This window comes from Macaca nemestrina, chromosome 12 (assembly GCF_043159975.1).
Source record: "Macaca nemestrina isolate mMacNem1 chromosome 12, mMacNem.hap1, whole genome shotgun sequence".
Taxonomy (NCBI): domain Eukaryota; kingdom Metazoa; phylum Chordata; class Mammalia; order Primates; family Cercopithecidae; genus Macaca; species Macaca nemestrina.
The window spans coordinates 32,958,411-33,102,589 of record NC_092136.1 but is presented as its reverse complement, the minus strand read 5'-3'; the positions used below and the strand labels follow the sequence as shown (position 1 = coordinate 33,102,589).

General features: G+C 45.3%; 1 protein-coding gene and 2 long non-coding RNA genes across 19 annotated transcripts; 1 reads left to right on the top strand and 2 right to left on the bottom strand.

The window, feature by feature from the left end:
• Nucleotides 1-24,939: 24,939 nt before the first annotated feature.
• Nucleotides 24,940-76,683, bottom strand: LOC105471510 (WT1 transcription factor). 10 transcript variants are annotated; one of them, XM_011723996.3, is made up of 10 exons: nt 75,847-76,683; nt 69,656-69,778; nt 69,117-69,219; nt 58,683-58,760; nt 57,599-57,649; nt 40,643-40,739; nt 37,291-37,441; nt 33,711-33,800; nt 33,020-33,112; nt 24,942-30,226 (listed from the first exon to the last, which is right to left on the bottom strand). In XM_011723996.3, exons 1-10 carry the CDS (start codon nt 76,286-76,288, stop codon nt 30,105-30,107), a joined length of 1,350 nt encoding a protein of 449 aa, XP_011722298.1. In that variant the 5' UTR covers nt 76,289-76,683; the 3' UTR covers nt 24,942-30,104. The 10 variants fall into 10 exon arrangements, with proteins under 10 accessions (XP_070931006.1, XP_070931007.1, XP_024645375.1 ...); XM_011723997.3 differs by having other exon boundaries at nt 33,029-33,112; XM_011723998.2 differs by lacking the exon at nt 75,847-76,683 and adding an exon at nt 71,711-71,996 and having other exon boundaries at nt 24,943-30,226; nt 33,029-33,112.
• A 143-nt stretch (nt 76,684-76,826) lies between these two features.
• LOC105471508 (uncharacterized) lies at nt 76,827-100,060 on the top strand. Of its 8 annotated transcripts, none has more exons than XR_011610706.1 (6): nt 76,827-76,989; nt 93,491-93,567; nt 94,620-94,926; nt 96,492-96,644; nt 98,144-98,192; nt 98,857-100,060. It is a non-coding gene; the product is annotated as an uncharacterized lncRNA (long non-coding RNA). The 8 variants fall into 8 exon arrangements; XR_011610705.1 differs by having other exon boundaries at nt 98,854-100,060; XR_011610704.1 differs by lacking the exon at nt 98,857-100,060 and having other exon boundaries at nt 98,144-98,847.
• Nucleotides 100,061-128,622: 28,562 nt separating this feature from the next.
• On the bottom strand, nt 128,623-135,998 carry LOC139357324 (uncharacterized). The gene is made up of 3 exons (XR_011610296.1): nt 135,964-135,998; nt 135,442-135,648; nt 128,623-128,714 (listed from the first exon to the last, which is right to left on the bottom strand). It is a non-coding gene; the product is annotated as an uncharacterized lncRNA (long non-coding RNA).
• Nucleotides 135,999-144,179: the final 8,181 nt, after the last annotated feature.

Genomic DNA, 144,179 nt, shown 5'->3' with positions numbered 1-144,179 from the left:
AGTAGCTGGGATTACAGACATGCACCACCATGCCTGGCTAGTTTTTGTATTTTTAGTAGAGACAGGGTTTCACCATACTGACCACGCTGGTCTCAAACTCCTGACCTCAAGTGATCTGTCTACCTCGGCCTCCCAAAGTGCTGAGATTACAGGCATGAACCACCCTGGCTGGCCAAAATAAATTTTCCTAACTTCCACAGCTAAGAAAGAGTTTTCAGTTGCAGCAGGACAGTGGCCATAGTTGTAACAGAGTTGACTCTTGCAGGAAAGTGAAAGTAACAAGTACAGAGGGCAAGCCATGGGATCCCTGATTCATTCAAGTGATACATGCGGTGGGTCTGAATTTCAAGAGCACAAGAAATACCACTTTATTTTCCTAAAATGAAACTGAATTTCTGTGTTAAACTCCCATGTCACTGAGATCTTGTCTCAGTCGAGGTTAAAGGTTCTAGTGTAAGTTTCAGAAGACTCATGTACTGCCAAGCCCTGGAAGGTGGTCTTCCTAAAGTTCCAGTGATCTGTGCACACAGGTATTCCTGAGATGTCTGACTGGCCCCTTCAGGCCTGGAGGGCACCTGACACTCAGCTGGGCTGTCTGTGGTGCTCTATGACGCTGTCCACCTAAAACATATCACTCAGCCACCCCCAACCCCTCCCTGGGGGTGTTGCCATCTTCCTTCTCAAGCCGTATTTTCTTTTCCCACCTCCTCCTGCTTAAAGGAATCTTTTCCTCATCTTCAAGAGAAATTCCTGCTTCTTTTAAATCTTGGGGATTTCTTCTCAGGGCCATTTCCTCTCTATTACCTTCCATCAGCCAGTGGCAAATACAACCATAAATATACATAATAACTCAAAGAGAGGGCCGGGCGCGGTGGCTCACGCCTGTAATCCCAGCACTTTGAGAGGCCGAGGCGGGTGGATCACGAAATCAAGAGATCAATACCATCCTGGCCAACATGGTTAAACCTCGTCTCTACTAAAAATACAAAAATTAGCCAGGTGTGGTGGCATGCACCTGTTATCCCAGCTACTCGGGAGGCTGCAGGAGAATCCCTTGAACCTGGGAGGTGGAGGTTGTAGTGAGCCAAGATTGCGCCACTGCACTCCAGCCTGGCGACAGAGTGAGACTCCATCAAAACAACAACAACAGCAACAAAACTTCAAAGAGAGACCAACTGGCGATTTCTTGTAATCACATCACTCCCCTGAGGAAGAGAACCCCAGGACTCACTGCTAGAGTAGGGAGGTGGGGAGCAAAATGCTAGGAGAAAAAGAGAGGCTAATATTTCAAAGATGGTACCCTACCACATATTGTTGAGTGTATGCTATGGAGCAGTCACGGTTCTGGGTGCTAAGGATATAGAGATGGATGCAATCTACAAAGGGGATGAATTTGTTTCCCACTGTTGCTATAAAAAAAATTACCTTGTGGCTTAAAACAACAAAAATTTCTTATATTTTTGGAGATCAGCAATCCAAAATGGTTCTCACTGGGCTAAAATCAAGGTATCAACAGGGCACACTTCTTCTGGAAGCTCTAGGGGATGATGCATTTTCATGCCTTCTCCAGCTGCCCACATTTCTTGGTTCATGGCTTGTATCACTCCGAGCTTTGCTTCCTTCATCACATCTCCTTCTCTGATCCTCATGCTCCTGCTCCCTACTCTCTGCTTTATAAGGATCCTTACTACGTTTAGAGTCTACCTCTAGAATCCAGGAAAATCTCCCAGTCTTAAAATCCTTAGCTTAATCACATCAACAAAGCCCCCTTTGCCTTGTATCCTGGGTTCTAGGGATTAGGACATAGGCATCTGCGGGAGGCCATTAATCTGCCAACTACAGGAGATTAGTCCAGAGGTGCTATGGTAAGTGCTACCACAGGAGAAATGTGGGGTGTATGAGAATTTGTAGGAATGCCAGATTTGGGAATCAGGAAAAGTTCCTCTGTATAGCCTGAGACCTGGAGGATGAATAAGAAGGATTTGGGAGGCTGGGCGTGGCGGCTCATGTCTGTAATCCCAGCTACTTAGGAGGCTGAGGCAGGAGAATCACTTGAACCCAAGAGGTGAGGTTGCAGTGAGCTGAGATCGCACCACTGCAATCCAGCCTGGGTGACAGTGCCAAACTCTGCCTCAAAAGAAAAAGAAGGATTTGAGAGACCTGAGGAAGAGGAAGCTATACTTAAAGAATTCATAGTTTAGAACAAAGGCTTAAAAGTCACAGAGAATGAAGTAGATCTTTGGAGCTGGAAGTCTTTGAGCAAGTTGTTGCAAGGCTGCAAGGTAAGGACCAGGCGTGAAAGGCCTGGGAAGCCCAGGGAAGTTTAGGTTTTCTCCTAAGGGCAAAGGGCGGCAAGATGAGATGGAAAAGTCACTTGGCTCCTGTGCCAGTCCAGATTGAAGGGCTGGTGATGGAGAGAATAGCCAGGAGGTATGACAGTAATCCAGAGACAGATGCTGGGACAAGGAGGGCTGGGGACAGGTGGAGGCATGAGGAGAGATTGAGATTTATTTATTTATTTATTTATTTTATTATTATTTTTTGAGACACAGTCACCCTCTGTCACCCAGGCTAGAGTGCAGTGGCACTATTTCAGCTCACTCCAACCTTCGCCTCCCTGGTTGGAGCAATTCTTGTGCCTCAGCCTCCTGAGTAGCTGGGACTACAGGCATGCGTCACCATGCCTGGCTAATTTTTTTTGTATTTTTAATAGAGATGGGATTTCACCATGTTGCCCAGGCTGGTCTTGAACTCCTGGGCTCAAGTGATCCACCCACCTTGGCCTCCCAAAGTGCTGGGATTACAGGTATGAACCACCAGGCCCAGCTGAGATCAAGATTTAGATTTAGGACTGTCAGGGGTCAGCAGTTGGCTGGATGTTGGGTGAGGATTACCGAAGAAGGAGGAGTCCAATGACTCCCAGGTTTCTGGCTTGACCTGCAGAGGAAGAGGAAGCTTGGGGAAGAAGGCCAAGGTTCCTGTTTTGAACATGTTGACTTGGTGCCTAGGAGAGATCCGAGTGGACTGCCTGGGAAACAGCTGGCTGCAGCTCAGTCTTGGGGTCTGGTGAGGATTGAACAAATGAAGCATGGAAAGCACTTAGCCCAGTGGCTGTCACATAGTCAGTACTTAATAAAAATGAGATATTATTATTATGTATTAGTTTTATATTCAGGTCTGTGCTGTGCCTTATCAAATTATGCCCTGAGAGCCATTTAGAGCAAAATAAAAAAAAGGCAAGTAAATGACGGGAGAGCAAGGAAAAGGGTGGTTCTGTAGCTGCACACGTATTTGTGTTCTCACGCAAGTCCCGCAGGCTAACAGGGAAAGGATGGGGCAGAGCCTGCCTGCTAAAGTGGCAGCATCAGTTAGCATGAACCAAATACAGATGGGGAAAATAACTACCCTGAGTCCACTCACTCCTGCAATTCTAGGATCAACCATCTCAGATGAGGAGTCCCCATGAAGCACCATCGTTTGTCCGGGGTAATACCCGAGGCTCATTGCCTCATGCCAAGGAAATCAAGGACACGGACACACGTGGAGTGAAGATCAACAGTGGAGGGTTAATAGGCAAAATTAAGAGAAAAGAGAAATAGCTCTCCTTCCTGCAGAGAGAGAGGAGATCCCAAGGGGATCTTGTGGTTTCGTGGTGAAATGTACAGGGTCTTATGGTCTGGCTTGCGGAGGCAGTGTCTGACTTACATAGGGCCCAAAGATTGGTTGGAGCAGGCATGACATTTATATAGCCGGTGAAGAAGTTGGCCACCCTACCCTAATCTTTTGTTATGCAAATGGGTTTTTTTACCTGGCCAGTACCACATGGTAGGCTCCTTACTGTACATATGGTTGATAAAGGAACGGGAAGATGGAGCCTCCATGTTAGACATGTCTAGACCCCAGGTAGCCTTTTCCTATCGTCACAGCTGCAGGCATTCACCCCTGCAAGCTTCCGACTGCTTATCTATGTTTGCAGCTCAATTTTACAGTATGCTTTTTGTCAGAAAAGAAATGATTTGGCCGGGCACAGTGGCTCACGCCTGTAATCCCAGCACTTTGGGAGGCCAAGGCAGGCAGATGACCTGAGGTCGGGAGTTCAAGACCAGCCTGGCCAAGATGGTGAAACCCCGTCTCCACTAAAAATACAAAAATTAACCGGGCGTGGGGGACGGCACCTGTAATCCCAGCTACTCGGGAGGCTAAGGCAGGAGAATTGCTTGGACCAGGGAGGCGGAGGTTGCAGTGAGCCAAGATGGCACCACTGCACTCCAGTCTGGGCAACAAGAGTGAAACTTGGTCTCAAAAAAAATGATTTGGGGACTGCTCTTTATTAAAAGGGAAACCTTACCAAGGACTTCCTTATCCTCACTATCTGTCTAAATAATTTCTTCTTAACTCCTGTATCACCCAGATATCCCGGTGAGGAGTCAGGAGGGAAATCTGGGCTGATTGCTGGGATGAACTCCAGGCTGGTTTGTTTTTAATGAGAGGCTGAGTGGGTGTTAGGGAGGGGGACGTCCTTTCTCAACAATATCAACAATATCAGCAACATCAGCAATGAATTGACTTTTCTCTTCACTCTGATTTCAACCCTAGTATTGCCATCAAAGAGAATCCTCTGTCTGCACAACTGCAAATATGGGCCTTAGAAGAAGACTGGAGCAATTTCTCCAAGTGGTTTCATGTTAGTACTTGCCCCTCAGAGAGAAGAATTGATATTCCTGGGCAAAAGTAACATTTTGTAGAAGTAAAAGTTTTATGATTTATGATGCACCAGAGACCATATATTTCCCTTAAATATTATCATTACGGTCACAGCACCTTCAAAAGAGAAAAATGGAATTCAAGGAACATTAACCTTTAAATATTTACAGCATTTCAAATCCCTGTCCAGTCTTCATTGTCATTAGGATAACTTTGGGAAGTTGTGAGCACATAGACAATGCAATGAGAAATAGCCAGAATCCAGCTGAGTGTTGTGTTCATATCCTTTTGTGGTTGTCGTGGGGCTCCAAGACTGGAAAAATATGAAAAGAATGCAGGATTCCAGCAAGTACAGAAGTCTTTAGAACTAGTCCAGAAACATGTAAATATCTTGAGTCAAAGAAATACACAATCAGTCAAGTGAAGTCACAGATTGGGAAGTGTTCAGGCTTCTCTGAGTAGAGAGAAGGGTGGGGACTTGGCTATAAGACCACCCCCATTTGGAAACCATAAGACATAGAACCATAAATAAAGCTCAGTGGGTCTTTCAGTCTTGTGGACAGCATTGCAGTCAGCACTCAGATTCAACTGTGACAAAAGTAGCCCCAAAAGTGTTCAGGATAAGGAAATTTTTTCTTCAGAAAGTAAAAATTTCCTTAATTCTGAAACCTGGGGTATTTTTTATACATAAGAATAAAATGGCAAGAGAATAAAACAAAAATATTAGCATTTTTATGTTAAGACATCTGTGCATATTTGATATTTTGAGTGTAAGGTTTAAGAAAGTTGGGTTGGCTGGACGTGGTGGCTCATGCCTATAATCCCAGCACTTTGGGAGGCCGAGGTGGGCAGATCACGAGGTCAAGAAACCAAGACCATCCTGACCAACATGATGAAACCCCATCTCTACTAAAAAGCACAAAAATTAGCTGGGCTTTGTGGTGCATGCCTGTAGTCCCAGCTGCTCAGGAGGCTGAGGCAGGAGAATTGCTTGAACCCAGGAGGCGGAGGTTACAGTGAGCCAAGATCACGCTGTTACACTCCAGCCTGGGCAACAGGGTGAGACTTCATCTCAAAAAAATTAAAAGAAAGGAAAGAAAGTTGGGTCTATTAGAGTTGATAAGTCAGTCTTGAAATTCTATTTTAAAATGTAATGAGTAATTAATGTGTATGTGTAATATTTAAAGTAAATTCTGATTAAATTTACACACCAGGTTGAAGAGGGCTTGAGAATCACTATATTAGTCTGTTTTCACACTGCTGATAAAGACATGTGTAATTTAAAAAGGAAAAGAGGAAATATATTAATATTCATACATGTTGCACCTATCCTTCTATTATCCTTAAACCCTAAAATTACGAGACTGTGTAATTTAAAAAGAAAAAGAGGTTTAATGGACTCATGGTTCCATGTGGCTGGGGAGGCCTCACAATCATGGTGGAAGTTGAAAGGCACACGGTGGCAGACAAAAGAGAATACTAGAACTTGTGCAGGGAAATTCTCTTTTATAAAACTATCAGATCTTGTGAGACGTATTCACTATCATGAGTACAGTACAGGAAAGACCTGCCCTCATGATTCAACTATCTCCCACTTAGTCCCTCCCATGACACATGGGAATTGTGGGAGCTATGATTCAAGATGGGATTTGGGTGGGGACACAGCCAAACCATATCATTCTGCCCAAGGCCCCTCCCAAATCTCACGTCCTCACATTTCAAAACCAATCTTGCCTTCCCAATGGTACCCTAAAGTCTTAACTCATTTCAGCATTAACTCAAAAGTCTACAATCCAAAGTCTCAACTGAGACAAGGCAAATCCCTTCTGCCTATGAGCCTGAAAAATCAAAAGTAAGTTAGTTACTTCCTAGATACAATGGGAGTACAGGCATTGGATAAATATATGCATTCCAAATGGAAAAAATTGACCAAACTGAAGGGGCTAAAGGCCCCAGGCAAGTCTGAAATCCAGTGGGGAGGTCAAATCTTAAAGCTCAAAAAAAAAAAAAAATGATCTCCTTTGACTCCATGTCTCATATCCAGGTCACGTTGATGCAAGAGGTGAGTTCCCATGGTCTTGGGCAGCTCTGCCCCTGTGGCTTTGCAAGGTACAGCCTCCCTCCTGGCTGTTTTCACAGGCTGGCATTGAGTATCTATGACTTTTCTAGGTGCATGATGCAAGCTCTTGGTGAATCTACCATTCTCGGGCCTGGAGAACAGTGAACCTCCTCTCACAGCTCCACTAGGCAGCACCCCAGTGGGGACTCTGTGTGAGGTTGCCCACCCCACATTTCCCTTCTACACTGCACTAGCAGAGGTTCTCCATGAAAGCCCCACCCCTGCAGCAAACTTGTGCCTGGATATCCGGGCCTTTCCCTACATCCTCTGAAATCTAGGCAGACGTTCCCAAACCTCACCTCTTGGCTTCTGTGCACCTTCAGGCTCAACACCACATGGAAGCTGCCAAGGCTTGGGGCTTGCACCCTCTGAAGCCACAGTCTGAGCTGTACCTTGACCCCTTTCAGTAATGGCTGGAGCAGCTGGGACACAGGGCACCAAGTCCCTAGACTGCACACAGCAGAGGGATCCTGGGCCCAGCCCACAGAACCATTATTCCCTCCTAGGCCTCCAGGCCTGTGATAAGAGGGGCTGCCACAAAGTTGTCTGACATGCCCTGGAGATATTTTCCCCATTGTCTTGGTGATTAACATTCAGCTCCTCCTTACTTATGCAGATTTCTGCAGCCAGCTTAAATTTCTCCTCAGAAAATAGGATTTTCTTTTCTGTCTTTTCTATCGGGCTGCAAATTTTCTAAACTTTTATGGTGTTTCCTTTTTAAAACTGAATGTTTTTAACACCTCTTGAATGCTTTGCTGCTTAGAAATTTCTTCTGCCAGATACCCTAAATCATCTCTCTCAAGTTCAAAGTTCCACAAATTGCTAGGGCAGGGGCAAAATGCCACCAGTCTCTTTGCTAAAACATAACAAGAATCACCTTTTCTCCAGTTCCCAACAAGTTCCTCATTTCCATCTGAGACTACTTCAGCCTGGATTACACTGTCCATAGCATTATCAGCATTTTGGTCAAAGCCATTCAGCCAGTCTCCAGGGAGTTCCAGACTTTTCCACATTTTCCTATCTTTTTCTGAGCCCTCCAAACTGTTCCAACCTCTGCCTGTTACTCAATTCCAAAGTCGCTTCCACATTTTCAGGTATCTTTTCGGCAGTGCCCCATTCTACTCGTACCAATTTACCATATTAGTCAGTTTTCATGCTGCTGATAAGGACATACCCAAGACTGTGTAATTTAAAAAGAAAAAGAGGTTTAATGGACTCACAGTTCCGTGTGGCTGGGGAGGCCTCACAATCATGGTAGAAGGCAAAAGGCACATCCTACACAGCAGCAGACAAGAGAGAATAATAGAACTTGTGCAGGGAAACTCCCCTTTATAAAACTATAAGATCTCATGAGACTTTTTCACTATCATGAGAACGGCATAGGAAAGACCTATCTCCATGATTCAATTACCTCCCACTGGGTCCCTCCCATGACACATGGGAATTGTGGGAGCTACAATTCAAGATGAGATTTGGATGGGGACACAGCCAAACTCATATCAACCACCATATTTATGAGTTTAATTTATTAGAATTTAAAGTGTTATTTAGGTTCCCAGGAAAGTTTTGTTTGTTGACTCAGACTGGTATAGTATTAAAAGAAAAATCAAATATGTTAAATGTATAAATGCACTTTAAAATGTTAAAAAGAGTTAAATTAAGTTTTTAAATGGGATCAAACATTAATCAAGGAGTTATACATCATGCCAGGGTTTTTTAATTTTATTTTTTACTTTTCTGAGACAAAGTGTTTCTCTGTCACCCAGGCTGGAGTGCAGCGGCACAATCACAGCTCACTACAGCCTCAACATCCTGGGCTCGAGCAATCCTCCCGCCTCAGCCTCCTGAGTAACTGGGACTACAGGTGCATGCCACCATGCCCGGCTAATTTTTTTAATTTTCTGTAGAGACAGGGTCTCACTATGTTCCCAGGCTGGACTCAAATTCCTGGGCTCAAGTAATCCACCTGCCTTGGCCTCCCAAAGTACTGGGATTACAAGTGTGAGCCACTGCACCTGGCCCATGCTAGTTTTGAAAATAAAATAGTAAGAGTTGTAAAAAGAACTTAGAAGTTCATGGAAGAACTAAGGCACTGATTTTGTTACTTTATTAAGTTGAATATTAATTTTTTTTTTTGAGATAGAGTCTCACTCTGTTACTCAGGCTGGAGGGCAGTTGTGCAATCTCTGCTCACTGCAAGCTCTGCCTCCTGGGTTCATTCTCCTGCCTCAGCCTCCCATGTAGCTGGGACTACAGGCACCTGCCACCATGCCCGGCTAATTTTTGTATTTTTAGTAGAGATGGGGTTTCACTGTGTTAGCCAGGATGGTCTTGATCTCCTGACCTCGTGATCTGCCTACCTCAGCTCCCAAAGTGCTGGGATTACAGGCGTGAGCCACCATGCCCAGCCCTGAATATTAATTTTTAAAAACCAAAGTAAGGCCAGTTGTGGTGGCTTACACCTGTAATCCCAGCACTTTGGGAGGCCAAGGCAGGTGGATCACTTGAGGTCAGGAGTTCAAGACCAGGCTGACCAACATGGTAAAACCCCATGTCTACTAAAAGCTACTTGCGATGCTGAAGCAGGAGAACCACTGCAGTGAGCTGAGATTGTGCCACTGCACTCCAGCCTAGGTGACAGAGTGAGATCCTGTCTAAAAATGTAAATAAATAAAAATCAAAACCAAAGTAAACCTTGAGAAAATATTTTTTGTACCAAAGTATGCCTTAGAGGATATAAAAGAAATAATAACCAATTCACACTTACGAATGTGAATGAACATATTTCTCCATTGCTATAAGCAGTGTTAGCTTTTTTCCGCATTTAATATTATTTTATATATTTGTATGTATGTGCATCGTGCATGTATGTATATGCATGTTTGTTAAAATAGAAATTATAAAGTTCAGGCCGGGCACGGTGGCTCACACCTGTAATCCCAGCACTTTGGGAGGCCGAGGTGGGCAGATCACGAGGTCAGGAGGTCAAGACCATCCCGGTTAACACAGTGAAACCCTGTCTCTACTAAAAATACAAAAACATTAGTCGGGCATGGTGGCGGGCACCTGTGGTCCCAGCTACACAGGAGGCTGAGGCAGGAGAATGGCGTGAACCCAGGAGGTGGAGCTTGCAGTGAGCCGAGATTGCGCCACTGCACTCCAGAATGGGCGACAGAGTGAGACTATCTCAAAAAAAAAAAAAAAAAAAAAGAAATTATGTTCATCAGCACATGAAATACGTGTGTGTGTGTGTGGTATTTCAGATACAATGCACAAACAAAATAGGCTCTAATAAATTTTCTTATATTTTGTGCTGCCAGACCCATTTTCTCTCCTGGTCATTCTTGAGCATTTTCATTAGGTCACCTAGATATACGATGATGTAATTAGGTACAATTATGTAATAATTGTATATAAATGATATTTTCAATATATTTTCCCATATGCCTTCTTTGATGAAATGTCTGTTCAAAACTTTTGCAATTTTCTACTTTGCATTATGGATTTTGTATTATGCAAACTTTTGCAATTTTGTATTATGCCATTATTTCGTTTGTGTATCTCCTAGAGTAGTTATTGCCAGCATTTCTAATCTCTGTAAAATAGCAGTGGTAAGCAGTGGTGGCTCACACCTGTAATCCCCGCACTTTGGGAGGCTGAGGTGGACGGATCACGAGGTCGGGAGATCAAGACCATCCTGGCTAACATAATGAAACCCCATCTGTACTAAAAACACAAAACATTAGCCAGGCACGGTGGCTGGCGCCTGTAGTCCCAGCTACTCTGGAGGCTGAGTCCGGAGAATCGCTTGAACCTGGGAGGCAGAGGTTGCAGTGAGCTGAAACCACGCTACTGCACTCCAGCCTGGGTGACAGAACGAGACTCCATCTAGAAAGAAAGAGAGAAAGAGAGAAAGAGAGAAAGAGAAAGAGAGAGAGAAAGAGAGAGAGAGAGAAAGGAAGGAAGGAAGGAAGGAAAAGTGAGGACAAGAGACATCCTTGTCTGCTTCTGTTTTGAAGGAGAATTTCTTTGGTTCTTCTAATATTGCCTTTTGCATTTAAGTTTTTAAATCTTTTTTTTTTTTTTTTTGAGACAGGATCGGATTTCACTCTGCCGCCCAGGCTGGAGTGCAGTGGTGCAATCATAGCTCACTGCAGGCTCAAACTCCTGGGCTCAAGGGATCCTCCCACCTCAGCCTCCCAGCAGCAGGGACTACAGGTATGTACCACCATGGCCAACTAACTCTTAAATTTTTGTAGAGACAGGGTCTCACTATGTTTCCTAGGTTGATCTCCAACTTCTGGCCTCAAGCCATCCTCCTGCCTTGGCCTCCCAAAGTGCTGGAATTACAAGCATGAGCCACCTTGCTTGGCCTAATTTATAAAACTGTTTATTATGGAAATTTTTAACATGTGCAAAGATAGAGAGAAAAGTACACTATTAAACCCTCATGTAGCCACCACCCAGCCTTCACAAATTTTTTTTTTAACATTTCTCCATTCTTGTTTCCTCCATTCTTGTTTTATTCAATCTTGTTTTATAACCCCACTCCAAACATTCTTTTCTCCTCCTCCTTCTCCTTTTTTTGCTTTGAGGTGGTGGTCATGAGGCAGACTGGAAGGTTGTTTTTTTTCTTTCTTTTTTTGTAACTGAGGTAAAAATCAATGATTGTATAGATTTTAAGTGTACAATTTGATGACTTTCATTAAATGTATACGTCCAAGTACTCAACAATCCAATCGAGATAAAGAACATTTCATCACCCTAGAAAATTTCCCTGTGCCCTCTTCCAGGCAAACATCACCCTCCACAGACAACCACTCTTCTGATTTATATCATCATAGAAACGGTGTCTTTTCTTGAGCTTCATATATTAGGAATCATGCAGTATCTTCCCCTTGGTCTGACTTCTTTCATTCAAGCTTTTTTGGGATTCATCCATGTTGTTGCATATATCAGTTGTTCATTTTTCAAATTGCTGGATAGTATTGCATTATATGAATGTGCCACACTTTATTCACTTATACCTTCTCCTGTTGATAGACATTTGGGTTGTTTCCAATTTTTAGCTATTCTGAATACAAGTAATACAAACATTCTTGTACAGTTCTTTTTACTCGTTCTTGTACAATTCTTATTGTAGATATTTGTCTTCATTTTTGGAGGAGTAGATAACAAAGAGTATAGAATTGGGAGTCATGGGGTAGATGTATACTTAGCTTTATACGGAACTGACAAACAGTTTTTCCAAAATGGCTTTGCTATTTCACACTCTCCTCAGCAGTGTATGAGAAGTTTCGTTGTTGCACATCCTTGGCGGTATTTGGTGTTGTCAGTCTTTTCCGTTGTAGCAGTTTCAGCAAATATGAAATGGCATCTCATTGTTGTTTCAATGTGTACGTTGCTATGGTCTGAATGTGTCCCCTCAAATTTCATATATCGAAATCCTGACCCCCAAGGTGATGGTACTAGGAGGGTGGGGCCATTGGGAGGTGATTAGGCCATGAGGACAGAGCCCTTGTGAATGGGATTAGTGCCCTTAGAGAAGAAGTCCCAACGAGTGAATTCTCTCCCTTCACCGTGTAAGGACGCAGCAAGGGGCCATCTATGAGCCAGAGAGCAACCCTCACCAGACACCAGGCCTGCCTGCACCTTGATGTTGGACTTTCCAGCCTCGTGAACTGTGACGAATAAATTTCTGATGTTTATAAACCATCTAGTTATGTTATCTTGCTATAGCAAGTGTAAATGTGTGTGTGTACAGAAATTCTTCCTAGGCCGTGCGCAGTGGCTCACGCCTGTAATCCCAGCACTTTGGGAGGCCAAGGCGGGTGGATCACGAGGTCAGGAGATCAAGACCATCCTGGCTAACACAGTGAAACCCCGTCTCTACTAAAAAATAGAAAAAATTAGCCGGGCATGGTGGTGGGTGCCTGTAGTCCCAGCTACTCAGGAGGCTGAGGCAGGAGAATGGCGTGAACCCGGGAGGCAGAGCTTGCAGTGAGCAGAGATCGTGCCACTGCACTCCAGCCTGGGCGACAGAGTGAGACTCCGTCTCAAAAAAACAAACAAAAAAAAAAAAAAAAAAAGAAAGAAAAAGAAAGAAAAGTGATAAGGTTTCTGTTGAAGATGTGGTGTTCTATATTTATTAAGATAATCATTTTTCTTTCTAAGTAGTAAACCATTAATAATTTATATGAATGATACCTTCCATTCCCAAAGTAAACCTTTTTTGAAAGGAATGAAGTGGTGCTGTGTGCGGCACCACAGATGAAATGTGAAACATGCTAAGTGGAAGTAACAATGACTCTCTGCTTGGCCAAACTTTAATCAGTGTCCTCTAAGCCCTTTTCTCAACTAAGCTCAGGTTTGCGGAGCCAAGATTTAGCAAAAATCCTACTAAGTCCAGTGTGTGTGTGAGTGTGTGTGTGTGTGTGTGAATTTTTTGAGATGGAGTCTCGCTATGTTGCCTAGGCTGGTCTTGAACTCCTGGGCTCAAGCAATCCTCCCCCCTTGGCCTCCTGAGTAGCTGGGATTACAGGTGCACACCCAAAATAAACCTTATGTACTCATAGTGGACACTTTTTTTTTTGAGACAGGGTCTCACTCTGTTGCCCAGGCTGCAGTGCAGAGTGAGATTGTGCCCAGGCACAATCTCAGCTCACTGCAACATCCACCTCCCAGGTTCAAGCTATTCTCCCACCTCAACCTCCCCAGTAGCTGGGACTGCAGGTGCATGCCACCACACCCAGCTAATTTTTGTATTTTTTTGGTAGAGCCAGGGGTTTCATCACATTGGCCAGGGTGGTCTCGAACTCCTGACCTCAGATGATCCGCCTGCCTCAGCCTCCCAAAGTGCTGGGATTACAGGTATAAGCCACTATGCCCAGCCAATTCTTTTTAATATGTGTTGTCTATGTTATTCTAAGTCATACAATTTGATATACCATTTTTTAATCTTTTCCCATGTATGCTTAGTTTAAATTATTTGGTGGTGGGGAGGGCAGGGTAGAGGTAGTACTGTATCCTTATCAGATTTAAGGATCAAAAACAAATTCAATTTATACAATCATCTCAGTTAACAGGTCATTCCTTTCCCCAATATTTTGAGATAATTCATGTAATAAAGGGATTATTTATAGTGCCATGGAAAGAGCATTGACTTGGGAGGAAAACAGAACTGCTCTTGATGTGAGTTGGCTACTCACCAGCCTTATGACCTAGCAAATTATTTCATCTCTCTTTCAGTATCTTCCACAGCACTGAGCAAGTGGATGGAGAGAGGAAAGACACCTGGTGAATCCCGATGATAAGACTGATGATTGGAAATAAAATTGAAATGGGACAAGCATACTTCAGTATGACTGCATCACAATTAATTGCATCTGCAACGACTTTATTCCCAAATAAAGTCACATTCGGGGGTTCCGTGAAGGACATGATTTTTGGAATGACACCATCCAAACCACACACCTATACTCGTTCATATTTGGAAACTCCATTTCAGGTTATGAAACACATGCCTTACTTGTTCCTTGCCCTTTGCAGACAGGGTGATGCAAAGTGTCACACATTGTGACCTGGGTCCCAGTCATTGTCCTGCCTTGTGCTGGATGACCCTGGCCAATCTAATTCATCTTTCTAGGCCTTATCCAAATAATGAAGTTGGGAGAGGTGGTCTCTAAGAACCCTTGGAATTTAACTATTCACAACCTTTCGGGACCCAATTAAACTTTTTTTTTTTTTTTTTTTTTTTTTTTGCAGGGGAAATGTAGAAATGAGCCATCATGAAACGATGCTAGAGGCTGGAGAGCCTGGATACATTGACATAATTGGGGGATGAGTAATTTATTACAATTGGATTCCAGGACAGCCCAGGCTACAGCTCCCCAGGCAGTATCTCTAAAGTTTCTACTTGCTAATCATCACCATATGAAGGGCAGGGAGATTGCTTTCATCTGTGACTTTTATGGGACCATCCAGCTATTCTTCAGAGTCAGTTTCTCATCAAAAATGGGGTTTATTACCAAAAAAGTTAAAGACCTTAGTACACATTTTGGTAAACATAGATTGATACCCCCTAGCAGGAATCAAGAGAACAGATTTCATTTACTGAAAGGTTACCAGGCATTGTGCTAAGAGCTCTGCATGGCTTCTTCCATTTAATCCCCAAAACAACTCTATGAAGTCATGTGCCAGGTAATCAATGTATCCTTCTCAGGTCCAAATTCACCCTTCAGTACCTGCTCTGCCATACTGACATGTAAAGCATTTCTCCTTTACCTTGAGCGCCATGATAAGCTTTGTCAGTAGAGGGCGCTGGCGAGACATCACGGGAGGATGCGGTTTCTCCTCCTGGTTCTGGCCTGCTGTTTTGCTTGGTTTGCTCCATCTGCTTTGTAAAGCCTCCTCCTGTGCATATGTGAGGACATCCAGTGGCATTCTGCTCCACCCAGGCTCCCAGAGTGCCCAGTCCCTCAGCCACTTTGCAGCCCTGCCGGGGGCCCAGTGACCACCTTGCTGTGTGGCCTTCCTGATGCAAACGCCAGTGCGCTCCAGGGCTCCCCAGCACGCTCCCTGGCCTACCCTCCAGCCTCGGTTTGCCTGCCCCCCGGGGAGGGCTGTTTTCCACTGCCCTACTAGCATCAACACCACGAATCCTAGGTCAAGTGTCGCCCTGCCAGGAAGCAGATTCTCAGCATCCTGACTCCATCTGCCCATTCACCTTCGCTCACCTGGACCTGGGAGGGCTGTTTCCTGCTACCAGGAAGCCCACAGACTTCACCATCTAGTGGGCGGCACCATGCCTTCTCCAACCTAGTCCAAACCCCAGCCTCGGGGAAGGCCTCCCCGTTCCAAGTTTGTCCTTTCTTGGGCACTTTCCCTCCGCCCTGGAGGACCCTTAGAGTTCCCTTCGCATCTTCATGGATACTCACCTATCATCGTGTAATACTTCTTCAGATTAAAACAACCCCTGTTCAAATTGCTGTGTGGTTTCTGTCTCCTGACTGGATGCAGACAGATACAAGTAGGTACTATTGTTACCATTTTAAAGATGAGGGAATGAGATTTAAAGAGGCCAAATGGCTTAGTGAGAATCAGATGCGAAGTGTGGCAGAGCTGGACAGAAACCCCAGGATGGTCTGGCTCTAAATTCTTTGATTTGCACCTCTCTGTACATAAACCAGGAGTTAGTGGAAAGATAGGAAAGATACCACTTAAGAAAGAGGGGTGACTCAGCCTTCTCCCTCCCCTCTTTTCCTATGCCTATGTGTCCTGGGTGTTTCAGATGAAAATAAGGGCAAAAAATGCAAAAATGGGCCAGCGCAGAGGCTCATGCCTGTAATCCCAACACTTTGGGAGGCCGAGGTAGGTGGATCACTTGAGGTCAGGAGTTCAAGACCAGCCTGGCCAACATGGCAAAACCCCATCTCTACTAAAAAATACAAAAATTAGCTGGGTGTGGTAGCGGGGTGCTAGTAATCCCAGCTACTCGGGAGGCTGAGGCAGGAGAATCACTTGAACCCGGGAGGCAGAGGTTTCAGTGAGCTGAGATCACACCACTGCACTCCAGTCTGGGCGACAGAGTGAGACTTCATCTAAAAAAAAAAAAAAAAGAAAAAAGAAAACAGAAAAAAATGCAAAAAGTAGGCCAGCTCCTAGAGGAAGATTTTCAGCGATCAAGAATGTCAATACTCATCTCAAGATAATTGCCAAAATAAACACAGAAAAGAAGGGGAGAAAAAAAATGCCCCATATATTTAAAAAACCACTTTTATACACTTTACATATGGTCAATACTCTGCTCCAAATACATTTGTTTTGAGGCTATTCAATTTTTGCCAATTTCCCCAGCTTTGTCTTATCTGCTAAAATGCCTCATCTTGCTATGGAGAGAGGTGAAATCCCAGCTTTGGGTCTTGCCTGTATTTGCATCCGGCTCAAAGCAGCCAGATTTCTGGATGATGTATGTCCCAGCTCTAAGGAGCTCTGGTCCTCACTGGGGGTGTGCTCAGAGGCAGCATGTCACAGCTTCCATATTCCTGGAAATGAAGCCCCAACTTGCTTGTAGTTTATCCTTTAGGGAAATCAGCAATGTGAATCCTAATTAGCCTCAAAATAACAAACCCCAGTAATTAATGATCTTCCTTAGGGGTTGCTCTGGTCCTTCAGCTTCGGTCGGAAGGGGAAAAAAAAGAGTCCAATAGGAGGATTCACTATTTCCTGCTGATTAGAGCTGGTGAGCTCTGGACTAAGAGTTAGGATACCTGGATTTGAGTCCTGGCTTTGCCACTAATTACACGGTCCTGTGTCTCTCTGTAAACAAAAAAGATTGGCATCTAAGCTCCTTTCTAGTTCTGTGGTCCTTCGGCCTCAGAATCCTTTCAACTCTATTTAGCCATGCCAAGTTAAATAACAGCACCTTCACTGAGTGCTCACAATGTGCCAGGCAAATTGCTAAACACCTCAAATGCATTATCTCATTTAAGTCTCACTGCAAACCTATGAAGCAAGCACTATTATTATTATTTTATTTTATTTTATTTTTTGAGACGGAGTCGCGCTCTGTCACCAAGCTGGAATGCAGTGGCGCCATCTCAGCTCACTGCAACCTCTGCCTCCCAGGTTCAAGTGATTCTTCTGCCTCAGCCTCCCAAGTAGCTGGGACCACAGGCGTACTCCACCATATCCAGCTAATTTTTGTATTTTTAGTAGAGATAGGGTTTGACCATGTTGGCCAGGGTGGTCTCGATCTCTTGACCCCATGATCCGCCCACCTTGGCCTCCCAAGTACTGGGATTACAGGCGTGAGCCACAACGCCCAGCCTATTATTAGCCCCAATTTACAGGTTCAGAGAGATTAGAGCATGATGATAAGAAAGCCACACCATGTGTCCTCTCCCCAGATGGGTTACTGACCTCAGAAATATGCTCCAAATGGGATCCAGTAGGAGAAATGCAGGTAGATCCCTGATTGACATTGTTCAAGTCAGCATCACCCTCATTAGCGGTAAATGAGGAAAAGCAGTAATGAGTAGTCAGGCGGGTGCTTGGAGCGGAAGGCAGGAGGGAAAAGAACATTAATCAGCAAAGCCAGGCACTTTATGCAGGTGGTCTCATTTAATCCTTAGAGCAATGCTATGCATTGGGATTATTCCCATTTTACATATATAAAGAAAATGAGGTTCAGAGAGGATAAGTGACTTGTCCACTTACACTTCCCACCACCAGTCAGCAGCCAACCTGAGATTTCAGTGTATTTTGTTTGACCTCTTCCATCACACTGCATTGGGAGAATCCATTGTTTGCGGCCAGGGATTTCAGGGCCTGGGCAACCATATATACATTTACTGAGGCCAAGACCGTGTCAACTGGCAGTGAAATAACTGTTCAATTCAGACAAAGGGAAGGGGAGGGAAAGGTCTTTAAAAAGTTAGTCCTTTTCTTTGATATTGGCTGAGCTGAGATTTCCTGGGTCTAGGCCCAGCCTCTGCCCCAGAGGAGCCCCTCCAGGACAAGTGCTGTCCCACCTCTGAGAGAAGAAACCAAGTACCTGCTAATGATCTTCATGGGAATTGACTCAGGTGTTGGACCCCAAAGAGGCTTCAGAATAGGCCCATTGGAGGAAGCACAGGAACAGGCTATGAGGCAGGAACAAGACATAAACCTAGCCATCCTCAAAGACCAAAAAAAGTTACTTTTTTTTCTATTTCTCTTTTGACCCTATCTTTGAAGACTACATGCGTAAGAAGAACCACTCCGCTGGACCTTCCAGACACAAGGAATAATTGAGTACAAAGACACGTTGCTCAGATGCTCTTGGGATATAACTTCTCAGCCACCACGCAGAGTAGCCTACCATGGTATACAGGTAAACTGGTTCTCTGGAAAACAAAGCAACAAAGGCAGTCCTGCTTTGTAGCACTTGCCAGTTCCCATGGTGTAAACGCTTCCAGTTCAAGCTACTAACACTTTAACATTTGGCTTGCAAAATACCTAAATATTTAACAGCTGCCTTCAGCTAAACAAGAAGTGACATCTTGGTTAGAAAACATGTCTTACGCCGGGTGCGGTGGCTCACGCCTGTAATCCCAGCACTTTGGGAGGCCAAGGTGGGCGGATCACGAGGTCAGGAGATTGAGACCATCCTGGCTAACACGGTGAAACCCCGTCTCTACTAAAAATGCAAAAAATTAGCCAGGCATGGCTGCGGGCGCCTGTAGTCCCAGCTACTTGGGAGGCTGAGGCAGAATGGCATGAACCCGGGAGGTGGAGCTTGCAGTGAGCTGAGATTGCGCCACTGCACTCCAGCCTGGGCGACTGAGCGAGACTCTGTCTCAAGAAAATGAAAAAGAAAAAGAAAAAAAAAAAAAAAGGAAACATGTCTTACAGGCCAGGCACGGTGGCTCATGCCTGTAATCCCAGCACTTTGGGAGGCCGAGGTGGATGGGAGCAAGTTGCTAAAGAGTGAGCAGCTTGGCTACTATTAGCAAATCAGTGGAAGCCAGTTCCATGTACCCTGGGTAGCCAGCTCTGAGGGTACACCACTCGGAGCAAGCAAGAGTCTTTTGTGGACAATGGCCCAGTGTTCTGCTTCCCCACTGTGACTCCAGGTATGCCAAGATATCCCCTGTCCTTTTAATTCCTGCATTTCCTTTTACTTGGAAGCTTCTTCCCTTTCTCTTCCTTCTGAAAAACTCCTATACATCCTTCAAGAACCAGGCTGAAAATAACTCTGTTAAATCTTCCCTCTGTTAAAAGCTCATCCTTGATCCTTTGCACATGCCTGTATTACCTGTTTAAGTGTCTGATTCTTCTACTAGACTGTGAGACCCTTGGTCATATGGTTTGGATCTGTGTCCCTACCCAAATCTCATGTTGAAATGTAACCCCCAATACTGGAGGTGGTCTGGTGGGAGGTGACTGGATCATAGAGGCAGATTCTCATGGATTAACACCATCCCCTCTTGGTTCTCTTGTCCCAATAGTGAGTTCTTGTGAGATCTGGATGTTTAAAAGTGTATATGACATTGCCCCACCACTTCTGCTGCTCCCCACATGTGAGACACACTTGCTCCTGCTTTCCCTTCAGCCATGAGTAAAACCTCCCTGAGGCCTTCCCGGAAGCAGAAGCCACTGTGCTTCCTGTGCAGCCTGTGGAACCATGAACCAATTAAACCTCTTTCTTTCAAATTACCCAGTCTCAGGTATTTCTTTATAGGAGTGCAAGAAGGGACTAATACACTTCGGGAGAAGGCGGTGCCTGATTTATCTCTGAATGAGGGACCAGACACACAGGAGGCTCACAATCAATGTCTGCTAAATGAATGAAGTTATAAACTTATCTATGATTTTAAGAAATGAATGACATCATTCCTTCACCTAGTTTAAATGTCCATGTCTCCAGAAAGTCTACAGAAGCAATTCCAATGGTGGTAGTTGGGCAACAGCAGCTAATAGGATACCTCTCTTCTCCAACTATGGGCAAGAACTGACTGCAGCAGTGGACAGGGCTCCTCCTGGCCTATCTCAGCTCTGAAGGGATGTCCTAGGAAGACTCAGACCACTACAGCTGGCGTTAACCTTTTTGGCAATCAAAATAAGGAATGGGAGAGTTTAAGGCCAGAACTTGGTTGTTCTCCTAAGTCCCCCCAAACCTATAAGCCCTCCAAAGGGATGCACTGCAGCCAGGAGGGCACACCCTAGATGTCCCCTCGGGACCTGCCATGAGAATCCAAGCAAAAGGGCCAGACCAACTGCCTCACACTGAGAATTTCCAACCTGTGAGAGAGAAGTGGAGGGAAGGGATGAAAAGTGAGAGAAAGGATGGAGAACAAGAATGACTAGAGACAGTAGTAATGTTCTTTATGTAAACAGGTGATAATAGCAATGACAAAATTAAGAAAATAAAAACACTGCCATGAAGATTTATAGACTAGCTAATACAGAGCTAAATCGTCAATAACTTGGACTGATAAAAGGCAACGGGGCATCAGCCATGTAAACAGCTCGTCACTTCAATGCTTCCGTGTATATTATGATGACACTGGTTTGTTGATACCACACCACCCCCATGACCCCAGGCACCAGGAGTGGGGCCTGACTCACTGTGGGGAGGTTGTGCAGGGTTGACACTGACGAGTAGCTTTTTCGGAAAGACGAGTTATCCTTGACTGGATGCAGATGGCCCGGTGAAAAATGAAATCTGCCAGCAGACACTGCCTTTATCAGCTGTAGAAGTTCAGCAGGGACGAGACTTCCCCATCCCTGGCCCGCCTGGACGAGCCTCTGGTTTCAGCACCATATCACAGGCTGTCCTAATGAATTCTTCCGCGAGGTTGGAGCCTTCACATATCTGCTTCTAGGAGTGCATCCTGGCGTCTGGAGCATGGTACGGAACTCGCCTGGTGTTTGCATTCCACCTCATGGAGTCGTCAAGGAATGCTTGCAGCAGAAAGGGAGCGCCAGCCTTACCAGGGCTAAATGCCCTGCCTCAACGGGGCCATCTTGCCAGTATCCTGGGCCACCCTCATTGACTTCCAGGTGAGGGGTGCCCAGGAAAAACCAAGAGGCTCCCCAGGACATGTCAAGCCAGACAACCATTGGTGTCTACAGTGTGGAAGACAGTAACAACAAGCACCACTGTTAATTAGCTTTCTCTTATGTGCTGACCCCCATGCCAGGCACTGTGCCTCATGTAACACACATGTCTGTCCCATGAGGTTACTGCTATAGCCTCGCCTCATAGATGGGCAAACTGAGGGCTACATGGACCTGTCCAGAGTCAGGAGGCTGGGAAGTGGCAGATCCAGGGAATAAAACAGAGCTTCACATATCCACAGAGGCTGTAACCTTCAAAGGACAAATAAGAACGAAAATGGGCAAAATAAGACTATCTGGAGATTTGGCACCATACAGTCAGATAAACGAGCAGATGCTTCGGTTTCACTCACGATGCAGTTGCATCGTTGAGAAGGCCACAGTCTGACAGATCAATCTACCATGTGGATGTTTTTTAAACACTATAAATTCATTTTGGAACACAGCACCCGAAGGGTTGAATTAGCGCTGCTTGCAGTTATTTGCGTCACTGTTCTGCTCCTTTGAAACCGGAACTTAGGAGGCAAGGTGCCTCCAAGGCCCCAGATCGCCTCGTGAACTGAGCCCGATTCTTGATACTGTCCCTCCTGCCAACTCAGGTGAGAAAGGTGTGATTGTGCCAAGTGCTTTCCATGCTTTCTTCTTCTCCTCTTACCTGGGAAGTTGAAACTGGCTGGAGGCATTCTGATGGGTTCAGAGAAGACCTTTATACAAACGATGCACAGGACAATTGAGGCACGGGCCTGGCCTCCGATGAAGGTGTGTCCCAGCCAGTCCCCTAACAGCACCTTCCTCTCTGGGGTGAGACAGATGGGCATGTGTCCCTTCCACTTCCTGACTTGAGCAGGTCAAAGGAGGAGAACAGAGACAACTGTGTGACAGGGGAGTTTGGCAGTGACTGACCCCAGCTCCTGCCTGCTCCACCCAGCAGTGCCCAGCTCTCCTCTCTGCAGTGAGGCAGGGCCAAGGCTCCCTGGCAGGAGTGGCGCAGGGCCAGTGCAGGCCAGGGCCCCGCATCAAGCTCTGCCTCAGTCCTTTCTGAATGGCTGAACCTGTTCCACGCACAGCCAGAGGCCTGGCTGCCCTGAGCAGTGCCTGCCAGCAAGACGGAGGGTAGGCAGGCTAAGCACCTGTGGCCTCTCCTTTCATCTTCAGGACAACCTGGGAGATGAAGAGTGGTGCTGTCTGAGTTGAATCTCCAAGGCGCAGAAGGCGTTGCCAGGCTCACGGGGCTGAGTGGCAGAGGGTGTGCTAGTAGCCGCTGCACCTCAGCGCTGGGATATTCCTGTCTCTTTGGGGGTGGGGGCCATGCCACCCCACTGCCTCTTCCCAAGATCCTCACCCTTTGCTCTGGTCTCTTTCTAGGCTGTCCTTCGTGAGCAGAGGTGAGCAGAGAGATTGGCCAGGGGCTGGATCGATAGGCAGAACTGTTGTGGCATCTTGCCACTAGCCACTAGCAGTTGAATGCTACTAACACTGGAGGGGTGTCCTTCAAGGTTCTCCTCAGTGGCGTTCCCTGGGGCCTGGGAACCCCTGCCTAGAAACGGTGGTGGTTTGTCTCCAGGAGGCAGCATCGGGAACATCTCTCTCATCAGGCAGCATCGGGAACATTCACTGGGTGGGCACTTTTGTTGCCCACCCAGTGAATTCAAAGTCAGCTCTCTCAGGAGGGAGAGGTAAACGCCGTCTCCCCCAGCCTGGTTATGCGGAGAAGGCAGAAGCTGTCCCACCCAGCTCCTCTCACTGTCTTCCCCCTACAACAAGCTCTCCATGAGCCGGAGCAGGGAGCACTCCTTCCCAGGATGCTGCTAGGGGAGAGGTTTGCTGGGGCAGGGCTGGAAGGCGGGCAAAGATAGAGGCCACCGACCGGGATCGTTACACTTTTAGAAGTCAGAAAAATTGGGACAGGCAGTGTCTCTAGGACAGGCTCCCTGGCTTTTGTCATCTGGATGGTAAGGACTCATCTTTTAAAAGTGGAGGCTGCCTGCTGAGAAGTGAGACAATCCCATCCATGGGGTCACATCCACAAAAGCCCCCACACCCCTCCATCCCTGGAAACCAACGGCTTCCTCCTCAGCCCGCTCCCTCTGACGTAGAACCCCTTGGGAAAGCAGGATACTGCTTTTAAAGAGTAATCGTTGACCTTGAACTCTTAAGATGTGTTTCTCAATTTTCCCCTTTTATCACTATCCGGCTAACATTATGCCATGTCATTTCTTGAGTTCCGGTATTTAATACAAAATGTTGAATGAAAACATATTTTGTAAACAGGCTCTACAACTGGGTATGGGGGAAGGGAACGCTGTGTCAATCCTGCCCGTCCTTTCTCTGGGCACTTGACAAACATCCCTGGTATCCTGGCAAGTGGGCAAGACATCGCTCTTGCATTCTCTCAACATTCCTGCTCCTCTGGTGCATGAGGCCAACGTGCCCTGGGACGGGGGACAAATGTGGTACAGTGTAGGAGTGAAGAATATGGGCTCTGACTCAGCCAGATTAAAATCTCAACTCTGCCCTATGCACGAACTGCATGATCCTGTGGGAGGTACTTCTGGAGTCTCGGTTTCTTCATCTGTAAAATGGGAACCACTGTCAAAAGGAGGCAAGTGGAGAGAGTGCATGTAAATGGAGAATGCATGTAAGATGGCACTGAGCTGCACACAAAGGATCAATACATGGTGTGCATTGATCCGATTCGCCGTTCATCACTTGAGCATCTCCTAATTGTGAAAGTCCTGGAGTGTGCATTCACAGGCCAGTGCAGGTTCATGCTGGGGGCAGGCCCTGTGAGACAGAAGCCCCCTCTTCCTGCAGACCTCCCTGACATCCGCACTCCATTCCTCATCTGTCTCATCTTTCTTCCCAGACTGGTCTTCCTCACTCCACCCCTCCTCCTTCTTTCTCCTGGAGCCCAACTGCCTCCTCCATGGCCCTCCGAATCCCCACTGCATCAGGCAATCCTTCATGGCCAAGTGTCAGCATCACCAATGCTCCTGGGATGACAGGAGCGGGGAAAGCCACTGGTCTCAACCAACCTCTCCCCTCTGCATTTATCTCAGCCCATCCCCCGGACCATCCTTCAATTCTCCCCTGCTCCATAAAAATATCGCACCAACTCCGCAGTTCACATTTGCTCATTTGGTCTGCTTGACTTGCTTACCATTGCGGTCTCCCTGTCTGAGGCCTCTACTCGAATTGGGATAATTTTGTCTGTACTTAAAGGCACTGACCTTCCAGATCCCTGGACTTCAGGAATTTGTCCTCATCCTCTCACCAGTCTCTGAAGCACCACCTTATTCAGGGGTCTGGTCTTGATCGTCCTAACTGTGCAGGGCTGGCCGGTGGGTTTCCAGATCTCTGAGATACTACCCTTCCTATGCTGTCTGGCTCTCTCTTTCCTTCTCAAGGCCAGCCTGAGAGCTAACAGAATCAGCATTTTGCTTGAAAAACGGAGGAAAGCCCAGAGCCCTCCATGGAATCAGCTACTTTCTCAGCATAACATCAACTGACAATAGAAATCAGACCAGGTGTGATCATCATCATGAATATTTGTATTTATTTATCAGCTTTGCAAGATCCTATCAAATAAATAATTATACATATTTCAATCACTTGATAATTAAAATAGTCACTAGAAGCAAAGACCTGAATGAAGAGCCCAGACCTTTATATTTTCATAGAGATTTGTCTTCCTTTTTGTGGTTCTCATGCATTTACCTATGAGAAATTCCTACAAGCCACTCTGCCTGATTCAAGACTTTGAAGAAAAATGCCTCCTGCGAGTCAGTTAATTCAGAATGGTGGATTAAAGACAGCCCAGACAGCAATTCTTAGCATCACCCCTCTCATCTGGTAACAGTCCATCTACAGCAAGTCACTTCCCTCTTCTATGCCAGGGTCTCTCAACCAGGAGACTATTGACATTTTGGGCCAGATCATTCTTTGGGAAGGGGGAGGAAAGGGCTGTCCTGTGCACTGTAGGTTGTTTAGCAGCATCTCTGGCCTGTATCCTCCAGATACCAGGAGCACCCCACCCCTGCCCTGGTCATGATGATCCAAAATGTCTCCGGAATTGCCAAATATCCCCTGGGCGAGCAAAATCAACCCCCCACCCCGCCACCCCCCCGCCACACACACAAACTTCTTCCTGGCACATCCATTAGTCCAAGATTAGTGTTGCAAACACCCTTCAGGGAGGACAGGGCTCCAAGGACCATCACCTTTGCTCTTTGTTACCCAAGAGAGCCAAGAAAGTAGTTCCTAGTAGCAGCAAGACATGGGAAAACCCTGCCTGCCAGTGAGGCTTGGGGCTCACAGGGAATACATGCTCACCAAGGCCATAAGACTTCAATTTGTGGATGCTAGAAAACAGGGCATCAGGGAGGCAGGGGTCCACTGCTGAGATGTGTGACTGAGTGAGGTGCAAGGACTGGAGAGGCAGGTGTGCCCCTCACCACACTTGATCTTACCTGTGGAAGTCTCCCCAACTTGTGGAAGTCACCAACACAGGATCCGCCAACTGTGTTTGAAAACAACCCCCTCATGGATGGATTTCCCTGGGCTGGTGCACAGTTCCTCTGACTGCATTCAGCATGCGTGTCTTGACCCACAGTGGACCTTCACAGTAGGGCCCTGTGCCGTCTTCACTGACTCCTCTCAAGGACTAGAAGGGCCCAGCACCATCCCAGGACAGTCAAGTGCTAATCTCATCAGTCACCCTTCAAGTACTTAACAAGCCCACCCTGTAGATCCTTGCTACACACAGTGTCATCCACAGGCTGGTACAGTGGGAATCCCCTGGGAACTCGTTAGAAAAGAAGACTCTCAAGGCCCCGCCCCAGAACTTCTGAATCTGAGTCTGAGCTTTAGCAAATTTCCCAGCTGCTGTCCATGGATGTGAACGCTGAGAATTCCTAATGGAAGTAATGCAGGAAAGGGAGAAGATCTCCTTCCCTCTAGAAGCTCACATTCTGGCAGAGAAAAAAGGATACATAAAAATGAAGGTCAGCGCGGTGGCTCACTCCCGTAATCCCAGCACTTTGGGAGGCCAAGGCGGGCGGATCACGAGGTCAGGAGTTCGAGACCAGCCTGGCCAACATGATGAAACCCCCATCTCTACTAAAAATACAAAAATTAGCCGGGCGTGGTGGTGCATGCCGGTAATCTCAGCTACTCAGGAGACTGATGCAGGAAAACTGCTTGAACCCAGGAGTTGGAGGTTGCAGTGATCCAAGATTGCAGCACTGCACTCCAACCTGGGCAACAGAGCAAGACTCCATCTCAAAAAAAAAAAAAAAGTATATACACACACACACACATACACACACACACACACACACAACATTAGCTGGGCATGATGCCATGAGCCTGTAATCCCAGCTACTCAGGAGGCTGAGGCAGGAGAATCGCTTGAACCCAGCAGGCAGAGGTTGCAGTAAGCCAAGGTTGCACCACTGCACTCCAGCCAAAAAAAAAAAAGGATATATAAAAAATGAGGCAAGGGAGCAGAGTGCAAGTCTACACCACCAAGCACGTTTTGGGAGGACACCTGGATGCTGAAGACCAAGACTAAGTGCTGCCTTAGCCACTTACTTCTACTGAGCCTCAATGTCCTCATCTGTAAAGTGGGGATAACACTTGCCCTGTCTACCTTACAGGAGTGTCCTAAAGATCAAAAAGGAGGGGAAAGCACTATTCTGACCTAAAGTACTATTTAATGTTAAATGTACTCTAAATGTTACAGAGGTTCAGAGAGGAGACGGCTCCGGGTGACTGGAAGAGTCTGGGAAGATCCAGCAGAGGGAGTTGGGGAACTGGGAGTACTGAGTCATATGCTAAACGAGGTGCTGCAGTAAATAAAGCAAGATGGAAAAGTGCACATGCTGACGACTGCACCCAACACCGCCTCAAGCCTGGGCCACAGGGAGCTCCCACTGATTCCTCACAGTCTATGGAAGAGCAACACCGTGGGTCTCAGAAACACGTACAGTGTTCACGAGTGCTTTACAGAAGACACAGCAAGCACAGATGGTCTCTGTGGCAAGGCTGGCAAGAAGCTCAATTGCTGCAAAAGTTATTAACTCTGGGTTGGGGCAGAGGGCAATGGACTTGTTTCCATTTTTCAGAGCTGACCTGTGGGGATGGTTAGACACTGCAAGAGGATGCCTGGAGGAGGGGGAGGTAAAAAACAATGAGCCAGTGAGTTCTTGGGTAATAGTTTTCCTAGATAACGTTTATGAGCCTTTGCTATGTACTTGATGTTTTCATACTTACAAAAAAATTCCTCCTCACTATGATCCTATCAGGCAGAGACTTTTGTCCCCACTTCACAGATAAGGAAACTGGAGATTTAGAATTTGAAGCCAGGTTGGTCTGCTTTCCAAAGCCCATGAGCTTAACTGCAAGCTAAACTTGCAGGGTCATCTGAGAATCTCTGTTCTTCCCTGTGCAGTTGAAACAATCAATGTGGCTGTACTTTTGTTGTAAGACCTGGCTTTTCCCGACTCGCTGACGTTTGCCATGCTTGTCCTGAGCTTCTCCAGAGAAACGCTGTCTTCTGGCAGGAAAAGATAAAAACGGCTGATATAAATGAGTCACCACACTCGCTATAATTAACAGTGATGCAAGAGCCAGATGCAAAATAAGAGAGGCCTCCGGACCTGACTTTTAGGCTGCCCAAACTTTGAGCTGCACTTCAACGCACAACAGTCTCCATGGCTGGGCTTCCATCTGTTTGAGACGTATTTTAAATGAAGAAATAAAACCCGGAATGCATGCAAGCCCCAAGACAAGGGAGCTGAGAGGAGCGGCACCAAATTAATCTCCTTATTTACAATTCAAAAACCACACACCAGAACACAGAGTTTATAGTTTATAGATAATATAGATCTTTGCTTTCACACTCAGTTGCCCTGGAAAGGCTGAGCAGTTTTCAATCTGCTGAGCTGATTTATAGCAAGTACAGTTGTAAATTCAATTGTACTAGGTGTTCAGCCTATGCCCTCCCAGTGATGTATCTGTGAACTTTCAAAAGGACAAGTTATCATGAACATCTCTCTATTTTCTTTTGCTGATCTGGAGTAAGAAGTGATACAATGATAATCTGCCTAAAATAAACCTTAAAACATAATCCCCACATCATCCACAGACCCCATTCAACCACAGCACGAGCACGATCACTCTGTAATGCAAGGTGAAGGCATTCTCTGCTGCTTCTAGGACATGTAAGTCCCTCCTGAAGTTTGACAGAGATAAATAAATTGTGGTCACGACCTGGATAGGCTCACTAGTAGCATTCGACATCGGTGGCGTCTTCTCTTACCTGTTTAAAAGAGGCTCAGTGGCCTTGAGATTTGAACACAATACAGCTGATGGAATCTTGCCACTTTCCTTTTGAATAGACTTTAATTGAGAGCGAAGTGAAAAATGCAGGTTACAATTTTAAGTGTTATCATCAATATCTTGTAAGATCAACACCCAGTGATGCATCTAGTACTTATACAGTCCTAATTTTAGTTGTCAAAGAGCAAATCATTATCAGACATATATTTACACAGTAATTTCAAGCAACAGTAAATAAATTCCCTCCCTTAAAAAACAAAACACAACACAACACACACACGCACGCACACGCACACACAAGCACTTTTAAACAATGCATTTCCTCACCCAGGAAGTCTCATTTTTTTCACATATACTTGTAGACCCAAAGTTACTTAAGTTACTTAAAAACAGTCTGATCAGTGGAGATTCTGGACCAGCCCCTATTTTCTTTTAAAGTCACTTTCATTTTTACAACTTGAAGCCACATAACCAGCATGGTTTGTTTACACCAAGGACACCCCCAATGATGAAAATGAATTCCAAATGAATTCCCCTTCATTTGTGCGAGGAGATATGTACATCTATGAAGACACATATGATTACTACTCAAAAGAGTCAAAAACATACACAAAAAATCTCAGATCTTCATAGTTTCTTAAGAGCAGTGTGCCAATGTTCACATTGAAATAACTGAATGGTAAAATTCTTTTAGATTTCTATACAGAGGCACTGGTTAGTTCTGATTCTTCCTTCAGCTGCTTGAAATGCATGAGCTTTACAAGTTGCCTGGCAGAACTACATCCTGCTTTCCAGGTTAGCGGTCTGGCTGACCTCGGGAATGTTAGACAAGACTCACCCCCGATGCCTTGCTCTCTGATTTATTTCTTGCTGATGCTGTTAGTAAATGGAAACCATGACAAAGTTTACATTAGCAGACACATACACATGCCCTGGCCTATAAATATTCCACGATGGAAAATGGCACAATAATTCCATCCCCAGCGAAAACGAGCATAAAAAAAGAAGGGAAGGGTCAGGGGGACACGATCAGCCATGACTCTTCTTACAGTAGAAAATCCAGACCAAATGGCAATGGGCTTTTAACTAACCGGACACTGTTAGCCGCTTCTCCAGGGCCTGTGAGTCAACTAAAAGTAGGCAGAGCAGAGACCAACTCTTCCAGGCACACCTGGTGGTTTCCAGAGGCACCGATATCTTGTCTTGGAAGTTGGATGAAGAAGATCAACTGAAGTTTCCTTCTTAGGGAAGTGAGTGAGGAGGAGTGGAGAGTCAGACTTGAAAGCAGTTCACACACCATGCTGCCTGGGACACTGAAGGGTCCCCGAGGGAGACCCCCTCAAAGTGCCAGCTGGAGTTTGGTCATGTTTCTCTGATGCATGTTGTGATGGCGGACTAATTCATCTGACCGGGCAAACTTTTTCTGACAACTTGGCCACCGACAGCTGAAGGGCTTTTCACCTGTTGACACAATTGCCAGTCAGAGACACTTGCAATGAAGAGACGGGCGCAAGTTCAACTATCAAGGCCTGAGTCAAGTCATTACAAGGCACCCACTCTGAATTCCCCATCGTTCCATCCCTGAGCTAACCAACTGAGCTCATTTCCCAGGCAGCCTTGAAACAGCAGCACCTCTGGGGGCTTTAAGGATCGAAATATTGTAAAGTTATATTCTTAGGCCAGAAAACTTGGAAAGTGGGAGATAAAGAATGAGTCAAGTTGGGGGAAATGTCTGAGCAATTCATAATTAAGGGGAAGAACGTTTGTTTCAGTCTCTGCTGACAGAATGTTTTGCGGACTGTGTAAATTTCTCCCCCTTGCTGAGTAAGTTGGGAACTGAGCAGAACTGGGCTGCAGAAGCCTCCAGGTCATCACCCTGGGTATTACTGAGTGATCACTGTCCAGGGATCTGAGCTGTGACTGAAGCTTTTAACACTTCTATCTGTGTAGATACCCTGGATGGGCTGGATACTTTAAAAATAAATCACTGATACCAGTTTGCATGTTATGTGTTGTTTTTGTTTTTCTCTTAAAGTGTTACTGAGAGCATAATCTTGTTATATGGAAGATTCTAGTTGGGGCGTGGTTCTTAGATTTTTAATAAGCTTGCCAAAAGATTGAGGCTTCTCCACCCAAAGAGCCCTCAGACATTCTTTCCAAGCCTCATTCTCATTAGGGAGAATAACTATCATTTATTTGATGCTTAACATATGCCAAGCCTTGTGCTGGGCTGCACACACACGCGCGCGCACACACACACACACACACACCCTCATGTATTCCTTACAACAGCCCGTAGGGGAAGCGTTATTATCCCCACTCTACAGATGAGGTAGGACATCTACTGAAGGCAGATGCAGGCAGAACTCAAATCTCCAGGTCTGTTGAATTCCAGAGCCCACGCTCTTTCCTGTATCACACCTCCCAGGCCTAGCCATGATGGAAAAGCAGCTGCGGCTCCATCCTAAGGAAGAATGTGCAGAAGCCAAACCCTGTACCACTTGACAGATCTTCTCAGATACTGCTGGTCCCACTTGGCCTTCTCTGAGTACTGATTTGGACAAGCACTGAGAAATGTCCCAGGAGGGCTGGTGTCCCAGGGTCAGACCGGAGGCCAATCAAATGCGGTATTAAACAGTCTGCTGGTGAAACAGGTCATGTCACACTTACTTGGGGAGTGTGACAGCAGTGTACAAGGGACTATAACACTTTGCCACCAAATTATGAGCTCAGGACTAAGTCAAAGAAGCATCGAAGGCACCTGAGGAAGGGAAGCAAGATCCCATCCCACCAACCATGGACCACAGGTACCTTGGCTCTGTTTTTAAATGCAGCCAGTTTGGGCAGAGAATCTGGGGCTGCCCAGGGGTTTGTGATGTCATGTTTTCCTTCACACGCTGTTCCTCTGCTCTTCCTGGCCTGGCTCCCACTCTCTAACCCCACCTCCAGCAGTGCCGTCAAGGGCTGGCTCCTAATGGACAAATCCCAACCCTCTCTCTCATCATCTTCATTCCTCTCGGTCTCTCAGTGGTGTTCAGCTTTGCTGACTTCGACTCTCTGCTTGACTCCCCATGCTCCCTGGACTGCAGCGTAAATGCCTGTTCCTTCTCCAATAAAGAAGCAAGTGGGACAAGGTGGGCTGGAAGCAGACAGAACTGGATTTGCTACTTAGTAACTTTGTGACTTTAGATAAGCCATTGAATTACTATTGCCTCAGTCCCCTCATCTGTAAGATGGGAATAAAACATGCCGACCTTACTTTTTTTGTTTCGTTTTGAGACAGGGTCTTATTCTGTCGCTTGGGATGAAGTACAGTGGTGGGATCACCGCTCACTGCAGCCTCAGCCTCCCAAGCAAGCTCTAGTGATCCTCCTACCTCAGCCTCCCCCAAATAGCTGGGACTACAGGTGCACACCACCATGCCCAGCTAGTTTTTGTATTTTTTGTAGAGACAGGGTTTTGCCATGTTGCCCAGGCTGGTCCTGAACTCCTGGGCTCAAGTGATCCACCCACCTCAACCTCCCAAAAAGCTGGGATTACAGGCATGAGCCACCACACCCGGTCCTATCTTACTCTACTTACAAGCATGTTGTGAAGATAGACTTAGACAAGCTAAGCATTAACCCTCTTTCCAAAGGTAGAAAATATGCAACAAAGGTGGTGCTATTTTTATTATGAATCACACCAGCCTTGCAGAAAGCAAAAACCTTCAGCAGCCAGTAAATAAATGCCCTATTCTCCTCTCTGTACTAGTACAAAAGAAATAATATCCACACACTGATACTGGTCCCACAGAAACCAAGACCGCTCCGGGGGCATTAACTTTCAGCAAAGCAAGGACTCAGTTCTCTGAAAACAGTGCCATGAAACATGTGCTCTCAGAAGAATAAATGTTTGGCTTGCTAGAATTTCTGCTGCTTTTCTGTAAAGTTGATTATCATATCAAACAGAGTGACAAAATGTGTGACATGACAAACTGGAAACAGTAGGGACCTGGCTTATCTCTTCATTTTCATTCTGCACACTCCAGCCATTTTTTTCCCATCTTTCTCCTTCTCTGTATTTCCACCCTCCCCTTCTTTAAAAAATGTTATTATTTATTATTTAAAGATAGCCATGCACTATTCCTTCTCTCAGCTGAGGCTAAACCTTAGAACTTTTACACTAGTCTTTTCCAATCCCTCTCATCACAATTTCATTCCACAATAGTTTAAAAAAATAATGAAAAATAAATGTGAAGAAAAGTTTACGCACTTGTTTTACCTGTATGAGTCCTGGTGTGGGTCTTCAGGTGGTCGGACCGGGAGAACTTTCGCTGACAAGTTTTACACTGGAATGGTTTCACACCTAAATGGACAGAGAAGGTCTAGCCTCGGCCCTAACAATGTGGGGCACAGTGAGCCCCACAAGGCTGACTTCTGACAGCTGGAGGAGCCCAGCATTTCCAGCCACGCCTGCAATGTCTGCATCTGCCTCACCCTCAGATTTCTCCAGTCCCTCAGGCCCAACAAGAATCCCTGATTCTGCACAGGAATCTTCAAGGACCTGCTTCTAGCTTGGGAACAATCATTCCTTAACCACAAAGGTCCAGTTTCTCACCAGCTGGAAGATCTCAGCTGTGTCAGAGACAGGAAAAGTGAATCACACGCTACAAATTGGATTCCACTCTCCGTCACCCTCATTCTTTGCCGATGCTCAGTGTATCATCAGCCCAATGCTAGTGGGATCTCGCAGTTCTGTGGTTTGCAGGGGAAATGTGGGGTGTTTCCTTTTCTTTCTTTTTCTTTAAGAGGAGGAACATCTCCAGAGATTATGGGGGAAAAATACTGGAAAAACTAAACACATGGCTGACTCTCTCATTCATATTCAACAACAAAGAGAATCATGAAATCAATCCTAGCCCAAGGGAACATGGCTGGCAACAATGAGAAGTGAACCTACAAACCTGTATGTCTCCTTTGGTGTCTTTTGAGCTGGTCTGAACGAGAAAACCTTCGCTCACAGTCCTTGAAGTCACACTGGTATGGTTTCTCACCTTGGGGAAGACACATATTCTATTTGAAAATGACACTGGAAAAGGGGATCTCATTCAAGGCAACCTCTCCTACTAGGACTGAACAGATCCCAAAATGCCTAAAGCACTTTGTTGGAGCTTTTTAGGGTAGGATGATCCCCAACCTGCAAGTTAGAAATGAATGGGAGCTCAGGGGCCAGAGGATTCTACCCCGAAGCTCACATCTAGCTCTGCCATTAAAAAAAAAAAAAAAAAAAAAAAAAACCCTGGGTGAGGTGTGGTTTCTTTATTGCAAAATGGGTCCAATAATACAGCAACTTCAAAGGATTTATGACCTTTGCATAAAGGGCTCAGCCCAGGGCCTAGCACAGAAAGAGTGCTCAAAAAATATTAGCAAATAAAAAACAAAATATTTAACTCCCAGGCAGAATCTGAGGCAGAATTCTGGGATGCATGTGCCTTGAGGTCAACCTCATGAAATAAGAGTTTTATGTTTTACGGCCCGAAGATCTGGTGTTCTGTGCTACGACTCCTTGTTCTTGAGTCAAGCAAGTATGCCTCCATGGTTGTGAGATCCTCGAGATACACCAAAAGCATTGAGAAAGTTTTTGGTGTGCTTTATCCAAGAGAAGCCAGTAGTGGGATTACCCAACCTCCTGACTCAGAATGGAGAAGCCTCACCCCTGTCCTCACTAGAGAAAGTTCAGCCAGATACTGGGACCTGAGCCCCAAGAGAAGTGAGCAACCCCAAGCCTTCCCACCTTCCTAGGAGAATCCTGAGTCACAGGCATCTGGGATGGAAACAAGCCATTCTGGAATCAGTCAGGTCCTGTTACCTTTCCAACCTCAAAGCCTCTGCTATTTCCCTCACGAATCTCTATTCCCCACTATGCCAGAGCTCACATCCTGAAGTCCTCCTTGCACTCTGCTCACACTAAATGTTCCCTGTCTCCACATCGAAAAGTCTCCTGTATGTCTCCTTCTTCTGCAATGCCTACTTGGAAACTGCATGGGTCAATTTCCCTTCCTTCCCTCATTACAACATTTATTCCAGGGTGTCTAATGTGGTGAGCTATGTCTGGGTCTACAATTCTACAATTCTTCCATGGGCTGGAAAATCCTGAGGACTAGAGCCTTTTTATTTCTTTTCTCAGAGACAGAGTCTCTCCCTGTTGCCAAGACTGAAGTGCAATGGTGTGAGCCTAGCTCACTGCAGCCTCGAAATCCTGGGCACAAGCCATCCTCCCACCTCAGCCTCCTGAGTAGCTGGGACTACAGGCATACACCAGCACACTTGGCTAAATTTTTAAAAATATTTTTTGTAGAGACGGGGTCTCACTATATTGACCAGGCTGGGTCTTGACCCCCTTAAGCAATCTTCCCGCCTATGCCTCCCAACATACTGGGATTACAGGTGTGAGCCACTGCACCTGGCCCCTTTCTTTGTATTTGTATCCAGCTTGGTGCCTTATGCTTCACCTCTGCACGCTGGAGAACACAATACCCCTATTGAGTCTGATTTCCTTCCCCTGCCTTTGAGCTTCTGCTCACCTATCACTTTTTCTGCCCAACCTACCAGCCTTCACTGGTTAACCCAAGCCCTTCTTCCTCCAAGAAGCTTTCTCAGATGACCCTAGTCATCTGATACCCTCCAAACTCCTCGGTGCCTCCTGTCTCTGATTTAGTACATGATCATGTACTCTCTTAATCACTTTTCATTTGTTTATATCCTCGCTCCCAAACAAACCACCAACTCTTTGAGAAGGGGGATTATAACCTGCAGTTAAAAAGCAGGAGCCTGAGTCCTCTTTCTGTTATATCCTACCCTCTTAATAAATGTTTTGCGAGTGAGGATTAAATGAAATATACATGTAGAGAGCCTGACACCCAAAAAGTACTTAATATAATAGTCCATACTGTTGTTATAAATAAATAAGAAGATATTGCTCTCTTTCAAGGGGGGCTGTAGGATTGTTAAATACCAACCTGCCCTCGTCTTCTGCAAGGAAGAGTTTCTTAAAGGCTCCAGTGGGTCTGGGGTTCTGGCTCTCCTGTTTACTGCCTTCCCTTCACACAGTTGTCTAATCCTCACTGCATTCTAAGTGCTTCTCTCCCATTAAAAGTATCTACAACCATATTGCCTTCATTTATTCCCTTGCATTTTTCAGGCAGGATTTTACTTTTTCGTTTTCCTTATAACCTTGACAGTCACTTTTCAAATGATCCCATTTGGGGAAACGTATAAAAATATAACATGCCACTGGTCCCCTCCTCTTTAGCCTCAAAGTCTGTGGCCCACTAAGTGCAAACTCAGGTTGATACCAGAATTGTATCCTCTGGATACAGTGAATTAGCAAAATCCAGTGGTCTAAGGAAATCTGAATGCAGCTCACTTTTTTCTCCAGCTTCCCAAGAGCAAAATCAGCAGTAATATTACAGTTGTAACAGTCATCTTATAATTATGCTGTTCTTTGATTGTGGAAAAGGTAGCAGTAGCTCCTCTGTAAGAAAACCTGGGTTTCACCACACTCCCACACTCCCACCTAGTGCCCACAAGGCCCAGAGCAAACATTCTGTGACATGGCTGTCCACATTCAAGGTGGCCAACACCAGACAATGCCAGTTCTCTGTTTCCCACAAGCAGCCTCCTTGACCTGGGGGAAAATCCAGTTTCATTGGAGTATCTTCAAAAATCATCATCTCTCTCTCTCCTTTCTTTTTTTTTTTTTTTTTTTTTTGGCAGATTCTTGCTCTGTTGCCTAGGCTGGAGTACAGTGATGAGATCTTGGCTCACTGCAACCTCTGCCTCCTAGGTTCAAGCAATTCTCCTGCCTCAGCCTCCCGAGTAGCTGGGATCACAGGTGCGTGCCACCACACCCGGCTCGTTTTTGTATTTTTAGTAAAGACAGGGTTTCACTTTGTTGGCCAGGCTGGTCTCCAACTCCTGACCTTGGGTAATCCACCCACCTCAGCCTCCCAAAGTGCTGGGATTACAGGTGTGAACCCCCGCACCTGACCTTTTTTTTTTTTTTTTAAAGTGATCACAAAAAAACAATCAATTTTCCCCTTCCTGTCTGGTTGATTATTACTGACCTAAGCAGGTAAGTTTTTCTTTGGACCATCTCTTCCAAAATTTCACAACGATCTTGCCCATCGACCTTCTAAAACCACCTGATGACTATATTCCCAGGCTAGCTCCTCTCTCTTTAGAAATGCTAATAGTATTCTAACACCAACACGATTCCCACGCGGGTCTCTTTAATTCTGTGGCACTTTCTCTCTACCACTCTGCTCTGGCCTTCTGGAAGACAGTTTACTGACTTCTGTAATAAAGGATGGATAATCAGAATGCAAAATGGCCTCACAGCCTCTTTACATCACCTGGATCAGACCTTTCAAAGCAGTGCTTACTTTCCATCCTGGAAATGACCTGGGTCCTTAGCAGCGTGACAGCCTGGAAAAGGAGCTCTTGAACCATGTTTGTCCAAGGCTGGACAGTGGGCACACTTACCAGTGTGCTTCCTGCTGTGCATCTGTAAGTGGGACAGCTTAAAATATCTCTTATTGCAGCCTGGGTAAGCACACATGAAGGGGCGTTTCTCACTGGTCTCAGATGCCGACCGCACAAGAGTCGGGGCTACTCCAGGCACACGCCGCACATCCTGTAGGCAGACAGTAAGAGGCAAGGAGGCTTTAAGCCATATGTGAACATTCTGGTAGGTCTTGAGGGAGAGTGAGCACTGGAATATATTCAAAGAAGGGGTAGCAGGTGCAGACCTAAAACCACTCCCATTCACACTCCAGATCGCCATGGCAGACATCACTAATGGATGCTAGATCAGGACATTCTACAATGCAGTGCTCTAAGGTCATCACTACTGAGCAACCAGAAGTGGCTCTTGAGATGCAACCTACATGAAATGGCTGTCCCAGAGCCTCTGCAAAAGAAATGCTGGTGCCTCAAAGAGCTCCCAATCCATTCTATCTCTCAGTTTCTCCTCTTGAGGTAGTGATGTTTCCAAGTCCAAAGTCCCAAAACCTAACTACTCCCTCCTGCTTGGAGACATGACCACATGACCTAGAGGCAATCTGCAATGGGTGGGGGCATCCTTATTTGAAAAAAGGGGGATAATGAATGAGCCCCAAACTGACCAGATCATCCAAGTATAGATAAATAACAAGGAAGAAGGAGCCCCTGGATGTGGTGGTCCCATCTGTGAAAGGAAGCAAAACCCACCAGAAGGCCATGGTGAAGCCAGCACAACCTTTAATAGTGACACCAAAAAGCACTGGAATCCGTCTGCCTTCTGTGCACTGCACACATCCTTTGCAGGGCATCTGTTGCTCCTCTTTATCTTGTGGAAGTGCAGTGTGTGTGTTGTCAGTCTTCCAAGAATAAGAACTGGAGGAAAACAGAGAGGCAAGCTCCCCTTCCTCTTCTTGGGGTCAGGGAGTCATAAATGGGAGCTCAGCAAGTGCCTGAGTGGGCACTAAATTCTCCTCATTCCTTTACAGATGTGCAAATTAACCCCATAGAGGGTGAGATGCTGACACTAGAGTGCATCCATGTTTTGGTTTTGTTTGTTCTTAAGACAGGATCTTATTCTGTTGCCCAGGCTGGAGTGCAGGAGTTGCCCAGGCACGATCGGGGCTCACTGCAGCCTCGACCTCACCAGCTCAAGTAATCCTCCCACTTGAGCCACCTGAACAGCTAGGACAACAGGTGAGAGTCACCATGCCCAGCTAATTTTTTTTTGGTAGAGATAGGATGTCCCTATGTTACTCAGGCTGGTCTCGAACTCTCGAGCTCAAGGGATCCTTCCACTTTGGCCTCCTAGAGTGCTGGGATTACAGGCATGAGCTACCATGCCTGGCCTAAAGCGCATTCATGTTTTCTGCTAAGACCTGGAACCACTTCTGAGTATAACCAACTTCTTGCCCCATGCATTTTCCACTCTACCCCATGCTTGTGTTCTAGTCCCTATTTCACATTGCCCTGCACTGAAAGGTCACTTTCTTTTTTTGGAAGAAAAATGCTATAGTGACATACAACGCAACATTGATGTTAATAGGCCGAAGTGTCTCAGGGATAATGGTGGCATAAAATTAAATGGTGAGCTAGTTGTTGGATGGGAATACTCAACACCTGTGCAGTCTGGAGTTTTTTAGAGGCCATGACAAGGGAGCTTGACAAACTGGGCTTGATGGGAAAGAAAGCAAAGGAAGCATTTTCCATTTCCCTTAATTCATCCTAGAAGCAGTGCACATGGGAACAGTTGTTAATCTCAGTAAGGGCCCTGGTGAAGGATTCTGATGGTATTCGTCAGGGGACAGGCTTGATGTCTCCCCAAACCGTCGTCAGATTTCCATATTTCTGTAACTCTTGCCTTTATTCCTCTCCATTGAAAGGCTTGGGAGTAGGGAGCACACTGTTCTCTCTTTGTGACACTTCTGGAAACATTAATCAGAACATCTCAGAGCTACTTGCCCCACATATCCTGTGGGGTCTGGCCCGGATACAACTTACTTCTAGAGTACTGACCATTCTGGTGAAAGTATCACTGCTGTTACTCATGTTGCAGCCATGGATTGATGTTTATAAGCCATAAATGAAACCCTTAGTAACTGCGTGTGCTTCTGACCACCCAAAATAGAGACTCCGCAGGGAAGGTAGGCTGAAGGTCTATGGAGGTGGCAGACCAAAATGTCTATTGAATTCTCTGAAACTTTTACCTTTATACTTTACTTTCCTCATGCTCGTTGGAGACCTCTCCCTCCTCCAAAACTGTTCACCATCCTCTGCCTCCCCAAGAAGCAGTATCAGGAGGTAGGTATAAACAGGGGATCTGAAGTCAGGCAAGACCTGTGTTATTAGTCTCGGCTTCACCATTTACTAGCTAGGTGATTCTGGTCAAGTTATTCATCACCTCTGGGCTTCAGTTTCCCCACCCATAGAATAGAGAGAATAACAGTACCTGGTGTACTGCAGATGAAATGAAGGGGGAAAGGCCACATATAGACACGGAGAAACCTTACATGCATATTGCTAAGAGAAAGAAGTCAGCCTGAAAAGGCTACATCTAGTATGATCCCAAATATATGACATTCTGAAGAAACACCAGTGATTGTTGGGAGAAGAAGAGGGAGGGAAGAATAGGTGGAGTGTAGGGAACTTTAAGGGTAGTGAAACTATTCTGTATGATACTAGAATAATAGGTACATGGCATTATGCATTTTTCAAAACCCATAGAACTGTACAATACAAAAAGTGAATCCTAAGGTAAACTATGAGCTAACAATAACTTATCAGTATTGGCTCATCAATTACAACAAATGTACCACATCAGTACAAAATGGTACTAATAGGGTAAAGTCCATTTTTTTCAAGTCTACGTATAAAACTTAGCACAACGCCTAGTATATAGAAAATGTCCAGCCATAGGCGGTACAGTTAGTATGATTATCATCAACACTTGCCACGATGTGTCTACCTGTGGGCACTTTACGATGTAAACCAAATCTTAGAAGTCAAAGGTCCAGGCGGTTAATTCAAACCCAATTAGCTCAAAAGCAAAAGCCACACAGCCTGCCCTGGAGAAGTCAAATGGAGCAGTAAAGGCAGAAAGGAGAGGATTCTGTAGGACGCATCTTGGGCTGTGTCAGGCAGCGGGGCAGCCTCTCTGGGAGAGGACACAGCTGCGTTATCAGACCCAGGGGACGAGCAGGGGTCCCTGATGTTAAAGGAGCCTGCAATGAAGAAGAGGCTTGCCAGGGCCAAAGAGTCCATCAGTAAGGAACTAAAGGGCCGGTAAGCAGGAAGAGGCAGTGCAGCCCCCTTCCCGCTAGGGCCTCTGCGTGCTCACCTGAATGCCTCTGAAGACACCATGCGTGTGTATTCTGTACTGGGCGCCGCAGAGGATGGGCGTGGTGTGGTTATCGCTCTCGTACCCTGTGCCGTGGCTGCAAACACAAAGAAGGGAAAAAAGGCTCAGGGTGGCTCACAGTCGCCATTTGGAAATGCTTATCTGCAGTCAGGAGGGAATGATTGTTTTTACAGTTCACAGAACAAAAATAGTTGGTTTTTGCCTCCCTCCACGGGGCCACTTTAGATGCAGGGTTCTGCGGATGGCGAGGCCGCCGGATCCTGGGGCCGCCACCTCGCAGCCCCTCCCTCATCCTCCGATTCTCGCAGGCGTGCACCGTTCCGGTCTAGGGTCTAGGTCTCGCTCAGACAAGCCGAGGAAAGCCGCAGTGGCAGGGTTTCATCCTCGGCAAGTTGTTTACCATCTAGACGGCAGGGCTGACAGCTGCAAGTATCTCAGGAATGAGCAGAATGCCTCAAGCTTCACGTTAAGTGCACTGAATTTTTGTCGGCACCTCATGACTCAGTTTTTACCAGATAATACCAAAAAAGTGATGATGCAAGAAGAAATGTCGTGTCCTCAGAAGTGGGGATTACACATCTGTGGACCCATTCTGCTTAACGACAGGTCACTTTTCCAGATCAACTTAACTCTTGGTAGCCTGCCTGTGCTGTAGGTGGGCACTGGAGAATCTTCCTCCAGCATTTGACTGACTAGTCCCCTAACTGGTGCTCAGGTCACCTTCGACTACATAGGAAGAGCTGAAAAATGTGCAATGCCGAAAAGGACAACTTGGAAGGGATGGATGTTCTGCTCTAAAATTATTCTCTCCTTCAGATACAATGCCACTATCTGCTCTACACTTACTTTACTTCCAGATGAGATGAGGCGGACTGAGGTTTTTCACCCACACCAGCAGCACATTAGAATCACATCTAGAAGCACCGAGCAGAGCTCTTATGAAATAGTTCTGTGAAATGATGCAGCTGCTTTGCAAAATATCTGGCAGTTCCTCAAAAGGTTAGACATAAAGTTAACGTATGACCCAGAAATCCCACTCTTAGGGATATTCCCAAGAGAAATGAAAACAGATGTCCACACAAAAACTTGTATACATGGTGCATTAGCAACATTATTCCTAAGAGCCAAAAAGTAGAATCAACCCAAATGTCCATCAACTGATGAATGGATAAACCAAAGAGAGTATCTGCATATGATGGAGTATTATTCAGCAGTGAAAAAGAACAAAGTACCAATACATGCTACAATATGGATGAACCTTTAAAACACCATGCTAAGTAAAAAGAAGCCACTCACAAAAGACCACATGTACTATGACTGCATTTCTATAAAATGTCCAGAATAAGCAAATCTATAGGGACAGAAACTAGGTTAGTGGTTGGGTGCCTTGAACTGGGGGAGTTGGGAAGACATAGAAAATGACTGCTGAAAATGTCCTAAAATTGTGGTAATGGTCATACAACTGTGAATATACTAAAAACCACTGCATTGTACACTCTAAATGGGCGAATCACACGGTCTGTGAAATCCATAAATCTGCTTTTAAAAAATTATTGGTGGGGGGGTAGTCCAAGAGGGATGCATCAGTGTATTTATTTATTTACTTGAGATGGAGTCTCACTCTATCACCCAGACTGGAGTGCAGTGGTGTGATCTTGGCTCACTGCAACCTCCGCCTCCCGGGTTCGAATGATTCTGGTGCCTCAGCCTCTGGAGTAGCTGGGATTACAGGCGCACGTCACCACGCCTGGCTCATTTTTGTATTTTTAGTAGAGATGGGGTTTCACCATGTTGGCCAGACGGGTCTCAAACTCCTGGCCTTAAGGGATCCAGCCATTTCGGCCTCCCAAAGTGTGGGGATTACAGGTGTGAGCCACCAGGCCCAGCCGCATCAGCATTTTTAAAAGCCTTCAGGTGGGATTAAACTGGCTGCCAGCACTAAGAATTCCATTCTCTGCCTCCATTACTCTTAACAGTTGGTTCCAGGGGTGCTGGGCAGGGAGGCAGGTAAGCTGGTGGGCGGATCAGCCCACTCCATCTGCTGTAGTGTGGGGAAGCCTGGAGCTGACCCAATAATACTCAGCCAGCAGAGAGAGTGCCTGGACAGGAAGAATGTCTGCCAGGACAACTGAAAAGTCCACACCCCCTAGGGCCACAGAAGCTGTGGGGTTTCACATTTACTTCTGGCTCTAAGCATTTTAGAAAGAACTGCCTGCCGCTCTAAACTACCATACCTTGTCTCCACATTCTTCAAGTAATTTTTGACTTATCTGGGACAGGGGCAATGTCTCAAAGAAGTAACCCCAGGGTCAACCATGCAAAAATTGGGCAAAAATGCCAAACCAAAAGAACATATGTCCTTCTGACCCTTAGAATGTGTTTACCAGGAGAAAAAGGCTGTGTCTGCCTTCCTTACAATTACTTGGTATAGACAGTGGGAAAGTGAGAGGTGACGACAATGGCCATGTGGCAGCAGAAAGAGGGCAGGACCAGAATGGTGCCATGGTGCTGCCAGAACATTTTGCCTCAAAGGTTGTGAAGAGAAGCTGCCTTTGCTTGCTTCAGTCATCTGCATGGAGCCACAATGTGACTTACACATTTTCTTTCTTTTTCTTTTTTAGAGCTTGCTCTATTGCCCAGACTGGAATGCAGTGGTGTGATCATAGCTTACTGCAGCCTTGAATTTCTAGGCTCAAGTGTTCCTCCTGCTTCCATCTCCCAAAGAGCTGGGACTACAGGTGTCCCACACCATGCCCAGCTGATTTTTATTTTTATCTTTGTAGAAACAGGGTCTTGCTATGTCCTCCATAGGATGGTCTCAAACTCCTGGGCTCAAGTGATTCTCCCACCTTGGCCTCCCAAGATGCTGGGATCACAGGAGTGAGCCACTGCATCTGGCCTACTTTCCACATTTTCTAGGGCTGAAGGAGTTCTAGGGACACAACATTGAAGTTCTGCCATTGAACGGTAAAAATTAGAAATCTGTCTTGACAGCTAAGCTCTGGATGTTAGCTGGATTCCTGGAGGGTGGGGACACGGGAACAGACTTTCCTGAAGACAACTGTCTCATGAAATGAAGCGCTGTGACACTCAAAGGGAACAGCAATCCGCAGAGCCAGACGCAAACCACAAACCAAAGAAGCAACATGCAACAAGACTGTGCCTGCCAAATATGCCAGTAGATTCTCCTACCAGGTCCAGGAAGAAAAAAAAAAAAAAACAGCCAGGCCCCTGCCTATGGGGACTTGGGTCTCCAAAAGACAAACACACCAATGCAATTCCACACTGTGGAAACCTGCAATTCAACACTTCCCAATGTGGTGTGCCCAGAGCACCAAGTATAATGTACTGGCATTTGACGTGGTAACAATTCTCTCTAAATAAGTTTATAAAAAGCACCTCGGTGGTCTGGGAACCACAGACTAATAGAGATAGAAAGGACCTAGAAAGACCATCTATGCCAACCCCCCTTCAAAGTAGAAATCTCTTCTAGCTCATGCCCAACAGTTGATCAACATGACTGGTGACTAGTTTTCAAGAGAGCCCATTCCATTTTAGGAGAGCTTTAAAAACAAGCTGAAATCTGCCTTCTCGTCTCTGACTCCTGGAGAACCACTGAAAGAATATTACTTTTTAAAATTATTTTATTTTATTTTTTGAGACGGAGTCTCACTCTGTCACCCAGGCTGGAGTGCAGTGGCGCGATGTCAGCTCACTGCAACCTCCGCCTCCTGGGTTCACGCCATTCTCCTGCCTCAGTCTCCTGAATAGCTGGGACTGCAGGTGCCCGCCACCACAATCAGCTAATTTTTTTTGTATTTTTAGTAGACACGGGGTTTCATCATTTTAGCCAGGATGGTGTCAATATCCTGACCTCAAGATCCGCCCGCCTCGGCCTCCCAAAGTGCTGGGATTACAGGTGTGAGCCACCCCGCCCAGCCGCAAATGTTACTATTTTACAGCCATCTGTGTTTATATCCTCTGCCCCATTGTAAAGTTGGCCTTGAATACAAAGACTCCCTGCTCCTCTCTGCATCCTCTAAATTCAGTGACTGAGGCCGGACGTGGTGGCTCACGCCTGTAATCCCAGCACTTTGGGAGGCCGAGGCAAGCGTATCACGAGGTCAGGAAATCAACACCAGGCCGGCCACCATGGTGAAACCCATCTCTACAAAAATACAAAAATTAGTTGGGCACGGTGGCACGTGCCTGTAATCCCATCTACTTGGGAGGCTGAGGCAGGAGAATCGCTTGAACCTGGGAGGCAGAGTTACAGTGAGCCAAGATCGTGCCATTGCACTCCAGCCTGGGCAACAAAGCAAGACTCTAGCCTGGGCAACAAAGCAAGACTCTAGCCTGGGCAACAAAGCAAGACTCTAGCCTGGGCAACAAAGCAAGACTCTATCTCAAAAAAAAAAAAAAAAAAAAAAAAGATTTCAAACAGTTTTTGTATTCTTCTGTTTTGTTTCCTAGTAGACTTCCTTTTGAGACATAAGATAACTGACCCTGCTGAATGACAGGGAGAAGGGATTTGATGAGTCCTTGGCCAAGATATTCAGGAAGATCACAGGAGTTTAAAGCAAGGTTTCATGAGGCTATGGTTCCAAGTGGGGAAAAGAACCGTGAGTCTGAGGCAGGCAGGTAAAGACATGTGAGAGGAGGTTCAGGGTAATATGACTGCTTCTCCTGTCCTGCCACAGAGGCCACTCTGCTAGAAGCCACTCTCCAACTTAACAAAGGTACTTCAGACAACTGTTCCTTTGGTTTTATTGTTCAACCAAGCACAAATCATCCATTTAAGTATTTAGCCCATCATCCCCTTTCTTGTCCACAAGGACACCAAAAATATCAAATATTTTTTGCAATGAAGAGCCACTGTATTAGTAAACTTCCACTATTGGACTGGTAATTCTACCCAAAAAGAAATGGACTTGGGCACGTGTCTTGCATACCACTAACCAACATTGGTAATGATCCCTGTTTTCTCCCCAGCTTGTTCTCAAAGATCTGGCTTAATAACTTATCCAAGAATTCATGCTAACTCTGTGGTTTCCAGAATCCACTGGGTTTTTTTCCTACTTGAAAACTAAGACATTTATCTGTCTCAACTCTTCGGTCACCTCTCTTATTCTCCATGAATTTCCAGGTTATTGGATGAGGAGGCAGTTATTTTATGTGTTTGCTAAATTGGTCAGAATATAGATTTGACTCTTTTTAATTTAAAACAGAGCCACGAACTCAAATATTCCTACAGGGGCCAAGTAAGACAAGTAAAATGAAGGCAGCCCTAAAGAATGAGATGACATTGAACTCACAGGGACGGCCACCCTGGCCACACCACCCTCTGACCAACAGAGGTGGCCACGACTCAGCTCTCCCAGCCAATAACTGTAAACAATGTGAACCCAGCATTGCTATAGGTTTCCATTCTCAAAGAAAAGCAGGAAATCTGGACTGTTTTGAGAGCACCTGAGTTATAAGTTCTTGTAAATAATTGAAGTTTTAAAGAATCACTGTCAGGTCAAATAAAACACACATCTGGCCCAAGGGCCACCAATCTGCAACTTATTGCATGTATCTCATGAGCCTGGTGATTGAGATCAATAACATTTAAGTTTTTAGGGCATGTGGGTGGCTCACGCCTATAATCCCATCACTTTTGGGAGGCCGAGGCAGGAGGATCACGTGAGCCCCAGGAGTTCAGACCAGCCTGGGCAACATCATGGTAAGACCCTGTCTCTACAAAAAAATTAAAATAAAAATACAAATTAAAAAATGCTGAGTGTGTTGGTGTGCACCTATAGTCCCAGCTAGTTGGAAGGCTGAAGTGGGAAGATCACTTGTGCCCACGAGTTCAAGGCTGCAGTGAGCCATGATGGCACCACTGTACTCCAGACAGAGTAAGGCTCTGTCTGTAAAAAAAAATATATATATATATACACACACACGCATATTTTATATACATGTTATATATATTAATAAATGTATAATAAAATATATATTGAATATATAAATATATAGAGAATATATACTCATACATAAATATATATATTTTTCAATCCTTAGCAGAACCCTAGGATTCATTCATTAAGTTGTATCACCTTACACAAATGACATAACTTCCTCCCTGTCCTCAGCTTCATGTAAATGAAAATAACAGCACTTCCCCCATTAGACTGATGCAATAGGTCAGGTAAGTAAATCACAGTACCTGGTATGCACTCAATAAGTGTTAAAACTGTTGCTTATATAGTATTATCCCCATTTTATAGCAAAGAATACTGAGGTTTAAGGAGACATTGCATTATTTGCCCACAGTCAGACAGATGGCAAGTGGCAGACCTAGAGTTTGAGTCCAGGTCAGTGCTTTTCTTCCTTTCAAATGAGTTGGACAATCCTGGTGGTATTAACCCCACCCTACAGGTTCACTTTTATCATCATGACACTTGAATGACTCCCAGCTCTTTTCTCCAGAGGAACGAATGAAATTAGACGCGCTGAAGCTTTTAAAGGTGAACTCGGCTGGAGGGAAAGGACTGGGGTAGAGGAGAGGTGGGGGAGTGGGGAAGGACGGGTTTGAAACATTCCCTCTTTAGCCTTCTTCAGCTTCTACTTGGAGGCACAACATGTCGTTTTGTATAAATCAGTGGTCCCCAATGTTTTTGGCACCAGGCATCAGTTTTCTGGAAGACCATTTTTCCACAGACCCGGGGTGGGGAGGGGTGGTTTTGGGATGAAACTGTTCTACCTCAGATCATCAGGCATTAGTTAGATTCTTATAAGGAGCGCGCAACCTAGATCCCTCACATGCGCAGTTCACAATAGGGTTCACGCTGCCATGAGAGTCTAATGTCACCACTGATCTGACAGAAGGTGGAGCTCAGGCAGTAATTAGAGGGATGGTGCGGCTATAAATACAGATGACACTTTGCTACCTCGTCTGCTGCTCATCTCCTGCTGCGCGGCCCAATTCCTAACAGGCCACAGACCACTACCGGTCTGTGACCCCAGGGTTGGGGACCTCTGGTATAAAGAAAGCACAAGGCTAACTGATGGAAATAGCTGCTTATGTGCAATACAGCACGATCTTTACCCCCCACCAAAAAATATATATATATATTTCTATTGAACTGGGAAAATAAGCACAAGCAGTTATCAGCAGAACATGCACTTTGTCGCTTCGCTTCTGGCAGTGGCCTGGACTATACATTTTCCTAAACAGTTTTAAGATGCATAAAATGTAGGCTGAGCAAGTTTGCTTTTCCTAGACAGCTTTAAAATGCATAAATACGGCTGGGTGTGGTGGCTCATGCCTGTAATCCCAGCACTTTGGGAGGCCAAGGTGGGCGGATCACCTGAGGTCAGGAGTTCGAGACCAGCCTGGCCAACGTGGTGAAACCCCATCTCTACTAAAAATACAAAAATTAGCCGGGTGGGGTGGTGGGCGCCTGCAATCCCAGCTACTAGGGAGGCTGAATTGAGAGAATCGCTTTAATCTGGGAGGAAGAGTTTGCAGTGAGCCAAGATCTCACCCCTGCACTCCAGCCTGGGCGACAGAGCGAGACTCCGTCTCAAAAACAAAAACAAACAAGCAAACAAACAAAAAACGCATAAACACTTTCCTTAGGAAGTCTGCAAAAAGAGAAAAATGTCCCTCATATAACACAAATTGTGAGCCCTTAATACACTAAAAACGTGTACATTGAGATTTGGCCCAGGAAAAAAAAAAAAAACAAAAAACAAACACTTAACATTGCAAGAATGGCTTCTTTAGAAATGATTAACTTTGATATTCCACAGGCACGTGAAAATTAATAAAAAGGAATTGAAGTTTTACAGATGAGGAAAACCAGAGCCGCCCTGAAATCCCTTATCAACAGAAGAGGTAAAAGAGAGAAAGACAAAGAGCCTTTGGAAGGCAATTAGCATTCATATGAATATTCAAAAAGGGGGAACTTCGGCCTGTCATTTCTCTCTCCCACCTCTAGTTATTGGCCAGGCAGGCATCCCCCCATCTTCACCTCTGTCTTCTCCCCTCTGCAGAGTTAATCAGATTGAAGGGAAGCACCTGGGGACATTCAAACTCTTGTGTCTCTAAAACATGGAATTTACCCATCAACCCCTCTTCTCTCCCCACCCTTGATACTCAGGGCTCATACATGAGATGCTGAAATGCCTGAAACTTTCCGATGTTGACAGTGAACCCCACTGCAAGCCTTGAGAGCCATCACTCCCTTGTTTAAGGATTTGTGCTAAGAAACTATGCTTCCTTAAAGTTTAAACACAAGAGATGAGGCTGAACACAGTGCCACTCATCAATTACATTTACCTGAAAAAGAAAGAAAGAAAAAGGAAAAAAGAAAAGAAAAAAAGAACCCAAATTGAATCAAGCCTCTAGCAAATACAGGGGAGGCCAGGCGCGGTGGCTCATGCCTGTAATCCCAGCACTTTGGGAGGCTGAGGCAGGCGGATCACTTGAGGTCAGGAGCTTGAGACTAGCCTGGCTAACATGGTGAAAACCAATCTCTATTAAAAATACAAAAATTAGCTGGGCATGGTGGCATGTGCCCGTAATCCCAGCTACTCGGGAGGCTGAGGCAGGAGAATCGCTTGAACCAGGGAGTCGGAGGTTGCAGTGAGCCGAGATCACGCCAGCCTAGCGAGAAAGAGTGAGACTCCATCTCAGAAAAAAAGCCTGGGCATCGTGGCTCACGCCTGTAATCCCAGCACTTTGGGAGGCTGAGACAGGCAGATCACTCGAGGTCAAGAGATCAAGACCATCCTGGCTAACACAGCGAAACCCCATCTCTACTAAAAAATACAAAAAATTAGCCAGGTGTGGTGGCACGCGCCTGTAGTTCCAGCTCCTTGGTAGGCTGAGGCAGGACAATTGCTTGAACCCAGGAAATGGAGGTTGCAGCGAGCCAAGATCGCACCATTTCACTCCAGCCTGGGCAACAGAAGGAGACTATGTCTCAAAAAAAAAAAAAAAAAAGAAAGAAAGAAAGAAAGAAAGACAAAAGAAAAGGAAGGCAGGGAGGGAGGGAAATAAAGAGAGAGAGAGAGAGAGAAGAAGAAAGAGAAAGAACAGAAAAAAAAAAAGAAATACAGGGGAGAGAGGCCCAAGTTTAAAAGACTGTAAGATAAAGCAATCTGCCAAATCCAGATTGTGGGATATTCTACCAGACAACTGACCTGCTATTTCCAATAAACCAATAGCCTGAGAAGAAAAGGGAGGAGGGGGCTGTTATAATATAAGCTAGACTTAGGAGAGGACTACTACCAAATAAAACAAAACACAACAAAACAATAAACCTCTGCATAAATACTGTACTCACCGTGTAGTCATATGAACCATAGACTGCTGGACTTGAATTAATCAGCCCTAAGGGAGTTAGGGCCAAAAGATCCAGGAGCATTCCCTAGGAATTCTCAGTGGTTATGCCACAATGCTTAGGTTTAACACTTTACTCAATGAATATCCAATTTCCCTGTAGCCACAGTAATTTCAAAAGTCACTTTCATATGCACTTATCAGATCTTATGCACTTATGATCTTATGCACTTATCTAGATCAACATAAATATTATTTTATTATTTGCTTGTGACATGCTCCATCTCTTTATTTAAAAGAATAAAATTTTAAAAATACCAGAAATAATTAAATATTTTAAAACACTTGGGATGGGAAAAATCTAAGCATGATCTAAAAGTCAAAAACTTGAAACTGTAAGACAAAAACTTACTATTTTTACCATAAAATAAAAATATCTGACAGAAAAAAACCCATCAACAGAATTAAAATACAAACCAGAGAAAATATTTTCATTACATATGACAAGCAAAATAACTCTTATAAAAAAAGAACTCTTTTTCTTTGTTATTATTATTTTTAGAGAGATGGTCTCTGTTGCCCAGGCTGGAGTGCAGTGGCATCATCATAGCTCATTGCAGCCTCAAACTCCCGGGCCCAACCAATCCTCCCACCTCAGCCTCCCAAGCAGCTGGGACTACAGGCATGCCACTGTGCCCAGCTAATTTTTTAATTGTTTTGTTTTCTGTAGAGATGAGATCTTGCTATATTGACCAGGCTGGTCTTGAATTCCTGCCTCAGCTTTCCAAAGTGCTGGGATTACAAGCATGAGCCACCGAGCCTGGCAGAAAGAACTCTTATAAATTAATATTGTTACTAGATGAACTATCCCAGCTTCCAGCTAAAGCCAGCCCCACCAACTTATCTATGGAGCCCCTTCTCTCCCACCTCCTTCAAGGACACTGTTCCAGTGATTCCATCCCCTCCCAATGACCATTTTTTTCCTTTTGTTTTTTTCTTTTTGTTTTTTTTGAGACAGAGTCTTGCTCTGTTGCCCACACTGGAGTGCAGTGGCGCGATCTCGGCTCACTGCAACCTCTGCCTCCTGGGTTCAAGCAATTCTTTACCTTAGCCTCCCAAGCAGCTGGATTACCGGTGTGTGCAACCATGCTCAGCTAATTTTTTGTATTTCTGTAGAGACATGGTTTCGCCATGTTGGCCAGGCTGGTCTCAAACTCCTGACCTCAAGTGATCCACCTGCCTCAGCCTCCCAAGGTGCTGGGATTACAGGTGTGAGCCACCATGCCTGCCCCATTTTTTCCTCCTCTTGATCATTCTCATCAGCAAACATACATACAGACACTTCTATCTAAAGATAAATAACTACATAAAAACAGAACAATTTAAAACAAAACCACTCATTCTCCCGACCTTCTTTCCCCAGCGAGCTAGAACCCATTTTTTTTGCTCCCTTTGCAGCAGAACTCCATGAAAGCATGGTCTGTACCTTCTCTCCTTATCTCTTCAACCCATCTGTTTCATGCTTTTGTCTCTTCCCTCTAATCTATTTAGAGGTAACTGCAATTAATAGTTTGATAAATGTTTCCAGAATTTTTTCTCTGAAGATATAAATACACCTCAAAATGAAAATGCTTTTTTAAACAGTTATCTCTGGGTGGTGAGATGACAGATGAATTTTCTTTTCCTCTTTATAATGTTTTGGTCCAGTCTGAATTTTTTTAAAAATGATAAGCCTGTGTGACTTTTATAATCAGGAGAAAATAGCTGTTTTCATTTTAGATAAAGTCGCCATCTAGGCATACAGAACTACATCTGTTGTTTTAAAAATGAAGAGTTAGAAATAAAGCTAGAATAAATAAACTTGTTCGCTTTTAATAGAAAAACTCCTACTAAAATATGCAGTAGCTCCTCGTTTCGGAGAAACACTTATCTGAATAACTTTTTATTAGTGTAGCTTCTAGATCAATGTTCTTCTACCTAGAGGTTATGATCTTTTCTTGGGCAGATGACAGGCAGAAGGATAAATGGTGAGTACAGGGTCTCAAAGAGGTCAGAGATAGGAGAAGTCCAAATACTGCTTTGGATCATTAAGGTATCTTCAACTTATCTGATGTAACCTCTCCCTTTCCAATACACACACACACACACACACACACACACACACTTTTTTCAATCCTCATTAACCTCACTTCACCTCCCTGTGCTACGATCACTGTGTTCCTCATTTCCAACTTGGCCCCCTTTTCCATCCCAACCTTTCTTTCCTGTCTTTCCCATTCAGCTCCTTTCTTCTCCAGATCTAAACAAACCTAGCATTTTTCCTCACCTCCACCAGAGGAAAATAATTCCTTGCTTTAAAATAAAATAGTTAGAATCATGGTATGGAGATAAGTCTGCAGAGCCCAAAAAATTTTTTTGAATATGTTTTAAGAGGCTGAGAATATTTTCAAGAAGTCAAAGCTATCGTGACAACTTCGCGACGGCCTATAAATATGCATTTGCTGAATTCAATCTCACCTGAAGCCAATCATTTTTATAAGAAAGAAGATGACACAAATGTACATGCATGAACAGGAAAGGGTCTAAAATTGTGTGCAACATCTTTATCACCGCAGTTTCATCTGGGCTTTTGGAGGGAGTTTTAATTTCCTTCCCTGTGTAGTTGTATTTTCTAACTATTCTATAATTTGTACACATTACTTACATAATGAAAAAATTCAATACATTCATCAAATGCATGTCCAAAAATAAAAGGATAGAAAGGCCAGCAGCCAGGGAGGGGAAAGAAGAAGCAGAAAAGTGAGAAGCAAAGGAAAGAAGCTTCCAAATCAGTCCACACTAAGTGAGAGGGACACAGAGCTAAGTCACGAGTCTCCATCTTTATCAAACCCAGGAGTCCCAGTCTTTGTTCTGGTTGGCAGGGTTAACAGACCCCAGGCCAAGTGCAATGCAAGGCAATAATAAAGAAAAAAAAAAAAACCTCTTTAAACAGTATTAAATGAAACTGTTTAAACGGGGGAAAATTAATAACTTGTTGCTGGGGGTGGAGATGAAGGAGTAGGCTCGGAAATGCTGATATTCACAGAACTGAGGCTCCCCACCTTCACTTTGCATCTCAGGCTCCAGGAGCCACTTAAAAGCAAGCTATCTATTTCCAAGAAGTAAATCTCTTGGACGGGTACCTTATGTTCATGAGCCTGCGAGGGAAGGTGCTGGGCTGTGTATTGGAGCTCCCAGCCAGAGAAGACAGCTATCTCTTTTGGCACAGGTTCTCAGGGATGAGACCATGTCTAGCGGGGATTTTCTCCAGATTCGACAGCCTTGGCCCTACCAAAACGCACAGCTTTGTTTTCACTATACATCACTCATTGTTGAGTCTTTTTTGTTTTTCCTCTCAAGCATCCACAGGTTGAATACTGCATGTTCCCAACAGCCTGTGAACTTCTTGGACCAGCAAAGGGACATTCATTTTGCTGAGCACTCCTTTCACATTTCTATTGTGTTCGATTTCCCACTCCCCCTACCCGAGTCCCCAGAGAATAACTTCTTCCTTGTTTTAATAACTTGGATCAGAGTCAAGGTTGATGTGTTTCTCCATTTTGCAGGATATTTTCTTCAGAAGAGACAAAACAGAGGCCAACAGGGTAGGAGAGGCTTGTTCGGAAATCAGCAGCCATTGAGAACACACAGAAAATGTTTTCAAAGAAATAGAAAGCAGATAACACAAGGCACCATCAATAGAAGGCTTCAAAATGGTGGAGTCATACTCAGAAAGATTCCCTAGCAACGTTTTCTCCCAGGGACCCACTTTAAAAATCTAATTTCATTTGTTTGGGGCTGAGGGAGAAGAAGGTGGCTCTTTCTATAAAGTACCTTCTCATTGACTTAAATTGAAATACCTTCTCCCATTGGAGGTCATAAAAGTAGCTGTGATCCCAGTGGGTATGCAGAAATTAGAAAATGAGTAAAGGGAGAAGGAGGAGAAAGGAGTGGTTCAGCCACACAAGTATATCCCACCTCTAACACAGCAAGTTTTCATTTCATCTGCCCACCTTCTTTATAAAATCCTATCCCCACCCATTGTAACACTGATCCCTGACATCTAATGAAAGATGTCTCCACGGACTTGCTTGGGATACAAGGAAACAAATCTATTCTTTGTGAAGCCACTTTTTAAAAAAGAAACATTTTCAAGGAAAGAAGACCTGAACCAGCATTCAGTGGGGTTTAGTCTGAGGTACATGATCTTTTAATAAAAAATTGATAACGCCTCTTTTTTATGAGTGATACGGAAATTACATCTTTCTTCTCTAAAACATAAGTCAAATCGCCAGTTTTCCTGTAATAGATCTACCTTGTCACATGATTTTTCTAACCATTGATTTCAAATAGTGGCAAGACACTAGTTATGAATGAACGCAAAAAGTTATGTCTGAATTTGTCTTCATGGAATATCTTTTCTCAAATGTATTCTCCATATTAATAGTTTTCATACCATGGCAAAAGAAAGTAAATCTAGTATCACAAAGAACAATGACCCCAACCCAGATTTGTCTCCCCTGGGGAAAGGCCAAACTTTCTACTGGAATTACAGATTCAACTAAATCCAGTTCTGGGCTGTTCATAAGTTTGGAGGAGACAGCCAAGATGTCACCATGTTTGAATGCTAAAAGTGAGGCAAACTGTGGGTTGTAAAATCAATCTAGTACAACACAATCAGCATTTTGAAAAATGAAATGGGAGGGAAAGTATCAGCATGCAGAGAATGTCATAAGAGTATTGCTCAGTGAAAATCTGTGGGGTGTGTGTGTGCATGTGTGTATATGGGCTGTCACTGTAAAGGGTATTTCTAACTGTAGTCAAAGTCTAAAAGGTTTCCACTCATTTAAGAAGCTCTAATCTAGGGCCCAGGTCCTGGAGTCAGACAGAACTGATTCCAGCATGGCTCTGCCACTCACTATGTGACCTTGGTTAGTTAGCTTAATCTCTCCACCCTCCTCAGCTGAAAGATGGATGTGGCCAAAGTGTCCTGGAGGTGTTGTAAGATCAGATCAGAAGAGGAAACATGTACAGCCCCTCACACAGCACCCAATAATGTTAATATACATCCTTAGACGAATGTCCAATTCACAAAATGGAAGCGGAAATTCGTGGATTTACAGTATGTTCTACAGGGATAAATTCACAGTGTGAGAGAAGATGGTAGGCAATTAGCTAATTGTAATTTTTAGGTCTGCAAAAGAGTTGTTCTTTTGTGGAACTATCTGTTGGGCCATCTAGCCTTTTTTATAACAGCTCCCTGAATAAAGTTAATATTCGAGAAATATACATATATATTTTGTTTGTTTGTTTTGTTTTGTTTTGTGGAAGGGTCTCACTCTATCGCCCAGGCTGGAATGCAGTGGCCTGATCTTGGCTTACTGCAACCTCTGCCTCCCAAGCTCAAGCAATCCGCCCACCTCAGCATTCCAAGTAGCTGGGGTTACAGGCATGTGCCACCATGTCTGGCTAATTTTTTTTGTATTTTTTGTAGAGAAGGGGTTTCACCACATTGCCCAGGCTGGTCTCAAACTCGTGAGCTCAAGTGATCCTCCCACCTCAGTCTCCCAAACTGCTGAGATTATAGGCGTGAGCCACCATGCCAGGTCAAGAAATACATTTTTAGGCAGGGCGCAGCAGTTCACACCTGTAATCCCAGAACTTTGGGAGGCCAAGCGGGGCGGATCGCCTGAGGTCAGGTGTTCGAGACCAGCCTGGCCAGCATGGCAAAAACCTGTCTCTACCAAAAATACAAAAATTAGCCAAGTATGGTGGCAGATGCCTGTAATCCCAGCTACTCAGGAGGCTGAGGCAGGAAAATCACTTGAACCCAGGAGGCGGAGGTTCTAGTGAGCCGAGATCATGCTACTGCACTCCAGCCTGGGTGACGGAGTGGGACTCCGTCTCAAAAAAAAAAAAAAAAAAAGAAAAAAAAAATGAAAGAAATACATTTTTATTTCAGAAATCCTTTCCAAGATGTAAGTAACAGACCAATGAAAACTCTTCTGATTTTTTTTCTTATGCAGTATTGAACAGAACAAATTGTTCACACTTTGTGCTTCATCCTTAAAATACAGCTTCTGCCTCCTCAGCAAGTGACTAACAGTATGTGTCTAAAGACCTTAAAAAGTATCAAAATTATCTCAACTATGGAAAGATCCAGCTGCAAATACATGCCAAAATTCCTTATCTGTAATTTTTGTAACTGAACAAACAAACCCCTTAGAGCATGAAGAAGTTTTTGAAACTGAAACGTACTGCTCACTTCACAATCATGTTCTGTCTATCCTTGCTATTTAGCTTGGGGAACGTTATCAAGTTCTGAGGAGAGGAGAAAGGAGAAAAGGAAGGGAGCCAGAAAGAAAGGGTGGGACCAAGAAGCCAAGGAACTTAAGATGAGTTAAGAACAGGTAGAAAGGCCAGGCGCGGTGGCTCATGCCTGTAATCCCAGCACTTTGGGAGGCCGAGGCGGGTGGATCACCTGAGGTCAGGAGTTTGAGACCAGCCTGACCAACATGGAGAAACTCTGTCTCTACTAAAAATAAAAAATTAGCTGGGCGTGGTGGCGCATGCCTGTAATCCCAGCTACTCGGGAGGCTGAGGCAGGAGAATCGCTTGAACCCGGGAGGCAGAGGTTGCAGTGAGCCGAGATGGCGCCATTGCACTCCAGCCTGGGCCACAAGAGTGAAAGCTCCATCTCAAAAAGAAAGGACAACAGGTAGAAAGACAGAATGCTAAAACTGTCAGCAGCCCCTCAGATGGAAGACGGGAGAGAAATAATTTGAAACAACAGAAAGCCTTTTCTTTGAGGTCCAGAGAGAGGAAGAGGAGATCTGGATAAAATTGCTGAAAAATTTGGGGGTGGGGGTGGCGGTGAGGTGAAGAATTCAACAGTAAGTCTTGGAAGATGAAATACAACTCTGTCGATTACTGAAGGATGAACCAAATAACAGGACTGGGCCAACACACGGAAGAAGAAAAGAGGGCGGCTGGTTATGGAGTTTAAGCAGAGAAAAGAAAAAGAAACAGCTACAGAAATGCCCCAGGGTGCAGAGTATAGGGCTGGGGAAGGTGCGAATGTTTGGGAATAAAAACAAACTTTGAAAAACAACAAAAAACAAGTCTTTTCAAACCTGGCCTCAGACTTAGGATAAGTTCTCCCTGAGAAATTGAAAGGTAAATAAAGAACAAGCAAGTAAGTTAAGACTGAAAGGCTTGACTGATCTAACAAGAACACATGGCATTATGGTTGTAATGCCACAAATTTAGTATTTAGTATTTCGTATTTTGTGAAATACTCAAAAAGAAATGAACAGGATTCCTATTGCGTAATTTTTTAAATTGTTTTCCAGGGGCACATTGATGAGAAATGCCACTCCCTCCATTTCGTCCCCAGCATGTGTATGATGAACAAGAAGAGGTGGGGGCGGGGGAGAGAGACTCTTCCCATCCACCAAATGCTACCCTGATTACCCACATCAGTCCTAACTCCTGCATTGCCCCAGGTGCCAGTCAACAAGGCCTACGCCATTTGCTTTGCCATCTCCGCATTGTCCACTCACTTGCTCTGCCCTTCTGTCCATTTCACTGAGCTGGAGCTCCCAGCAGCAACTCTAGAAGAGAAGAAGAGGTGGGGAGTGGGGAATGGAGCATGCATGGATCTGGCAAGCCCCCCAGATCCCAGAATCCAATGAAAAGCCCCTCAATACACAGAGACATCAAGCTAGCTTTCAAGAGTGCTGAACTAAGTCCACAGTCCCACTGGGGCCAATGGTGGGATCGAAGGCACCACCGGAGGCTGCAAAGAGAGCTTGGGCTTTGGAATCAAATCTGGACTTGGAATCCCAGCTCCAACACTTACTAGGATGTGAACTTGGGAAGTAACTTAACCCTCTGAGCTTGGTTTACTCATCTGTAAACCAAGCAGTACTTAGCCCTCATCAGAGTGTTGGGAAGATAAGATGAGGTAACCTGGAAGGGCGCCTGACACGCTGCAGGCACTTCACGAGTGCTCTTGCTACTGCCCATCTCTTCACACTTGTTAGAAAATGAAAAGTGAGTTCTTTCAATGGTGAAAGCAAGTCCTACCTGCCTTTTTTTTTTTTTCTCATTTTTAGGTGCAAAGAGTAGCCCCTTCCGATGTTTCCTGGCTGTATTCTCCCTATTCAGGTTGCATTATCAAGTATGGAAAGAAATACCCTGTTGGTGCAATCAGGTATGGGCATATCTGACTGTGGATTGCCCAGATCAGCGCCACACAAATAGAATTTAGACCCTGGAGTTTGTACACCCAAAGCACTTCTTGATAAGATAGTGGAATGGTTAACAACTGTGATCTTACAGTAAAACACAATTATTAAATGAGGTTGAATGGCCTTTGAAGAATTAGAAAACATTCAACAAGACCATAATAAGTGTCCTCAATATTCCTTGTTCCAGATAGAAATGCCCCCTATTTATATTTTTGAAAATTTAATACTGAACACAACTCACCAACTAGGGGAAGGAGGAAAGCATTCTAATGCCACAGAGAGCTCTGCCCATTCTTCAAAAACTGTACTGTCTTCATAAGTTCTAAGCACCTTTAAAATGGTTCAAACAGGTATAAGTTACTGTGGAAAGGCAATGAAATAGAGAAAACCTTACCCCTTTAAGGTGGCTCCTAAGTTCATCTGATTCCAGGTCATGCATTCAAGCTGGGAGGTCATTTGGTATAAATTGTCACTGTTAGAAAAACATCCAGAGTTAGGACACATAACCACAAAATAATACACAATTGTTTCTTCAAAAGCAATGGAGTTTTAACTTTTCTTGAAAGTACAAGCCTCCACATTTTCCAGAATGACAGAATATGCAAGTCTGAAATTATTTTCACTTCATCCCACTGATCTCTGCACAGTCATACACTTCATACACAGCAGAAGGGATGTGAGAGTAACTCGGAAGCATTTTTTAAAACCTTTGTATAGCAACCACTGAAGTTTCTAAAGAAGTATTAAACCTTTGAGGGGAAAAGGCTAAGGGGAGTGAAACTTTGAAAGGCAACACAGGCTGGATAACTCAACATTAAAGTTAAAAGCCTGGAGCTGAAAGTAAAGACAGCAGATTAATTATTCGTGAAAAGGCCATTAAGTTGTTTTAATCAAAAGGATAAGTATCATGTGGATTATGAGGGTCTGAAAAGTCAAAGAGTGATGGCTGATAAATGGTCTAAAAAGTAAGGATGTGACAAGCAGAAGAAAGATGATGATAAACTCTATGCACAGCTGAAGGAATCATTTTCTCTATGTTTTATCCTGGTACAAGTCAAATGTTAAAAAAAAAAAAAAAAAAAAGAGCCCAGTTCTGTAAGATTCTATGAGGGAAATGGCTGATCATTTACGTAAAGACTCCAAAGAAGTCTTACACCACCATGTAAACCAACCAAAAGCTGTTCTGTCCCCTCTGTATTTATTTCATTCCTAGAAAATTAGCACATGAATCAATGGCCAGAAATCTCCTAAACTGCCAAGCTCCATCAGGAATAAATTTATGCCTGAACTGAAATGGTTAATTATGAAATTTGAGACCCAAGAGACCAAGAGTTTGTCTGGGACCTCTTGGTTTAAACACTTTACAGAAGAAAAATTTCACTCTACCATCGTGGCAGAAATGAAAAAAGGTAAGAGGCATTTAATATCTGATGTGTGGTATCAGATTGCAGATCTCAGACCATCTCTGCCTGGTCATGGCATTCTTTTAAGCTGCTTCACCGGGCAGAGGCAACACCAAATTTTAATTCAGAAAGGCTTTTTTCAGGCCAAGCATAACTGGGAACTTGAGGAGGGGAGAGGGAAATTACAGTAACTCAGAATAAATGAATTTTGTGCTCTCTTTCCGCATAGCTTGATAAATCGTGGCAGAGTTCATCTGACTTTCATATAACAACTCTGAAAATTATTTGGAACTCCTTAGTGGTGGGTACACAGGATAAGGAGGAAATCAGATTCCAGGAGCGCATTTTGCATATGAAAAGTGAAGTGACTTCAAACTCAAAGTATGTGCCCTTTCATTAGTCAGTGTATATCTGGACGCCGTCACTCATCCCCGTGTCTGACTGGCTATTATGCTACTACAATATCCTACATATCAATGAAAAAAAATGATGAGTTTCTCCTGCAGCTTCCCCGTTTGTAGCAGCAGCCCGTGCTGGTCTGTGCCACAACGTTTTGCAATTCCACAAATTCTTGCTGTAAGGCTGGAGTAATTAATTCCTGAAGGACCCCAACTTTTATTAGAAGTGCCAGCCTGCTGCATTTACCACAGGAGAGTTTCTTGAACTTTCTTTGGGCTGACAGTTCATTAATAAGCGACCTCCTCCACAATCTCTCTACTGGTTTTTGTTCTCCTGCGCCTTTTCATCAAGCAATCCATTTATTAATCTTACCATTAATCTCAGCCAACAGGCATTGTATTCCCCAGGCAGCTCTATATTTTTGTCACTAATTTTTAAAAAATTGTTCACCAACTAAAATCACTCAGCCCCAGCTGACAATTTTCCTAGGCCCTTTGGGGATATGGGATCTTTCTGAAATAATTTCATTCTTTCATATGACTCAGAAAATCATAATTTTCAAGAGAGCTGGGAAAGAAAGATGAGTGACAGACATTGATGCAGAAGGGTGAATGAATCCCAAATATCTAACTTTACAAGTTGGAAATTTTCTCACAGACTTAAAGAATAGTCTGGTTGATTCCTAAGGTCTCTATAACAAGTACCCCAAAGAGAAAATAAACATTTTTTTTTTCGTTAGACAGAGTCTCACTCTGTCACCCAGGCTAGAGTGCAGTGGCACTATCTCAGTTCACTGCAACCTCAGTCTCCCATGTGCAAGCAATTCTCCTGCCTCAGCCTCCCAAGTAACTGGGATTACAGACATGCGCCATCACACCCAGCTAATTTTGTATTTTCAGTAGAGTCGGGGTTTCACCATGTTGGTCAGGTTAGGTCTCAAACTCCTAACCTCAGGTGATCCACTCGCCTCAGCCTCCCAAAGTGCTAAGATTACAGGTGTGAGCCACCGCGCCTGGCCAATATTTTTAATGGCATTTTCTTGGCCCTCAGAAGGCAAACCTTCTCAAATACAGGGTCTATGTCTTACACATATGACTTTTTCTAGTGTGTGCTTAACAAATACTGTGTATGGTACTGTCTAATATGGTAGCCACTGGCCACATGTGACTCATTCCACATATTAAAATGGTAATATTTTTTGCTATATTGAGTCAAATATGCTATTTGAAAAATTAATTTCACAGTTTCTCATTTTTTGAATGTGGTTACTAGCAAATTTCAAATTACATGTATGGCTTATGTTATGTTTCTACTGGACAGTGATGTTCTATAAGTTTTGGAACACTGAACAAATCAGTTCAGCTCCCTGACCCTGAGTTTTCTCATCTGTCCAATGGGAATATTAATCTCCATCAGTCTAACTGTACAGGAATGTTGTGAAGTCCATAGAAGGTAATGCCCTCAATGGCCCTTTGAAGATGACACAGATAATATACTTTAATTACTTTAATTTGTTCTAACCTACCAAATTTTGCACAGCACTTTCACACATTCTCAATACTGCTCACAACTTTGTGAGGTAGATGTAATTATGAGTCCCCATTTATTAGATGAGGATTGAGGCACAGATAGATGCCCAGTGCTGGCATGCCTGGTGCCCCCACCCTCACTCTGCCCTGCCCCTATGAAGGCATGCTGAGCCTCATCCTCTCATTATCATTTATATAATAATAATAATACAGACAAGAGTCTGGAGATGAAAGAGAATATGCTCAAGGGAACATCGTCACCTACTCAGTCTCCAGAAAATGATGATACTGCAACATGCCCCATGCGTCCTCTTCAGCTCACTAAGGACAGTGTGCCAAGATCCCAGTAGAAGCCCCCTTTGCGATTCTAGCTGTCCTGATAGCTTAGCCTGCAAACTCTCAGAAGAGGAGAGAAGGTGGGGAGGGTGTATGGGAGAGAAGGACTTTCAGAAAATCCCCAAGCTACTAATAGGTTTCCTGAGGCCAGAGATAGGATCAGAGCACAGTTTTAACCACATCCTGCCTTTTGCTGGCTAGGGCTCCTCAGCTGCTCAGTCAGTGGGCCTGGCTGGCACAGCCTTTCAAATGGAAGTCAATGACAGCAATGACAATAACGGCTGCTGAGGAGAGGACTAAAATGTGAGCTGGAGCTAAAAATACCGGGCCCAAGCATGCTCAGGCTCTGATCTCTTTGGGCAATCGCTCAACACCCAGCTCTCATCATGGAAGCCCATAGAAAGAGGCAGCTTCATTCAAGGAATATACAGCCTCTGGCAAATGAAGCATCTAATTACTCAATAACCACTGTAGGTGCCGACCACCTCATTCCTAGAGGAGATCAGATAAGCAGGTGGTTTGGCTTACAGCGACCATTGTGGTCACGTAGGCATTTCAGCTCCAACCGTCTAACTCTGCCTGTTCGGAAGTGAACTTTCAAATTGCAGGCTGCTAAAATGTATTCCAAAAGTCATGGTGTCCTTTATATTTTTTAAGTAGATCTTTAAAAAAAAAAAAAAAGTCACTTGTTTCCTATGTAAGAATGTTTGAAGCTGGAGGCAAGGGAAAGAGGAGAGAAACTTCTATAACTGGGATTAATGCAAGTTGGAGTAAAATAAAAGGAAGTCAGTCCTAGCAAAAAGGGGGAGCTTAAAAGGAAATCAGTAGTAGATCATATAGAGTTTGTTTTGGCCTGAACTGCAGTATTACTAAGTTCTCGACCTCTGCACAAAAAGAAAGGAAGAAAAAAAGCCTCAGCTATTATCTAGACGAGAACTCCTCCACTCTTCAAATGCATGTGTGATTCAAGCACATTTTCATCTTTAAGTCTGTTTATTATATTCAGCAGAATAATTCGTGTCATCAAGGGAATAGAACCATCTAACCTGGCTAAGATTAGGGTCACCTCTGCCACGCAGTTGCTGGCTGGCCAGGTAACATCTTGGAAGAAGTAAAGAGCTGCCCCCACTGGATAAAAAATAAAAAGGCTCAAAGTGGAGATAACTGGCATCTGTCATTAGAATTCATGTTTCCAGCTTTTTTGGTAATAGCTGTGCCCCACACCAACAGAAAGTCCTCTGTGGGTGCACCTCTACCTAATAACCTAACGGAGGGTGCAGCCAGACTTCCACACACCCTTTTCCGGTGCTCCTCCCTTTGAGGTGCCTTGCAGCCTGCCTGCCTAGAAATTTCTGCCCAGCAGGCCATGATGAATAATTATTTCACAGTCACTCTCTTGGTATTGTAATTTCTCTCAAGCTCACCAGCTAACCAAAGAAAAACCCACTGGGGATTCCATTTCTATTAATAAACACTTGGTCAGCACAAAAGTTACAGGAATATTTGGAACTAGATTTTTCCTCCTCCCTGGAGACGAGTTTAATTCAAGCCTGTGGCTTTGATGACATTGCCCATCACCCTGGAAGCCATTTCAGACCTTCCACCTTCTGCCTATCTATGCAGGAAACAAATATTGACTTTGTACTAAATGAAAAGACAGTGTACAATGTACATAGGTACGCAAGTGAAAAGAGGCATTATTAATTACAATCTTATTTTCTTGGGCATGGGCTGTCATCTGATTTATGTCTATGTTGAAGGCCAACTCAAGTGGTGGATCGGCACTTCCCACTGAGTTGTGGAACCCAAGATTTCCCAGAAACTCTGTGGCTGCTAAGGAAGTTTCTCTCACATGAAAAATAATCTACTTGTAACAGTCTCCACTGTCAATGTCACCATTTGTGAATCAACAACATTCAGTTCAAAACAGACTAACAATGATTGCTTCCAGAGTCGGAGTGGTTTTACCTGCTAACAGGCAAAAGTACAGCAAAAGGAAATATTCTCATTTAAATTTGTAGCACAGTTGCTAAAGAAGAATATGTAAAACTAATAAAAGAGCAAAAGGAAAGGGAAAGGGCTAGAATGCCTAAAAGAAACAATCAGTGTTCATGGGAATATTTTGCAAACACAGTGCACAGAATTTTTCAAAGCAGCCATGAGGATCATATGTGAAGTCGGCATAGTCAAGGACTGGGAGCTCCAAGGAAGTCAGCAAACAGATGAGGCAAAGGGACTTTGGGAAGGAAAGAGAGCAGAAAAGGCCCAGTTAGCTGCCTTTTAAGGTAGAAATTAGGGGGGAAATTGTGCCTAGTAGGGGTGGACCCCACTACTCCCTACACTGACAGAAGAACTTTTCCCTGGGACCTTCCCTCTGGGCAAGCCCAAACCAGGGTGGTCCTGGAAGCAGTCATTCTTCCTGGGTCTGGATGGACAGGGAGAAAGGTCTCTGCCCTGTGATTGTTTAGGTGCCTAGGCTGAACTTCACCCCAACAGCTCATACCCAGTGGTAAAGACAAAACTGGAGGAGTCTGGAGTTTGAAAGACAGCTGCTCTGTGAGTTAGAACTTCAGGAGAATGCTCAAGTCTGCTTCTGATAATGGCCTTGAGGGAAAACGTTGTCCCAAACCAAGAACTTTCTATTGAAAGCTACAGGTAAAACTAATGGATAACTGGACTTCTTTCACAACTGTGGGAAATAGAAGACCATCCTCTAGTGAGACTGAGGACAGATGCCACCTTCAGAAAGAGAATGGCACTTATCCACCTAGAGAAAAAGCAAGTGCAGAGGGTAGAAGGATGGATTCTGGAGCTGTATTGCCTGAATTTGAACACCACTTCCATCCCTTAACTGTGTCACATTGGGGAAATTTACTTCTCAGGGCCTGAGTTTCTTCCTCTGTAAAATGGGAGTGATAACCTGTTGTGTCCCTCAGAGTCACTAGGTGGATTAAATACGTCAATACTTGCAAAGTGCTTACAGTGGTACCTGATACATGGTAAGTCCACATAAGCATGTGCTCTTACGATTTGTGAGCAAAACGGATACATTGGCCAGGTGCAGTGGCTCTTTACGCCTGTAATTCCAGCACTTTGGGAGGCCAAGGCGGGCGGATCACAAGGTCAGGAGTTTGAGACCATCCTGGGTTAACACGGTGAAACCCCCCTCTCTACTAAAAATACAAAAAATTAGCCAGGCATGGTGGCACAGGCCTGTAGTCCCAGCTACTTGGAAGGCTGAGGCAGGAGAATCCCTTGAACCCTGGAAGAAGAGGTTCCAGTGAGCCAAGATTGCGCCACTGCACTCCAGCCTTGCAACAGAGTGAAACGCCGTCTCAAACCAAAAAAAAAAAAAAAAAAAAAAAAAGTGATACATTGACTATACAAGGGGAGTAATCAGATAGGGAATCCTGCATAGTCCAGTGTCACTCAGTGATTCAGAGCACAGCTGGGCTGTGAAGTCAGAGAGACTGAGGATCAAATCCTGATTCTGATTCTCACTTGGCGTGTGACCTTGAGCAAGTTACTTTGAGACTCCGAACTTATTTCCTCATCAGTAAACTAGAAATTATAGTACCTGCCTCAAAGAGTAGTCAAAAGGGTTCAGTGGGTAAACTAAGTGAACCATTTAACATCATGCACAGCAACATATAGTCAGCATGCAATAAATTCCAGTTATTACATTACAAGGACTCATGCTTTCATCCAACAATGATCACTGGGTTCCATAAGGGCAGACACCTGGTTTCAGAAACCCTAGTGACCTTTACACAAAACTCCACCCACCTTCTGTATGAGAGGAGAGGGTAAGGAGGATGGAGAAAACCACCTCCTGCCACTTCCCATAAGTTGTTGATTGGGTACATTTTCTATTCACTGTTGTTCATAGCCATAACAAATATAGATGCAGCTGCAACTCCTCAGGTCTGTCACCCAAGAGAAAGGAGGGAATTGTGCAGGCCACAAGGAAAGAACTGGGATTTTGCGAACATCCTCAAAGCGCACTCCACACTGTATTCTGCTTATTGAATGTCAGATCTGTACCATCACCTTTCTTTTAGGCTGGCAAGGGAAAGTATACCCAAAGACTGGGGATAAGCCCAGCACAGCGGCTCACAGCTGTAATCCCAGCACTTTTCGAGGCAAAGGTGGGCGTATCACCTGAGATCAGGAGTTAGAGACCAGCCTGGCCAACATGGTGAAATCCTATCTCTACTAAAAATACAAAAATTAGCTGGGCGTGGTGGCAGGCACCTGTAATCCCAGCTACTTGGGAGGCTGAGGCATGAGAATCACTTGAACCCGGGAGATGGAGTTGCAGTGAGCCAAGATTGTGCCACCGCACTCCTGCCTGGGCGACAGAGTGAGACGCTGTCTCCAAAAGAAAAAATGAAGAAAAGAAAAAAAAAGAAAAAAAAAAAGACTGGGGAGGGAAAAAGTTTGGTGAGGGAGGGAGAGAAAAAAGCTGGGCAGTCAGCCTCAGGGAGTCAAACGCAGCAAGGCAAACAAAATATAAGCAAGCTTTCCCCAGAAAGTCCCAAACTTTAGGCAAAAAAATGAATGAAACCAGGGACCAGTAGAAGCACCACTGAGTATCTAAAATCCAAAAGTTAGGGTGTTAGGCTTTTATGCTTTTTCAAACACTGCATTCACAAAAGCATTTAAATACCCTTTCAAACTTGTTTAGGAGTAGGAAAAAGGGAAGCCATATTAACTGCAGTAATGTTGGTGCACAGATCCAGTTTTAAAACATCCCTACCCCTGCCCATTCACCTTTAGACTGCAAGGGAGGCACATGATCTTTGAAAACTGATTGGAAATGTTAATTTAGAGTGAATGGAGCTTTCAAGATCCAGACAGTACAAACTCCAAGGGAACAAACTCTTCCTACAGGGGTCACAAATTCTTCTTTGAGATGTTACTACTTGGGAAATGTTCTGTGAGAGGGAAAAATAGTATTTTTATTGGATTCGTGTAAAAATAACAGTACCAAAGAAAGTTCCTGAATTATAAAGAATGAAGCTAGAAATAAATACTTCTGAAAGGTGAATTTGACAAAGTGCTTAATACAGTGGCCAATCAGAAGCTGGATTAGAAAATGTGAAAATTTATGTGATGTTTCCTACTTCCCTAGCAACCACAAAATCAGACCTAAGTCAAAATCCACCATACGCACCCTGGAGAATTGTTATTAAACCAGTAGTAGTGATCGCTTTTTCCTGGACTCCTCTTTCTAGGCTGCCAGGTCCTCTAATGGACGCCTTCCTAGGGTCCCACAGGGTGAGTCTCGGCTTGGGAGAGGGGAGTAACCGATGTGTGTGTAGCTTGGAGTCACTGATGCACCGGACTGCAATGTCCTCCATTCCCCAACCCCCAAGAACACTTCCCATCTCGACAGTGCCCACTCCCGCATCAAGGTCTCCTCTCAGCCTAGTGTGACACATCAACTGAGTCCACAGGGAGCTAAGGAGGAAGGCGTGGACCAAGGTCATTACGTGGGAACCATCCCAACAGCCCGCCTGATGGCTACCAGAATAACAGCAATGACACCTTGGCAATGGGCGAGAACAGCTACTCTAGAAGAACTCAACGGCCCTGCTGCCAGTTTTGCTAGGGAAGGAGATTCACCTCAGAGAATAAGTGCAAATCCTGCCTCCATTCCAGAGACTTGACCCACCGAAGGGAGGCGCTGAGGTGGCAGGCTTGGGGCAGCATGCCGCGCCTGTGGTGCAGAACAGGAATGATTTCTAGCTAGGGAGGCAGAAAAAGAAGGATGGAAAGGTGCGACCATTTCGTGTCCTTGCCCACCGCCTGCCTCCCCCCGCCCAAAAAAAAAAAAAGTGTGATGAGGAATCCAAGACTCGAACAGATAAACCGGATGTTCTGGGGAGAAAAAGAAAAAAAAAGTTTCCCCAGTCCGCGCGCCTCAGGCGTTAGAAACAGAAGGGGCACGTCCCTGCTCTCTCTAGAAACTCCCAGGAAGGAGAACCCTAGATGCGAGAGCCAGGCCAGCCCCGGGCTCACTCTCCTAAGGGCAGCAAGGGCCTGGGGCTGCGCCTCGCTCCGGATCCAGGACTCCCGCCCCTCCTCCACCTGCGGGACTGGATAGTCCCCCAGGCGCAGCCACTCCCCCACCCAATCTCCCAGGGCAGGCGCTTTTCCTTCCTTCATGACCTCACTACCTCCTTCCCTTGACGTCAGCCCCGGGTCCCCGCGCGGAGGGGCGGGAGGATGGGGATGGGTTTGGGGGCAGCGGGTGTCAGGATCCCCGAGCACCCGGGAGGAGGGGGCTATGAGGTCATGCGCGCCCAATCCCGGGCCGCACAGGCCGCGCGCCGCGGCTCCACGGCCCCCGCCCCACCTTCCAGCCCCGTGCGGGCTGGTGTGCGCCGCAGTTACTAGGCAACCCTATCGCAAACGCGGGCGGCCGGCCAAGTTCACCCAAAGTTGAAGAAGAAATTTGGGGGAGAGAAGGTGGAGCAAGAGGCGAGAAGAGGAAGCACGGAGCGGGAAAAAGCTTGGAAGGGAATGAAGCTGGCCTTGGGCCTCCCGCGCACAGGAAGAAGGTCCCACGCAGGCCAGGGCAGCCTCCCCGCAGGGCCCTGTTGCAACCCGACCTCCGTCCGGCACCCAGGCCGGAGGCCCACCCCAGAGCGTAGCAGGGGTGCTGGGAACCACGCCCACAAATCGCTGCCGCGGGCCGAAACCCTGGAGGGTTGAGGTGGGGAGAAGACTGTGGCCAAGGCTGTGGCCGAGGGTACGCGCCTTCGCGGTAGTCTGGCCGGTGTAGTCTGGCCATTGGATGGGTTTGAGGTCTCAGAACCGAGTGGGAGTGAACTCCTTGTTTAATCTTTAGTCCCGATGAAGGTAAACTCCTCCCAGTAAAGACCTTCTAAAAATAATAATAACTTTTCAAGCGCCGCTCCCTCTTCAGCTCGAAACAGTAATTGCCCTCATTTGTGCACAAAATAAGAACTCAGAGACCAGGAAGATCAGCTTTAATTTCCTCTAAGTAGTAGAATGGAGTCGAGGCGTCCCGTGCCTCCAAGACCCTGCATGCCGCAGTCAGGGCTGCCCAGCTGGGGTATTCTAAAGTCTGCCGGCTCGTGCGTCCCCTCCGGAGTCCCAGGGACCCAGACGCAGAGCGCAGCGCCTTCCTACCTGCTGTAGGGCGTCCTCAGCAGCAAAGCCTGGCTGCCGGTGCAGCTGTCGGTGGGGGTGTGGCAGCCGTAGACCGGGGGCGGCACCGAGTACTGCTGCTCACCTGCAAAGAGAACCGAAGACAGCTGAGCGAGTGCGCCCCAAGGGCTCGGGGTGCGAGGCTGCGGGCAGGGGTTGGGGGAGACGCGAGATCCTGAGCCTGGGGCACTGGGGCCTGGATGAGCGGCGTGCAGAGCGAGGCGTCCAGAATTCGAGAAGCTAAGCCTCTCACTTTACATTCCCCTAGCAGTCGCTGCGCGGTGCGCCCAAAAGGCCCTCCGGACATTCATAGACTTAGTTGGAGGGCGATGTCCCTAAGGTACTTAGGATGGAGGGATACCCAGTCTTGTCCTTTAAATACAGTGCCATTGGGGTAATGATTTCTAAGGTCCTTTTAGAGGTCTTCCTTTGCCTAATTTGCTGTGGGTTGGGAATTCCTGGGGGGAAAGGGGGATAGCATGGAAGAAGGGGAGGACTCCACTTGGTTCCCGCTCGCTTACCCAGCGAGCCCTGCTGGCCCATGGGATCCTCATGCTTGAAGGAGTGGTTGGGGAACTGCGCCGCATGGTGTGAGGGTGTGTGACCGTAGCTGGGCGTCCCGTCGAAGGTGACCGTGCTGTAACCTGCGGGAGCGGCGGAGAGAAGCACAGTGTTAGCGGGGCTCTAGCAAGACAGGGACAGTGGGTCTGAACCAGCCACAGGCGGGGGATGTGTGCTGAACCCCGCATTCGGACCCCCAGCGGAGGAGAATCCAGCCCCACCAGCCTCCAGGACTTTCGGCGGGAAGACGGCCCAAGTCCCTGGATGTGACCTCAGGACAGGCTTCTCCATCCTTTTCTGACTAAAACCCCGACCTCGCTTTTTCCCAGTTTATTTATGCCTCAGTCTTTTTTTCTGGGCGGGGGATGGTGGTGTGTGTGCATGAGTGTGCGTGTGTTTCGAAAATGGAGGTAACGATGCCCTGGGCCCTGCTTATTTAAGCCTCGGTCTCTGCCGCTTCTGCAGCGAACCCCTGGCAAGTTAAATATAAAACTCGTTGCCTGATCGACAGAGAAAGTTGGTCAAGCCCAAAAAACAAACTCCGCAGCTCTCCCGCAGGAGCAGCGCGGGCAAGCGAAATGAATCTGCTGGGCTAACCCCGCGCTGACTCCGAGCTGTAAATCAGGGGCCCGCGCACCAACTTTCATGAATTACTCGGAGCCAGTTAAATGGCCTGGTCTTAAAAATGGGAAGACTAATTACCGAGTAATGTTATCTGTCTGGGACTACCCAACCTGACACCACGACACCCGAGGACCAAAGGAAAGCTGGTGAGGGGGAAAACAAGGGCCCCTTCCAGTTGGGCCTTCAGATGGCGACCCTGCGCTCTCCTTCCCCTCCCCCTATGGGACCCACCTTGCGCCCAGGGACCCTCCTTGCGCCCAGGGACCCTGACCACTGCTGTAGGAGCCAACTTCCTTGCTCTCCAGGCTGGACAACCAGTTTCCTTTAGAGTGTGCCTGACACTGTATCTCCCTTTCCCTCCATGGTAGTGCTTGGGTCCTTTGCCTCAGTTTCCCCCCCAGGGCAATCCTGGCATTTTTCCCCATCTCTCCTAAAGTGAGAAAAAGAGCGTGGAGCCTCAGTTGGAAAACATAGTCTTTTATAAGTTTTGTTATTAAATTGCTTTAAACATATGCCCCACAAGCTTCTGGAAAGCTGTTGCTGCCTCCGGGGAAAAGGATCCTTCCGCTAAAGATCCTCACTGGCCCTGGAACCCAAGGTGGGGTCCCATTCCTCTACAAGTTCGGGAGTCTGTGGCCTGAGGTCCAGGCACAATGGCAAAGGAGAGCTGCTCCTATGGGATCCTGGCAGGGCCACCCCACCAACCTCAGATCCTCCTGGCCCAGCGACTGCCCTGGGTCTCCAAACTTCACAAAATTCTCAGGAGTAAGTTGGGGCAGACAGCACCCATTCTCCCCCTCTTGCGCGATTTTATCAAAGTGCCTCCAAAGACTTAAGCAGGACTCAGCCGAAGAGCAGGACCCAGGGCATCCTTACCTCCATTTTCGAAACACACACGCACACTCATGCACACACACCACCATCCCCCGCCCAGAAAAAAAAAAAAAAGCTTCTCGGGGCAACAGAGGCATAAGCCTGGAGGGTGGTGTGGCAGAGTGCAAGGGAGGGAAGGAGGGGACAAATCCTAACACCCTGGTAGTACAGGTCCAGGCTTAAGTCTCACACACCGCTCAGCACCACAAGTTGGGGATTTGAGAAGCCACCAGCTTTTACCATCTGCATGACCCCGAGGGCCTCCATTTCTCGCCTAAGTGGGCAAAGATAACCCCCGCCCCGTTAGCTCTCGGGCGTTGGTGAGCACGTTTGGGCTTCCAGAGACTTCCTTTTGAAACCTGAGGCCTGGCCCTCTTTGAGGACTACAGATCAGCTTACAAACGAAATTTGGCTCCGGGCACCCACTATTGCCCGGAGGGAAGGCCGATTTTCTGAAAGGACACTAAAAAGAGAGAGAGAAGAAACAGAAGCTACTAAGAAGTTTTCTCTAGGCGAACCCTTCTCCATTCCTGAGCCGAGGAGTAGGCAGGGACCCGGGGCACTGCACAATCCTCAGAGCCCTGCTCCGCAACCGTCCGTGCCCGGCGAGGGCGGTGGGTCCCAAATTGCGGCACCCACTCTCGCGACGTCCGTCCGCACCCCAGAACTCGGGCCCAAGTATGCCCGTGGCCCGCGAGGCCTCCTAGGCTCCCCTCCCAGACGGGATCTGCAGACCTCGGCGGGCAGAGACCGGCCTCGAACCCCCTCCTTCAGGTTCCCCCGGGAGGGGCAGTGGTGAAAGCGCCTGTGGAGTGGAGGGAGGTCTCTTTTAATTAGAAGCTTATCGGACGCGGGTTTGATTAGAGCGCGCTGTCCCTGGGCCCAGCGCTGGGCCTGGCGCGGAGAGTGCGGGGGCAGGGGCCGGGGGAGGTACAGCTGCTGGCTGGAAGGAGCAGCGTGTTCAAAGGCTCCTTGTACAGGCCTTCGGGGGAGAGAATCGAGTGGCCAAGGTAGCGCCTTTCCCACGGTTAGTCCCAGGCCGGGAGGGGAGCGCAACCTTGACCGCGAGCGAAGAGGTGAGACGCGCTCTGCGCCCTCCACTCCCGCCCGCGGCTGCAGAGAAGCCAGGAACCGCCTGGCCCAGCCGGGCCAGGAGAGCTGAGGGGTGAAATGGACAGCAGGCTCAGCCAGGAAGGTGCTCAGAAGGCTGAAAACGATGACTGCAGCTGCACCGTGATTGGGGAAAACCTGTCCCCCAACAAAATACCCTCTTCTATGTGACCGGAAGGGGGAGCCTTTGCCCTCCGGCTTCACAGCCCTCCGCACCTGACCCTACGGTGGCCTGATGATCCCAGGCCTAATCATGCGTTAGGCGTCTGCGAGCTTGCGGGGCTGCGGGATCAGTAGACTAGCAAGCAATCTCTCTCTCTCTCTTTTTTTTTTTTTTTGAGACGGAGTTTCGCTCTGTCGCCCGGGCTGCAGTGCAGTGGAGCGATCTCGGCTCACTTCAACCTCAGCCTCCCAGGTTCAAGCGATTCTCGTGCCTCAGGCTCCCGAGTAGCTGGGATTACGGGCGCCTGTCACCACGCCCGGCCAATATTTTTTTGTATTTTTAGTAGAGACAGGGTTTCGCCATGTTGGCCAGGCTGGTCTCAAACCCCTGACCTCAGGTGATCCAACCGCCTCCAGCCACTGCGTCCGGCCCAAGGAAGTTTTTTTTCCCTCCTCCTTAAGCCTTGCATCTAGTCTGGGGCTACTCAAGTCCTCGCCCCCACATCTGCCCTCACAAACCCGTCAACCCCCACACAAGGACTAAGAGTTTGCTGCCCCTCCCTCGGGCCAGAAGAAATCCATCTCAACGGTGGGGCCAAGATCCCTGGAAAAGGAGTAGAAACACCCTAGAATGGTCTGGGTTCAAATACCACCTCTGCCACCTAATCTCATAGAACCTGTATTTCCTCATCCAAAAAAAGGGGCTTCTCCAGGATTAGCTGGTGAGTTTCTTGCAAAGGTTCTTGAGGCCGTTGTATTCAGTACCCAGTGCCTGGCCAGTAGGCGATTGATATTTGCTAAATTAATGTTTACAAGATTAGGATGCCAGATATAATATTTAAGAAATTAAAATATGAACATGCTTGTGAAGTTTTGGGCGGTTGTGACTGGGCACCAGCAATTGCCCCTGCCTGTGCGCCATGGCTAGGCTGCCCTCGGGATCCAGAGACGGCCTTGATTCCTCTCCCCTGGGGTTTGGCCTTGGCGCTCTGATGGCCATTTCCACATTTTTGAGAGAGTTGATGCCCTTGCCTCTCACAGTCCAAGTCTTGGGCCAGGCCCTGCATCTCCTGGGGAAGCAGCAGGAACCCTGGAAATCAAAATAATTGTTGCCCACTCCAGGATAGCAGCCGGAGCACTCCTCACATCCAAGCTGCCCAGTGAGCCTCAAGGGCTGAGTAAGCTCGACCCATCTGTTTTCATTGCAAGACAAAACTTAAACCTGGAGATAGTGCTTCCAGGCTGTATGACTTGAATCTGGGGCCCTCTCTCCATTGGGCTTTTTCTCCAGGGTGGAGAAGGAGGATACATTCACCTGCTAGTCCTGGTCCCCTTTTAACTTTTTCTCTGTGACAGCCACGCCTGTGTATTACAGAGGAATCCAGATATTTTCCAGAAATATAATGCCTGCTAACTGCAAAACCCACAGTCCCGCCCCCCACGATGTGTGGTAAGATCCCAGGCACCAGACCTGCCCTGAAGAGGGCTGGACAAGGGACCCAAACTGAAGCGACAGAGTCCAGGTTTCAAAAATCCCCTAGAAGCACTAAAAAGATAATGGCATAGTAGTATTTTGTACCCCAGGGGCATGGATTCGATGGTTTCTCAACCACCTCCAAACAGCACACATGCAGACAGAGATTCATGGCTTCTCAGTCACAGATGTTTAGATGGGTTGCCGAGTTCCATATTTAAAGCCCCAAGAGGGTGGTGGGTCGCGCTTCTGCATCTGTGGAGTATAACTTCAAGCCGGACCTAATCTCCAGGTTGCTCATCTCAGCTGTCGTCTTATAGACGGGGATACTGAGACCTAGAAACTCCCCAAAAGTAACACCAGCCTGCTAAACAAAGGTGGCGCGATCTGATCAAAGAACACAAGCCTCAGCGACAGTAAGTTGCCCCAACGCCCCTTGAGTACAAAACACTAATTTCACCAACTAAGGGCATAGAGTGGAGGCAACCCTTGGGTCTGCTTGCGGTTCCTTCGCAGGACACTGATCCCAGATTCTCCGGAAGAAAAGGCCGGTTTCGATTTCTCCAAGGCTTCTGGTGGGCCCGTGCTCCTGGTTAGGCTAAGGTAGGAGCAGCCTGAAGACGCGCGTTTAGAAGGCGCGGGTGAAGGCGGGCAACAAGGGCAGAGCCCTTCTTGAACCGAGCCTTGGGCGAAGGTACCTCCTGCAAAAGATACACTCTGCTTCCCACGCATTCCAAAAACATCCCAGTCCCGAGGCCCTCGAGTAATTTTGCTCCAGGAAAAGCATCCGCCACTGTATTAGTAAAGCGTTTACTAAATTACCGAATCAAACCGAACTGGCTTAGGTTCTCAATAGCGCGGAAATCCACTGAAAATAAGAGAGAGGGCAAACTACAGTGGCTCCGCAGGATCGGGTCCGCGCAGCCCAGGCTAAAGAGAGATGGGCGGGCGCCGGCACAGGATGAGAAACCAACCTGATACTTATCGTGTGCAGAGTTCCCTCCTTGTATCCTGACTAAGCACAGCGAATAATCCTGTCTTTGTTCTAACCCCAGGTCTTGAAGAAATATTGTCCCAGCTGAGCCTCGCGTTTACAAGATTAAGAGGCGCCCCAGATGGGCTGAAAGAAAGGCCAAAGCTCGTGTCTCCTTCTCCTGCCTGTGGTAGAACCTGGTCCTGCATAGCTTGGAATCGGACAAGTCAAGTTTCTTTCACCCCCAGAACCTGTGTGGCCGCCGCCTAAGCAAAGCCCAGAAAAGATCCACTTCTGTATTACCACACGCGGGAGTTATCCGCGGACACGACGCGGTTCCAGAAAGCCATTTAGTTACTGGCGGTGCATTTGCTCATTCTAGCTCTCCACGATACTTAATATGAACCTAGTGTGTGCCAACACCGTATTACAAGGGCTGGAGGTGCTCCTGGACATTTTAGCGCGGCGGAGGCAGCACAGCACAGGCGCTCACTCCGCCCTGGTCCCACTCCGAATCCAGAGTCCGGACGTCTGAAAAGCCCAATGCTTGGTGACAATTTGGTGTTGCCTTAATCAACAAAACCTCTTCCCGAAGCAAAGCCAGACACTGCGCTGGTTTCCTGGTCCCACTCCCGTGGGGACTACCAGTCCCGGAATCTCTCGGACTCTCAGGGGCCCCAGACGACCTCCCGGCTCATGCGAACAGTCAGGCTCCCAGCTCTGCCTGGCTTTGGAGGATGTCGAGGGCCCGTGCCTGCGTTCACTCCCACTCCCCGGCCTCCTCCCCAGCCACTGCTTCCGCTACCCTCACGGCCCTTGGGAAGCAGCTGGGTAAGAGCTGTGGTCAAAAGGGGTAGGAGGAGGGGGATGTCCTAGAGCGGCGAGCACCTGGCGCCACTGCCCCGCGCGTAGGGGGCGCTCCCCGGCCTACTTACCCTGATTGCGAATAGCGGGCTGGCTCTCCAGGCAACTGGGCAGGTAGGGCGCGTTAGGAAACATCCTGGCCTGGCCGGTTGACGCCTGGCTGGGCGGAGGAGGACCGAAGGGCCCGTAACGACAGGCTCCGGCTGTGCCAGTGAACTGGCCGGAAAAGTGGACAGTGAAGGCGCTCAGGCACTGCTCCTCGTGCGGCTCCGCGCCGCCCCAGCTCGGCTCCTGTTTGATGAAGGAGTGAGGCGGCGGCGGCGGCGGTGGCGGCGGAGCCGGCGGCGGCGCGGGGCCGCCCAACGACCCGTAAGCCGAAGCGCCGGGGGGCGCAAAGTCCAGCACTGGCGCCCACTGCGCGGCGCCGCTCACAGGCAGGGCGCAGCCGCCACCGCCACCCAGCGAGGGGACGGCCGGCAGCAGCGCGTTCAGGTCCCGCACGTCGGAGCCCATTTGGTGCGGCTCAGACCCGGACGCCCGGCGGCTCCTCCGGCCCTGGAGACGTTCACCGCTGGCCTCGGCCGCGCCTAACTTGGCCCAGATGCCGCCCTGGTCCCGGACTCCCTGCTGCTCTGGCTGCGGTAGGCACCCAGGCCCGGAGCGGAGCGTGTGCTGAGACGCCGGCTCCGGGGCACACGTGGAAGCCGACTCCTGCAGCAAGAGGAAGTCCAGGATCGCGGCGAGGAGACGGCGGGGCCCGGGTGCCTGGGCTGCCGTCCCGGCTCTGGGTGGGTGGGTGAATGAGTAGGTGGGAGGGAGGGCGGGAAGGGGGGGAGCGGACAGGCGGTAGGGTTGCGGAGAGCCCCAGGGTGTGGGCGCTGCCTTTAACTCCTTACCCCAGCTGCCTGGCTGCCCTCAGCTTCCCAAAGCTCAAATAAGAGGGGCCGGCGGCGCGGGGAGGAGGAGGAGCCAGGAGGCTCGGCCGCTCCATTCACTAAGCAGCCCAAGTCCGGCAAGGCAGCGCGCGCTGCTCCTTGGGGGCGCCCTCGCAGCGCGGGTGGGGGCGGGTCCGAGGGAGCGTCCCTCTCGGAGACACCCTCGTCTTCAACCCCACACCCGCTCTCAGCTGGCCGGTGTGGCACAACCCTACCCCCACCTCCCCTTCTTGGCCTTCGCCAGTGTGGGAGCCTCGTCTCACTGGAGAGTCCCTTCAGGTAAGCAGTGAGTCCGGGCAGGGTCGAATGCGGTGGGAGTAGAGATGGGGTTATTAATCTAAGAGAGTGGTTCGGAGGGAGGAGCAGGTAGGTTCCAAGAGGGCGGGAACTTCAGGAAAGCGCAGAGAGAACTCTCTCAGGCTTCAGAAAAGTGTATACTCTTACTTTGCTCCCTTGAGTCTGGCTCTTGCTTCTGGAGCCGTCGGGTAGGGGGTGGCCATGATCTTGGGGTCACCGGGGAGAGAGGTGGCCCTTTGTGGCTTCCAGAGGTCGGTACTGAAGGCGAACGTGCCTCAGTTGGGTGGCCGGGAGTTGCACCAGTTATAACCCGGGCGTGTTTCGATCCGCTGGTAGTTGTTTACTTGGTGAGGTTTGCGCCCGGCGGAGGGCGGTTGCCGTATACCTAAAATCGGAGTCAGCAGCAGTTTCCCTTTCCAGTGAGGAATATCAATTCTTCTACGGTTAAGCCGGGAAAACAGCGGCTAGTTTGGGAGGGAAGAAACCCCTTGGGCAAACGCCCAAAGCCTGCGTATATTCCGGCCGGAGCATCCTGGCGCCCAGTTTGGGGAGGAGGGGTGAAGGGGAAGATCTGGATACGAGGCCCGGCAGGGAGAGGGTAACTCCTGGAGCCACTCCGCCGAGCACTGCCTGCGACCCCGATCGAGGATACCATTCTGGTTGCTCAGTGATTGACCAGGAGGCGGAAGCCAGTTAGGGGGACCAAGAAGTGGAGTAGGGAGAGCCTCCATCGGCCCACGGATGCGAGGTAGTGTTCGAATCTTTGGGAGCTCGAAGAGCTTCGCCAAATCTGACTTCCTTCATCTAGTCTCTGTTTGGCAGCCCCGCGCCCCAGAGCAGGTGTTTGGGGCGGGAAGGGGGGTTGTTTTGGTTTGGTTTTTGGATCTTCTAAAGGAGTCAGGATCTATTGGGAAGGAACCCCTAGGCAAGGAGAAGAACTGGGAGCCCGGAGCGGAGCGTGTTTCAGAGGTGCGTATAAAATCCCAGGGGCGCCAGGAGGCAGCAGCGACGGCGCAGCGTGGGACAGCCAGGCGCGACGGGAGGGAAGCAACCGGTTGCAGTCCGGCCTCCTGTACCTGGCTGGCCCGGGCTGGGGCTCCAAGCTTTCCAGCCAAACATGTGAAGCAAAGTAGTTGTAGTTTGACAGGGTGGCGTTTCAATAAATGACATAGTCATTTTTTACGCTTTGGTTTTTTGCTTGCATTGCGTAAACGTTCTCGCTATTAAATTCTGGCTGCGGACCCGAAGTGTGTGCGGGTCCAGGACTTAGTCGAAGGGCGCACTTCTTGGGGATGCGCATCTCGTAGGCGCAGGAGACCCTGAGGGTAAAGGTACGGAACTTGAGCCCTCCGCTTGCCCCCCAGGCCACCTTTGCTGCTTGACTTTGCTTCGTCTCCACTGAGAAGTTTTTAAAATCATTATTGAGAAAAGAAAGATTCTCCAAGACACTGCCCCTTACGCTGTCTGCCCAGTCTTCTCCCACACGCTCTATCCCTAAACCTTTCGCGGGGCTCAGGCGTTTGGTTTGTTGAGTGGAGACACGACTCGCGAGACAAAATTTAGGACCCCCCAGATCCCTGTATCTCCCTTCCTTCTCTCCGCCTATTATTTCTACTTGTAAGTCGTTTTTCTTAACTAGGACTCAAGCACTGAGGGATGAGGAGCCCTTTATGAAAAGCCAGGGGCTTTCATTTCCAAAGGAAAAGATAGAGATTGTTTCTTCTTTTACCATCCTTGGCCCTTTTAGCGGGGGGAGAGGAGGTTATCTGAAGGGAGGGAGGCAGGCTTGAATGTGAGTCTTTGTGAAACCCAGGTAGGGCAAAGACACGTAAATCTCTGCCAACATTTTTTAAAAATAAGTTTTTGCCCCGGATTAAGGGGTGTAGGGGTGGGTAGGAGGAAAGGGGAGCCAAGCAAATGTAGGACTCCTCTCTCCTCTGCCATTTATTTTCTCAGAATCCTTGTCGGGGGGAGGGGAAGAGCACCGGTGCGAACCCCGGGGTGCCCCCTCGCCCGACTTCGACTTCTTTGACTTAAGAGGTGGGAGGAGTTCCTTGCAGCCTGCGGGGCCGAGAAGTAAGTGCTAAACTCAGGAGCCGCAGTCGGAGGACCCTAGGGACCCGACAGGAAGTCTCCGTTCGACCCCCACGGATCCACATGCCCGGAAACCTAGGCGACCCTAAGCCAGCGCTGGGGAACTGACGTACTCCTGCAGTCTCAGGGCGCTCCATGACTATCTCTCCTCTTCTTTCTTGGGGATAACGTTCTCTGCGGGAGACCTGAGGTTACCCAAGGGGAACTCGCCCTCTACACTGGCCTTGGCGCCCTGAGATAAGCACCAGGACTCACAGCCTAGCTCGAAGGCAGGTAGCACCTTCACCCGCCGCGGAAGATAGGTGCTCTCCTGCACCTCCTTTAGCTCACGAGGCCCGCCCTACGCGAGGTCCCAGGGAAAAGCAGGCTGTGGAAAACTGGGCGCTCCCTTCTTTCACCCACCTTCTTACCCCTGTCAGCTCCGAGATCTGTGGCAGAGGTTCCTGGTCTGAACCACCGATTGGTAAAGAAAGCTGCAGATTAAACTCCTCGTTTTACAGAGAAGGAAACTGAGGCCCAGACAGACGAAAGAGAGGCAAGCTATGGAGCGCAGCGGTAAAAAGCAAGGGATTGGTGGCCCCAGAATGGAACCTCAGCTCTGCCAGGTAACCAACAGCTGTGTGACCCTAGACGAGTTCCGCAGTCTCTCTGAGCCTCAGTTTCCTTACTGGTCAAACGGGATAATGGGATACTAGCGCCCACCTCATAGAGTTGTTCTGAGGATTAGATAGGAGAATAGTGTTGACCTTGGACTCAATCAGCTTTACAGTTTTTGTTACTACTACTGTTTAAGGACAGGAAACAAGTTAGTGGCAAAGCCGAGCTGAAACCCAGGTCTCTCAACATCCGGTTGGAGGTTTTACCCACCACCCTTCTGCCTCTTTAGAGCTTAGTAGGAAGCAGAGGCAAGGAGAGCCCCTGGAAAACCGTGTGGCGTTGATACACTGGCAAAGCGCAGGCATCTCCGCCTCGAAGGTGCATAATTATTGCCATATGAAAAAATCGAGGCTGGATGGGAGCAGGGCAGTGAGGATCTCTCAATCCCTACTTTCACCCCGGAGTTGTTCACTACATCTGACCGAGCGCGGAGCTGGGCTGCTATACAGCCGCAACCCCAGGGACCAGTGCGCACGCCCGGGCCGCCCTCCGGGAGACACCCTGCGGCCGTGGACAACTGAATAAACACCCCAAAGCACTGCGATCGGTCAAGGGCGGTGACAGCCACCCTGCGCGCGGGGCCCGCCGGCTGTAATAAAGAGTGGCTCGACCTCGCTGCCGCCTGTCGCGGGAGAGGAACAGGCGTTCGACTAGCACCTCTCTCCCGGACCCGCGCCCGGAGCCCCACGCGCAAGACAGCCCTACAGCTAGCTGCTGCTCCCCTCCCCGCCGACTCCAACTCCTCGGAATCTGCCCACTCGGGGCTGCGGGGCAAGTGTTTAGGATGGTTCCCAGCCCCGCACTGGCGGTAAAAATTTCAACATCATTTCTTTAATTTAAAAAAAAAAAAATAATAAGGCAAGGGAGGAGCTTTTCTGATAACTACTCCCAGCTTCTTCTGATCATTTCAAAATGAACTCAATTTTTTTTTTAACCAGTCCCTACTTACGGTTCTAACTCTCCTCTCTGACCCTGTCTGGGGGCCAGGAACCATTAGGTACTGCCGAGTGCGGTGCAAAATTTCCCCCTTTCCCCCAGTTCGCAGTGCCTGGAGCCACGGGGTTACCCGTCTGTTCTGATGCCACCGCGAGATGGTCCCCGAGCTCCCCGAGAGTCCTCAATGAAAGGATTCCGCGGCGCTGCCTCTATTATTATACCGTAAATCTTTTTAAATTCTGGAACTAATTATATAGAGGATATGTCTCAATTTGTTCTGCATTAATGCCACAGTGGGGATGGAGGCCAGGCCGTGGCCAGAGCAGATATGTAGGCCCATGAAATTGATGAACTGAGAGTTGCTTCCAGTCCTGAGCGCACCATCTGGAATTCCAGTCTGAGGTTACAATTAGAACTCCTGACCCCAGATTCAACTTTGCAAACAACAGGAAAAAAAATGGGGAAAAGAAAAACCATGAGAGAGGGGAAAAAAAATTATTCTGCACCTGTAAAAAAAAAAAAAAAAAAATCACACAATCTTAAAATCTTTCCATCTTAGACAATTCTTTCCAAGTATTTCTTTTGTGTTTTTTAACCTGTAAAAGATAACGGGATATGTTTTATAGACTGGATTTTATCTCATCCCCTTTCCCTCTCCCAACTGCCCTCAGTTTAATAGTTGTCAGTTTTACCTCAGTGTTGAATTTAATTATATAGGAACAAAATATTCCTCAGTAAATTAGCTTGCTAAATATTCTGTCACATTTACTTCCCCTTTGAGAAATGGCTTAATTACAGAAATCTACCTGCGTCTAGGAACTTTTTTTAACCCTTTTTTTGACTGCCATTCCAGCTTAACTGTAAGCAGAGATTTTATTTGTGCAGTAATTTTATTTGTGTTCTAAATAAGTTTGGCCAATTTCTTATTTCTTTAGTAACACCCTGCTTTATTTTCCTCTCACTTTGACCCCCTGAAGAAAACGAAGGACCAGGCAGTGCTGGAGAATCTGTTAAATTTATTAGCATAAATGCTTAGACAAAACGAGATATAAATCATTCAGATGTATTAAGCCATAAAGTATCCCAATGAAGTCAGTCCCTTGCCAGGGTCCTGGTGTATAAATGTTCATATAAAACAAGGTATCAGTATTATCTTTCAAACTGAATATATGTTGTAAAAGTATCCAAGGTTGAGTTAGGAATATGGGGGGAGGGTGCAGCAGGACAGGAAGGGGATATTCTTTAGAGCAGTCTATAACATAGTGGTGGCTCAGAAAGTAAGGTGGAAAGGAAAAATCTCAACCGTTTGCATTTGGAGTCTTCTTAGATAATATGTTTTTAAAGAAAAGTATGCAGGATATATTTGAGAGCAAAGGAATAAGAGGAAACAAAAAAAAAGATGACTAGAGGGAGAAAGGCATTGCTTTCTGTAGAATGCATTTCCCCCAGAGGTCAGTTTAGCTTCACAAAAATCCACCCGGAGGAGGCACTGACTCTTCATTCAGATTAACGGATTCCCAGTAGTGAAGAGCTACCTGGGCCTCCCTCTGGGAACTGGGATATGCAGCCGCTGGTCAGCAGAAGGATGTGTATTCATTAGTGGTGGAAGAAGAGGAAAGCGCCCGGGAGTGAGAAAGGGGAATGGACAGAATTCCTGGCAGAGGCTTACCAAGACAAAAATCAGACACAATGTTTAAGCAGCAATTGCTTGTGAAGTTCCTAACCGTGGCTCTCCGTAAATCTTGGCAAATCGGGGCATTCTTTGCCTTTTGGAAATGATTGTTTTCAAGCCTTTTTAAAAAAAAGTCAAGTTGTCCACCAGAAAAATGGAATAGCTCACCTTCCCCATCCTTTTTATAAAGCATCCTTTCGGTGCCATTCATTCATTCACTCACCATGCAACAAAGATTGTCTTGCACTGTAGCAGCAAGTAGGAGCACAAGGTATTGACAGGTTCACCCTGTTCTCACAGTTTTTTTTCCAGTAGGTATGACAGATACATTACAAGGAAACAAATGAAATATTTTCATATTGTAGTAATTGCTATAAAAGAACAAGGAGATCTGTAAGACTAGAGAATGACTAAAGGTGAGATGGGAATGAGGAGCAACAGACAGCCCTCACTTCCTTTTGCCTTCTGCCCACACTCACATTTCAGTGTGTTTAGGAAGTATTCCACCTTACTGTCCAGATGCAGGAAGGGTTTGAAGGATTTGGAATGGTTGGTCTGGATAAATCTCTGCCTACAAGACTGGGCTTTAGGGAATCAGCAGGGCAGCTGTTTAAATAGCTGGCTTAAAATCACCACTAGTTGAGTGACTCTGAAAGCTATTTAACCTGTGAGAAACTTCGTTTTCTGCTCTTCAAGATAAAAAATAATGGCAAGTTATGAGGACTAGATAAGGTAAGGCATGTAAATTTCTTAGCCTTTAGGAAGCACTCAATGCATGTTGGCTATTATCTATATAGACATAAATTCTATGCTTCTAATTAATTGGTAAGTTATAGGCTTAGTATTGATATTGGTGTGAATTCAGAAAAGGTAGTAATCTTCGTTCTTGTTGGATCAGGGAGAAGGGCAGGAAGAGAAACCTTTCTGTATCTGACCTTAAACGAGGTTGTTGCCATCTAGAAGGAAATTTAAATCATTTTGCGCTACATCAGGACCCTAAAACAGGAAATATGTGGCTTTTGCCTGAAAATCAAGCTTAGGTTTCTTCTTTTAGTACAGAAGTCTATAGGTTAACAGTCTGAAAATCTTAGAATTGCATTGAAAATCTTAGAACTGCATTGTTCCTTAGAGCCACATTTCAGGTTTGCAGCTTTGTCCAGGATAAATAATTCTGGGGTAGGTATAAAAACACCTGAACTCAAGTCCTATCTTTGCCAGTTACGGTGATCTTAGGGAAATAGCTTCAGCTCTCAATTTTTCAGTAGCTTTATCTGTAAAACGGAGATGATATAAAACGAAATAAAGCATCCATAGGTGATTTGAAAACTATGAAGTGCCGGACAGTGCAGAAGACCATCACAGCATTGTTACATGTGAATGTGTGGAAAGGAGTATGTCTATTCAGAACACTGGGGCACATTGCTTGCTCTCACGGTTCCTCATTTTTAAGTGAGTATACTATCTTTCATGCACGGCTGTTGTGATAAGTAAGTGAGATCATATATATAAACTTTCAAAACAATACATAGCATAGAATGTGTGCTATCTAAGTGTCACTGCTACGGTTATTGTTACTGTTCTCTGGCCATCTTGTTGGGCCAAGGGTTGAACCTTATAATTTTCACATAGAGAGCTTCTTACTGTAGAAGTTTACAATAGTATAGAGAGCAGGGCTTTGGGATCAGATGACTGGAATTTAAAGCCTCCTCTGCTACTTATTTTCTGTATGGCTTTGGGCGACTTCCTTATTTTCTCTGAGCTTTAATTTTCAAAACTGTAAAACAGGGCTAATGATACCACCACCGCACAGGGTTGTTTTGAGAACAAATTAAAACACAATATGTAAATTGCTTTCATAGTGCCTGGCGTATAGTAAGAAATCAATAACTGGTAGTTATTAAACCTCCAATTTTTCTAATCAGAAAATATTAGCTATGACTTAAAACAGGTGAGCCTGCAAGAGCTTGAATTACAGCATGATTCTGAACAAACACAGAAAGTAATTTCTATCTTCTTTTAAACTCACCTATACCACACTGAAATCTCACTCTTTCACATATGAAAGACTTTGCAACCAAGGCACTGACAATGATTTCCTTTTGACTATGAGCCTTTAGGTTAAAATTTTGAATCTCATTTATTTTTAATGGGTTTCTTTACAAAATACCCAGTGTATGTCAAGGACATTGGTAATCCCATGTTTTTCAAAATAAGCAGGAAATTGGTTTCAGCCAATGGGGAGAAAAAGTAGTTTGATCCTCTTCCTCGAGTTACCACATAGCATTTATTAATAGCACTGTAAACGGTCTGGAACACAGTATCAGCTTGCTGTTCAAAATATGACAAAAGTTTATGAGAAGTTGCTTAAGAAAAACAAGATCTAGTCATTAGAAATCTGACACTGGTCAATAGTACATTTATTCCAAGTCTCCATAAATCACAAACAAATGAAACTTCTATTGTGATCACTGTTCCAGATCTAAAAGAAGCGCCCCCCGCTTACCTCGGAAAAATTAAATACATTTTAGAAAGCCCAATATTTTTTTCTCTACCAATAGAGGTTAATTACAAAATTTCCCAAGAAATGATAAATATTAAACTCTAATCAACAGATGTGACACAAGATAAATAAGAAGCACATAAGTTAGCTTTCATTCTCTATGTAGGGCACATGTTTATCTTTAATTATCCCCAACCTGGGAATGGCACAAATGTTATCTCTTTTATTTATTATTTGTATCTAGAGTGACACCACATTTTGATTTTGCCCAGGACAGTCTCAGCTTAAGCTGTTGTCCCAGCTTAATTATTAATTTCTCTCCATTTACTCTCAAAGTATTCTACTTTTGATGGTAAATAAGGACTTCACTTGCTTAAAATTTTGTTTTATTAAAAAAATGACAGATTTAAGAAAGCCATTGGAACAAGGGTAAAAGATGGGCTAAGTGGGGCTAATGAGAAGAAAAAAGATTGAATTAATATTAGAATCAAAGGATGCAGATAGTTACTATAATTGAGCATAATACAATTCTGAACTTCCTGACAGCCAAGTAAGAAAGGGGAAAATAGCACTGGTTATGTATCTTTCATGATGCAATAAAGGGAAGTAACCTAGTTTTTCAGAAGAGATGAACTTTTTCTAGTACTAAACTCAAAGAGGAACTTGCCATACTAACCTTTCTATAAGAGTTATCAGACAATGGTTAGTGACTTCAGCAACAATGTTTCAAAAGATGCAGCGACATTCTCTGGTAGTTTATTTCAACCCAATGTTCACAGCATTAAAATTATGGTTCTGTAAACTCTTAAGAGGAGAGAGGCAATATGTAGTCACTTTTTGTAGTTTTCTGGGAGATCTGACCTGATTCAAATTAACCTGATTTGTTAATTTTTAGAGTGTACCTATTGGGGTGTGTATGTGTGTGTATATATATATGTATATATATATATATATGTAGAGAGAGAGAGAGAGAGAGAGAGAGAGAGACAGAATCTTGCTCTGTCACCCAGGTTGGAGTGCAGTGGCCCGATCTGGGCTCACTACAACCTCCGCCACCCGGTTCAAGAGATTCTCTTGCCTCAGCCTCCCAAGTAGCTGGGATTACAGGCACCCACCACCCCACCCGGCTAATTTTTGTATTTTTAATAGAGACGGAGTTTCATCATGTTGGTCAGGTTGGTCTTGAACTCCTGACCTCAGGTGATCCACCTGCTTCGGCCTCCCACAGTGCTGGGATTACAGCCGTGAGCCACCACGCCCAATCCGGTAATTTTTTAAAAGCATCTTTTATTCATTAATCATCAGTTAACTTGAACCCGAATCCAAACGCTGCGAAGGACCTGACCATTGTTCTCCAGAATCTGCGAACGATTTGGTGAGAGCTCTTGGGCAGTGGTTGTTCCCAACTGAGATGATTTGCTCCCCAGCAGACATCTGGCAATGTCCAGAGATATTTTTTGTCACAACTTGCAGTAAGATAGGATCACTAGATGCACAGTCCTGGCATCTAGTGAGTAGAGGACAGGGATGCTGTTAAATATTATGTAATGCACAGGACAGACCCCCCAGAACAAAGAATTATCCAGCCTAAAATGTCAATAGTGCTGAGACTGAGAAACTGTGCCCTAGGGTACTGTTAGAAGAACGGATGGAAGGCCAGGTGCGGTGGCTCACGCCTGTAATCCCAGCACTTTGGGAGGCCGAGGGGGGCGGATCACAAGGTCAGGAGATAGAGACCATCCTGATTAACACAGTGAAACCCCATCTCTACTAAAAAATATAAAAAATTAGCTGAGCGTGGTGTTGGGCGCCTGTACTCCCAGCTACTCGGGAGGCTGAGGCAGGAGAATGGCATGAACCCAGCAGGCGAAGCTTGCAGTGAGCCGAGATCACGCCACTGCACTCCAGCCTGGGTGACAGAGCGAGACTCTATCTCTAAATAAATAAATAAATAGAAGAAGGGATGGAGACATCGTTTTTAGCTGGAGTCAAAAGAAAAAAACCTCATGGGGAAGGGGAGTTGGGCTAGATTCCTCCATCCCACCCAGTGGAGCTGGAGGGTGTCCCTCCCCAAGCTCAACAAATGTCAGGAAAAAAAAAAAAATACAAGAATAGGCAAGTCATGTGGAAATGCAGTCCACAAAGGGAATTGTGGACAAGCTCATTTAACTAGAAAGGAGGAAGAATCTATGTAGAGCAGTAAGAAAGAAAGCCAGATAGCACAGGCAAATTTAGGGCAAAGAGTTTCTGTTCTGATGTTATGCTCCAAGATCCCTAAATATTGCCGGTATTTTTTAAAACCACACAAATCAAGGGCAGCATAAACTTTTATGTTCCCAGAGATCATCTTTGGAATACTGGCTTATAGTGTATATGAGGATATGCACGTATTTTGCTTCCTCTCCTCCACATCATTTTTTACCACTTACATAATAGGGATTCCTTGGAACTCAGTTTTATATCACATTAAATTTAAAAATGGGTGCCTACTTAAAAATACAACCTACCAAGGCACAGAAAATTCTGAACCACTGCTGTAACGAATACATCATAGGAATCTCCATTAAGAAATATTATTCTGACCTAGTTCTCTGGGTTATGCTGCAGATTGTCCTTCTCTTGACTCATGGAATGCTTTGTGAGAAAGAACTACAAAGCCGGGTCCCTCGATATTAGCCATCTCACCCTTCAAAGTTCAGCCAGGAGTGGGACAAAACCCTCGTCACCATGTTGACATGTTTACTTCTGGCCTAGGAAAATACTGCTGTTGCCCAATTTGGCTTCCCAGTCCATTCACTTGCCTGGAGACATATATTTTATGCTTTCCTTTGATGATTTACAAATAAATTAGCTTGATTCACTAAGGTCTGCCAGCATATATGCGTTACTGGAGAAATCTGAGATGTTGAAAAAGTATTGTAATTTATTGTATCCCGGTACTTTCTTAAGAAAATTTCTTAAGAACCAAATAAATATCATCAGCTAGTTTATATACCTGACATATTTATTGCAGTATTCCCGCTGAGCACTTCCCATTGTCATGTGTTCTCACACATTGTTTTCACAAATTGTGTTTTGAAAGAAGTCAAGGGAAATTCAGGCCAGAGAAACAAGATGTTATCTTTTGGAAAGGATGAGCCCACTCTAATGGAAGAGGATAATCCATTCAGAGGTTTGTGAAGCCAATAACCCCCAGTGGGTGTGATAAATCCACAGTGTCTGAATCCAGAATTTTGCACTGGGACCTTGAAGTTGCATGAACAATTTACTCATGTTCCAAACAAACACAGTGTATCATTATTATTATTGGATAAACATGAACATCTGTTAGGTCAAGTTTGCCCTATTTCCTTAAAGGCAACTGGAGTCCCTGAACACAGTTCTCATATGTCTATCACAAATGGATCTGAGATGGGTGTATGATGCCAAAGCAGCTCCTTGACCATCTCTGTGTTTGGAAACCAGATTTTAAAAAGAAAAAAAGTCACCTGTTCATCTGAGGTGGGTAACAGGCCTAGAGAGGGCCATAGAGACTGCAGTTCCCTTCTGAATCCCATCAACAGAGCTCTTGTCAAAAGATGAGAATATTTGAATCAGCCAGCCTTGTTCGTTTTTAAAGCAATGTTGTACATATTTTAAGTAATTATTTGGGGCAAGAGGAATCTAAGTGTCACCATTCTGTTGTCCTAACTCAGCCTGGCACCTTCCCAGCTGTCACTCAGTGGGCACAGGATGCATAGGACGATTTCTCACCAGGCTGAATCAGCAGGTTGCAGCAGGTTACAACTGCAAGGGACTTTACAAAGCTTCTAATCCTACCTCTCATTTTTCAGATAAGATATTATTGATACGATCTGCCCAAGATCATGCACTTAGTTAGTGGCAGAGCTTTGCCCAAGGCCAGGAAATAAAATCTATCCTTCTGGAACAGCATTCATTGGTTTCCACTTACCGAGTACCTTTTACAGGCCCAGTAACTAAACCAGGATGCACAAACCTGGCTCTCAACTTGCTTACAGTCTGGCCGTGCTTCAGGATTGGGTCATCATTGAGGCAGGATGTGCAAGTTCTTGTAAGAAGTATCCTTATGGCCAGGTGTGGTGGCTCACACCTGTAATCCTAGCACTTTGGGAGGCCAAGGTGGGCAGATCACGAGGTCAGGAGTTCAAGACCAGCCTGGCCAACATGGTGAAACTCGTCTCTACTAAAAATATAGACATTAGCTGGGCATGGTGGCAGGCACCTGTAATCCCAGCGACTCGGGAGGCTGAGTCAGGAGGATTGCTTGAAACCAGAAGGCGGAGGTTGCAGTGAGTGGAGATCAGGCCAGAGCAACTCCAGCCTGAGCAACAAGAGTGAAACTGTCTCAAAAAAAAAAAAAAAAAAAAGAAGTATCCTTGTAACAACCCTCACTTTTACTAGATCCAAGAATTCTCTCCAGTTGCTCCCTGTGTTATTCAGGGAGACTGAAGTCCATTTCATTAAGTTTCACAGAGAAGGCCCCTGGTGAGTATGTAAATAATTCGCTTATCACTATATTGTGAAAATTAGGAAAGCATCCTCCTACGTCACGGAGGAAGACCTGACGTATAAAGATACCTCAAGTACTGACAGCATCTTTTTGCCTGAATTAAGTCAATGATGCCTCATACAGGTTTAGCAACAAGGATACCCGAAGGGGGAGCTCTTCTGGTTTGGAACTGTATTGAAGGGACTGGTTGATCAAACCCCAAAGCACATGTGTTTTAGAGCTGCATTTAGTAGCACAGTCAAAGGAAGATAACCAGAGGGCCACACGGAAATTGCTAATCTTCTTTACCCTGTATTATTTGCCTATTTGATGCTGATGAAATCCTGACAGCATTGGGGTTGGGGGGGGGGTGTGGTGCGAGGGGGAGTGAATATTACGCAATGTGCAAACATGCAGACATTTACCAAAGATCAAGTTCCAAGATGTAAAAATCAAACAAAACTCTCTCCTAACAAACAAACAAAAAACTCCTAATTTGACTCCCAAAAGACCTGAAAAGCATTTCAAACGTGTCCAGTAAGGCATTAAAAATAATTAACCCAGAGAGGAATAACTCCCTTGGTTGTTTTGATGTATTTTTGTCTACAAACAAATTTTCTAAACCTCTGCCTTGGCTTCCTTTAAAAGGTCTTTAGAACAAAAGTACTTTGGGTGACCCCAGGATTACTGAGCAACAGTAACCAAGGATGTGGATGAGGCTGAAAAAGATAAAAACAGATGATGCACTTTTTGATGTCAACTCTAAAATATTATATAATTAAAACAGAATAAAATGCAGAAGTTTAGAAACAAAGAAATAATCCTATGGAGAAAATTAGCAAGCTCATTTAAGAGAACGTTAAGATTTTTTTTAAAGCATCCTATAAAATCACTCTTATGCTGCCCAGATGGCTCTGGGGGGTGACTTCTTTATGTAATTAAAGTTCGCTGTCCTCCTCTTTTCCTCCTCCTTCCCTCCTCCTTCCCTCCTCCTTCCCTCCTCCTCCTCCTTTTGTTCCATAATAGTAGTTATTATTATTAGCCATCACTAATTGAGTGTCTAGGCTCTCTCGTACATTCCCTCCACTTCTCACAGCAACCATTTCAATTAGAGGTTGTTTGCGGTTTCCTAGATGAGGAAATGGAGGCTGGGAGGTTTGGGTTTCCCACAGTTAGCCATGTAGAATGTGGGGTAGCCAGAGAAGCAGTCTTCAGTTTCGAGGACCCAGCATCAGAATTCCAGAAGGAAGTGAGGTGGAGATAAGGAAACGGGAAACCTCTTTGGCATCAGCACTTGGGATAGCTTATGCTCAGAGTCAAATCTACTGTGCGGTCCAATTATGCCAATGTCCACAGCCCCAAGTACAATTAAATTGCATTGCCACAGAATCTGTTTTCACCGTACAATGTCAACTAAAGTCCGATCCACCTGCTTCTTGTTTGTATCAAATTCTAGCATACCTTCTTCATACAGTAGCTGTGCTGTGTGCCTGAAATTATTATTTTTTTGTTAAATACAGTGAACAGTAGTGCCAGTGCACTGTGGGGGAGTTGCAAAAAGAATTTGCTATTTCCGGGAATCTCAAGGTGATGTTGTTTTTCTTCAGTATCATTCCTCTCTCTCCCTCTCTCTGGACTTGAATTTTCATCTGCCAGGGTTTAGTAGAGCGGGGGGGGAATGCGTGAGCACACCAATATTGTATCTCAATAAAGCAAGAGCCAGCTCTACTGAAATGTCCACTTGGATTTTTAACATGGTAGCTCTCAGAAGATCTCAGAGCTAGGCTATTTCTGATGGTCACAGGGAGAAGAAAATGCAGAGGTTTCCGCATTTTTAGAACCCAGAGGCTCATAAGTAGCACTGAGTTAAGGGAGCCAGACTGTGTGCTGCTGAAGTCTTCATCCTTTCTCTCTGTGCTCTTAACATGAATCCTGTCTCTGCTCTTCTCTTTCACAGTGACCTCTCATTTACTGAGCTGGGCCTTCTCACTCTCACCTCTCCCTTCCACACCTTCCATCACACAAGCAGTCCTGAAGGACTGAGCTAATGGAATATTGCAAAGAAAAAAGGAAAATGGCTTCACAGGGCAAACTGGCACCTTCCACATTTGTTAAAAGACAGAACTCCATCAAGGTTGATTTTCTGGGCTTCTCGTGTAGTTAGATAGAGGAGTTAGATACCCCAGGCAGGGATTCAGATGCTCAAAACTGAAACAGTTCTGGCTGTTTGAGAACATCAGGAAGAGAGCCAGAGATACTCAGTCAGGTATTTGGGATCACATCTCTTCTAAGAAATGTGCCTTGATTCCAGTTACTCCTTTATCTTTGGCAACGAGCACCAGGGTCATGAACTAAGTACTGTGGGTGGAACTTGGAGCCAGGGCCAGAGGATGCCCCACCCTGCCTGTCAGAGTTTAACCCAAAAAAGCAACAGCAGTGTTCCTCACCCAGGATACCCTTCGAGGGTTAGAGGCAGGTAGCTTGCCACTTGGTCCAGCTTTCTTCTGCACCCCTTCAGGATACATAAATGAAACTTTGGGGCTTCCTTCGGGCCATTTGGCCTGTTTGTGCTGCAGGCAGCCATTGGCAGGCTAGCAATGGCAGGAGGTTACTAATGATAAAGAGTAACTACCTTTTATAGATGCTTCTTAAATGACTGGCACCACGTTACAGGTTTTCTTAGATTATCTCATTTGGGGCCGGGCGCGGTGGCTCACGCCTGTAATCCCAGCACTTTGGGAGGCCAAGGCGGGCGGATCACAAGGTCAGGAGATCGAGACCACGGTGAAACCCCGTCTCTACTAAAAATACAAAAAATTAGCCGGGCGCGGTTGTGGGCGCCTGTAGTCCCAGCTACTCGGGAGGCTGAGGCAGGAGAATGGCGTGAACCCGGGAGGCGGAGCTTGCAGTGAGCCGAGATCGCGCCACTGCACTCCAGCTTGGGCGACAGAGCGAGACTCCGTCTCAAAAAAAAAAAAAAAAAAAAAAAAAAGATTATCTCATTTGATCCTCACAAAAATCCTGGGTGAAAAGTCATTTTAAAATTTTCATTTTATAAATGAGACATGGAGAGCTGGTCATTTGTCCAAAGTCCCACAGCTAGAATATGGCAGAGCTGGCTGGCCGCGGTGGCTCACGCCTGTAATTCCAGCACTTTGGGAGGCCGAGGCGGGCGAATCATAAGGTCAGGAGATCGAAACAATCCTCGCCAACATGGTAAAACCCTGTCTCTACTAAAAATACAAAAACTAGCTGGGTGGGGTGGTGCGTGCCTGTGGTCCCAGCTACTTGGGAGGCTGAGGCATGAGAATCGCTTGAACCCAGGAGGCCGAGGTTGCAATGAGCCAAGATCATGCCACTGCACTCCAGCCTGGCGACAGAGGGACATTGTCTCAAAAAAAAAAAAGAAAAGAAAAGAAAATGGCAGAGTTCAGATTGAAGTGATTCTAAAGCCTTTGATGCTAATTGCTATAGCGTCTTAGAGGAATGAGTAAAACCATTCCCTGTCATCCGGGTACCAGTGTTAGTCAAGCTTCTGTGGAAACGCATTCACGTGGGGCAATCGAGGAACACTAAATGAACGGTCTGGTTTTTTGTTTGTTTGGTTGGTTGGTTAATTTTTTGAGAAAGAGTCTCATTATGTTGCCCAGGCTAGAGTGTAGTGGTGCAAACTCCGCCTCCCAGATTCAAGTGATTCTCCTGCCTCAGCCTCTCAAGTGGCTGTGACTACAGGTGTACACCACCATGCCCAGCTAATTTTTATAATTTTATATTTTCAGTAGAGAGAAGGTTTCGCCATGGTGGCCAGGCTGTAATGAAGGGTCTATTTTAAAAGGTGTAGGCAGGGTTAAGGGAAACGAGTGAGGGGTAGTGAAGTCCCCTGGCTCCAGACACTATAGGGAGTACGTTACCATCCCTGTGGCTGAGAAAGGAGGGAAGAGGAGGGAGTGGTTCTGGAACCCAGACAGAGGAATTGAAGTTGCTGGAGAGAGTGAAGAAGCCTACTGTATAAAAAGGCCGAACTTCTGAAAGGAACATGGTTAACTTGAGCTGACTTAGCAGGGAAGGAGCCAAGGAACACAGAGCCTGACCTCATTCTTCTTTCTCCCTCCAGGCTCTGCCACTATTTCCCATTGGCCAAACCCTACTGGAAGTGGAAGGCTAAGAAGTCCACTGGTGCAATCCATACAGGTCAGTCCCGGGGCCCAGCGTGGGATGAAAAAAGGCGGGGATGCACTTGAGGGAGCTTTGTGTATCTGAAAATAACTTTATTCTAACCTTTTCTTGACTGATATTTAGCTGTTTATATGATTATACATTGAACATATTTTTTTTCTCAGACTTTGCAGACATTGCTCTTTGCTGTTAACTTCTAGCATTGCTTTTGAGAAATCCAAATCCATTATGAGTCTTGAACCAATATGTGCAACTAACGTTTTCTCTCTAGAAGTTGATAGGCTATTATCTTTATGAGTTCACTAAACTGCCCAATTCAGTTCCCAATAATCCTTGTTTAAAAAAAAAAAAAGAATCAATCTATTTAGTAAATGATCCCAACAAATTTTAGAATGGTAATTTACAAGGACAGAAAAAGGTATTACTTATTGATATTTGAAAAAATCACTTTTCCCTTTAAGCAGCATTTAGAACACAACCTAATGTAGGTCTTGAATTGTAAATTCTGTGGTAAAAGGCATTCTTTGGGCAAATAATGTTAACAATGGGGAGAAAACAATTCATGATTGCGGGAGCATCCAGAATTATTTTCTCCTCAGCATCTAAAATGTCTTAGTTATCCTGTCTTCACATGAAATTGCTATTGGGGTTCCTGAACACAGGCCCAGGTCAGTACTAAACAACGTGTGTCTCTAGAGCAACAGACCCTTCAAAACGCAGACCTACCGGACATTTCTCTTAGAAAAATAGTGTATTGTTTTTGTACTGAGCTTACTATTTTATGTAAATATATTTTAGCTGGGAAGAGAATGTGCCCTGTTATGGGAACCCACCATTCAGTATGTCGTGGCCCCAACACAGAACAATTGGTGACGGAAATTCTTTTGTGAGTTGTAGGCTCCTGATGGAGCCTGAGTTATTTGGCAGGAGATGATTTCCACGGTTTGTGAACACTGAAGATGAGACTGGCTTGGGGGAGACTGGCTAAACTGCACAGCCAGTAAGACCTGCTTCCATCAACCCACAGCAGTTCTGACTTTTTATTTTATTATCTTTTCTAACAATAGAAAAGAAACTACCACAGGGAAGAGAGAAAACGATGGCGTTTTGACAAATGGAACAAAGATGGAGTGTGACTGACAATTCAGGTCAGAAGGAAAATTAAGGCACAGGAAGACTGATGTTGGTCGGCCTCCTTGCCAAGAAGCAGAAATTCAGGGGGAGGCGTCCAGCCACATGCGAACTGGCTCAACACTGGCCATTTTGTTTGAGCAATTTTGTTGGATGTTTTCTACAAAAGAGCACTTTTTCTCGGACTTCAAACATCCTTATATGCAGGATCAACACCACACACTGCCATCATCCCCTGGAGTAGTATCCTTGAGACCTGAGGAAGGGAGAACTGGAGGGAAGTTGTGGGACTCCACTGAGAAATATGGTCCTTTGTCTCCTTGGAGATCTTTGAGGATGGTTCAGATAAAGTCGCTGCCAGTGGAAGCAGCTAGGCTCAGAAACCTCTAGTTGCCCTTTCTAGACTTGTAATCCTCTGAAAAATGGAAATTAGGAAGCGTTCATTTATGACCTTGAAAAAAATCGTTTACAAAAGTATATTATATCAGTAAAACGAGCTGGAAAGAGGGTTTATGTGAAAGTTCATGGGAGAAACACAGCTATTAGCACGCATGCCATTCCCCACCTTGACCTCAGCAGGAATGTGTAAATTGTAACATATGGAATGTAAGCCCTGTCGAGATGTTTCATAAATCTGCCTGGCAATGAGCATCACAATAGCCTGCATGAGAACAGGCCCCAGAAACGGAGAGACAGTGAGTATTGTGCCTGACAAGGTCTAATTTTAATAAGTCCAGATTCTGACAATCGAAACTTCCCACACAATGTTCTTTAATAATATTATTTCCTGACAAAGGGGCACTTTTTCATGGGACTCAGCCCAGGTAATCCATCCGTCCATCCATCCATTCATCCATCCATTCCACATATATCTACTGAAAGCCTACAATATTGCAGGTGGCATGCTAGGCACTGCAGATACAGTGGAGGACAGAAGGGATGGTGTGTTGCCCCTATAGGGTTCACTATATGTAGGAAAACAGATATGAAACAAATAATAGAGTTTGAGACCAGCCTGGCCAACAGCATGAAACCCTGTCTCTACCAAAAATACAAAAATTAGCTGGGCGTGGTGGCGGGCGCCTGTAATCCCAGCTACTCAGGAGGCTGAGGCAGGAGAGGCGGAGGTTGCAGTGAGCCAAGATTGTGCCATTGCACTCCAGCCTGGGCGACAAGAACTAAACTCCATCTTCCAAAAAATAATGATAATAATTTTATAATTACAATTTTGATCAATGCTGTAAAGGAGAATAATAGCTTCTACTGATAGTAGCACTCTGCCAAACTTTCTACATGCATGATCCTAGTTAATCCTTATAACAATTCTCTGCAATAGGTACTACCATTAGCCCCATTTTAGACATGAATAGAGACATGGAGGTTTACATGGATCTCCCAAGGTCACACAGCTCTGGAGTGGTGGAGTTGGATAAAAGTCAGTCTGAGTCCCCACCCCAAGTTCCTGATACCATGCTATTTTTTTTTTTAAATAACCTAGGTGAGGAAGTGGTTGCTGATTTAGATTTGAAGCTTAAAGAAAACATGTTTCAGGATGAGATTTTAGGCCAAGCCTCAAGGATAAGTAGGAATTAACTGGGCAAAAGAAAGTAGCAGAAGTATTCCAGAATTAGGGAATTGCATGTCCAAAGGTCCTGAGGCAGGAAGGTGGTTGGCCGTGGGTGTTCATGAGGAGGCCAGTGTGACAGGATTGGGTGGTATGTGGGGCAAGGCTGGAGAGGCAGAAAAGAGTCCGAGTAGGTGGGGCCTTGTAAATCATGTTAAGATATCTTGAACTAAATCCTGACCAGAGTGGGAGCTCCTGGAAGACCTGACTATCTGGGGCTGAGTGGTGTGGCTCCAGGCAGAACTACTGCTGCAGCCAGGAAAGGAGACTCCCCACGGGAGACTAGCCTGTTCCTGGGCTCACTTCTCACCCCTCCTTCCCAGCATCTTCCGTAGAAGTGAGTGGATTCTATATACTTCTCCTTTAACAGACTTCTGCCCCCTGGGCCAGTTAAAAGACAATGATGTCAAGAAAAGACTGGCAAATGCAGAAGTTCATTCAGCACTGAGATCTACTTAATATTAATCTCAGTGGCTGGGCGTGGTGGCTCACACCTGTAATCCCAACACTTTGGGAGGCCGAGGCGGGTGGATCACCTGAGGTCAGGAGTTTGAGACCAGCCTAGCTAACATGGTGAAACCCCGTCTCTACTAAAAATATAAAAATCAGATGGGTGCTTGTAATCCCAGCTACTTGGGAGGCTGAGGCAGGAGAATCGCTTGAACTCGGGAGGCAGAAGTTGCAGTGAGCCGAAGTCATGCCACTGTACTGCAGCCTGGGTGACAAAGGGAGACTGTGTCTCAAAAAACACTGCATATATTAATCTCAGTTACCACCATTAATTTTGGCATGGCCCAAACTATGGAATCCCCATTAAAATTTAAAAAAAGATCCTCTCCAACTTTCCATGTTAAAAGTGGCAGTTTTGGCCGGGCGCGGTGGCTCACGCCTGTAATCCCAGCACTTTGGGAGGCCGAGGCGGGCGGATCACAAGGTCAGGAGATCGAGACCACGGTGAAACCCCGTCTCTACTAAAAATACAAAAAATTAGCCGGGCGCGGTTGTGGGCGCCTGTAGTCCCAGCTACTCGGGAGGCTGAGGCAGGAGAATGGCGTGAACCCGGGAGGCGGAGCTTGCAGTGAGCCTAGATCGCGCCACTGCACTCCAGCCTGGGCGACAGAGCGAGACTCCGTCTCAAAAAAAAAAAAAAAAAAAGTGGCAGTTTTTTCTTACATTCCTAAGACAGATAACCTATTACTACGTGTATTTGTTTTATCAGTTCTTTCATTTATCCATTCATCAAAGATGTGCACATCTACTATGGCAGACATGAACCATACCAAAGTAAACATGACTGGGGTCCCTGTGCTCTCAGGGCTAGACAGAGCCTGGTTCCAGGGGAGCACTCGCACCACACGATGCCATTAGCCCCTGGGGTAGGCAGAATAATGCTCCCTGCCAAGAGATCCATGCCATAATCCCGGGAACCCGCAAATACATTAGCTTACATGATGAAAGGACTTTGCAGATAGGAATATGGCATGGGCTTTGAGAGGGGGAGATTATCCTGGATTACTTGAGTGAGCCCAATGCGATTGCAAGAGTTCTTTTATTTATTTTTTGTTTTTTGAGATGGGTCTCACTCAAAAAGATGGGTGATGGGTGATGATGGCTGAAATGGAAAGAGGTGGATAGACTTGAGAAATACTGCAGAAGTAAAAATCAACAAGGCCTGTTGATGAATTGCATCTAGGGGTTGAGGATGTACCAAGGATGACATAGTCAGAAGCCTTATAATGATGTGTTAATACAGTGTAAAATAAACCCTTAGTTTGAACTTCCCTCCCCTCTTCTACCATCTTTTCCTATTGTGATATCTCTCTTCTTTCTTTCCAGAATAAAGAAACATCAGAAATATAAAAACCAGGACCAAAAGGAGGCCCAGGTACAGGAGCATAAAACATCTGGCAACATGTAGCAAAAACAGGAGACTTTTTTCTTCTAACTGAATTTTGGCCTCTTGGTGCCAGTATGTGAAAAAGGCCTTGTAGGCCAGACGCAGTGGCTCACGCCTATAATCCTAGCACTTTGGGAGGCTGAGGCGGGCAGATCATAAGGTCAGGAGTTCCAGACCAGCCTAGTCAACATGGTGAAACCCCGTCTCTACTAAAAATACAAAAGTTAGTGGTGGTGCATGCCTGTAATGCCAGCTACTTGGGAGGCTGAGGCAGGAGAATTGCTTGAACCCTGGAGGTGGAGGTTGCAGAGAGCCAAGATCGTGCCACTGCACTCCAGCCTGGGTGATAGGGTAAGACTCCGTCTGAAAAAAGAAAAAGGCCTTGTAATTGGCCAGAATGAGGGGAAGTAAGACAAGAGAGGAAGAAATATAAATATAACTAAAATGTTTGAATTGATTGTTTTTTTGTTTTATTTTGAGACGGAGTCTTGCTCTGTCGCCCAGGCTGGAGTGCAGTGGCGCGATCTAGGCTCACTGCAAGCTCCGCCTCCCGGATTCACGCCATTCTCCTGCTTCAGCCTCCCGAGTAGCTGGGACTACAGGCGCCCGCCACCACGCCCAGCTAATTTTTTTGTTTTTGTATTTTTAGTAGAGACGGGGTTTCGCCATGTTAGCCAGGATGGTCTTGATCTCCTGACCTCATGATCCACCCACCTCAGCCTCCCAAAATGCTGGGATTACAGGTGTGAGTCATCGCACCCGGCCAATTTTTAAAAAAATAAATAAATGTGTAATATAACCAGATGGCTTGTTTTGATTTTTTTTTAAATACCTGTAATGAGATTGGACTGGGGTGCAGGAAGCAGACCAAGAATAGAGGACCCAGGCTCGTTATGGCTCTGCAGGAAATAGCATGGGTCCAGGGACTCATGGGGAAAAGGAAAACATCTGCAGATGGAGTCAAGAGAGATGGTTTGTAACCACCAATGAGCATTTGACGAGGAAAGCTCCATAACCTCCCTACTCAGCCTACCCTGCAAGGATTCTATGAGAGGCACCTGTATTCACGGACTCTGTGAAGCTCTAGGGAATCCTCAGGAGAAGCCTATCTTACTGGCACGTGAGAATCCTCCAGGATCTCACCAGCCCCACCAGCTTGAGAGTGGCCCCAGAAGGACCTTCTGCCTCTGTCCTCCCAAAGTGACTCCTATTAAAGGCAAAATGTTTCCGAGTCAGCCCACCTTAAATGGCTGACTAGTAAAATCTATTTCTGCATGCAACAGAATACATTTTTCTTCCCCTCCCTTCTGCCTGGGTCTGTAACTTCATTGTGCTCAGCAGAAGGAAGGTAGGAAAGGCACACTTTGAAAGTGTAGCGAGCATTTGAGCAGACTGAATTCAATTTTGGATACAAATGTCAAGGAAAGGTTCCCTTGGCTCCGAGCTCCTTACTCACTGAGGCGCAGTGTGATGCTCCATTGAAAGACCTGCTGATCTGGCCAGTGCAGGGCTGATGATGATAAAGCGGGAGCGAGGGGCGGACTGCTGGGCAGGAGGAGGAATGACCTTCCAGAGGATGTCTTGGAAAGATTGCCAGGCTCCCCTGCACACACTGGACAGAGGGCAAGAACCTGGAGATCTGCTTCAGTCCCAGCTGTGCCATGAACGTGCTATGCATATAGCCCCTTCCCTCAGCTAAAGCTTGATTTTCCTGGTCCATAAAATGAAAGAACTGTAATAGATGATCTCCAAGGCTTTTTCTTTCCAATATTTTATGATTCTGGCATTTACAGCATCTGCAGGTGCCGGGGAGGAATGCCAGCAGAGTGTATGAGAAAAATTGGCACAACTACTGGGAGGGTAATTTGATATTAGCTTTCAATTATTTTATTATTTTGTTTAACTTTTGTGGGGGGACAGCATCTTGCCCTGCCATTCAGGCTGGTGTGCAGTGGTGTGATCATGGTTCACTGCAGCTTCTACCTCTGAGGCTCAAGTGATCCTCCCACCTCAGCCTCCTGAGTAGCTGGCACTACAAGCATGTGCCACCAGGCCTGGCTAATTATTTTTTAAATGTTTTGTTCAGATAGAGATCTTGCCGTGTTTTCCAGGCTGGTCTCAAACTCCTGACCCCAAGCAATCATCCTGCCTCAGCCTCCCACGGTGCTGGGATTACAGGCATGAGCCACCATGCCCAGCCAGCTTTCAAATTTTGTAATGGGCATACCCTTTGGCCCAGAAATGTCCATTCTTGGGAAATACTATGGAAATACTAGCACGAGTATGCGGACATGGATGTTTATGACTGCAAAACACCAAAAACAACTCATATGCCCATTAGTAGGGAAGTAGTTAAGTAAATCTAAGAATGCGGATCCCTATATATATATATTGAAAAGGAAAAAGATCCAAAATATAACTAAGTGAAAAAATTAGACTTTTGAGTAAAATAAATAATATGATCACATATTTTCTGAAGCAAAAATCCAAATATGTGTAATATATATATTTGTCTAATTACATCTTCATTTTCATATGTAGATACATAAAGAAAAAGGAAGATTCTGCATCAAACTTACAATAGTTATTTCCTCTAAAGCCTCATTGTGTAATATGACAGTCACTAGCCACACGTGGCTACTGAGTACTCAAAATGTGTGACTGGTGTGAATGAGGAGCTGAATTTTTAATTTACTTAATTTAAATTACTTTTTTTTTTTTTTTTTTTTTTTTTTTGAGATGGAGTCTCGCTCTGTCACCCAGGCTGGAGTGCAGTGGCATGATCTCAGCTCACCACAACCTCTGCCTCCTGGGTTCAGGCAATTCTCCTGCCTCAGCCTCCTGAGTAGCTGGGATTACAGGCGTGTGCCACCACACCCAGCTAATCTTTTTTGTATTTTTAGTAGAGACGGGGTCTCACCATATTGGCCAGGCTGCGTCTCAAACTCCTGACCCTGTGATCTGCCCACCTCAGCCTCCCAAAGTTCTGGGATTGCAGGCGTAAGCCACCACGCCGGGCCAATTTTAATTACTTTTTGTTTGCTTATTTATTTATTTTTGTGACAGTGTCTCACTCCAGGCTGGAGTACAGTAGCACCACCTTGGCTCACCACAACCTCTGCCTTTCAGGCTCAAGCGATCCTCCCACCTCAGCCTCCCAAGGAGCTGGGACCACAGGCGTGAACCACCACACCCAGCTAATTTTTGTACTTTTTATAGAGACGGGGTTTCACCACGTTGCCAATGTGGATCTTGAACTCCTGGGCTCAGGTGATCCCTCCTCAGCCTCCCAAAGTGCTGGGATTACAGGCATGAGCCTCCATGCCCAGCACAAGTACCAGTTCTTAAATTAAATATGTAGTAATTGGCTGGGCGTGGTGGCTAAAAATAGGCCTCTAAAAATGTGTAGGTCTCTACTAAAAAATACAAACATTAGCCAGCCATGCTGGCACACACCTGCAGTCCCAGCTACCCGGGAGGCTGAGGCACCAGTACCACTTGAACCCGGGAGGCGGAGGTTGCAGTGAGCCAAGATCGTGCCACTGCCCTCCAGCTTGGGTGTCAGAGCAAGACTCTGTCTCAAAAAAAAAAAAAAAAAAAAAAAAAAGAGAAAAGAAAAAGAAAAGAAAATGGAACTCTCACTGCGGTGACTGTGGTGTCTCTGTGATTTACCAACAGCTTCTAATTGCCTGATCCTTTTTTTGATGACTGCTATCCTCAACAAGGAACGCTCTGCCTGACAGCCATCCCAGCTGTGTTGGAAAGGGATCCTTTCTCAGAGTGTAGGAGTTAGGCCCAGGAGAGTTAGAAGGGGCGGGGGGGAAGATAAATAACTCTTAAAGAAATCTCCCCTCTTCTCTCCAGTTCCCCTCTTTCCCCCATATCAAGCTTCCCCAAAACTTTAGGGATCTGTAGTCCTAGGTTGAACTTCCCACCTTACTAAATGACAAGGCCAGGATGTTAAGGTTCCCCACACAGACACGTCTGTATTCTATATGAAGATGTCGGTGTTACACATAAACACGTTATGGCTGTAACAATATCACTTTCAAAGGAGCGCTAATCCACTGAAGTCATCGAGTCCAAAAACATTTGCTTCTCTGTGTCTTGTGTCTGAGCTCTGTGTGAGAGACACAGAGAAAAGGAAGGAGGGAGGGAAGGAGAAAAGGATGGAGGGAAAGAGGAAGAGAGAGAGTGCACTTTAGAAAGCCCTACTTTGCAGAAATTGCTTTGAAAATTATCCCTCTGGCTTATTAAGTTCTTTATGGTGTCAGTCTCTTATATCAATTACCCTCTGCTTAAAACGTTCATCATTGTCTTTCTATTGGAACTTCCAGATATATCAAATCGACATTTTGGATATGAAGTGATTTGGTTTGAATGGATGTCTCAGGGTGACTTAGCAGAGAAAAAATCAGCTGCAGGAAAAGCTCAGAAAATAGCTGCCTCAGTGCTCCCCTAAACCCTGTATTACCCAGATCATAGCCTGTAACTCCCTAGATCATACTCACCTGTTTTATCTTCTTTGCTAGACTGAGCATTCCATGAGGCACTTCTGTCCCCATCACCTAGCACAGGGTCTGGCAAATAATAGGCTTTTTTCTTTTTCTTTCTTTCTTTTTTTTTTTTTTTTTTTTGAGACAGTGTCTCACTCTGTCACCCAGGCTGAACTGCAGTGGTGCTCTCTCAGCTCACTGTAACCTTGGCCTCCTGGGCACAAGCGATTCTCCTGCCTCAGCCTCCTGAGTAGCTGGGACTACAGGCATGCGCCACCATGCCCTGCTAATTTTTGTGTTTTTATTAGAGACAGGGTTTTGCCGTGTTGGCCAGGCTGGTCTCCAACTCCTGACCTCAAGTGACCCGCCAGCCTCAGCCTCCCAAAGTGCTACGATTACAGGTGTGAGCCACCTCACCCAACCAAATAATAGGCTCTTCATAAAAGTTTGTTGATTACTCTATGAAAGAACGAGTGAAGGCATGAACAGCCCTACCATTCAAAGGTCAGCCATTATCTAAAACATTAACAAAAAGAGAGATTCACTTCAAAGGTGGACTTCTAAAATTTTCCATCTTGTTCTTCTGTCAGTCATTCAACATATATTATTTTTATTTTTATTTTTTCGAGACGGAGTCTCGCTCTGTCGCCCAGGCTGGAGTACAGTGGCGCGATCTCGGCTCACTGCAAGCTCCGCCTCCCGGGTTCACGCCATTCTCCTGCCTCAGCCTCCTGAGTAGCTGGGACTACAGGCACCCGCCACCACGCCCGGCTATTTTTTTGTATTTTTAGTAGAGACAGGGTTTCAGCATGTTAGCCAGGATGGTCTCAATCTCCTGACCTCGTGATCCGCCCGCCTCGGCCTCCCAAAGTGCTGGGATTTCAGGCGTGAGCCACGGCACCCGGCCTCAACATATATTTATTAAATGCCTATTGTGGGGGGTTATACACTGACTAAACAAAGGCCAATTTAAACACACACGGTTCCTGCCCTCATGAAGTTTACAACCTGGGGAGAGAGGGAAGGTAGAAGTATGCCATAAATAAATTAAAAATAACAAACCGTAGTAAGTTCTCCCAAGGCTATTAACACAGAGCGGTGACAGAAGATGAAGGGGCTACACCAATTTAGCCAATTTGTCTTTTCTCTAAGGAAGTGATATTTAAGCTAAGGAACGGAGGATGAGGAGTCTGCTATGAAACTATAAAAAACGTAAATTCAGGCCCATTGCTTTGTGACTCACTGCTTCAGCGTGGTATGAAATTGGAACTTGCCTTGATTCCCTTGGGTTTTAGAGCTCATGCTAACTTGCCTGGATGGGCGTCACTGTCTCTTGGAACCCATGTGTTCAGAGTGTAAGGAGAGGACTTCCCATATTTGAAGGGCAGGGTGATTATGAGGAGATGGTAAGCAGTAGCCTGGTGAGTTTCATTCACCGTCTACAGAGCTGTCTCATGCCTCTTCACATGAGCTTCCGTATATCCCATCTGCTCTCACTGCTCAATCTCTACTTTCAATGAGCATTTTTATTGACCGTAGTTACATATGGAGGGAGACTGAGGATTCACAAGGAAGAAAACTCTTACTTTTCCCCTTCTACTCTTTGTCCCCTTTGGCTACGTTTAACTATCAACTTTTTATAAGTTATATTATACAACTAGTAAATAAAAATGGTAAACTTGATAGCTCATGCCTGTAACACCAGCACTCTGGCAGGCTGAGGCGGGGGGATCGCTTGAGCCGAGGAGTTGGAGACCAGCCTAAGCAACATGGTAAAAGTGGCCTCTACAAAACGTATAAAAAGCTAGCTTGGTGTGGTGGTGCACATCTGCAGTTCCAGCTACTTGGGAGGCTGAGGTGGGAGGATCACTTAAGCATGAGAGATTGACAAGGCTGCAATGAGCAGTGATCATGCCACTGCACTCCAGCCTGGGTGGCAGAGTGAGACCTTGTCTCCAAAATAATAATAATAATAATAAATAAAATAAAAAGGTAAACTACATATACAATTCTCTTTGACATGCCACAAAATTAGGATACTTTTTCTGATTTTTAAAATCACTTATTTAAATTTATATGCAACAGATGCAAAATATGTTTTCAGACCATGTTTGCTAATTTAATACAATCATATAATTTGTAAAGATTGGATCTATGTACTTGGATATTCATCATTTTAAATTACCTTTTCTTTACGCTAGAAACATGCCAATCATTCTTTTCTAGATATTTATACATGTACAATAGATTATCATACACTATAGGCACCCTACAGATCTCTGGAACACTAAGACTTATTTATTCTATTTAGATGTATAGTGGTACCCATTAACCAAACTCATTTCATCAACTTTTTTTTATTATTAATGCAATACAGTATAAATTCCATGCCATGACACTTGGAAAACTGAGGAAAGAATAAAATTCGCCATAATTCAATCAACCTGTGATTACCACTGATGATATTTTGATATATTGCTTTCTCAATGCATTTTAAAAAACAGGATAAAATTTTACCTGTTAATTTATCACCTGCTTTTTAATTCAATATATATAGGTACTTTTTCATGGCAATAATGTTGAGCTTTTGTATTGGTGTATCATAATTTAAGTTGAACAATTCCCTTTTGATGGACATGTAGGTTGCACTTTTCACCACATGATTAACTTTGTGTGTGTGTGTGTGTGTGAGATGGAGTCTCACTCTGTCACGAGGCTGGAGTGCAGTGGTGTGATCTCAACTCACTGCAACCTCTGCCTCCCAGGTTCAAGCAATTCTCCTGACTCAGCCTCCCACGCAGCTGAGACTACAGGCATGCGCTACCACGCCCAGCTAATTTTTGTATTTTTAGTTGAGACAGAGTTTCACCATCTTGGCCAGGATGGTCTTGATCTCTTGACCTTGTGATCTGCCCACCTCGGCCTCCCAAAGGGCTGGGATTACAGTCATGAGCCACCACACCCAGCAAAATTAATTTTTAATCTAAATATTTATGAATTTTATTTGTCCATTACCATCCAGGGATTTCACCTGATTCCTCAATATTCAACAAACAACAGTGATTCTTACTTGGTCATCAAAATATAAGATTTTCATTGCAAGTTAGGTCACGTAATTCAAGCAGTGTTCCATTGAACAGGTGCAATCCTGTTATATGAACATCTAGACTGACCAAATCAAATTCAGGATTGTTTCTTAACTTCATAAAAGAATTTGAATAGCAATTTCACTGGAATATCAGCTTCCTGGAAGGTTGGAGGTAGGAGGTAGGGAGAGATGTCTTGGAAATAACTAATGCTTCATTTTAAGAGTAGCTCAAGTTTGCTGTAGGGAGGTATGGGGTGGGGTGCTGCTAGGGTCCACCGCTCTGATCACAGCTGTTACCACGTGACCAAGAAGTCAGGCAGGTGAAGGGAGGTGGGGCAAGAGCCAGAGTTCAGACACCCAGGAATCAGAAGTGGGTAGGCTGGGAGGATGCTTACTGTCAGAAGCCCCTACATACCAGGGCTTGAAAAAGGGAACCTCAACAGATTACTCTCCAACAAAACAGTACAGGAGCCAAGGCTTGGCCATCCTCTTGCTAGATCATCCTGTCTGTCTCCAAGCCAGCAAATACACAAAGATCCATTCCACCCTCAAACCTGACATTTCCCTTAGTTACAATCCTCTGATTTCCAAAAAGACTCTATTTTCTGTTTCTCTTCAGCTGTAGCAACCTGTTCTCTTAAATAGCTTCTTTATCTGGTGGGGGTAATTACAGCCTGTGACTAACAGCTGCGGTTCATAAACATGAGTTTTAATGTTTGGGTCAGTAGTTGTTGGTCTTTTCTGAATGGCAACTCCCCCAGCTGATCTCAGCATTAGGAGAGAGGCCTCTCCTTCGACACTCCCAGTTGGTACTCACTAGTGTACTAGTGTTGAAGGCTGCTGTTTTCCCATTATAAAATATTTAGGTTGGCGCAAAAGTAATAGCAGAAACCGCGATTACTTTTGCGCCAACGTAATAGGTCACATTTTTATTAAAGTTGCAAGTCCAAGCATCTAATACCAAAACATATTTCTGGACGTTTGTATTATTAGTGATTTAAATTTTCTCTTTGAGCTTTTTAAATATTCCAAATTGTCTACAATGAGCATGTATTTCTTTCACATATTTTTTAAATGCCTTTTCAAAAAGTAATTCCTAACTATAACATGTTAGGAGAAAATCTGCAGGATTTAGCGCTTGAAGAAGAAAAACACAACACCAAGAAGTACAATCTATAACAGAAAAAATCAGTAGATTCAATTTTATAGAAATTAAAAAACAGCCAGGGGTGGTGGCTCACGCCTGTAATCCTAGCACTTTGGAAGGCCAAGGCAGATGGATCACCTGAGATCTGGAGTTCAAGACCAGCCTGACCAAAATAGTGAAACCCTGTCTCTACTAAAAATACAAAAAATTAGCCAGGCATGGTGGTGCATGCCTGTAATCCCAGCTACTCAGGAGGCTGAGACAGGAGAAGCACTTGAACCTGGGAGGCATAGGTTGCAGTGAGCCAAGCTCACATCACTGCACTCCAGGCTGGGGGACAGAGTGAGACTGTCTCAAAAAATAAATAAACAAATAAAAATAAAAACCGTTTGCTCTGGGAAAGACTTTGTTAAGAGGATGAAGAGACAAACTACAGGCTCATAGAAAATATTTGCAAACTACACATTATGACAAAGGACTTTACGGTAGATATATATATATATATATATATATCATATCTACAATATATAAGTAACTGAAAATTCAGCAGTGAAAACAATCTAATTAGAAAACAGACAAAAGATATGAAAAGGATTCGCTGAAGAGCACATGATAAGCTATTCAACATCCAACATCACTGTCGTTAGGGAAATGCAAATTAAGACCATGAGGAGTTATCACCCTTTACACCAGCTAAATTTAAAAATAATGATGGCCTTTGGGAAGCTGACATGGGAGGATTGCTTGAGCTCAGGAGTTCAAGACAAGTCCTGGTGACATAGGGAGACCCCATCCCTAGAAAAAATAAAAATAAAATAAAATAATAGAAGTAGCAATGGTGGCCGGGCGCGGTGGCTCACGCTTGTAATCCCAGCACTTTGGGAGGCCGAGGTGGGCGGATCACGAGGTCAGGAGATCGAGACCACAGTGAAACCCCGTCTCTACTAAAAATACAAAAAATTAGCCGGGCGTGGTGGCGGGCGCCTGTAGTTCCAGCTACTTAGGAGGCTGAGGCAGGAGAATGGCCTGAACCCAGGAGGTGGAGCTTGCAGTGAGCCGAGATGGTGCCACTGCACTCCAGCCTGGGCTACAGAGGGAGACTCTGTCTCAAAAAAAAAAAAAAAAAAAAAAAAAAAAAAAAAAAAAGAAGTAGCAATGGTAAGGATGCAGAGAAACTGAATCATTCATACATTGCTCATGGAGTATAACATGGCACAGCCACCCTGGAAACTGATTTGGCAGTCTTTCCGTTTTTAAATTAAATTAAAATTTTTTCAGACAGGGTCTTGGTCTGTTGCCCAGGCTGGAATGCAGTGGCACAACCACGGCTCACTGCAGCCTCAACCTCCCAAGCTCAAGTGATCCTCCCATCTCAGCCTCCTGAATAGCTGGGACCACAGCCACTTGCCACCAAGCCCAGCTTATTTTATCTTATTTTTTTTTTAGAGAGAGGGTCTCGCTGTGTTGCCCAGGCTGGTCTCGAACTTCTGGGTTCAAGCTAGCTTGCCATCTTGTCCTTCAAAAGTGCTGGGACCATAGGCGTGAGCCACTGTGCCTGGCCTAGCAGTTTCTTAAAAAATTAAACATATGCTTACCACATGACCCAGCAATTGTACTCTTAGGCATTTATCCCAGAAAAATGAACACTTAAATCTACCAAAAAATCTGCACATGAATGTTCATGACAGCTTTATTTGTAAAAGCACAAATCTACCAACAACTGAAATATCCTTCAAGGCCAGGCGAGGTGGCTCATGCCTGTAATCCCAGCACTTTGGGAGGCCGAGGCGGGCGGATCACGAGGTCAGGAGATTGAGACCATCCTGGCTAACATAGTGAAACCCCCGTCTCTACTAAAAATACAAAAAAATTAGTCAGGCGTGGTGGCAGGCACCTGTAGTCCCAGCTGCTGGGGAGGCTGAGGCAGGAGAATGGCGTGAACCCGGGAGGCGGGGCTTGCACCACTGCACTCCAGCCTCGGTGATAGAGTGAGACTCTGTCTCAAAAAAATAAAAATAAAAATAAAAATAAAAAAAGAAATATCCTTCAAGAGGTAAATAATTAGACCAACCGTGGCACATCCATACCATAGAATACTATTCAGCAATTAAAAAAAGGCAACCCTATTGACATACACAACAAGCTGCAGGACCTCAGGGGTATTATGCCGGTGAAAAAAGCCCATCTCAAAAGGTCACGTTCTATGTTATTTCATTTGCAGAACCATGTTGAAATGGCAAAATCACAGAGATGTAGAACAGATGAGCAGCTACCCGGCTAGGATTGGTGGGGAGGAGGACAATGGGTTATCATTATTATTTTAAGACTCACTCTGTTGCCCAGGCTGGAGTGCAATGGCATGATCTTGGCTCACTGCAACCTCTGCTTCCTGGACTCCAGCGATTCTCCTGCCTCAGCCTCCCAAGTAGCTGGGATTACAGGCGGCCACCACCACACCCCACTAATTTTTGTATTTTAAGTAGAGATGGGTTTCACCATGTTGATCAGGCTGGTCTCGAACTCCTGACCTCAGGTGATCCACCCGCCTCAGCCTCCCAAAGTGCTGGGATTACAAGCATGAGTCACAGTGTCTAGCCAGCAATGGGTCATTCTAATGGAATAGACTGAGGGAGCTCTTCGTGGTGATGGAATAGTTTTATGTCTTTACTGCAGTGGTGATTACACAATCGGCACCTGTGAGAGTGGCGTAGAACTATACATATACATTGTATCGATGTTGACTTCCTGGTTTTCATTCTACTATAGTTATGCAAGATTGTAACCGTGGGTGAAACTGAAGGTACACAGGACTTCTCTGTACTATCTTTGCAACTTCCTGTGAATTTATAATTGTTTCAAAATTAAAGACTGTTTTTAAAAAGCAATTCATCCATATGTAGAAAATTTGGTATATGCAGAAAAATAGAAAGAATGATAGTTTTACAATTCATAAGCTTTTTCATATTCATTTCATAATGCTGGAATGTATTGCTTAATTTTTGTTTTTTATTTTTCTGAGATAAAATTCCCATATCATAAAACAACATTTAATGCGTTTTTTGTTTTGTTTTGTTTCTTTAGAAGCAGGGTCTCTCTCTGTTGCTCAGGCTGGAGTGCAGTGGCACAAACAGTTCACTGTAGCCCCGAACTCCTAGACTCAAGGGATCCTCCCACATCAGCCTCCCAAGGAGTAGGTGGGACTTCAGGCATGCACCACCGTGCCCAGCTAATTTTTTTTTTTTTTTTTTTTTTTAAGAGTTAAGTGTCTCACTACCAGTTGCCTAGGCTTGTCTTGAACTCCTGGCCTCAAACTATTCTCTTGCTTCAGCCTCCCAAAGTGCTGAAATTACAGGCGTAGGCCTCCTCACCTGGCCCACTTTAAGCATTTTAAAATGTACAATTAAAGGGTAGTTTTGTTATATTCACAATATTGTGCAATCATCACTACTATGTATTTCCAGAACCTTTCACCACCCTCAAAAGAAACCCCATACCCATTACCAGTCACTCCTCCTTCAGCCCTCCCACAAGCCTGTGGCAAATGCTTTCTGCCTTTCTGCCTACACTGGACATTTTGTATAAATGGACTCACACAGTATACAGCCATCTACCTCTGCTTCTTTCACTTAGCATCTTGTGGTCAGGGTTCATCCGTGTATGTAGCATGTATCAGCACATCATTTCTTTTTACAGCTGAAGAATATTCTGTGAATATGCTTAATTTTTGTCTTTATTTTATTACACAATTTTTTTTCAAGCAATCCTCCTGCCTCTGATTCCCAAAGTGTTGGGATTACAGGCATAAGCCACTACATGCAGCCTAATTTTTGTTTTAAATAAAATTCTTCTTCACTCCCTTCTTTTTTTTTTTTTTCTTTTTTTGTTTTGTTTCATTTTGTTTTTTTGAGATGGCGTCTCTATCGTCCAGGCTGTAGTGCGGTGGTACAATCTCGGCTCAGTGCAACCTCTGCTGCCTGGGTTCAAGCAATTATCCTGTCTCAGCCTCCCGAGTAGCTGGGATTACAGGCGGCTGCCACGATGCCCAGCTAATTTTTGTATTTTTAATAGAGACGGGGTTTCACCATCTTGACCAGGCTGGTCTTGAACTTCTGACCTCGTGATCCACCTGCCTCAGCCCCTCAAAGTTCTGGGATCACAGGCATGAGCCACCATGCCCAGCCTTCACTCCCCTCTTGTAGTCTCTTTTACATCTGGTTACTTTGGTGAATTCTCTCTAGCCTGGACGAGTGACCTGTGACCTCTGACCATTCACACTGAGGCTAATATTCAGCCTAATTTTGATTTTAAATAAAATTCTGATTCACTCCCCTCTTGTAGTCTCTTTTACATGTGGTTACTTTGGTGAAATCTCTCCAGCCTGGATGAGTGACCTGTGACCTCCGACCATTCACAGTGAGGCTAACATATGTGGGCAGGTGAAGGCCCTTAGCTTCCATCTTCCCACTGTCCAGAATCACCTGCTGACATATGCCTTATCAGGTGGATCATTACGTGGGATCCACAGGATCTGTACAGGTAGGGCTCACCATGTGGCCCATCTGAGATGATACGCCAGCAGAATGAATGACGGCGGGAGTGGGAGGGAGGAGAGACTGGCAGCATGTCTACCAAGCAGCAGGACAATTTCAGGGGCCTCCTACTCACAGCCTTGACCCCCCCCTCTCTGGAAGACTAAGCACGGAAAGTCTTTCCCAAAGCAACATTTTTCTAACCCCTCGTGGAAGACTGAACCCCTTCCCTTAGTGTCCCTTCTCTCCTCATTGTCCTCCAAAGTCTGGAGCTGGCCTACAGTGATGCAGTCACCAGGAGCCTACTGCCAACCATCTCTCCCTTCTGTCCATGACATCAGAGCTGGGCCAAAATGCGCCTACAACCCACTGGCATCTCAGTGGATGTACAGTCCATTCACTGAGCCCTCATGATGTGCCAGGCACCATACTGAGCCTTAAACATTTGTTATCCCACTTAAATCTCCCAGAAACCCTATCAGGTGAATGCTTTTATCATTCCTGTAAATGATAACAGATTCGGTGGTGGAGACTCAGAGGGTTTTAGGGTCCAGTCCAAGATCTTATCACCACTGAATGGCAGGATCAGGATTCACCACACGCCTATGTAAACAGCCAAGCACATGAAGAGTGTATAGTCTGGGCGGGGTGCCCCCGGTGGCTCATGCCTGCAATCCCAGCACTTTCGGAGGCAGAGGCGGGTGCATCACCTGAGGTCAGGAGTTCGAGACCAGCCTGACCAACATGGTGAGACCCCCCCATCTCCATGAAAAATACAAAAATTAGCTGGGCATGGTGGCAGGCACCTGTAATCCCAGCTACTCAGGAGGCTGAGGCAGGAGAATTGCTTGAATCCGGGAGGTGGAGGTTGCAGTAAGCCAAGATCGCACTACTGCACTCCAGCCTGGGTGACAGAGCAAGACTCTGTCTGAAACAAACAAACAAAAAAAGAGTATATACTCTGGAGCCAGACTTCCTGGACTCAAATCCAGGCTCCTTGTTAGTTATTTGACTTTGCCTCTGTTTCCCCATTTATAAAATGAGTGAATAATAATACTTGCCTCTTAAGATTGTGGTAAGGATAAAATACATGAATCTGTCTACAGCACTGACAGCTACATGCCTGGTGTGTAATAAGGGCCATGTAAGTGTTCACTATTGCTGTAGTTGTTGCTGTTACTATACGGCCTCTTAAAAATGAGATAGAAAAGCAGGGAAAATGCAATGATCCATTTCCCTTGCCTAAAGGGGTTTCTCCTGGCCAAGTAACACAAGAAGTGCTGTCTCTAGGCTGCTGCTCCCAGCCCCAGCCAGGGCTTACAGCAATAAGCAAAGCGAAACCAGCCATTTCTAAAGCTGGCATTAAGTCTTCAAATTAACAGGAAAGTAGGGGTGGGCACAGCAGGGAAGGACAGTTCTTTTCTTATAAGAGCCAGCAATGGATTTCCTTTGAAGAGACATTACATGGTCACTCAGAACCCTGCCCATGATAAGCATTTGATTAAGAGTATCCAGTGGTGCTATTTTGTGGATCTCTATTGCTACAACAAACCATGGACTATCAGTGCTCTTTACTACTGGAAATAAATAATTAGTGCCTTTAAATCAACTCAGATTAGAGAACCAATTCCAGAAACTCCAGAACCAATTCAGAAATCTCATTCTTAAGAATCTGTTCCAGCCAGGCACAGTGGCTCACTCCTGTAATCCTAGCACTTGGTGAAGCCAAGGCGGGTGGATCATGAGGTCAGGAGATCGAGACCAGCCTGGCTAACATGGTGAAACCCCGTTTCTACTAAAAAATACAAAAAATTAGCCGGGGGTGGCGGCGGGTGCCTGTAGTCCCAGCTACTCAGCAGGCTGAGGCAGGAGAATGGTGCGAACCTGGGAGGTGGATCTTGCAGTGAGCCAAGATGGCACCACTGCACTCCAGCCTGGGCGACAGAGCGAGACTCCGTCTCAAAAAAAAAAAAAAAAAAAAAAAGAATCTTTTCCTTTAGAACCACTCTAGGCACCTAACAAGGAGCAGTACCATTCAATAACAGATTGTTGTCCAACACCACCACTCACCATTGAATTCTTTCTTGGGTAAAGCCAAGAACCCTCCCAGGCTAAGCCTCAATTTTGGGGCTCACCTGTCCTATAATATCTGGCGACCATGAAAGGACAAAGACAGTGAGTGAGAAATGAGGCAAAAGACTGGCAGGGGCCGGGCACAGTGGCTCACGCCTGTAATCCCAGCACTTTGGGAGGCCGAGACAGGCAGATCGCAAGGTCAGGAGATCGAGACCATCCTGGCTAACACAGTGAAACCCCATCTCTACTAAATATACAAAAAATTAGCCGGGCACAGTGGCAGGCACCTGTAGTCCCAGCTACTCGGGAGGCTGAGGCAGGAGAATGGCGTGAAGCCGGGAGGCGGAGCTTGCAGTGAGCTGAGATCGTGCCACTGCACTCCAGACTGGGCGACAGAGCGAGATTCCGTCTCAAAAAAAAAAAAAAAAAAAAAAGACTGGCAGGACTTGTTTTCTGGTCACAATCCTGCTGACCAAAACAGTATCTGGTCCAGACAGGATAACATAAATAAACCAGCAGGAACCAGCAGATGGCAACGAAAGTGACTCCCAGCTTGCTCATTGGCATAAGACACTCCAGCCAGCACCATCACAGTTTACAAATGCCGTGGCAATGACCTGGAAGTTACCACCCCTTTCCATGGCAACAACCTGGAAGTTACTGCCCCTCCGCCCCTTTCCTAGAAAGTTCTAAATAACCTGCACCTCAATTTGCATTGATCTGCCCCTTAATTTACATGTAATTGTTTTTTGTTTATTTATTTTTGAGACAGGGTCTCATTCTGTCGCCCAGGCTAGAGTGCAGTGATGTGATCACAGCTAACTGCAGCCTGGACCTCCCTGGCTGAAGGGATCCTCCCACCTCAGCCTCCTGAGTAGCTAGGACTACAGCACATACCACCATGCCCTGCTAATTTTTGTACTTTTTCTAGAGACAGGGTTTCAAAAAAGAATGTTACCAATTGTGCGTAGGTTTACAGCTCTGAGTCCGTGATGAAAACTCCAGGTTCTCATTGCCTACAGGAAGCACAGGATTGACAGCTGATCTAGTTTAGGAGGGAGAGGCTTTTACCAGAATCCCAGAGTACAAGGAAGGTCTGACGTGGAGGAAAAAAAATCACAGCTAGGACTTGTGTCCAAGAGAAGAGCTCTTAGCATCCTTAGGATTTCTTTTTTAATCTCTATAAAGAATCATATGCCTTTAGGACTATGGAGCCTTAGCTTAGTTTGATTTTATTAGCATCCTTTATCCCATGCACCAGTTAGTAGAGGGCACTGCTCTCCATGCCACAAAATCCCCTAGTTGAACTCTTCATTTTACAGTGAAGAAACGGAAGCCCAGAGTCATCCAGCAATATAGTAATAAAGGCTTAGAACCTAGACCCCTGACTTCAGTCTATTTCTCCACCATCTGAGCCACACTGCCAAAAGACAAGTTTTTAAAGTTCTTCCTAAACAGATCACTCCTCCTCTCTTTTACAGGGCCAGCAGGTCACCTCACTGAGGATCATTCTATCCGCAAGCTAATTCAGAACAGCCTGAAGCATGTTTCGTCATGAGCTAGAGCTTCTGCGGGGATGAGGAGGGAGGATTCAGCTCTGGTTTTCGGTACTGAACTGAACTGAGGGAAAAGCTCAATTAAACAATCCTGCTGATTCAGAATGACAAGGGAATGAGCTCTCTGAATTATCTAATGCTTCTGCCCATGTTTGTTGAATAAATGAATATATGGAACGTTAAAACATAAAGCAAGATGGGCACTGCGGCTCATACCTATAATCCCAGCACTTTGGGAAGCTGAAGAATGTAGATCATTTGAGCCCAGGAGTTCAAGACCAGCCTGGGCAACATAGTGAAACCTTTGTCTCTGGGAAAAATAGAAAAAATTAGCCAGGTGTGGTGACCCGTGCCTGTAGTTCCAGCTACTCAGGAGACTGAGGTGGGAAGATCACTTGAGCCTCAGACGTTGAGACTATAGTGAGCCATAATTGCACACTGCACTCCAGCCTGGGAGATAAAGAAAGACTCTATCTTAAAAAAATCATAAAAATAGAAGACCAGGCGCAGTGGCTCATGCCTGTAATCCCAGCACTTTGGGAGGCTGAGGCGGGTGGATCACGAGGTCAGGAGATCGAGACCACTCTGGCTAACACGGTAAAACCCCGTTTCTACTAAAAAACACAAAAAATTAGCTGGGCGTGGTGGCAGGCGCCTGTAGTCCCAGCTACTCGGGAGGCTGAGGCAGGAGAATCGCTTGAACCCGAGAGGCGGAGATTGCGGTTAGCCGAGATCACGCTATTGCACTCCAGCCTGGGCAACAAGAGCAAAATTCCATCTCAAAAAGAAAAAGAAAGAAAAAAGAAAAGAAAAAGAAAGCTGCTTTTGCCTGGTCCCTGTTTTAGCTAGTACCCAAATGGATCCAGTGTCCAAGCCCTGCCTCTGGAGTTGAGTCCCACCTCCTACCTCAATTTAGAAAAGGTATTGGGATCAAAACCCAGAGTCCCAAGTTTTTCTTGCTGTATTACATCTTCCTTAGGCATTTTTTTTTCTCAAACTCCGTGAGTCCCAATTCCTTTGTCAGTAAAATAATAATTGCAGCATCTGTCTCCCAAAGTAATGCTGTTATTTGAGAATAACCTTTTTATCATAATAGTGGATTTATGACAGGATAGAAAGCCCAAAACCCAAGATTTAACAGTCATATCATTGTAGCTGCATATACAACTAGATTTGTGTTTGTTTGTTTGATTTTTTATATGTCAAACAAAACTTTAATAATGTCTTTAAAGCCTTTTAGAAGGCATTTCTTCACTCTGAATAGTCTTGCGCTTAAAATTCAAGCTTAATTTTTCTCTGTACTGTAAATATTTCTCCAAGTGGGCTTAAAAGGGGGCACGAAAGGATCAATTCCATGAAGAAGGCAAAAATACTTTACCAGAATGCCATGCCAAATTGGATAGCACTCTCAAAGCAGATTAAAGTTGTTTCAAATGCTTCAAAGAGGAAGACAAATCTAATCCCTCAAGGCTTCCTTTAAATCCATATTCCTTAATTTCAGAAAATTTCCCAAGTCTTTTAAAAGGCCCAAATATCAGTTTACAGTTTGGAAGCAGTCATGGAGAACATTTCCAATTTTTGAGACCATTCTTCCTTCCTTAAAAAAGGGCTCAGTGAAGCTGGGTCTCCTTCATAAAGAAACCTGCCCTAGAGGACCATGACCCCTTGTTTTAGGAGTAGAGTGGGACAGCCATCCTTGGGCCCTGGGTCTGGAGCTCGTGACTAATGACTACATGGAGAATTCCTTAAAGAAGCAGAGTCAGGCCAGGCACGGTGGCTCAAGCCTGTAATCCCAGCACTTTGGGAGGCCAAGACGGGCAGATCATGAGGTCAGGAGATCAAGACCATCCCGGCTAACACAGTGGAACCCCTTTCTACTAAAAATACAAAAAATTAGCCGGGCATGGTGGCACATGCCTGTAGTTCCAGCTACTCAGGAGGCTGAGGCAGGAGAATCTCTTGAACCTGGGATTTGGAGGTTGCAGTGAGCGGAGATTGTGCCACTGCACTCCAGCATGGGCAACAGAGTGAGACTCTGTCTCAAAAAAAAAAAAAAGAAAAGAAAGAAAGAAAGAAAGAAAGGAAAAAGAAGCAAAGTCAGGCGTTCTCCCTGTGATTTCTGGGCGAGATCTGCATGTCTGTCATTGTGTGGAAGAACGCCCAGTCCCTCCACTATGTAACACCAATGGAAAGAAAGTTTCCAAATGAGAAGAAAAACAAGGCTGGGTGCAATAGAGGCAAGTGAGACCATTATCACAGCTTCAGAAAACAGCTCTTCTGAAGCCACCTTCCCCTGCTCAGAGAGGCAAACTCTTTCCCCGATTCTTCTCTTGCTGCTGTATCCACACAGCAGTTATAACAGATCCATTATAATAATGAATATTTATGGATACTACCAATGTGCCTGCACTGTGCCAAAGGTCTTACATGCAGGGTCTCTTTACATCCTCTCAAGAGCCTGGAAGCAGATACACTTCCTAGCCCTATTTTACAGATGAGGAAGTTGAACTTGTAGATGGCTCATTAAGCTGCCAGTGTCATCGCTACTTAGTGGTTACGTGAGACTCAAACTCAGATCTTCCTGACTCTGAAGTCTGTGCTTAACCAGAGTGATGCGCTGCCTAAATACAGTCTCGTGGCAGTGCAGGGTTGGGCCCGTGTTGAACACTTCCTTTGTACCTCCACTCTGGAATTTTGTTATAATTAACAATAGCTACCTGTGTCCCAGCTAAGTGTGCTGAGTGGTTTACATGCATGGTCTTCAGCAGGGTTAAATGGCATAAACCACCCTGACCCTGGACACACTTTCTACCTCCTCTGTCAGACTCTTTTCTCCTGTCTCTCCTATTTCCTTCCCTCTCCCCCTGCAGCTCGGAGACACTGGGTGAATTCTGGTTGCCATTTTACCTTGCCTCCAACCCGGCCTAAAATGCAAACCGTGTTGTCAATGAAAATAGGTGTATCTTTTCTGCTGTTTTCTCTTTTAGTTTGAGGAGAAGTTGCAAGTGTCCCTCTCTGCTCTCCATATTCAAGACATCTCCCTGTAGACACGGTGCCAGAACAGTGACCTCAGACCACAGCTTGGACGCTGATTACAAGTAATCCAGCTCCAGAGGTGATAGAGTGTCCTTTCTTTAAAACGGAGATAAAAATAGCGAAGAAACAACACTTTCCTTAGTTCTCTGAAAGGTTGGCATTCTTCCAGAGTAGACTTATGTACTTTTTGTACTTGGAGGAAAAAAAGAGATGGGATCTGGTCCAAGAATAGTCCTGCAAACAAGAGAAATATGGAGCAGGCAGCTGGAGCTGAGCATCCAAGTGGTACCACCAGCTGCAGGCCCATTAATTAACGATCCCTGGTATGTAGCGGTTCCCGTGACCTTGATTCTCGTTGAATTCACAGAGATAATTTTTACAGAGTCTCTACTTTTCTCACTGCAGTATATTTATCCAAGGAGTACCTTGCATATTTCCCCCCATCTCTCCAAGCAGTAAATTTATTCTAATTGCAAAGAGATACAGTAAAAGCCTGATTGAATACTTGGCAGTTTATAGAGATTTATTTCGGGAGCTTAAGGGGGTTTTTAGAGTGTGTGACTAGAGCAGGGTTGAGGGGAGCTGGGGAAGGGAGCCCAAGAGAAAATGTAGATTTAATGGATCTATAAAATGACCCTGCTGTAGATAAATGCTTGTTCCAAAGAAGTTTAAACAGCCTGACCCAAACCAGGGTCTGTGACAGCCAGTCCAACATGAGGTGTCTGTAGCATTGCATGTTTCTCCTCGGGTTTTCAGGTTTCCATATGAAATTTGTTATTCTTCAGGCAGAGATGAGGTGGTGGGGAGTAGAATTTGTTTTCCAGAGGGAAGAAAACATATTGAAGCACATATTTCTTAGTACTAAAAGCTATGAAAAGAGGCAAAAGTAAACCTCCAGCACCTGCCCTTAAAATCACTCTGCCTTTTCTCTAACTTCCTTGAAGCTGAATTCTGAATTTTAAGCCTAGGATTTTGGAAGGCAGATCATGAGAGTGAGAGCCTGCTCTTTATACCAGGAATGTTGAACAACAATGGGGAGCCTTGCAAAGTCCACTTATCCCAGGCACTTCCAGCTGATAATGAGACAGACGGACACTCTATCCCGTAACCGGGCCTTCGGCTAAGAATAGGCTTTGCATGTACACACTACTGAACCTTTCCCCGAAAACTTTCTAGGCTTTTTATCCCATGAGTGACATTCATCTTTCTTGCAGCTGCCTTGCAAGTCCTGCTGAGGATGAATTTTAGGCTTTCAACTGTTAAATTGGTTATATTGTAAATCTAATCACCATACTAAAATGAAGACATTTGTTCTGGAGGGAAAGGCAACACAGAAAAGGGTTTTAAGTGGACACTCTTGGGGAGGAAGAAGGAATGCACAGGCCTCTTTTGGCAGAGGCTGTCTGAGGGTCAGCAGTCTGTGGGCTTCCCTGTGCTGTTGCTTTCTTCAGGAATTGGCAGGAGATCTTGGGGGAAATGTTTAAACTTATTTGATTGTGAGATATAACCGTCGTACACAAAAATGCGGTTTAACAAGTTGTTACAAAGTTAACCCCCATGTCAAGAAGTATAATATGGCTAACCCTCCCTCAAAGCTTCTCCCATGCTCCTGGAGATAACCATTATCATGGCTTCTACGAGAATCACATCTCTGCTTTTGAAAACAATAATTTAGCACCAAAGTTTGCACCTAGATAGAATCTGGTTTTGAGCTTTATATAAAGGGGAGGAATGCATTGTTCTTCTGCGTCTGGCTTCTTTTGCTCAACCTTGCGTTTGTGAGAATCATCCACTTTGCATGTAATTGCAATTTAGATTCATTGCAGACAGTATTTTTTTATTTGTCCATGTACAGTTGATGGATATTTAAATTATTTCTAGCTTGGGGATGTTACTAGTAAGCCTGCTGGGAACACTCTTGTGCATGTATGCTGATGCACATGAACATTTGCTCAGTCTCCCTGGTTGAGACCAAACAATCCTATTAGAACACAGCTTGGGCTGGGTGCAGTGGCTCACGCCTGTAATCCCAGCACTTTGGGAGGCCAAGATGGGCAGATCACTTGAGGTCAGGAGTTCGAGACCACCCTGGCCAACATGGTGAAACCCCATTTCTACGGAAAATACAAAAATTAGCCAGGCGTGGTGGTGCATGCCTGTAATCCTAGCTACTCAGGAGGCTGAGGTGGTAAAGTCGTTTGAACTTGGGAGGCAGAGGTTGCAGTGAGATGAGATCATGCCACTGCACTCCAGCCTGGGCAACAGAGCAAGACTCCATTTCAAAAAAAAAAAAAAAAAGCCAACCTTGAGACAACGATGTGGCTATAGGAAATCTGTTTGAGAGGTGGTCCCAGGAAGCAGAAAGTAGAAAGAGAAAAAGACAAAAGCCAATAAAAGTTGCATGAACAAGCAGGTACGGCCTTGGGAAATGATGGCTTAATCCCTCTTGAGACCCTCTGAGAAGGCATGTGGGGTACACCTCAGAATTTTCCCACCAGCGAACAGAAAGACTGGGGCATTTATCCAATGACCCCCATCCCCTACTGGTTGTGGCTGCAGCCCAGCACATTCCCCTAGCCAAGGAGAAAGCTCACAGAGAAGCAGAGCTATGTGGATGCTTGGGTGGGGATTCTCCAGCCTGTGGGAAATGGTCTGCCACTATTGCAGCTGAACACCAAGATGGACCAGAGAATCTGGGCAGGACAGCAATAATGCCTGTTGCGGTAACCCTGAGCCAAAGCAAAGCCCATGTTATGGGGTGGCAGGAGCCAAGAGCCCTGCAGAGAAGGCTGACCTGCCAAGAGGAAAATGAGGTAGAGAAGCACGAGAAGCAAGACAGACAACACAGTCACAGAGAGCAGAGCCTGGCCGTCACACCCACTGTCTTCAGCAGCCACCCGCAGGAGCCCACCTGGCAGACACCAGATGTGACCCAGGACTTGTATTCCGGCAATGACTGTTCCATTTTCCTCCCATAATTATTTCCAGCTCCTGCTCATACAATTGTTGATCAGTCTTTCTGAGCTGCACTGACCTGTATGAAGTGCTATGGATGTCAAAGGACTCCCACCTACCTCTATTTGCTTCCTGAGTTACATCCTCTGCTTCTTCCTCCAATGCCTTGGAGGACCCAGAACCTCTCAAAAAAACTGCATGCTATTAATAACATCCAGCATAACGCTATCCCTTTTACTTTTTTGCAATAGTTCCAGTATTATCCTCCATATCCCTTAGTCAGTTAGTCTGGGTCAAAACTGTTTGCCAGGACACCAAAGTGATGGCACAAAGGGGCCAGGGAAGAAAGGGAGACCAGGAAAGAAGGGGAGGCCAGAGCAGAGTAAACAAAAACCTCATGGGACACATTCAATTCCCATGCTGTAGTACCAGCTCATTGGCTGGAGGCAGTGGCAGTCCTGTGCCTTAATGTTCACTGGCTAAGAACAGGATCATTCCTTTGCTCTAACTCACTGGCTGAGAACAAATGATGACACTCAGAAACTGGGGAGAAACTGTATGGATACATAGAGGATTTTTATTTTGAAAAATATTTCAGATACGAATAATGCTATAATGAATTGGGATTGAGGTAAATATTGAATACTAAAAGTATTTCTTGCCAGGCAAGGTGGCTCATGCCTATAATCCCAGCACTTTGGGATGCTGGGGTTGGAGAATTGCTTGAGGCCAGGAGTTCGAGGCTGCAGTGGCTATGACTGTGCCACTGCACTCCAGACTCGGCCACAGTGTGAGATCTTGGTCTAAAAAAAAAAAAACAAAACAAACAAAAATGTATTTACTATAAAAGTATCCGGCCAGGCGCGGTGGCTCACGCCTGTAATCTCAGCACTTTGGGAGGCTAAGGCAGGCGGATCAGGAGGTCAGGAGATTGCGACCATCCTGGATAACACAGTGAAACCCCGTTTCTACTAAAAATACAAAAAATTAGCCGGGCGTGGTAGCGCATGCCTGTAGTCCCAGCTACTGGGGAGGCTGAGGCAGGAGAATGGCGGGAACCTGGGAGGCGGAGCTTGCAGTGAACCGAGATCATGCCGCTGCACTCCAGCCTGGGGGACAGAGCAAGATTCAATTAAAAAAAAAAAAAAGGCTTTACAGAAACTTCTAGAATAGTGTTTGACCACATATCTGGGTACTGTGGCCTAGCCAATTTGACACCTTTTGATTGACCCCAAAATTAACCATCACACGACCCATCTCTGATCCCTAGCAGTGATTGCCTTGAGGTCTATGTTGCAAAGGATTCTGAAGCCACATCCATATTCAACAGGAAAGAACACCCTTATAAACTAGTAATGTCTGCTCTGAGCGCAAAAACGAGGAGCAGCAACCTGTGCCACATATTTGCTATTCTTGTAATAGAAGTTTGGTTTGTAATTATTGGATGAATGAAAAAGTGACAAATCTTGCCAATTTTGCCATTAGGTTACCCTTTATTCAAGCTGTGTTCTTTCTTTTCTTTTCTTTCTGAGATGGAGTCTTGCTTTGTCTCCCAGGCTGGACTGCAGAGGCACAATCTCAGCTCACTGCAACCTCTGCCTTCCGAGTACAAGAGATTCTGCAGCCTCAGCCTTCTGAGTAGCTGGGATTACAGGCGCGTACCACCATACCCGGCTTGTTTTTTTTTTTTTTTTTTTTTTTGTATTTTTCGTAGAAATGGGGTTTCACCATGTTGGCCAGGGTGGTCTCGAACTCCTGACCTCAAGTGATCTGCCCATCTTGGCCTCCCAAAGTGCTGGGATTACAGGCGTGAGCCACTGCACCCAGCCCAAGCTGTGTTCTAATAGGATTGTTTGGTCTCAACCAGGGAGACTGAGCAAATGTTCATGTGCATCAGCATACATGCACAAGAGTGTTCCCAGCAGGCTTACTAGTAACATCCCCAAGCTAGAAATAATTTAAATATCCATCAACTGTACATGGACAAATAAAAAAATACTGTCTGCAATGAATCTAAATTGCAATTACATGCAAAGTGGATGATTCTCACAAACGCAAGGTTGAGCAAAAGAAGCCAGACGCAGAAGAACAATGCATTCCTCCCATTTATATAAAGCTCAAAACCAGATTCTATCTAGGTGCAAACTTTGGTGCTAAATTATTGTTTTCAAAAGCAGAGATGTGATTCTCGTAGAAGCCATGATAATGGTTATCTCCAGGAGCATGGGAGAAGCTTTGAGGGAGGGTTAGCCATATTATACTTCTTGACATGGGGGTTAACTTTGTAACAACTTGTTAAACTCCATTGTTGTGTATGAGGGTTATATCTCACAATCAAATAATTTAAAATTTCTCCCAAGGTCTCTTTCTGCCAATTCCTGAAGAAAGTAACAGCACAGGGAAGCCCACAGACTGCTGACCCTCAGACAGCCTCTGCCCAAAGAGGCCTGTGCATTCCTTCTTCCTCCCCAAGAGTGTCCACTTAAAACCCTTTTCTGTGTTGCCTTTCCCTCCAGAACAAATGTCTTCATTTTAGTAGGGGGATTAGGTTTACAATGTAACCAATTTAACAGTTGAAAGAGTTTTGTATTTTTAGTAAAGACAGCATTTCACCATGTTCGCCAGGGTGGTCTCGAACTCCTGACCTCAAGAGATCTGCCCGCCTTGGCCTCCCAAAGTGCTGGGATTACAGACATGAGTCACCGCACCTGGCCTAAACTGTGTTCTAATAGGATTGTTGGTCTCAACCAGAGAGGCTGAGCAAATGTTCATTTCTAGCACACCTGACTTAGAGAGCCTGGTGTTGTGCTGGGCAGTGGGGCACACAGGGAACCAAACCCAGTTTCTGCCCTTCAGGAGTTCTGATAGGAAACAGACTATAAATATTTATATTTGAAAATGGTAAGTTCATTTTGTGAAAGTATTATGAAAGCAGAATAACCATAGGTTGGGGTGTTGAGGGTTTGTTAGATGCTAACCAGGGGAAAGAGTGCAGAGAGGACTTTGCAGGTGGAGGAAACGCTGACAGAAGGAGAGGTGAGAAAGCACTGCTCCTTGGCTGCCTGGCTTTGTCTCAGCTCAGCGTCTTCTCTTTGTGTCTGGCTTTCTCCCAAGGAGGAACAGTGAGGCACCAAGAGAGACCCCCAGAAACTCCGGGTTCAAGCCTCCTATTCTTTTCCACATTGATGGGGAAGGTGTCCATGGGTTTGGAAGCCAGAAAAAATATTACTTTACAGTAAAGGGAGAAAAGGTTTGGAAGCATTAGAAAATGGAAAATGGGGGCACAGAGCCAGTGATAAGTCAGTTTTATGTTGCACATAGCGATTGCTCCTGTAATCATCACAGGAGTGTTTATAATCAGGATAAATCAACGCTTTGGATGAATTCCTGTGATTCTTCTGTTTCTGAAAAGCCAGATTACCTCTGTCTTCTGAAGATCTGCAAGAGATTTGTCCTCACGTGGAAGAGACCTGAGAGCAGGGCTGATATGCAAAATGTTTAACCACTGTGCTGTACATACCCGACCACTCAGAAACCACACAGTCTGGAGACACTGGGGACAGCCAGCCCAAGTGTGGACAGGTTGAATCCCAAACCTGTCTCTGAGACCTGATATCATATTCAACCCTCTGTTTTGCACAAAAGATCCCAAGTTTCCTGGGATCACCATCTAGCCCTCTCCACTGCAACCCATAGCCTCAAAGTCCATGTAAGACAAGTGCAGGACCCGATTGGGTCTACCCTAAACTTGATTCACATCCAAGGCTGCCCGTGGGGAGGATGTCTTATTCTTTAATTGTTTATTTTAAAAAATTCTTTTAGAGACAAGGTCTCACTTTGTCACCCAGGCTGTAGTGCAGTGGTGCAATCATAGCTCACTATAATCTCGAACTCTTGGGCTCAAGCAAGCCTCCTGTCTCAGACTCCTGAGTAGCTGGGTCTACAGGTGGGGGCTGTGGTTCTCAGCTAATTTTTTCTTTTTCTTTTTGTAGAGACAGGGTCTCACTATGTTACCCAGGCTGGTCTTGAACTACTGGCTTCCAGTGATCCTCCCTCCTTGGCTTCCCAAAGTATTGGGGTTACAGGTGTGAACCAGTGCTCCCAGCCAGTGTCTTGCTCTTCATATGTCTCTGGATTCTTTGCTGCTCATAAGTTAGTGTGTAAAATCCTTTTTAAGTGGTAAATAAGTCTGCCATTTGTCTGCAAGACTGGTTTATGAAACATATTATGAAGGATGCAAGGGAATAGTCAGTTTAAAACAAAAGACTCAGGCAGGACGTGGTGGTTCACGCCTGTAACCCCAGCATTTTGGGAGGCTGATGTAGGTGGACCACGAGGTCAGGAGTTCAAGACTAGCCTCACCAACACGGTGAAACCCCGTCCCTACTAAAATTACAAAAAAATTATCCTGGTATGGTGGCGTGCACCTGTAATCCCAGCTACTCAGGAGGCTGAGGCAGGAGAATCACTTGAACCCTGGGCAACAGAGTGAAACTCCATCTCAAAAAAAAAGCTCTCAGGTGTGCAAGAAAAGCCATTTTAAAATTTTTAGTTTCAGAGACAGAGTCTCATTCTGTCACACAAGCTGGAGTGCAGTGGCACAATCATAGCTCACTGCAGCCTGCAACTCTGAAATGCCATTATTATATATTCCACAAATCAACCTAAGTCTGACTCCAAGCCCTCATCCTGCCAGGCTCTTGAGAAAGTTAACCGTCTACCTCCCTTCTCTCCAGTCCACAGTCTAGTGCAGAAATCCAGAGGTTTTATATAACATAAAGCCCTGCTTTGCCATCGTCATTCATTTAGCTAACATGTATGTATTGAACTCTTACCACATGTCAGGCTCTGCTCTAGGAGCTGATTAGTGGTGATGTACAAAAAGAAGTAAAATCTGTACCTCTCCTCCAGGCTGAGCAGGCACTTTTGTACCTCGCCTAGCGCCAGGGAAGGACTCTGGGGAGGCAGCCTTAGGGCTCTGTGGGAGCACATGCAGCCTCTCCCCACTAAGTGCTGTCCATCCAGCCACTGCTTAGAAGTGGGGGGCAGATCCCATCTAGAGGAATCTGCACTCTTTCCTGACCAGGCATCGCTTCTCCTAAACTCATCTCCTCAAAACTATCCTCCCTTGGCCCTCCCTTTCCAGAATACCCTTCGTGGTGCCTCAACATGGAAAACTATTTTTTTATGATAGTAAATGCTATATCTATTTCTTGTTATAACACATATATCAGAATACTCCAAGCAAAATTGTTTGGTATATTATATTCAAAATTTTAAATTGTGGTAAAATATACACAACATAAAATGTACCCTCTGAATCACTGTTGGGTGTTCATTGTGGCATTAAATACCAAGGGCAAAATTTTTCTTTTCTTTTTCTTCTTCTTCTCTTTTTTTTTTTTTTTTTTTTTTTTTTTTGAGTCAGAGTCTCACTCTGTCGCCCAAGCTGGAGTGCAGTGGCAGGATCTTGGCTCACTGCAGCCTCCACCTCCTAGGTTCAAGCAATTCTCCTGCCTCAGCCTCCTGAGTAGCTGGGAGTACAGGTACACACCACCATGCCCAGCTACTTTTTTGTATTTTTAGTAGAGATGGGGTTTCATCATGTTGACCAGGCTGGTCTCAATCTCCTGACTGCATGATCCACCTGCCTCGGCCTCCCAAAGTGCTGGGATTACAGGTGTGAGCCACCACACCCAACTCTCTCTCTCTCTCTCTCTCTTTTTTTTTTTTTTTAAGAGACAGGCTGTCACCATCTTGATCAGGCTGGTCTTGAATCCTGGGCTCAAGCGATCCACCCACCTTTGCCTCCCAAAGTGTTGTGATTACAGGCATGAGCCACCTTTCCTGGCCCCAGCCTAAGTTTTCCAGAAAGACATGACAAAGCCTGGATGTCTGTCTGAAATGAAGAGAAAGAGAATTTAATATTTTGGTCAACCATCCTCCACATGAACATCCTAGCTGTCCAAACAAGTAAAAGTGCAGAACAAAATTTTTTTTTTTTTTGAGATGCAGTCTCGCTCTGTCGCCCAGGATGGAGTGTAGTAGCACGATCTCGGCTCACTGCAAACTCCACCTCCCAGGTTCACGCCATTCTCCTGCCTCAACCTCCCCAGTAGCTGGGACTACAGGCACCCACCACCAGGCCCGGCTAATATTTTGTATTTTTAGTAGAGACAGGGTGTCACCGTGTTAGTCAGGATGGTCTCGATCTCCTGACCTCGTGCTCCACCTGCCTCGGCCTCCCAAAGTGCTGAGATTACAGATGTAAGCCACCGCGCCCAGCCAAAGTGCAGAGCTGTTTATTCCAAATTCCCACTCCATACATTTGGTAAAGACATAATTGTGTGCACATTCTATGGCTGGGCCTCAGGAGACCCGTGAAGGCTTCAGTGGTTGATCTGGTCCCTCATCACATTCTGTTCAGAGTCTAGTTCCCTTTTCCTCATCTCCTGAATAGCCCTCAAGCTCCAACACACCCAAACCTGGTGCCTATGCTGGGTACCACCTCAGCCAGCTAAAGAGGATGCTCTCTGATAAGCCTATATTGGGTAAGGCATCATTGATCAGGGTCTAGGATTATTTGGGAGTTTCTATACTGCAACTGGAGACACTGGGGACTTAAAAGCCTCCAAGACACAGGGGAATGGATCTATATGGATGACATTTCATTTATTGTGACAGGATAAGACTTTTGGATAGAAGGGTAGTTTTGTGTTTCACTGTCTTATCCTGTGATGAAGTCCTGTGATCTTCTTTCTTTCTTTCTTTCTTTTTTTTTTGAGAGAGAACCTTGCTCTGTCACCCACGCTGGAGTGCAGTGACATGATCTTGGCTCACTGCAACCTCCACCTCCTGGGTTCAAGCAATTCTCCTGCCTCAGCCTCCCAAGTAGCTGGGACTACAGGCGTGCACCACCACGTCCAGCTAATTTTTGTATTTTTAGTAGAGATGGGTTTCACCATGTTGTCCAGGCTGGTCTCAAACACCCGACCTTAAGTGATCCACCCCCCTCAGCCTCCCAAAGTGCTGGGATTACAGGTGTGAGCCACTATGCCCGGCCTCCTGTGGTTTTCATATGTTCATCCTGCATTTTTAAATTTTCCTTCCTTTTTTGCTTTTTGAGACAGGGTCTCACTCTGCCGCCCAGGTGAGAGTGCAGTGGCTGATCATGGCTCAGTGCAGCCTGAAACTCCTGGGGTCAAGTGATCCTGCTGCCTCAGCCTTAACCTCCCTAGTGGCTAGGACTACAAGTACATTCCATCACACCCAGCTAATTTCTTTCCTTTTTTTTTTTTTTTTTTTTTGAGACAGGGGTCTTGCTTTCTTGCCCAGGCTAGTCTTGAACTCCTGACGTCAGCCTCCCAAAGTGCTAGGATTATAGGCTTGAACCACCGCACCCAGTTGATTCATCTTGCAATTTAAAAAAAAAAAATGATTTTGTAGCTCCCTCTGCAATCTTATCTTCTGTAAATGGTGTAAACAATTACTGCTGTGCAAGGACTCTGATTTCTGACTTCTTCCATGAATTCTGTTGTCATATATTCAACTCATTGCTGGATGCTTCCAACTGGATATACAGTCAGCTCTCTCTATCCCTGGGATCTGCATTTGTGGATTCAACCAACTGCGGATCAAAGATATTTGGAAAAAATAAAAAATAAAAAACTATGACAATTTAAAATAATACAATTTTTTAAAAATGCAATGTAACAATTATTTATATAGCATTTACATTGTATTAGGTATTGTAAGTAATCTAGAGATGATTTAAGGTATATGGGAGGATGTGCCTAAGTTATATGCAAATAAGATGCCATTTTATATAAGGGACTTTGATATATAAAGGATTTTGGTATCTGCTGTGGGTTGTGGAATCAATCCCCTGTAGATACCGAAGGACAACCGTACTCATGGAATCTCAAATTCAATGTATATACAACCAAAGATATCATCTTTTCCCTCACATCAAGTGCTCTTTCTGATATTTCTATTAATGGCACCATTCTCCGTCACCTTCATGTTTACAATCTTCATAAGATCCCTGGTTCTTTCCTTTCCCTTGTTTCCCATATCTGGATAATTGGAACATTCTACAGGCTTGACCTCCATAAGACCTCTCAATCCACTCCTTCCTTTTCATCTCTACTATTAGTCATCTGGTTCTGGCCCTCCTGAGCTCCTCCCTGGACAGTAGCCTCCAAGTTGGTTTATTCACATTGGTGCCTGGTCTTCCCACTATAATCTAAATCAGTCTTCGTAGGTATATTTGTAATTATGTTACTAAACTGTAAGCTGCTTGAAGGCATGGACTGCATTTTACTCATTTTTGTATCCCTAATGCCTAACATAGTACCTGGTACATGGTATATATTCAGTAAAGGCTGAATTGAATTTATGTTACCTTCCGGCTGAAAAATAAAAAATGTTCAATGACCTTGTATTCACTACTGAATGAAGTTGCCCCCTGGCATTTAGAGCTCTCCATGGTATAGTTGCCATTTAACTTTCTGTTCTTTTTTTGGCCATTAATACTGTATTTGCAGAGCAAAACAGAACGACTTGCTTTTCTGCAAACATTCTTTCCTACCTCACTATCTTTGCTGGTACTTTTCTTCCTTTTTTGGAATGCACATCTATTAAAATTCTAGTAATTCTTTTTTTTGTTTGTTTTTTTTGAGACAGAGTTTTGCTCTTGTTGTCCAGGCTGGAGTGCAATGGCGTGATCTCAGCTCACTGCAACCTCCACCTCTCAGGTTCAAGTGATTCTCCTGCCTAAGCCTCCTGAGTAACTAGGATTATGATGCCCACCACCACGCCCAGCTAATTTTTGTATTTTTAGTAGAGACAGGGTTTCACCATGTTGGCCAGCCTTGTCTTGAACTTCTGACCTCAGGTGATCCACCCCGCTTGGCCTCCCAAAGTGCTGGGATTACTTTGGGAGTAACAAATACTATAGAAGGCAATGACTTAGTTGAAAGTGTCCAAGGCTGGGTGTCAGCACCTTGGATTCTGGGTCTGTTACCAGCTAACCACATAGTTAGTTTTAAGTCATTTGTTCTCGGGTTCCTTATTTGTGATATCAGCAACAGGCAGCCCCTTCTGACTCTGAAATTCCATGAATTAAAGGGGCTTGCCTCTTACATTCAGTCATTCAGTGATTTCGCATATATTAAACTCCTACTATATGGCAGTGTGCAAAAGGCTGGGCATATAGTGGTGAGCAAGCTTGGCATAGTTACTGCTTCATGGAGCTGCCAGTTGAGAATAATTTTCTACAGCCCACAATCAGAACACCATTTTGATTTCCAGAACGAAATTTCTTCAGGTTAAAAACTGGTAATTTGCCATGTCATTCATTATGTGTTTCAAGTTGTGACATGAAGCTTTAGAATCTAAACTTACGGTCTATCTAGGTTTATCATTCTGTTTCACCAAAGAGTTCCATTGTAAGAATAAAAAATTTAACGTGATCTCTTAGGTGCATCTAGTTTTTAAATTTCATCTTTAACTTTCTTTGTAAAGATTCAGTCCTCTACAATTTAGAAAGCAAATTCTAATGATAGAGCATCAACTGAGAGCTACTGGGCAGGCTCTGTTCTAAGCATTTTGCATGTAATATTACCTCACAAGTGATAATACCATTTCCATTTTGTAGAAGTTAAATAACTTGCCCAAAGTCACACAGCTGGTGAAGCTGGGCTTTGACCACAGGCAGTATGTCTCCCACGCCTGAGCTCTGAGCTCCAATATTAAACTACTACTGTTGTTAATAATTAATTGAATATTGTCCAGTAGATTTTCTGCTGGAAATATAAGGGTTAACAGCTTTGGAACAGCTGAACAGTCATATGGGATTTTTAAATGTCTCTAACTCCAGCCAGGTAGTGTACAAAGGAGGTAATGAAACATTAAAAGCTTTTATTTTTTTGGCTGAGAACTGATCTTCAAGGTTATGGATATATCTATATGCCAGAGAATATTGCACTTTAGATAATAAGTAACTATAAAATTGGTGGTACTGTTTTAAACCCGACAGCTCCATATGTCTGATGTGTTTTCTGAAAGTATTTCAAAGATAAGACTTTACTCTCAAATCTGAAATAGGTTCTTTAAAGATTTCCAACACTATACAGTATTTATATAATTGGATCAAATATATGGGGAAAAACTATAGTACTAAGAGTAGAAGAGTATTTTAATCATAAAAATATCTTCCTGTCAAAGAGAAACAAAATATAGTCAAGGAAATGCAAACCACACCATGTCAGTGAGAATTCTTGGCATTTCATTTTAGAAGCCATTTTGCATGGAAATGAATAAAATATAAACACAGTACTTTATCTTGGATATGACAAGAAACTTCAAGATTGTAATGTGCATTAAGATAACATTCCAAACCTATCCTTTCAAGTTTTCAGCCAAGAATTTGTTTTTATAATTTCTTTGCAGTTGGCAAACAGCTAACCTCTACTTGAGATATCAATTTTCATGCTTATGATCCCAATCCCATTGTGTGTAACTATTAACTTGCTGTGTGACCTTGACTAAATCGCTCCCCTCCACCCCGACTCAAATGAAGGGGTTAGATCTCTCAGTCTCCTTCCAGTCTTAAAATTCTGTGATTCTAGTCTATAGATTATGACACATGCCATAAAAAATACTATAGAGATTGAATTTTTTTAAACTTGGGCTATGTAAGTATTTTGTAAATGACCAAGCATCAGCTATGAAGAGAATATGAACTGTGGCATCCAGGGTCTGCCGGCAATTTACTTGTCTTTGGTGTTGGTTAGCAGCTGCTGTGCCTATTTCAAGTCACCAAGCACTTTTTTTTTTTTCTTTTTTTTTTTTTTTTGACAGAGTCTTGCTCTGTTGCCAGGCTGGATTGCAGTGGCGTGATCTCGGCTCACTGCAACCTCCACCTCCCGAGTTCGAGCGATTCTCCTGCCTCAGCCTCCCAAGTAGCTGGGCTTACAAGCATGCACCACCATGCCCAGCTAATTTTTGTGTTTTTTGTAGAGACGGGGTTTCACCATGTTAACCAGGATGGTCTCGATCTCCTGACCTTGAGATCCACCCGCCTTGGCCTCCCAAACTGGTGGGATTACAGACGTGAGTCACGCACTTTCTGTAGTTTACAGAAACAGTAGACCATCCATGTGCTTCCTAGACTGCCTGACATAGTGGAGTCTGAGAGATTCAGGACAAAAAGAGCAGTGATCACACCCTACTTGGTCCATGAGCTTACTTTGAACACCTTCCTCCTAAGCTGCAGCGGGATGTGGACCTTGTGATATGCTGCTCACATTCCCCTGTGAGACTGAAGCACTGTGCCTGCAGCTGCTGGGAGCCTTGGCAGTTAAGAGCCTCGCTGGAGCTAGCTGTTGGCTGAAAGGAGCTGCTTTGCCCAAAGCCACATACCCTTCTGAGGCAGCCTACATCCAAGGACTGAAGATTCCATGGAAGAGTTGGTTAACCGCAGGCCTCTTGTCCCAGTGGGTCCAACTCTGAAGGGTAACGCCCGTGCCAGAGCTCCTACAAGGTAGGCCGAGGCCTTCATTGTGGCCACTCCCACCACATTGCAGCTCAGCGTTTCCCTCCGGCCACAGGTGTTACCCGGAGCACTCCCCACTGAACTCCCTGCACAGAGATCTCTGTCTCACAGTCTGCTTCCTGAGGATCCGGACCTGCTACAGAGACGTACAGACCTGAGTTCCAAATTAACCTCTGCTTACTTCTAGCTGTGGGGCTTGAAGTAAATTCCTTCTTCAATAAAATGGGAATAACAATAACTACCTCATAGCATTTTTTATTATAAGGAAATCACTCCAAAGCACACGGTAGATGATTCATAACAATAAGTTAGCATGCATTGAGGCATACTTCACATTTATCATGTGTCATGCATTGTTTTAAGTACTTTACTACCCAAGAAGAAGTGTGAAGAAGATAATATCCCTATTTTGCAGATGAGAAACAAGTACAGAGAAGTTAAGTAGCTTCCCCAAGTTCACACAGCCAATCAGATGTAGTCAAGAATTCAAACTCAGGCAGCCAGACTGCAGAGCCAGTGTTCATAGTTAAAACTCTGCTGCATCTCATTGGTGAAGAAAAAGTAAAAAAAAAAAAAAATTTGGATGATGATAAACAAAAGCCCGGTAATGTCACCTTATTTCAGAAGTAGCTTTAAAACAAGGCAACAACTTCCCTTCTGCTCCCTTTAAACTGGTTGTCCATTGGCAGCCGGTAGAAGGTGTTCGTTTCCCATTCCCCTTTTAGTCCAGGCAGTTTTATATCATAATTTTTCTCACATAGAAAAAATGTGTTAACAATGCTGGTTTGGACCCCTGTTATACTTTTAAGGTCAGAGAGATCTCTTTTACTGCTTAAGCCACAAGTCTGTTAAGGTTTTTATGATTTGCAAACGAAGTGGTTTTTTATCTTTTGCTATTAGACAGCTAGGGTATAAGAGAGTGCCTTCTACACCAAATAAATTAATCATTTAAATAATTTACAGCTCCAGGTATGTTTGCCAGACTAGCATAACTGAATAAAGTCAACAGATTAAATGTTCCCTTGGCAATTGGCGAGGGTCTGAGACACAGCACCTGGGCTGCACCACTGGGCCTCTCATTAAATCATAGGTAAGAGTTCAGAATGCTGGGGTCCCAGGTGACAGACAGGAGCTGATTTGGGAGGATAGAGCTTTTGTTCCCATCTAGGCGTCATGGCAGTCATTACCCTTGATTCTAGGCAGTGGAAAACTCTCAGAAAAATTGAGAGAAAGGAAAGAGAGGAGAGAGAAAGGAAAGAGAGACAGAGGTAGAGGTGAGACTTCTTTCTCTTTTTCTTTTTTCTTTTTTTTTTTTTTTTTTTTTTGAGACGGAGTCTTGCTCTGTTGCTCAGGTTGCAGTGCAGTGGTGTGATCTCGGCTCACTGCAACCTCTGCCTCCTGGGTTCAAGTGATTCTTGTGCCTCAGCCTCCTGAGTAGCTGGGATTACAAGCATGCGTCATCACACCGGGCTAATTTTTCCATTTTTAGTAGAAACAGGGTTTCACCATGTTGGCCAGGCTGGTCTCAAATTCCTGACGTCAGGTGATCTGCCCGCCTCCGCCTCCCAAAGTGCTGGGATTACAGGTGTGAGCCACCACACTTGGCTGTGAGTCTTCTTTTTTTTTATTTTGAGATGAAGTCTTGCTCTGTTGCCCCCATTGGAATGCAGTGGCACGATCTTGGCTCACTGCAAACTCTGCCTCCAGGTTGAAATGATTCTCCTGCATCAGCCTCCCAAGTAGCTGGTATTACAGGTGGCTGCCACCATGCCCAGCTAATTTTTGTGTTTTTAGTAGAGACGGGGTTTCACCATGTTGGCCAGGCTGGTCTTGAACTCCTGACCTCAGGTGATCCGACTGCCTTGGCCTCCCAAAGTGCTGGGATTATAGGCATGAGCCACCACGCCTGGTCGCAAGTCTTCTTTCAATGTGAAAACACTTTATTTATGTCACTAAATTTGGAATTTATCAATATAATAGTGTCTGTTCATACAATCTCAGAGTAAAAGTCAAACATAATTTGGAAATATTTTGTATACGAAATCACTATTTATCACTGTCATGGTCAGAACAAGAACTAGGCAGAAAAATTGAGAATATTTCCCTCTCTCCAATTTCTAGGTTTTGACCAGAACCTGCTTGTGCCTAGGAAGAAAAGTGTAGTCTATAAAACTGATAGCAACAGCAGAAAAACATCAGAGGACAGGATCCAGGAACCTATGCATAATATCCAGTTTACTTCTTGGGAAGGTTTTAAGTGTCAGAAACCAGTCATTTGATCTGTAGCAAATGGAATTCTTACATGAAAATATGGTTTTAAATTTGCCCATTTAATGATGGGAGGGTTCAGATGACCAGTGAGAAGTTGGGGCGGGGAGGCAGCAAATATATGTGTTTAGCTGGGGGAAATTCCACTTTTAGATCATATTCATTGCACCCAGTAGACACACAAGGCCCTCTCTCCAGGTATCATAGGAAGCTAAGTGCTTTAGGGAACATATGAAAGGCAGAGCTGTGCTTACACTTCTTAACCACTGTTGGCACAGCTTCTCTGGAGATGAATGAGATAGGAAAAATAAAGGAAAAAGCCATTCCAGGTATATTGTACACTGACACTTCTAGTGATTACTAGACCTGGTCCTCTGATTGTCCTTTTAGCGAGGAGGTGAGAATTGGAGGGAAAGAAAGTAAGAGTGGTGGTGGTGATGATTTAGAGTACCTGACTCGTAAAGCATCTGAATTTAAGGTAAAAACATTAAATTGGATTCATTGTTGAATTCTCACTGAACACAAAAACCTTGTTATTTTCCCTTAGAAAGAAAAGGTGGAAGAGAAACTTCCCATGCCTGGTTTATGAATATGGCCTTGAAAATGTCAACAGATGTATTTTCTTGTTGAGTCTGCAGCCAGGAAGGCAGAAATCAACTGCAGCAAAGCAGGTGTGAATGTCCCCCAACTTCAGAGGCAGTTCACTTTGAAGCTGGAAAATCAAGGACGCTGGTACCTTCAAGGAAACAAGAATATAATTATCACAACACCCAATTTGCCAGTGACCTTCCATTCCTCAGGCCTGCCCTACTCCCTTTGCTGGCACCAACCCAGGTCCTCACAGACTGAACTCTGTGTCCCAGGCTGCTCAGATGGAGGAGCAACCCACTCAAGCACCCTTTGAAAGTGTTCTTAATCTCTTTCTACTACACTGCTTTCGCTGACATAAATCCGCCAGCCCAAGGGGCCTCAGACCCCTCCACAGACGGAGGCCCATTCAGGCCAAGTGGAGTCAGAGCGGCTAAGCTGTAGAATTTATGCTTCCTCTCACCTGTGCCGTCTGTCTATGGCCTCAGCCCCGGTCTGTTTTTGAAGGTTTGAGCATAACCCCGCAGCTTCTTGCCAAGTCGGCCATCATCACCTCCATCATAGAAGCAGATTTCGCAAGGCCATTGGAAGCTAATAACAGTGACTCTTAACTTCATTATTGTGTTTGAAATGTTGAAAGCAGAACCCTAATAAAAATGAGTACAGGAAAAAAAGAAGAGCTATAAATTATTATTTGAAAGGAGTGGCTAAAAAATTCATCTACTCAAAATATCTAGGGGCCATTTCTCAGTTACAACAATAATTTAATATTTGGTTTCCTTTCCTTCACAGTGCAAAAAGCCCTTTCTCTTAGCATGTACTCTTTTCTGCTTCTACAAGTCAAGTGTCCAGAGTCAAGAGGTACATAACACTCCCTACCCAGCTCCTTTGCACACACATGCACACACACACGTGTGCACATACACACATGCACACATACACACAACCTTGGTCTCAAGGGGTTCACTAAATTGTACCAATTCTTTTAGACTACCAGCAACTTATCCTGCATTGTTACCAGTGAATACATGTTGCAGTTTAACATTTTATTTGGTTTAAAGTAAGAGTAAAATTCTATTTACTTGATTTCACAAAGACTGCCTGTGCTAATCCATATATTCAATGTAAAAATGCCAGAAGCATTTGTGCCCTGTAAAATACAAAACAAACTGTGGATGGCCATATCACTATTATTATTATATAGGGTTTTGAAAAGCACAGATTAGGTCTGGCATGGTGGCTTATGCCTGTAATCCCAGCACTTTGGGAGGGCGAGGTGGGTGGATTACAAGATAAGGAGTTTGAGACCAGCCCGGCCAATACGGTGAAACCCCGTCTTTACTAAAAATACAAAAAAATTAGCCGGGCATGGTGGTGCCTGCCTGTAATCCCAGCTACTCCGGGGGCTGAGGCAGGAGAATCGCTTGAACTGGGGAAGTGGAGGTTGTAGTGAGCCGAGATCACGCCACTGCACTCCAGCCTGGGCGACTGAGCGAGACTCCGTCTCAAAAAAAAAAAAAATTTTTTTTTGATTATGTGACAGAGAATAAGTCTTTAATTTTCCTATGAGTTTAATCTATTGTACAAAAATTTTCTGAGAATAAAAGGAATAGTTTTACAAAAGAATACTTAGGAGGTAAGATCACAGTTTTTATGAAGTTATAAGTTACAGTTATACAAAAGTTATAATGCATTTCAAAACTATGAGAATAATTTAGAAATTTTAATGACCTAGAGCAGGGGTCCCGAAGCCCAGGGCTATGGATAGGTACCCATCTGTGGCCTATTCAGAACCTGCCTACACAGCAGGAGGTGAGTGGTGGGCAAGCAAGCATTACTGCCTGAGCTCCGCCCCCTTTCAGATCTCCTGAGGCGGCAGGAGAATCTAAATTCTCATAGGAGAGCAAACCCTACTGTAAACTGCATATGCGAGGGATCTAGGTTGGACAGACACTCTTTATGAGAATCTAACTGATGATCTGCCTGATGATCTGAGGTGGAACAGTTTCATCCCGAAACCGTCCCATCCCCCCACCCCACCCCCTGGTCTGTGGAAAAATTGTCTTCCACGAAACTGATCCCTGATGTCAAAAAGGTTGGGGACTGCTGACCTAGAGTACAACACTGGAATATAAAACATTATAGGAAACCCAGTTAGACATAAGTTTCCAAACCATAAGTTAGACTTGAGGACATTTTTTAAAAGGTTGTTTAGGCCTGGTACGGTGGCTCTCGTCTGTAATCCCAGCACTTCGGGAGGCCGAGGTGGGCAGATCACCTGAGGTCGAGACTGAGACGAGCCTGGCCAACATGGTGAAACCCTGTCTCTACTAAAAATACAAAAATTGGCTGGACTTGGTGGCAGACGCCTATAATCCCAACTACTCAGGAGGCTGAGGCAGGAGAGTCGCTTGAACCCGCAAGGCGGAAGTTGCAGTGAGCTGAAATCACACCACTACACTCCAGCCTGGGTGACAGAGCAAGACTCTGTCTCAAAAAAGAAAAAAAAAAAGGAGGAGGTAGCGAAGGTATGCATATGTCTGTGTATATATGCATGTACACACACACAGAAATATACATATATACATACACACACATGCACACATACATACACATACATACATATAAATATATAAATATGCACGTATAGTGTACACATACATACACATGTAAACATCTCTTTTAGAAGAGAACCATTTCCCAAGTGTTTTTGAATGACAGTAGTCTTCCAACGCATCGTTGGAAATCAAGAGATAGTCTACAGCAATAGATCACGATGATCCAGTAGACATAAACTTTTTTAGGGGAAAGCCCATATTTTATTCATCTTTCTGTCTCCATAATTGACACATATCAGGAACCCAGTCAATGTCCACAAATTAATGCAACAATGGAGTTCTCACTACAGCGATGGAGAGGTTCGTGATGCCTGTTAGATATCCAGGAGGAGTAGAGCAAGCCAGGCTGCAGGGATCAATATGCCTCAAGGCCCAGGCTCTAGTTAATACCTTCAGAACTTGGAATTTGAGGATTTGTACCTGTTTACAGGGGTGGAAGGAACAGATTTCCAGAAGTAATGAGAATTAAAAAAAAATTAGAAAAGTTCAAAATCTCAACCAGGCTTGGTGGCTTATGTCTGTAATTCCAGCATTTTGGGAGGCCAAGGCAGGAGGATCACCTGAGGCCAGGAGTTTGACAGTAGCCTGGGCAACATAGTGAGACCCTGTCTCTAAAAAGAGAAAATTAGCTGAGCATGGTGGCACACACTTATAGTCCCAGCTACCTGGGAGACTGGGGTGGGAGGATGGCTTGAGCCCCAGGAGTTTGAGGCTGCAGTGCATTGTGATTGCACCACTACACTACAGCCTGGGTGACAGAGACCCCACGGAAGGAAGGAAGGAAGGAAGGAAGGAAGGAAGGAAGGAAGGAAGGAAGGAAGGAAGGAAGGAAGGAAGGAAGGGAAGGGAGGGAGGGAGGGAGGAAGGGAAGGGAGGGAGGGAGGGAGGAAGGGAAGGAAGGAAGGAGGGAGGGAGGGAGGGAGGGAGGGAAGAAAGAGAAGAGAGAGACAGAAAAGGAGAGGACAGGAGAGGAAAGGAAAGAAAAGGAAAAGGAAAGGAAGAAGGAAGAAAAGAAGTAATGAAGGAAGGAAGGAAAGGAGGGAAGGGGCATGGGGGAAGGAGGGAGGGGAAAGAAAGAAAGAGAGAAAGAAAGAAGAAAATCTCAATATCTCATTTGAGCTATGACTTTTAAACTTCTGATCTTCCCAAGCTTTTTCTAATTATCTAGGCTTTTTTCCTACCCTAATTGCTACCTCCTCCCACCCCAAATAAAATCTATATATGTTCAAGTTCAAGTTGGTTCCGGCATGGTAACAACAAGGCCATCACTGCCAGCAACACTGAATGGACCTTTTACAGTACACTCCAGAAACCAGTGATTCTCTGTTTGCTGACACTTTCTTAGGACCACCATGAACTCAGGCACTCCTTCCACATTTCAGTTTGTTGGGTTACTGGCTGCCTGGGACTTCTTAGTCATTTCAGAGTTTTTCTAGGTTGGCAAAGGAGGAAGATTGGGGGTCGATCTTATTCAAACAAACCTGCAATGTGTCAGGAGATTCATCAGTGTCCTTATCACTTATGTTTTCTTATATGGGTTGTAAGTCAGGGTCACTGTGATTTTTTTAGACAGCATATGAAAGGGGAGAGGCAATAGATCATTGCAGAAATAAAAGACAGAGCTACCCCTAAAAGCAGATGTCTTTTCTCATGAATGTGGGAGATTTATGTGCCCAACTCTTCACTATTCATTGCTTGGGAGGTGGGTAAGAGATTTGGCTTCAATATTTATTGACCTATGCAGCATAGGGTAAGTACTCTTGCTTATGTTAATTTCATTTAATTCTCAAAGCCACACTGAGGTGGTATTATTATTTCATATGAAAGTAAGAGAAAATGAGGCTCTGAGTGTGAGCAGCTTACCCAAAGCCAAGCCACCTGTGAGTGGCAGAAGCCGGCCTTCGAACCCAGGAATTTAGGGGCTCTTACTCCCATGTCATATTTTAGGCTCACAATATGAGCAAATAATGAAATATCTAAGTGCAAAACAGATAGTTCCTAAGCCCAGTGTTAGCCAAAAATGACCTGTCTTCTCCTTTAAAAGGAAATATCTATGCAGGAACAACTTCACTTTTAAATATGAAGATTACACTCTTAGTTACCAGGAGAAAGTGGGTAAACACTTCATTAAATGCCTGAAAGATGTGATAATGAAGACAAGGATTTTCCTTTTTCCATTTGCTCAAAAGCATGTCCAGATTCACACCCATAAGACACACGCACACACACACACACATACACACACACACACAGAATGAGAGAGAGAGAAAGAACTAAAGAATTAATATTCATTAAGTGCATGCTCGGGGAAAATACCATATTAAATGCTTTCCATGCCTCAATTTTTGCATCAATCCTGTGAGGCAAATATTATTATCTCCCCTATTTTACAGATGAGGAAACTGAATCTTTAAGGTCAAATATCTTATTGGCAGTACCCAAAGCTTGTGAGGCCGGACTCCAGATTCCAACCCAAGTGGGCCTAAGTAACATCCCATTTTCTCTGCAGCCTTTTGCACACAATTTGAAAACAGAACTCCTGTTGAAACGGCCACTCTCAAATTTTTACTCATGGTGTGAAAGTTGGTAACTTTCAGGCTGACTCCTTAGTGGTTTTGATCTAATCATAAAAACAGGCTTACTCTTTTGGCCTAGCAATTTCATTTCTAGGCGTTTTTCCTGAGGGAATAGTCAGATACATAAGTGCAAACATTGTACAAGTAAATTCTATACATTGTTACTTAAGTTATTTATTATAGAGTTATTTATATTGTTACATTGTTACTAAGCTATTATTTAAGCTATTAGACTCAAATGTCTAATAAAAGATAGGGCTAAATTCATTATGGTAAATTTATACTGCTTTTTTCTCTTTTTTTTATTTTTTGTTTTTTGTTTTTCTCTGAGACAGAGTCTTGCTCTTGTTGTCCAGGCTGGAGTGCAATGATGCGATCTCAGGTCACTGCAACCTCTGCCTCCTGGGTTCAAGTGATTCTCCTGCTTCAGCCTCATGAGTAGCTAGGATTACAGGCATGCACCACCACGCCCGACTAATTTTGTATTCTTAATAGAGATGGGGTTTCTCCATATTGGTTAGGCTGGTCTTGAACTCCTGACCTTGTGATCCGCCCGTCTCGCCCTCCCAAAGTGCAGGGATTACAGGCTTGAGCCACCACGCCCGGCCTGCATTTTAAAAATGTATATGCATATATGTGTTTGAGATGAGGTCTTGCTCTGTTGCCCAGGCTAAAGTGCAGTGGTGCACTCTTGGCTCACTGCAGCCTTGATGTCATGGGCTCAAGTGATCTTCCCATGTCAGCCTCCTGAGTAGCTGGGACTACAGGTGCACACCTCTATGCCTAGGTAACTGTGATTTTTTTTGTAGAGATGGAGTCTCGCTGTGTTGCCCAGGCAGTCTCAAACTCTTGGTCTCAAAAGAGCCTCCTAGCTCAGTCTCCCAAAGCACTAGGATTACATGTGTGAGCCACTGTGCCTGGCCTTGAAAAAAATATTGAAAGAGATACACTACACTTTATGAAAACATATGACTATGTTTAATTTGGTTCAAGGCTGACAACAGGCCTTCTTTTAGCCAGAGGTTCGATGCAGGGTTTTTATAAGGTTCTGTAGGGGTCAGCATGTCTCCCCATTGCACATGGGAACAAAGTCCATACTGCTTAATACAGGATGCAAACCTTAAATGAATCTGGCCTTCTGACCACCTATGCACTTTTGCATTGTTCATGATGCCTCAGCCACAAGGCCTTTTTGAGCTCCTGGGTTGCACCTGCTCAACCCTACTCCTGTGCAGCGTCTTTGCACATGCTGCCCCTTCTGCCTAGGGCACGTTCCCCCATTCTCCCAAGGCTGCCTTATTTCTTCAGGTCTCAGCTTACATGGCACCTCCTCAGGGCGTCCTTCCCTGACTGCCTACTGTAACGTAGGCTTCCCCTTTTATTCTCTCACACAGCATCCTGTTCCTTTTGTTTTCAAGCACAGACCACAGTTTGTAATTTTTTCATGTGTTTACTTATTCAATGCCTACTTTCCTGTAGAATCTAAGCTCAGTGAGAGTAAGAGCCATGACTTTTTCTTCAGGTGCCTATTAAGAGGTTATTAATGGTAGGCACTCAATAAATATTTGTGGAATGAATGTACAAAATTACTATGAAGTTATTAGGTAGGCACTGACTCCATAGCTTGTTGGAGAAAAGGCCAGGTGCAGTGACTCACACCTGTAATCCCAGCACTTTGGGAGGCCGAGGCAGGCAGATCACCTGAGATCAAGAGATCAAGACCATCCTGGCCAACGTGGTGACATCCCGTCTCTACTGAAAATACAAAAATTAGCTGGCCATGGTGGTGTGCGCCTGTAGTCCCAGCTACTTGGGAGGCTGAGGCAGGAGAATCACTTAAATCCAGGAGGCGGAGGTTGCAGTGACTCGAGATCACACCACTGCACTCCAGCGTAGTGAAAGAGTAAGACTGTCAAAAAAAAGAGAAGGAAGGAAGGAAGGAAGGAAGGAAGGAAGGAAGGAAGGAAGGAAGGAAGGAAGGAAGGAAGGAAGGAAAAGAAAAGAAAAAAAAGAAGCAACTTGTTGGAGAAGGAAGGCAGGGACTAGACAGTAGTAGGCTGTATAATCAGAATAACACACAGGCTGCAACAGCCCTGCAAGGAAATGCTTCACTTATTTCTAAACCATTCTCCAAAAATGGCTCATTGGATCTGAACTGTCTTAAGTCCTACAAGTAATATGAACTGAAGAGAAATATCACTGAGCACAGGCCTCCCATTATTCTAAAGTGTCTAGGGCCAGGTACAGACACGATGTGGAACCAGCCTGTGCTGCTCTGGAAGTGCTCACAGCTCCTTTTGTCCCACGCAGTCCCTCTAAAGCTGACTCCCTTCTTTGAGCAAGGAGAGAGAAGCTGCTAGACTATAGTCCGAGGGCTTCTCCCCAAATCCTTGAAAACCACGGTGCTTCTCTAGGACCCCGGTTCTCAAGTAGACATCATCACGTGCCTTGAAGAGCCACATGGAAAACTAAAACGGTGGGAAAAGGAAAAGATAAATCCCCTGGGCGGGGCGCAGTGGCTCACACCTGTAATCCCAGTGCTTTGGGATGCTGAGATGGGCAGATCATTTGAAGTCAGGAGTTCAAAATCAGCCTGGCCAACACGGTGAAATCCCATCTCTACTAAAAATACAAAAATTAGTCAGGCGTGGTGGTGCCTGCCCAGCTATAGTCCCAGCTACTCGGGAGGCTGAGGCAGGAGAATCATGTGAACCTGGGAGGTGGAGATTGCAATGAGCAGAGACTGCACCACTGCACTCCAGCCTGGACGACAGAGCAAGACTCCGTCTTAAAAACAAAACAAAACAACAACAACAACAAATCCCTTTTGTGCTGAAAGAAAAAACTTCACATGTAAAATCCCGTAGCAGCTTTAAGGACAATTATGGGAAGAAATAAAACAGATTAAGCTTAACATTAACTTAATACTTTTTCTCCTGTAGATTGGAAAATGACAACCCATATCTGACTCCAGAAGCTAAACATGTAGGAGCAACTTAAGGCCCATCAGTGTTCCTGGGGAATGTTGTCCATAGACTAGAAACTGGGTGTGGGGTGGGGGCTGGGGATGACGTTAATATTTTCCAAGCCTCATTCAAATAGCAACTTCTATCTCCTACCATGTACTCTATGATGCTATCAATTTTTCCAGCAGTTGATGGCAAATTCACCTCATAAATCAATCTATACAAGAGGTCAGAGGCCAGCCACAGCCAATTAAAACCTCTCTGCAATAATTCATCCAAGATCTGAGTAAGGATTTTTTTCAAGTCCTAGGAGGCTCTTGTTTATTCTAATCAGATCAGTAGAGGAAGAACTAAATTCTAATCAGAATCAGTAGGGCAGGACTTGCATTTTTCTCTTATCCTAGAGCACGAAGTCAGATATTTTTATAAGAGAAGGAAGAGGAAAAGGAGAAAGATATGAGGAAAGAGTGGGCTGAAGAAATAGAGGCCTTTTCTCCACGTTAAGAAAAAGCTCTCCCC

What these genes read in the sequence shown, in the direction of transcription:
- LOC105471510 (XM_011723996.3), bottom strand. Translation starts at nt 76,288, where the DNA reads ATGGGCTCCGACGTGCGGGACCTGAACGCGCTGCTGCCGGCCGTCCCC. An exon ending in CTGAGGACGCCCTACAGCAG is followed by an intron (nt 58,761 to 69,116) that starts GTAGGAAGGCGC and finishes TTTTTCTAACAG; the next exon opens with TGACAATTTATACCAAATGA. An exon ending in GCACAGCAGGAAGCACACTG is followed by an intron (nt 33,801 to 37,290) that starts GTAAGTGTGCCC and finishes GTCTTCCCCAAG; the next exon opens with GTGAGAAACCATACCAGTGT.